The sequence below is a fragment of the Struthio camelus genome, chromosome W (genome assembly GCF_040807025.1).
Source record: "Struthio camelus isolate bStrCam1 chromosome W, bStrCam1.hap1, whole genome shotgun sequence".
Classification (NCBI taxonomy): domain Eukaryota; kingdom Metazoa; phylum Chordata; class Aves; order Struthioniformes; family Struthionidae; genus Struthio; species Struthio camelus.
Genome location: NC_090981.1, coordinates 15,098,514 through 15,221,405, shown reverse-complemented (window position 1 = coordinate 15,221,405; position 122,892 = coordinate 15,098,514). Strand labels below are relative to the sequence as shown.

The 122,892-nt window shown below is 44.2% G+C and overlaps 1 protein-coding gene across 1 annotated transcript; it reads left to right on the top strand.

Moving 5' to 3' along the window:
* Positions 1-5,198: 5,198 nt before the first annotated feature.
* Positions 5,199-109,965, top strand: LOC104151802 (pro-neuregulin-1, membrane-bound isoform). The gene is made up of 10 exons (XM_068924592.1): positions 5,199-5,326; positions 17,856-18,546; positions 75,504-75,633; positions 86,694-86,752; positions 93,094-93,117; positions 97,341-97,443; positions 102,390-102,516; positions 104,352-104,482; positions 105,074-105,277; positions 109,309-109,965. Exons 2-10 carry the CDS (start codon positions 17,919-17,921, stop codon positions 109,955-109,957), a joined length of 2,055 nt encoding a protein of 684 aa, XP_068780693.1. The 5' UTR covers positions 5,199-5,326; positions 17,856-17,918; the 3' UTR covers positions 109,958-109,965.
* The last annotated feature ends 12,927 nt before the right edge of the window (positions 109,966-122,892 follow it).

Genomic DNA, 122,892 nt, shown 5'->3' with positions numbered 1-122,892 from the left:
AGAGGGGGGAGAGAGAGGGGGGAGAGAGGGGGGGGAGAGAGAGGGGGGAGAGAGGGGGGGAGAGAGAGGGGGGGGGAGAGAGGGGGGCAGAGAGGGGAGAGAGGAGGGGGGGAGAGAGGGGGGAGAGAGAGAGGCGGGGAGGAGGGAGAGGGGAGAGAGGGGGGAGAGAGAGGGGAGAGGGGGGAGAGAGGGGGAGAGAGAGGGGGGGAGGGGGGGAGGGGGGAGAGGGCGGGGGGAGAGGGGGAGAGAGGGGAGAGAGGGGGAGAGAGAGGGGTAGAGAGGGGGAGAGAGGGGAGAGAGGGGGGAGAGAGGGCGGGGGGAGAGGGCGGGGGAGAGAGGGGGGAGGGGGGGGAGAGGGGAGGGGGGAGGGGGGAGGGGGGAGGGGGGGAGGGGGGGAGAGAGGCGGGGAGAGAGAGGGGGGAGAGAGAGGGGGGAGGGGGGGGAGAGATGGGGGAGAAGGTGGGGAGAGAGACAGAGAGACAGACAGTGTGATAGTGACAGGCAGAGATAGAGACAGACACAGACACAGACAGACAGACAGACAGAGGTAGACAGTGACAGAGACAGGCAGACAGAGAGAGAGAGAGGCAGAATGAGAGAAAGACAGAGAGAGACAGAGATAGAGAGAGACAGAGACAGAGAGACAGACAGCGACATAGGCAGAGACAGAGACAGAGTGACAGACAGAAGCAGGCAGAGACAGACACATGGAGAGACAGCAACAGGCTCAGAGACAAATAGAGAAAGAGATAGAGGCAGAGACAGACGTGCACAGACAGACATCTACAGAGACAGAAGGAAGAGAGAGAGACCGAAAGAGAGAGACAGAGAAAGAGAGAAAGACAGTGACAAACAGAGACAAAGAGAGAGAGACAGGAAAAGAGAGAGACAGAGACAGACACAGGGAGAGAGCGAGATGACAGAGAAAGAGACAGAGAGAGAGACAGACAGGGGGAGAGAGAGAGGCAGAGACAGAAAGTGACAAGGACAGACAGGCGGAGACAGACATAGGGAGAGAAAGAAACAGGCATACAAACAGAGAAAGAGAGAGACAAAGAAAGAGACAGAGACAGAGACACAGATACAGAGACAGACAGAGTCAGAGACGGACGGAGAGCCAGAGATAGACAGCAAAAGAGACAGAGCGAGAGAAAGAGATAGAGAAAGATAGAGACAGAGTAAGGGACAGATTGACAGAGACAGAAAGACAGACAGACAGAGACATAGACAGATAGACAGAAAGAGAAAGAGAATGACAGAGACCCACAGAGGCAGACACAGAGACAATGACCCTCTTTCTCCTTGCTTTGCTCATCTTTCGCCTTACTTTGCCCCTCTTTCTCTTTCCCCGCCCCTCTTTCTCTTTCACCTTATTTGGCCCTTCTTTCTCTTTCTCTGCCCGTTTCACCTTTTCTGACCCTCTTTCTCATTTTTCCGCACCTCTTTCTTTCTCTGCCACTCTTTGTCTTTCTCCTTACTTTGCCCCTGTTCCTCCTCCTCCTTTCTTTGCCCCTGTTCCTCCTCCTCCTTACTTTTGCCCTCTACCTCCTCCTCCTTACTTTGCCCAGCTTTCTTTCTCCTCACTTTGCCCCTCTTCCTCCTCCTCCTTACTTTGACCCTCTTTCTCCTCCTCCTTTCTCTGTCCCTTTCTCCTCACTTTACCCCCTTTCTTTCTTCTCCCCTCTTTCTCTTTCTCATTGCTTTGCCCCTCTTTCTCCTTACTTTGCCCCTTTCCCTTTCTCTGCTCCTTTCTATTTCTCCTTAGCCGCCCCTCTTTTCCTTCTCCTCCCTCTCTTTCTCCTTCTTTGCCCCTCCTTCTCTTTCTCTTTGCTTTGCCCGTCTTTCTTTCTGCGCCCCTTTCTCTTTCTCCATCCCTCTTTCTCTTTCTCTTTCTCTTGTTTGCCCCTCTTTCTCTTTCTCTTTCTCTGCCCCTTTCTCCTTACTTTGCCTTTCTTTCTCTGCCCCTTTTCTCTTTCTCCTCATGTTGCCTCTCTTTCTCCTTCTCGGCCCCTCTATCTTTCTCCTTCTCCAGTCCTCTTTCTCTTTCTCCTTGTCCAGCCCTCCTCCTCTTTCTCTTTCACCTCACTTTGCCCCTCTTTCTCTTTCACTTTCTCAGCCCCTCTTTCTCTTTCTCCTTACTTGGCCCCTCTTTCTCTTTCTCCTTACTTTGCCTCTCTTTCTCCTTACTTTGCTTCTCTTTCACCTTACTTTTTCCCTCTTTCTCTTTCTTCACCCTTCTTTATCATTCTTCTTACTTTCCTCTCTTTCTCCTTTCTTTACCCCTTTCTTTGCTCCCCTTTCTCCACCCCTCTTTCGTTTTCTCCTTATCTTGCCCCTCTTTCTCTTTCACTCTTTCTCTCTTTATTCCCTTTACCTTTCTTTCTTTCCCTTTCCCTTTCCCTTTCTCTTTCTTTCTTTCTCTTTCTCTTTCTCTTTCTTTCTCTTTCTCTTTCTTATTTCCTTTCCCTTTCTCTCTTTCTTTCCTTCCCTTTTCCCTTTCCCTTTCTCTTTCTCTCTTTCTTTCTTCACCCCTTTATCTTTCTCCTTACTTTTGCCCCCTTTCTTTCTCTGCCCCTCTTTCTCCCTCTCCGTATTTTCCCCCTTTCTCTTTCTCCACCCATATTTTTCTTTACTTTGCCCCTCTTTCTTTCTTCTTACTTGACCCCTCTTTCTCTTTCTCTCTCTTTCCCCTTACTTTGCCTCTCTTTCTCCTTACTTTCCCCTTTCTCTTTCTCTACCCTTCTTCCTTTCTCCTTCTTTTATGTTTCTCCTTACTTTGCCCCTCTTTCTCTTTCTCCGTCCCTCTTTCTTTCTCCTTACTTTGCCCCTTTCTTTCTCTGCCCCTCTTACTTTCTCCTTACTCTGCCCCCTTTCTTTCTCCTTCTTTTGACCCTCTTTCTCTTCCTCTGTCCTTCTTTCTCTTTCTCCTTACTTTGCCCCTCTTTCCCTTTCCCAGGCACGCTTTATCTTTCTTCTTACTTTGCCCCTCTTCCTCATTCTCCACCCGTCTTTCTCTTTCCCCTTACTCTTCCCCTCTTTCTCTTTCTCCTTCCTTTACACCTTTTTCTTTCTCTGCCCCTCTTTCTCTTTCTCCTTTCTTTGCCCATCTTTCTCTTTCTCTGCCCCTCCTTCTCTTTCTCCTTACTTTGCCCCTCTTTCTCCTTACTTTTCCTCTCTTTCTCTTTCTCTGTCCCTTTCTTTCTCCTTACTTTCCTCTCTTTCTCCTTTCTTTACCCCTCTTTCTCTTTCTCTTTCTCTTTCTTCACCCCTCTTTCTTTTTCCTTTGCCCCTCTTTCTCCTTTTTTGTCCCTCTTTCTTTCCTGACCCCTCTTCCTCTTTCTCCTTTCTTTTCTCCTTTCTTTCTCCTTCCTTTGCACCTTTCTTTCTCTGCCCCTAATTCACTTTCTAATTACTTTGCCTATCTTTATCCTTACTTTGCCTCTCATTCTCCTCACTTTGCTCCTTTCTCCTTTCTTTGCCCCTCTTTCTCTTTCTCTGTCCTTCCTTCTCTTTCTCCTCACTTTGCCCCTCTTTCTCTCTCTGCCCCTTTCTCCTTACTTTGCCCATCTTTCTCCTTTCTTTGCCCCTCTTTCTCTTTCTCTGCCACTCTTTTTTCCTTCTCAGCCCTTCTTTCTCCTTCCCTTCCACTCTTTCTCCTTCTCCACCCCTCCTTATCTTTCTTTCTCCTTACTTTACCCCTCTTTCCCTTTCTCTGCCACTCTTTCTCTTACTCCTTGCTTTGCCCCTTTCTCCTTTCTTTGCCCCTCTTTCTCTTTCTCAGCCCCTCTTTCTCTTCCTCCTTACTTTGCCCCTCTTTCTACTTCCTTTGCCCCTCTTACTCTTTCTCCTTTTTTACCCATCTTTCTTTCTTTCTCTTTCTCCTTACTTTGCCCGTCTTTGTCGTTCTCCGCCCCTTTCTTTCCCCTTTCTTGTCCCCTCTTCCTCTTTCTCTTTCCTTTGCCTCTTTCTCCTTCTCCTTATTTTGCCCCTTCTTCTCTTTCTTTCTTTCTCTTTCACTTTCACTTTCTTTCTCTTTCTCTTTCTCTCTCTTTCTCTTTCTCTTTTTCTTTCTCTTTCTTTCTCTTTCTCTCTCTTTCTCTTTCTCCTTCTCTCTTTCTCTCTCTTTCTCCTTACTTTGCCCTTCTTTCTCTTTACTTTACCTGTCCTTCTTTCTCCTTATTTTGCCTGTCCTCTTTCTCTTTCTCCGCCCCCTTTTCTCTTTCTCCTTCCTTTGCCCCTCTTTCTCTTGTGGACTCTGGTTGGACCATGCCTGAGCTCAGCGTTAGAATTAGGGCTACGGTTTGGAGGGAGGGAAAGGGTAGAGCACCACGTGGATTGGGACTGCAAAGGGCATGCCAAAGGCAAGGCGAGGCTGCCCCAAGACTCCTCCCAGGACAACTTTTTTGTTCAGAAGAGGAACAGGGCTTGTTGGCTGTGGTTCAGGCAAGCCTGAGCTCAGACTTAGGGTTAGTGTTAGGAGGGAGAGAAAGGGTAGAGCCCCATGTGGAGTGGGGCTGCAAAGGGCATGCCAAAGGAAATGTGGGATTGCCACAAGACTCCTCCCAGGACAACTTTTTGGTTCCAGAGTGGAACAGGGCTTGTGGGCTCTGGTTCGGGCCATGCCTGAGCTCAGCCTTAGGGTTAAGAGGGAGAGAAAAGGTAGAGCCTCACGTGGATTGTGGCTGCAAAGGGCATGCCAAAGGCAATGCGAGACTGCCCGAAGACTCCTCCCAGGACAACTTTTTTGCTCAGGAGAGGGACAGTATTTTAGAGAAGGAAATTGTAGCTGACTTTTAACTTCAGCTTAGCCTAAATCTGACTCTTGCTTAGCCTAAGTGCCTAAAGTAGGTGAAGCCTGCAGGCTGCAGGACTGAACTGTAACCCAAAGAACAGTGCTGATGATGCGACTGCAACATCAGCTAGAACCAGCCTTCAAGGATGCAGAACAGAGTGACCAGAATGAATAGAGATAAAAACTGACTTTCAGATAAGATAAGGTACTGTGGAGCAGTAACATAGCAACCGTCTAGCAACTGTCCCAGGATGCAGATATGAACCAATGAGAGGGAAACAGACCATTGACTCAGTAAAGAGGATTGGAAGACGCTTTCACTGGCAGACAGGGAAATAAATAAGACTGTAACAAGTCTTGAGCGGTTACTTTGTCGTACCATCATTTAATTAAATAATTAAATTAGCTGTTGCACGTTATGTGAAACTCAGCTCCTCGGAAACATAGGCTCGAACTGTTTCCATAACAGTCGGAGTGTTGGAGCAATGGAGCATCGGATCATCTGAGTGTTGGAGTGTCGGAGAGTCAGAGCATGTGAGTGTCGGAGCATCGGAGCACCTGAGTGTCAGAGCGTCGGAGTGTGGGAGTGTCTGATCGTCGGCACATAGGAGTGTCAGAGCATGAGCGTCGGAGTGTCTGAGTATCGGGGAGACGAAATGTTGGAGTGTTGGGATTTCAGAGTGTCGGAGGGTTGGAGTGCCTGAGTGTCTTGAGTGTCAGAGTGTCTGAGTTTCGGAGTGTTGGCAAGTCAGAGTGTCTTAGTGTCAGATTGTCAGAGAGTCGGAGCATCGGAGTGTTGGAGTGTCAAAGTGTGTGAGTGTCGGACTGTGTGGGTGTCAGAGTGCCTGAGTGGCTGAGTGTCGGAGTGTCAGAGCGTTGGATTGTCTGAGTGTCAGAGTCGAAGTGTCAGCATGTCAGAGTATCTGAATGTGGGAGTGAGGGACTGTGGGACTGTTTATGTGTCTGAGTGTCGGCGTGTCTGAGTGAATGTCGGAGTGTTGCAGTTTCGGAGCGTCAGTGTGTCTGAGTGTTGGAGCATCGGAGTACCTGAGCATCGGAGCATCAGAGTGTAAGAGCATCTGAGTGAGGGAGTGTCTGAGTGTTAGATTGAGTGCCGGAGCATCGGAGTGTCAGAGCATCAGAGCATCTGAGTGTCGGAGTGTCAAAGCGTATGACTTTTGGAGCGGAGTGTCAGAGTGTTCAAGTGTTGGAGCATCGGAGTGCGAGTGTCGGAGTGTCTGAGCATCAGAGCATCACAGCATCGGAGCGTCAGTGTTTGAATCTCTGAGTGTCTCAATGTCTGAGCGTCTGAGTGAGTGTCGGAGCGTCAAAGCATTGGAGTGTCAGAGTATCTGAGTGTTGGAGCGTCAGAGTATCTGAGTGTTGGAGCGTCAGAGTTTCAGAGTGTCTGAGTGTTCAAGTGTCTGAGTGTCACAGCGGGGAGCGGTGGAGCATCTGAGTCTCTGAGTGAGTGTCTGCGTGTCAGTGACGGAGTGTTGGAGTGTCAGAGCATATGAGTGTCGGAGGGTCGGAGTGTTTGTGTGTCAGAGCATCGGTGCGTCTGAGTGTCTGAGCATTGGGGGTGTCAGCATGTCAGAGCGTCTGAGGGTCTGAGTGCCTGAGTGTCAGCATGTCGGAGTGTTTGAGTGTCTGAATGTTGGCATGTCTGAGCTTCAGAGCGTCGGAGCGTCTGAGTGTGGGGGCGTCGGAGCGTCTGAGTGTCTGAGTCTCTGTGTGTCTGCATGTCAGTGTCGGAGGGTCGGCGCGTTTGTGTGTCTGTGTCTCTGAGCGTCGGAGCATCTGAGCGTCGGCGTGTCGGAGTGTCGGAATGTCAGAGCGTTGGAGTGTCTGAGTTTCTGCGTTGTCCGAGTGTCGGAGTGTCTGAGTGTCTTAGCATCGGAGTTTCAGAGTGTCGGAGTGCCAGAGTGTCAGAACATCTGAGTGTCTGAGGGACTGAGCATCAGAGTGTCCAAGTGTTGGAGCAACGGAGCATCTGAATGTCTGAGTGTTAGAGTGTCTGAGTGCCTGAGTGTCTGCATGTCGGAGCATTTGAGTGTCGAAGTGTCAGTGTTGAAGCGTCAGAATGTCGGAGTGTAGGAGCATCTGAATGTCTGAGTTTGGGAGCATCAGACCATCAGAATGTCTGAGTGTCGGAGCGTCGGACTGTTGAAGTGTCAAAATGTCGCAGTGTCAGAGTGTGAGAGTGTGTCTGAGTGTGGGAGCATGTGAGCGTCTCAGTGTGGGAGCGTTGGCGCATCGGAACATCTGAGTGTCGGAGTGTCAGTGTCTGAGTGTTGGAGGTTCGGAGGCTCAGAGCGGTGTCGGAGTGTATGAGTGTTGAAGTGTCTGTGTGTCAAAGTGTCAGAATGTCTGAGTGTCGGAGCGCCTGAATGTCCGAGTGTCTGAGTGTCGGAGCGCCTGAGTGTCGGAGCGTCTGAGTGTTGGAGTGTCAGAGTGTGACCACCGGTGCGTCAGAGTGTCTGAGTGTTGGAGCATCTGGGTGTCGGAGCATTGGAGCGTCTGAGTGTCTCAGTATCCAAGAGTCTGAGTGTCTGCATGTCAGCGTGTCTGAATGTCAAAGTGTCAGAGCATCTGAGTGTCGGAGGGTCGGAAAGTTGGAGTGTCTGAGCGTCGGAGGGTCGATGCGTCAGAGCATCTGAGTGTCGGAAAGCTGGAGTGTCTGAGCGTCGGAGGGTCGATGCATTGGAGCGTCGGAGCATCTGAGCATCGGAGTGTCGGAGCGTTGAAGCGTTGGAGGGTCGGAGTGTCAGAGTGTCCGAGTGTCGGAGGGTCGATGCATTGGAGCGTCGGAGCATCTGAGCATCGGAGTGTCGGAGCGTTGAAGCGTTGGAGGGTCGGAGTGTCTGAGTGTCTGAGTGTCAGAGTGTCCGAGTGTCGGAGGGTCGAAGCATTGGAGCGTTGGAAAGTCGGAGCATTGCAGCATCGCAGCGTCGGAGCATCGGAGGGTTGGAGTGGCAGAGTGTTGGAGTGTCAGAGCGTCTGAGTCTCTGAGTGACTGCATGTCAGTGATGGAGTGTTGGCGTGTCGGAGCATATGAGTGTCTGAGTGTCTGAGTATTGGAGTTTCGAGCGGTCTGAGTATCAGAGCAACGGAGCATCTGAATGTCTGAGTGTTAGAGTGTCTGAGTGCCTGAGTGTCTGCATGTCGGAGCATTTGAGTGTCGAAGTGTCAGTGTTGAAGCGTCAGAATGTCGGAGTGTAGGAGCATCTGAATGTCTGAGTTTGGGAGCATCAGACCATCAGAATGTCTGAGTGTCGGAGCGTCGGACTGTTGAAGTGTCAAAATGTCGCAGTGTCAGAGTGTGAGAGTGTGTCTGAGTGTGGGAGCATGTGAGCGTCTCAGTGTGGGAGCGTTGGCGCATCGGAACATCTGAGTGTCGGAGTGTCAGTGTCTGAGTGTTGGAGGTTCGGAGGCTCAGAGCGGTGTCGGAGTGTATGAGTGTTGAAGTGTCTGTGTGTCAAAGTGTCAGAATGTCTGAGTGTTGGAGCGCCTGAATGTCCGAGTGTCTGAGTGTCGGAGCGCCTGAGTGTCGGAGCGTCTGAGTGTTGGAGTGTCAGAGTGTGACCACCGGTGCGTCAGAGTGTCTGAGTGTTGGAGCATCTGGGTGTCGGAGCATTGGAGCGTCTGAGTGTCTCAGTATCCAAGAGTCTGAGTGTCTGCATGTCAGCGTGTCTGAATGTCAAAGTGTCAGAGCATCTGAGTGTCGGAGGGTCGGAAAGTTGGAGTGTCTGAGCGTCGGAGGGTCGATGCGTCAGAGCATCTGAGTGTCGGAAAGCTGGAGTGTCTGAGCGTCGGAGGGTCGATGCATTGGAGCGTCGGAGCATCTGAGCATCGGAGTGTCGGAGCGTTGAAGCGTTGGAGGGTCGGAGTGTCAGAGTGTCCGAGTGTCGGAGGGTCGATGCATTGGAGCGTCGGAGCATCTGAGCATCGGAGTGTCGGAGCGTTGAAGCGTTGGAGGGTCGGAGTGTCTGAGTGTCTGAGTGTCAGAGTGTCCGAGTGTCGGAGGGTCGAAGCATTGGAGCGTTGGAAAGTCGGAGCATTGCAGCATCGCAGCGTCGGAGCATCGGAGGGTTGGAGTGGCAGAGTGTTGGAGTGTCAGAGCGTCTGAGTCTCTGAGTGACTGCATGTCAGTGATGGAGTGTTGGCGTGTCGGAGCATATGAGTGTCTGAGTGTCTGAGTATTGGAGTTTCGAGCGGTCTGAGTATCAGAGCATCGGTGCGTCTGAGTGTCGGGGTGTCAGAGCGTCTGAGTGCCTGAGTGTCAGCATGTCGGAGTGTTTGAGTGTCTGAATGTCGGCGTGTCTGACCTTCAGAGCAGTGAAGCGTCTGAGTGTGGGGGGCGTCGGAGCGTCTGAGTGTCTGAGTTTCTGCGTGTCAGTGACAGAGTGTCGGAGTGTCGGAGCATATGAGTGTCAGAGGGTCGGAGTGTTTGTGTGTCTGTGTCTCTGAGTGTTGGAGCGTCGGAGTGTCTGAGTGTCGGAGCGTCGGGAGTGTATGAGTTTCTGAGTTGTCGGAGCGTCGGAGTGTCGGAGTGCCAGTGTCAGAGTGTCAGAGTGTCGGAGCATCTGAGGGACTGAGTGTCAGAGTGTCGAGTGTTGGAGCATCGGAGCGTCTGAGTGCCTGAGTGTCTGCATGTCGGAGCGTTTGAGTGTCGGAGCATCGAAGAGTCTGAGTGTCGGAGTGTATGAGCGTTGGAGCATCGGAGCATCTGAGTGTCTGTGTCAGAGTGTTGGAGTATCTGAGTGTCAGAGTGTCTGAGTGTCTGAGTGTCTCAGTGTCCAAGAGTATGAGTATCTGAGTGTCTGCATGTTGGAGTGTCTGAATGTTGAAGTGTCAGAGCGTCGGAGTGTTGGAAGGTCGGAGGGTCAGAGTGGCTGAGCGTCGGAGTGTCGGAGCATCTGAGTGTCGGAGCATCGGAGCGTCTGAGCATCGGAGGGTCCGAGCGTCGGAGGGTCCGAGCATCAGAGCGTTTGAGCATTGGAGCGTCGTAGAGTCGGAGTGTCGGAGGATCAGAGGTTCGGAGCGTCAGAGGGTTGGAGCGTTGGAGCATCTGAGCATTGGAAGGTCACAGTGTCGGAGCATCTGAGCATCGGAGGGTTGGAGTGTCGGGGTGTTGGAGTGTTTGTGTGTCTGCGTCTCTGAATGTATGAGTTTCTGAGTGTTGGAGTGCCTGAGCGTCAGAGTATCGGACTGTATGAGTGTCTGAGTGGCGGAGCGGCCGAGTATTGGAGTGTCTGAGGGACTGAGTGTCAGAGTGCCTGAGTGTCTGCGTGTTGAATTTTCGGAGCTTCGGCGTTTCGGAGCGTCTGAGTGTCTGAGTGTGGGAGCATCAGAGCATAGGAACGTCTGAATGTCGGACAGTCAGTGTCTGAGTGTCGGAGTGTCCGTTTGTCAGAGTGTCTGAGTTTCAGAGCATCGGAACAACTGAGTGTCGGAGTGTTGGAGTGTCGGAGTGGCTGAGTGTCTGAGTCTCTGTGTGTCTGCATGTCAGAGTGACGGAGTGTCAGAGCATGAGTGTCAGTGTGTTTGTGTGTCTGTGTCTGAGTGTCAGAGCGTCTGAGTGTCTGTGCATCGGAGTTTCAGTGTTGGAGTGTCAAGGTGTCTGAGTGTCTGAGCGCCTGAGTGTTGGAGTGTTGGGGTGTCTGAGTGTCGGAGTGTCTGAGGGGCTGAGTGTCAGTGTCAGAGTGTCCGAGCATCTGAGGGAGTGAGTGTCAGAGTGTCCGAGTGTCGGAGCATCGGAGCATCAGAGCATCTGAGTGTCTCAGTGTCTGAGAGTCTGAGTGCCTAAGTGTCCTGAGTGCCTGAGTGTCTGCATGTCGGAGTGCCTGAATGTTGAAGTGTCGGAGCATCTGAGTGTCAGAGGGTCGGAAGGTCAGAGGGTTGGAGTGTCTGAGCGTAGGAGCATCTGAGCATTGGAGGGTCGGAGTGTCTGAGTGTCGGAGGGTCTGTGTGTTGGAGCATCTGAGTTTTGGAGCATTGGAGTGACTGAGTGTCGGAGGGTCGGAGTGTCTGAGCGTCGGAGTGTCTGAGCGTCAGAGTGTTGAGGTGTCTTAGCATCGGAGTTTCAGAGTGTCAGAGTGTCAAGGTGTCTGAGTGTCGGAGTGTTGGAGTGTTGGGGTGTCTGAGTGATGGAGTATTGGAGTGTTTGAGTGTCTGAATGTCTGAGTGTCGGTGTTGAATTGTCAGAGCATGAGCGTTTGTGTCGGAGTGTCTGATTGTGGGAGCGCCGGAGCATTGGAACGAATGAGTGTCTGATTGCCTGAGTATCTGCATGTCGAAGTGTTTGAGTGTCAGTGTGTCGGAGTGTTTGAGTGTCTGAGTGTCAAGAGTGACAGAGTGTCGAAGCATATGAGTGTTGGAGTGTCTGAGCGTAGGAGTTTCCAAGTGTTGGAGTGTCAGAGTGTCGGAGCATCAGAGTGCCTGAGTGTCTGAGCGTCGGCACGTCTGAGTGTCAGAGTGTTGGAGTGTCTGAGTGTCGGAGTGTCCGAGCATCGGAGTGTCTGACTTGGAGTGTCAGAGTGTCTGAGTGTCATAGTGGCTGAGTTTCTGAGTGTTGGAGTGTCAGAATGTTAGAATGTCTGAGTGTCGGGGTGCCTGAGTGTCTGAGTGCGGGAGCGTCGGAGTGTTTGAGTCTCTGAGCGTCTCAGTGCCTGAGCGTCTGAGTGTCGGAGCGTCAGAGCGTCGGAGTGTCGGAGTATCTGAGTGTTGGAGCCGCAGCGTTTCAGAGCGTCTGAGTGTTGGAGCGTCTGAGTGTCGGAGCGTTGGAGCATCTGATGTCGGAGTGTCTGAGTGCCTGAGTGTCTGCATGCTGGAGCGTTCGAGTATCGAAGTGTTGGAGTGTCAGAGCATCAGAGTGTCGGAGTGTCTGAGTGTCGAAGTGTCAGAATGTCAGAGTGTTGGAGTGTGGGAGGGAGTGTTTGCGTGTCTGAATGTCAGAGCGTTGGAGTGTCTGAGTGTCAGAGTTTTGGAGTGTCTGAGTGTCAGAGCATCGGAGCGTCTGAGCGTCAGAGTTTATGAGCGTTGGAGCATTGGAGTGTCTGAGTGTCTGTGTGTCGGAGTGTCGGCGCGTTGGAGTGTCTCAGTTTCCGACTGTCTGATTGCCCGAGTGTCTGCATGTTGGAGTGTCTGAGTGTCGAGGTGTTGGAGCATCGCAGTGTCTGAGTGTCAGAGTGTCAGAGTTTCAGAGTGTCTGAGTGTGGGAGCATCGGAGCATGGGAGCATGGGAGCGTCTGAGCTTCAGAGCGTCTGAGTGTCTGAGTGTTGGAGTGTGTGAGTCTCTGAGGGACTGAGTGTCAGAGTGTCGGAGTGTCTGCGCATCTGAGGGACTGAGCGTCAGAGTGTCTGAGTGGGGGAGCGTCGGAGCGTCTGAGTGGGGGAGCGTCGGAGCATCAGAATGTCAGAGTGTCTGAGTGTCAGAGCATCGGAATGTCAGAGTGTCTGAGTGTCAGAGCATCATAGTGTGTGAGTTCTGAGTGTCAGTGTCGGAGCATCTGAGTGTCGGAGCGTCGGAGCATCTGAGGGACTGAGTGTCAGTGTCCGAGTGTCAAAGCATCGGACTGTCTGAGTGTTAGAATGTCTGAGTGTCAGAGCATCGGAGCATCTGAGTGTCAGAGTGTAAGAGTGTCTGCATGTCGGAGTGTTTGAGTGTCGAAGTGTCGGAGCATCAGAGTGTCAGAGCGTCAGAGTGGGGGAGCATCGGAATGTCTGAGCATCTGAGTGTCAGAGCATCTGAGTGTTGGAGTGACCAAGTGTCGGAGTGCCGGAGTGGCTGAGTGCCTGAGTGTCTGAGTGTCTGCATGTCGGAGTGTCGGAGCGACTGAGCGTCTGAGGGACTGAGTGTCTGAGTGCCTGCATGTCAGAGTGTCAGCATGTCTGAGTTTAGTTAAAGGGGTAGCAGCTGAATGTTTGAAATACAATGACTTCCTTGGGAAGGACTTATCAAGCCTAATTTCCAAAACCTTAAGCAGGTTGGGATCTAGTTAGGGCATGGCTGAGGGGTCAGGTGAGTGTAATGGCATTTGCTGCTCTAATTTACAGGATGTTCTTACCCATGACTGTATATCTATTTACGCTTCATTCAGAAATACTTCTGTATCTTTGTGGTTGGCCAGAGAGAATACTCCTCCACAGTATGGTAGTATGAAATCCACTTTTTAGATCCTGTGCACCTGAAGGAATGGATACAGACCTACTAGCTCTTCTTTTTAAAGTTCATCCTCATCATAAACTGGAGATTAATGCTGATTTTTGTTTTGCGTCTCTTCTTGAGGCATTTGGGAAGGGAACTTAGCAAAATAACCTGATTCTGTATATGTCCAAGTTGTTTGTTTACATAAAAACATTCAAAAAAATAAAAGTCCAGTTTTTGCAAGCCTCTGCATCGTAAGCTGCCATTTACTATATGGTAAGAGTCCAGATCCACATATTAGCTTCGTTAGCCTGGAATCGCACAACTTTTTTCTCTATGCCAAAGAGACCCAAACCATATTATGATGAGAAATAAGTCTTTGCATGGGGACCTAACCTACTCACAAACAGGCAAAGCATTTCTGGCCTTATATTGGCTGCCAATAGGTTAACTTAGCACATTTTTGTATCTGCAGGCTACATATCTCCTTTTTTTTTCTTCCAGAGTATCCCTTTCTATTAACTAATTGTTGACTCTTTTCCAAGGCACCCATCTCCTCCAGTCTGGGCCACAGAACCCATGTTTAAGCAATACATGTTAATGCTAATGTGTTACTATAGAAATGTCAAGGGCCCAACTCTGTAGGAAGGAATTTCCACATCACTTTTGTGAGCGGGGGGATAAAGGTCACTAAAATCAGCAAACTGTACCTTGGATTTACACTTGCATCTAAAGAGTCTAAATCAGAGATCAGTCTTTATTGTAGCCACAGGAATAGGCACAAATAGTGTATTCCCTACCAGCTGAGGCACAGTAAAGAACATAGGCTTGCCTCTTTGTCCAGAATTCTCAGTGGAGCCAGCTCAATTTGGTATCATGTTTCATCATCTCAGGCAGACTGTCCTGGCCCTGGCATTATCTGTGGAGTGAGGCCAGAGGAGGAGTTTGACAGATGATGCAGCATTTTCCTCTTGTGCTTCTTCTCTCCCTCTGCACAACCTCCTGTTGGCACAAGAATAACTGGAGCCTTGAAGCACCTCTGAAGGCAGGGCGTGGCCCTAGAAACACTAAAACTCCAGTGGGACTGGGATGGCAAAGCAGCTCTGCTCACTCAGTTGGCTGGGGAAGGGGGAGATGTGAGGAGGATGAGGCAGGCTAGTCTGAGCAGAGCTCGCTGTGAGATTCTGAAGCAGGCAGCCTGTGAGCCAGATCTGGAGATGCTGTGGGGGAAGGGACCTGCAGCAGAGTACGGTACTGCAGCCTGGAAGGGAGCCAGGCCTGAAAGAGATGCTGCAGATGTAGGCAGCTGGAGGGGTTAGAGATGGTGTGCGGGTAGGAAATAATACTGGGCTGGGCCCTGACAGGTGGAGGAAGAGCATGAAAAAACAAGGGCGGTACAAGAAGTTACTGTTTCCTGTTTTGCCAGGTAAGATCTACAGCTCTTGTTCATCTGACCCCACTCCAGGTGTCAGGCGAGAACCCCTTTGGCAGAGCCCTTTCTGTTCTCTCAGTCCAGAGGGCAGTGGGTGAGGAAGGGAGGGAATTCACCCACCAATACACACAGGTTAGCCCTTGGTATTGTCTCCACTGGGCTCATGAGATAGGAGGCTGTTGTGATTTCATGGGCTCTGTGCACACAGATAGCAACATGTGATCTGAACAGGTAATAATCCCTTTCTTTGTGTTATATAAGAGTTAGGTAGCATTGTTATGATTTCTTAACTCCATGATGACCCTTGTGCAAGGACAGTGCAAGATCACTGTTTTCATTTCTGTTCATCTCAGCACCAGAAAGATATCAGCAAAGCAGAAACACAATTTAAAGGAGAACAGCTAAAGATGAATAGGCTGGTGAGGAATTAAGATTACAGGAGAAGAGCAAAAGAATTAAACGTAGGTAGTAGTAGTAGTTTGCCTAAAAGTTCAGTGCAGAGAAGGTGGGGACATAATGGTGGGTTAAACATACTATAAAGAACTGTTCAGAGCAGCCTCAGTAGAGGAAAGGGTCTTACTGGAGGTAGGGAGGTTTAAAAATAAAATGTGAATAGAAGAAACTATTCTGAAGGGGAGATGCATTAGAAAACTTATGCTGAGCACTCAGACTCTGTAATCTCTCATCTGTACAATGAGAACCCAATGGTTCTTGACTTTTATTCAGCTTTGAAGCATGCTGCTAAGCATGTCTGCTTTTTCCTAGCTGTATCAGTTAACCTAAGATATGTCCTCTCCCTAGAAACTTTGCTTACTTCTGTCCACAGACCATCACAGCTGTCACGACAAGGCTGCTGTAGTATTACCCTTTTTACAGTGACTGTTATTGGTTTTTGAAATATGTTTTGAGATACTTGAAAGAGGCTGCACTGATGCAGAATATTTTCAGCAAAGCAGTGCATTTGCTTTGTAATAAGAGGAACCATATATGTAACTATGCAGTGCAAGCTGTTAGTTGTCTGAGGTTACTTATCACATCATTAACCTGAAAAACAGACACTTCAGTGGTAATGCAGAGTAGATTGTATGATAATTTATCTTTTTAACATTCTTAAAGAGAGTGTTATCACTGGCTGTGTTTTAAGGTAAATTCTCATGGCACTCAAATGTAGTTGCATTGTGATTATTTCAATTGGTTACTACAACCTTGCAGGAAGCTTTGTGTTTAGAAATCCATCAATTATTCCTTGACAGGAGAGACTATAAAAACTGTCTGTGGGAATTACTATGATGTTGCTAAATCTCTTTTATATAAATGTTTCTAACATTTCCATGGAGATCTTTGTGAATAGTGGTGAGGAGGGGGAGGTGACAGGTGTCTTTTTTTTTTAACTACCAGAAATATATACATAAAAAGGAAATTACTTTTTGGATGCATGAATGAGGTAACATTAGAAACAAATTCAGGGCAATTCAAAGGACTTGACTCTTTGTTTCCTTGTGCCTTGTGCAGACATTTACACCAAGGAGAAAAGGGACTCCATGCTACCAAATCTTTGGTGTAAATGTTTGCACAAGGAACTGGAACTTGTGCTACCTGTCCCTCTCCTTTATGCATGTACGTCTATATTGTTACACAGACATACTTGGGGCAGGAGGTACAAGGGCTCATTCTAATCTCACTTACACTATTTTAACTGGTCTCTGTCAATTTACTCCTGCTTTCACTCACTGCACTGGGTGAAATGAGAATCAGTCCCAGAGTATAGGAATAGTAATTACTCCTCCACATACCACGCCCCCTTTCAAACCACGCCCCCTCCCTAACCCCTCCCTCCCTCTTAGCCCTTCCCCTAACCCCTCCCCCTCTCACTCACTCCCCTCCTAATCCTAACCCCTCCCCTCCCTAACCCTCCCACTCCACCACACCCCTCCCTAGCCTCTCCAATCCAACCCCCTCCTCTCATGCCCCTCCCCTACACACCCCCTAACCACACAGACCCCCACAGCGCTGAAGAATGATGATCAAATTAAGAGCAAAGTGGAAGCTTTGTTAATTTTGAAATTCTTTGATTTTTGTCAAATGGGGGTGAGGACTTAAACACTGTATTCTTGTATGTTAAGGAACATGCCAGCTCTTGAAAAGTACTTTCAAGTGTTGGGTTTGATGTTAAGGTTTAGTTTTCTTTTTTAAAGGAATGTGGGGAGGGATTGGAAAACAGAATATAAAAGATGATACAAACTGCCTCTTTGTAATAATTTAAATGCAAATTTGTCAGAGGTTGGAATGATTTTTTCCCCCCCTGCCTGACCTAAGATGCATCCCAGCACTATTGTTAGTAAATCAAACTTACTACAGTGCTTGAAAAGAAATTGCTGTCTCTAGGTGTCAGGAAGGGAGAAGACAGTTGACTCCCCTTGGGAGAGATCAGATATCAGACTTAGTGAGCCCATGTCTAGCCCATACAGCTCCCACCTACACCCCCATCCTCATCCTGGCTTTGGTGAGGTTGTATAATCGATGGCGATCTCCTCTGATCAAGCACTGGATGGAAAGAGAGAGGGAGAGAATGAATGCACAACTCCTGCCTGCCTCCTTTTGATGGCCTTTATGGCTCCTAATTGGATAAAATAGGAAGTCACTGACAGTCCTGTGTTGCTGGGTGTACTGATTTCACTCAGATCAGCCCTGCAGAGGGGTGGGGAAGGGAAAGAATGAATGTGTCTGTATATCAGAGAAACAGATCGTGAAGGGGGCTGGGAAGGAGGAAAGTGAACAAGCACTCAATCGCTCAGGAAGGACAAAGAGGGAGGGGAGAGAAAGGGAGTTACCATCCTCTTGGCATTGCTCTTCCTTTCAAACCTCTGTGTAACATTGTTTGCAGTGATGCTCAGAGAGCAAGCACCTGCTGCTCTGTAATGATTCAGCCTCTTTCAGATGCCACTTTAACACAACAGGATGCTGCTGCTGCTACTGTCACTGCTGCTGTTGTTAGTGATTTTGCTTTTGCTTATTCTGCTGCATGACAGTTGTTTTCCTCCTCTAAGCAGATACCAGCCTCAGATGCTCAAGGTGAGAGTCTTGCCTTTTGCTCCAAGCTATTGGCTCACTTAATCTAGACAATTTGTTCCTTGTTTCTGGTTTCCTTTTTTTTTCTTCCCTGTTTTGTTTTGTTCTTTTTGCTTTTCTGGGAATGTTTTTTCCCTCCCTTGGAAGAGCTGGAGTTCCTTGAGAGGCATTTAAGGAATTCTAAAAGTGGCCAGGAAACAGGAGCTTAATAATTACGAAGTTACTCTTGCTTGAAAGGGGGATAGAGAGAGCTCTGGATGGAGGAGGGAGGCTGGTTGCCTATTTTTTTGTGTATGTTAACCCTCTTCCAATTTGGATGATGTTGCTCAACTCGGGCTCTTTGACTTCCACTCTGATTTTTTTGTAGAGCTGTGTGACTATTATTATCATATTTTTCTGTCTGTGTCTTATAGTAATGGACTGTGATAGAGTTAAAGCCTTTTGGAGGTGAGCTGTTTGAGAGCTGATGTTTAAACATGTCTGAAGTAGCTGCTGACATTTTCCCCAACTCCTCAGCTCAGCTGAGCCCTGATTCATCTCTTGATGGGCTCCCATCTGAGAAGAACATGCCAGGGACCCAAAGAGAGGACAGGAGGGTCCAGGGAATAGCAAGCCTTCCTGCTACCTTCTGTGTGTGCCTGGAGGCAGAGCAACTGAAGGGCTGCCTAAACTCTGAAAAGATCTGCATCGCCCCCATCCTGGCTTGCCTGCTCAGCCTTTGCCTCTGCATTGCTGGCCTCAAATGGGTGTTTGTGGACAAGATTTTTGAGTATGACTCTCCTACCTACCTTGACCCTGGGAGGATAGGACAAAATCCAAAGAGTGCTGTGGATCCTACAGCTCTGTCTGCTTGGGTACCTTCAGAGGTGTATGCCTCACCTTTCCCCGTAACTAGCCCTGAGAGCAAGGCTGAAGTGACAATGCAAACTGACAGCTTGCTTGTGCCCTCCAAACCATTCCTCCAGCCTTCTCTATATAACCGCATCTTAGATGTTGGGTTGTTGTCCTCTGCTGCACCTTCATTGTCACCACCTGCCCCGGAGCCTACCACAGTGTTCCAGGCACAAGCAACAGAAACCAGTCTCCAAACTGCTCCAAAACTTTGTAAGTAGAAGCTATGTTTCTTTGTTTTTCTTTCCACAAAAAGGTACTTATTTTTTCTGCAGCTGTCCTCAAGGATGGCACATGATTGGCATGCTAAAAAATGTGCTAAGGCAGGTGTGGCATGTGTTACATTCTGAGGACTGCATCAAAGGGCTCTTGAACTTACTGCTACTAGGTGTGCACGGCAATAAATAGGGCTTGGTTTGGGATCTTCTTAAAGAGTCAGTGCAAGCTACTTCTCTGCATCCAATTGTAGGGAAGCATGTGGTTAGGTTGATTGATATGCGTTTACTTAATAGCTGTTCCACATAGTCTAGCAGGCTATTTCTCTTATACTTTTACTGGATCTTCCATGCATGTTCATTTTCTTTGCCCTGCCTGCAGACGACATCTGCTGCCTTCTCCTTGAATTCTGTTGCTGGTAAACATCATCTTCCTGAAACAGTCAGGGAGAGCAGTGGGAAAGAGTGAAAGCATATTTGAAACAGCTAAAGACACTGAGAGTTGTTAATGTAGCAGTTATATTTATGATCTTTCCCTTTTCTTCAGAACAGAGGGCACATTTCTTTGCATTTCAGAATCACTGAAATTTCAGAATCACTGAATCAATTTCAGAATCGTCAGAACACTGCATGGCTGAAGTCTAATTTCTTTGATATTCATCATATTAACCCATCAGATCTAGAGCAGATCAAACCAGCAATTCCTGAGCTGTGTAAAATTGTGCATCTCTAGTAAGAGAGAAGGCAGCATGCTGTTCTGTGAGAGCACGGGGCTGCAGCTTTCAGCAGAAAGCTGCAGTGGTCAAAATGAGCAGCTTGGTTCCTTGTAAATTGCTTTGCAGGACCCCCATCTCATTTCTCTCCCTTGTTCCCTTCCTATATGGCAGGATATACACTTTGTGGTTAGTACGTACTGGACCTCATCCTGATGCCCTGACAGCTCTTGAAATTTGCCACTGAATTCAGCCCCAGCAGATTCAGTCTCAGTATAGATGTGTGACAATTAGATTAGATATGGTATATTGGGCCAACTGCTTTGCTGATGAGAATGGGCATAGCTCCAGTGTTTTCAGTGGAGGTTCACCCATTTCTACCAGCTGAGAATCAGTCCTGAACAGCTTACTGTTGGATGTAATTCCAGAATCACTGAAAGGCAATTTTAGAAGCTCCTGTAGAAATGTTGCTGCCTATTGCTTTGATAATGAGTCATGACCCATCTGTTGGATGAAAAGTAACTTTGCTGAAGGCAATGATGTTATAGGGAAATAGCTGAGAAATTAAATGAGAGCTTGTTTTGTCTGTGTTAAGCAAGCTATTATGAGAGTTATTGGGCCATTTAACCAGATTTGCAGTAATATCAAAATTATACTAAGGGATTTTTTTTTCCTGCAAATGCAGAAAATCATTTTTTGTAGTGGTTTCATCTGCATCTCATAAGTGGCACTAAAAATGTGGCAGATCTCTCTGTAGTCACCACCTCTTTTTACTTGATAGAGTGACCAGAGAACAACATTCCAGCTGAAGTGGCTTCTTGCTGAAAAGAGGGAAAAACAACCAAGAGCCAGTTATGCCAGAACCACCCTCCCCCTTTCAGATTTCCATGCGAGAGAAGAGCCTTTTTCTTCACCTGATAATTTGAGCTTTGAAGTAAATGAAGGGGAAAAATCTTTGGAGCAGTCACTGGCAAAAAAGCCATTATCTGCATTGTGATCTGCTTACATCTGGGAAAGAAATGAGTGTCCAGTAATTAAGTGATTGGGTTGGGGTTTTTACCATTTGCTTGTTTTTCTTAAGATAAACGTCTCCTAAGTGTTTTAAGGCATCTGACTTCCACATAGATACTGACTGAAAGGAGATGGGGGGGGAGATGGGGGGAGGGAAACGGTAGGTTTAGTTTGGTTTGCTCTGAGAAAGTCTTGTAGACAGTAGTCATTCTAACAGTAGCAAGGGGCTGTAGTTCCTTGCATCTGTATGAAAACATAGTGGGAAAGCATGTTGCCAAATATCTGCCTTCAAAGATGCACAAAAAAAAATCCTTTTTGGATAGTTCTAAAAATATTATCTTGGGGTTTTTGAAGCAGCTACATTTGTTTTTCCTTTTCAGGAAGAGAGATATAACTTGTTCCTGGAGAGCACATGAGCCTTCTCTTTTGTGCTAGTAATAATTTTTTAACCTAGAACTAAGAAAGAGCTGTCACATCTCATTCTGTGACTGACGTATTGTTTCTGAAACAGACCTTTCTATGAGTTTCAGAATCCTTTTCTCTGTTTTCTGTCTTACTCAACATATTCCCCTTAAAGTTGTATCCTTCAAAGTTATAGTCTGTTGAGAGCTAATTGATTCTTTCTCCTGGAGCTTGGGAAAGAAAGCAGGAGAAAGACAATCCTAGTAATTGTGTCTGGTGCATTAGACTCGACTGGTCTCCCATCTATTATTACACTTTGCCCTTTATCAGTATAGAACTAATCTCTTCCATTCTTTTGTGTATTCTGTTTTATATTGTAATGTTATGTTTCCTTTGCTGAAGCAGAAAGTAAAGATGAATGTTTTAAAGCATCCACATATGTAGGGAGCATGTTAGTCTTAGCTCAATTACACTGCAGAAGGTTTAATTACATGGGGGATATAATATTATATGCTAACCTGCAATCTCTGTGAGGATGCATACATCATAAGAATGCTAACACAGTTCAGGAGCTAAATTGTATTTTTCCCTCCACCATCACCTTTAAATACAGTTCCATGATTTAATATAGTTATAAACAAAACATTCCCCTTGTTATAGCTCTTTCAGCTCATGGCCTCAGAAGCACTTATGTCTAGTGGCAAAGTAATTTACAGCTTATTATGACAGTCAAAAGGCCCTGTTGGTCCCCATTATTACACCATAGTGCTGGATCAGTATGGTCTTGTGTTTCTGTGATTATGGCCCTGCAAAGGACATGCAAAGCTCCTGTGTTTTGGCTTTTCCCCAAAGCAGAAGGGTGCTGCTGGGGCCTGGCAACAGAGAACTGGGCCCAAGCCCTTGGCTTTGGGAGCATGTGTCATTGACCACTTAAGAGGCAAAACAGGAGATTAGATTCTACCTTTAACAGAGGCAGTAAATCTATTTTACTGGAGCAGTTCAGGTTTCTCTAGGGGCTGTTGAAGGTCTGGAAGAGTATGATGTCTAACTTGCTCCTCTTGAGCAGGCCCAACTGAGCTGCTCATGTGGCCTTTCCTCTTTTGGTTTCCTTCGTCTTCTTTAGATCCAGTGAGTTAATCAGGTCTGGCCTTTCTGCCAGATGAATGCCTCATGTCATTTGTGGCTGACTGGCAACCTGTCTGTGACTATCATCAACCGTGTCTCTGTCTTCCTATCTTAATGATCACTGAGTTGTGTTGGCTGGAGCGTGTGTGTGTGCAGAGCTGGACCTTGTGCATGCCAATCCTGGTGCAGGCAGTGGCTGTTACATAAGGTTTGCTACCCATCCTTGATTCAGTTTCTCAGTAAGAACAATTCCTTCCTATCTCGCAGGCACTGGCTATCACTTCGAAAATTTTTTCAGAAAGGCAAAGTGCTATATACACTGTTAGCCACCCCTAATAGGACCACTACCTTCTCATGTTTCTAATGTCTGCTGCATCTTCAGTTGGATCTGAAGAGCATTAGCAAAAAAATGCTGTTTTCTCATTTTCCATAGGAAGGGTGTTAAAAGAAGTGTTCAGAATTGATAATGGACATTTACAAAAGAAAAAATCTTAGCTTCCCTCAAAAGTAATCCAGGAAAAATGGCTGAATTTCTTGTATTGTTTTAGAGTTAGGGATGGAAAAAAATGGAAAGAAAACTTGCCTTTCACTTGGTTTTGTATTATACTGTAAACAGTCCTCACAATTTCTCTGTGCCTCTTTTACCTTCTTATTCTTTTCCAATTCTGCATTTGATGTCTGTCTTCCCTCCCTGCTCTCCCTCTCCTTTCCCCTATATACAGTAATTTGCAAGGGTTACATTTTCTCTCTGTGGCAAACTAGAGGAAGTCTTTCCCTTAAGTTCTAATTACTGTAGTCCAGCTAAGGAATCCCTTTTTGGAATGGTGAGGATTTGTTTGTAGCAAGTTCTAAGGTACTCATTGCATTTGTTCTCCTTTTTCAGTGCAGTCTGATTTTGACTCATGCTCTGTAGTTCAAAGCCCCAGAAAAATATTTTAGGATCAGATCCATGCCTGGCACTCCTCCACAGTATCAAGGTCAGGGATGTCTCCTCGGAAAGCTGCAGGGAGCTGTATTCACAGGAGGATACAGCATAGGCTATATAGCATATTGTTATATACTCTCTATTATTATGTAGGGCAGTGCCTGAAGAGATTGTGTATTTCTCAAAGCTTAAAGATGCATAAGAAGATCATGTTAAAGCAGTTGATACTCCATTTCAGATGCAGTATTAAGGTTGCTTAGCTTCTGACACCTAAGTGCCTGCATTAGGAATCTAGGTTCCCATCAGCTTCCTAGTCAGCAGAAAAAGAGACCCCCTCCTGGGAATGATGGCCAGCATGAGTCTAGCCTGGATTTTCTAAATTGCCCCCTGGAAGTGACTCTTTCTCCACTGAGCATATAAAGAGGACTAACTTCCTAAATTGGGGTTTTAAGCTATACTGTATGAAGACTCCCTTTAGAAGCCATACGTTTTATTTGACTAGTGTCCTGTGTATTAATAACTTCTGGTCAAAGAGAAGCTATAATTATAGTTGTACATATGTGTATGCAGTTAAAAAAAAGTGATAACATGGATAAAATGATGAAAAAAGATACCAAACAAGTTCTGTGTCAAACTCAGCAATAAAGTAAGTACCAATATATTAAGCCAGCCAGTCTGTATTTCCCTAAAACAATTTTTTTTGCTACAATATCCCAGTGCTCACGGGGGCTTGTAGTTGTGTGCAGTCATGGTAGTAATACTAAGAGTAAAGTAGAGTTAGGACTGATGGGAAGAGGTGTGTAAGATGCCACAAATTTAGGGAGTTCAGGTCCATTAAGCATACTAAAGCGGTGACTGAGGTATACAGACTTCCCCTCCCCACCCCAGTAAGTCAGTCTTTAAAATGCCCTAAATGAGCACACATTTCAGAAGAATTTCTTGTCATTCTGCATCTTTTTTTACTCTCTTATTTTTCTCTTTGTTAATGTTCATGCTTTGCATAGAAGTAGCTCTTCTCCTACTTAACATGCAGAAGGCTGAACTTATCTGTGTGCCCAGCCCTGTTTTCCCTTCCCTTGGAACAACACCCCCTAAAGTCGTGGCTTTCATAACTACTTCAGAGGTGCATTTTTGTTTCTAAATATTTTGTTTTATAAAGCTCAGAACATGATGGGAAAACAAATAGTAGTTTCTGAAGTAATTTCTCTTAATAGTCTGAAGTTCTCGGTGTGAAATAATGGATTGCACTTATGCATTTTTTAAAAAAGCTTGATTTTAATTTGTAAGCTTCACTGAGAATAAAAGTCATGTATTCATGCTACCTGGAACTTTTACAGTGCCTCCATCCTCATTTATATACATATGCATGTTCTTGCACATGCGTATATAAAAAATATATATATACATTTTATATGGAGTATATTGACATTGTTTCTTTATTAAAAATAACATCTGAGACTGCACTGTATCATAAATTTCTAAGCAAAGCTAATTAAATACTGATGTCATAATAAGGCTCAGGGTTTGGATTTTCACTGCAGTGGGCTAAAATTATCATCTTTTAGCATCTATTATACTTTTAAGTGAAATATTATATTTCCTATTTGTGCATTGCAAATCAATACACAAAGCAGCCCACCTCAGGTTTGTGGTGCAGACAGTAGTCTTTCTTTGGGTACAGACAAACCTTGGAGAACTTCGTTAGCATAAGATAAGAAGGCAGAATTTGGCTTGCAAGAGGCTAAGTAGCAGATTCATTGTGATGCAGAGCTGAAATGATATAAATGAGCATTTTCATCCTTTGCAGTCTTACTAATGGAAATGCAATAGATTTGCTGCAGAAATCTGACTCAGAATCAATAGCAATGCAATGAGGCAGCTGGTTCAGGGAGAGAACATGTGATTACCAATTTACTGCAGACAGTACCTGGGCAGAGACTGCTCTGACTCTGTGTCAGGAAAGAGTAGACAGCCCTAGAAGATACTGTGGCAGGTGATGAAGGGCTTCTTAAAGGACAAAGTGTATTTCACCTAGGATGGGGCACTGTTAATTGAAAAGGCTTTGTGGGACCGTGGACAAAGAACTGGTTCTTTGAGAAATTTCACAGAATCATAGAATGGTCAAGGTTGGAAGGGACCTCTGGAGATCATCTAGTCCAACCTCCCTGCTCAAGCAGGGTCCTCTAGAGCACATTGCCCAGGATTGTGTCCAGATGGCTTTTGAATCTCTCCAAGGATGGAGACTCCACAACCTCTCTGGGCAACCTGTTCCAGTGCTCAGTCACCCTCACAGGAAAGAAGTTTTTCCTCAGGTTCAGATGGAACTTCCTGTGTTTCAGTTTGTGCCCGTTGCCTCTTGTCCTGTCACTGGGCACCACAGAGAAGAGTCTGGCCCCATCCTCTTGACATCCTCCCTTCAGATACTTGCACACATTGATCAGATCGCCTCTCAGTCTTCTCCCTCGACCTGCTGGCAACACTCTGCCTAATGCAGCCCAGGATACCCTTGGCCTTCTTGGCCACAAGGGCACATTGCTGGCTCATGCTTAACTTGTTGTCCACCAGGACTCCCAGGTCCTTCTCTGCAGAGCTGCTTTCCAGCAGGTCAGCCCCCAGCCTGTACTGGTGCCTGGGGTTATTCCTCCCCAGGTGCAGGACCCTGCACTTGCCTTTGTTGAACTTCATGAGGTTCCTCTCCGCCCATCTCTCCAGCCTGTCCAGGTCCCTCTGAATGCCAGCACAGCCTTCTGGTGTGTCAGCCACTCCTCCCAGTTCAGTATCATCAGCAAACTTGCTGAGGGTGCACTCTGTCCCTTCCTCCAGGTCATCGATGAATATATTGAACAAGACTGGGCCCAGGACTGACCCCTGGGGGACACCACTAGCTACAGGCCTCCAACTAGACTCTGCACCACTGACCACAATTCTCTGAGCTCTGCCATCCAGCCAGTTCTCAATCCACCTCACCGTCCACTCATCCAGCCTGCACTTCCTGAGCTTGCCTATGAGGATATTATGGGAGACAGTGCCTTGCTGAAGTCCAGGTAGACAACATCTACTGCTCTCCCCTCAGCCAGTCATCCCATCATAGAAGGCTATCAGATTGATTAAGCATGATTTCCCTTTGGTGAATTCATGCTAAGCATGTAGACATCATTCACAAAATGAAATACGCATGTCCAGCCTTGACGTGTTTCGATCAGAGTGTAGAGAGCACGCTCTGGGGCTGCTGTCACATACTCTGGCAGTCCCCTGACTCCTCGCCAGATCTTTTGCAGGTGTTCTCGCTACAAGGCTTCTTCCAGATCAGCATCCAGTTGTGGTGTGAAAACTGGGAGGTAAACAATGTCTACCTTTTTTCTTTTCCTCGTTTGTCTTTTAAGCAGGAGTGCCTTTTTTTGACTTTGAATGTGGTTTTTCTTTCTAGCCGTTCATTCATTTATGCCTTTCTTTCCTAGATTAAAAAGGTCTTCTGTGCCTTATATTTCCCCCTGACAAAGGTACTTATACGCTGTAATCAACTCACCTTTGGATAAATCTTTTTTCACAAGGTAGGCAGATTGAGGTCCATAATTCTCTCCATGGAGGGAATTATTTTCAGCCCTGTAATTATTTTAGCAACCTTCATGTTTTCCTATTTTTCAGTTAAATAAATCTATAGTTTTGGCATGATGCTCACATGTGGGCTAGTCCAGAATCCCAACAAAGGTTGGTATTGTTTGGCTTCTCAGTCACTGCTCAGTACTCAAAAATGCAGGAATTAACACCAGTGTCCATTTCATATTTTAGTCAGTAAATCAGTAATTTTGTCGTCAGCGCATCACACACACTAAGACCCTCACAGTCATGCTCCTTATGCTGGCCCAAAGTTCACATGCTACTTCTTGCTGGGGTGGAAAAACAATCCTAAGGTGCAGTAAAGGAAAGGAAGGACCTGGTAGTACCCATCATTGACAATGCTGTGTGCATTTAAGGACCAAGTCCATCTTTCCCATTTCCCAGCCAATTCTGTGCAGCCAGACCCTGCTCTGAAGGACACCCTCAACAGAGTTTCTAAGATCAATGAAAAGTTGATTCAGTGGCTTTAAATGTGGGAACTCCTCTGTTCTTTTGACTCCTGTTCATGCTTCCAAGTAGTTCTTCCTCTGATGGCCCAAGGTTGTACTTCTCTTACATCAGTTTGTCTCAGCTCCACTGGGATCAGATTCTTCCTTCCAAAACCTCCACTGAAGTGACAGCAGCTCCAGAGTATGGATTCATTAGAAGGAGGAATTCTAGTGTCTGTGCATCACTCTTGTGTACCCAATTTAAAGACACTGATAATATGATGGATTTTCTTTTGTTTCTATCCCACAGTGGAACTACAGCACTAACTCAGCCTGATAGGGTTGCATGATGTCCAGGCATCTTATATCATCAAAGGGACATGGGAATTCAGGAGCCTGATGATATCAAGAAGAGTCACAACAGCTGATATGCTCAAGAGAGATGGGACTAGCAGGCAGGGACAGAATTCCTTGGCTTGTGAGAAATTGGCAAGCTGTTTCTAACGCAATGATTTATGATGGGTGAGAAGATCAGGATGCTTGGCAGGATGGTTTGCTGTATGGTGGGAGATGAAGAGCTGGGTATCAGGATGAGAGAGAGAACTATAAGGGAATGGAAGAATGAAAATTTCTGAGCAGGGAACAAACCAGTTTCCTGTTTGGATTATTTTATTATGGTGTTTTGGAATTGAAGAGCACAAGATAGGAAGGATGATAAACGGCTTCTTACAGCGGCCTGGAGAAGCTGTTGAACTCATACTAGCAATAGAGGAACATAGTGAGATGGCCAGAGAAAGCATCTGCTGGGAAATTGGGAAGGAATGGATATACTACAAAGAATGGGAGAGAATGGGAGGTCTGACCCTTCCTGAACTAGAAGAAAACAAGGAGGATCTGTTCCTCGATGCCATAGGTAGTTGCATTCTGCACAGGACTCATGGCTGACCTTCCAGAAGATCCTGCAGCATCTCTACCCCCTATTAAAGGGGCAGAGTACAAATGAAATCCATTATTTGGCCATATTGCACTTCTACAGGAAGCTCTGCAGGGTAGTTCCTCTCATCTTCAGGCCCTGCCCACTACTGTTTTTTCAGGGATTCTGAGGTTCAAGTGCCCTTTGTGCCTTGCTCCCCCCATCCTCTGTAAGGGCTGGAGCCACTTTCTTCCACCTGTAGAGATGGTAAAGTGGCTTTTTGTCATTGAATCCCTCCTGTCACTTTGATTGAAGTGCCTTCAATGCACTCCAGCTATAGCCTCATGCAGATTTATCAATCCACCCTTTTTTTTTTTGAGACTTTGATTCAGTGACAGCATTAATGGATTTTAAAGGTTATCAATAATAACATTTGCCATTTTTAGCTCCTTCAAATATGTAGTTTTCATGATGTACAGCTCTGTGTGTGTGTGTGTGTGTGTATTCTGTTTGTGTGCAAAGAAAGGCTATGTTTCAGGATAAAAGGGTAAATCAGTGTACTAGCACACCACATCTATTTTTCAAAGCCAATTAACTGAAAGATGCCCCCAAAAAATCACCTTTTACACTATCAAACAGTTTATGGATTATAAAGCCAACACACACATTGTCATTTGAACACATAAAGGTTCAAGAATATGGCTGGCAACCTCTGGCTGTACTTGTTTGCTAGCTCCAGATTTTTCAATTTGCTGTGATATAGAGATTAACGGAGATCTCTTGGATCAGTAGCTTTTCAAGCAATCCTCTAATTTTCCTAATGATGCTAATTGACTGTTTAGTGTTTGCAGCTTTTCTGCCTCCAAATTTGGAGGAGGGAATAGAAAAAAAGGATTTGCTGTAAATGTATACAGATAACTGGTAACAAACTCAGGAAGCAGAATTACTAGCTGTGAATCTGTGATGCACCACTAGAGGGGCATCCGGGATTCTTTTCGGATTCTGGGGTTAGTTGCACTGAACTCGAGAGATCATCATTTGTCAGATGTAAGAATTTATTAGATCTAAGCGGTTCTACACATATGACGGACACTGGACAACACTAAACAATTAACAGCAGACAATCTACAAGTATAACAAAGCTAAGAAGTATAGTAAAGAATTAAAAACAGAACAGACTACACATATTAGAGCTCTATGGTTAAGCCACAGAAGCACAGTACAATGACTGCTCTCGGATGCACGGTATAATGACCGCTCTCACCCTTTCCTTGTCCTTACGGGCCACCCCTCCGGTATAGTTTTCCCCAGATTATTCTCACCACGCTCGAGCTGTGCCAAGAGGATTCAGGTTCTCTGTGGCAGTTGGCATCAGGGGCGTCCCTGCTGATGGGTGGGTTGTCGGGTCCACAGGCCAGCTGACGGTGAGTCCGAGTCCACACAGAGGTATGTAGCTTACTTTCTTTTATCCTTCCTGGGCTTAGTTTATTATTCAGTCAATCAGTGCCAGACCATAGCTGGACAGTGGAACAGATGGCCTCAGGTGATAACACTATGGATGCCAACAGGATGGTCAACAGAATGCTTAGCAGTACATTCAGCAGCTATTAGTATGAAATTCCAAGGTACCTAGATGCTTACAGTGTGAGTCTGCGGTGTCACTTCTCCTTTGCTGACTCGGTTTGCTCTGCACTCGTGCTCTGCACTCATGAGGCTACGGCAACCCCACAGTGTGGTGGCTCTGGCCGTGGTGCACCCGGGGTTCCTAAACTCTTGGGGAGCACCCCAGAGCAAACCCCTCTTCTACGGGCTGCACCATCCTGAGTCCCACACTTGCCTGCGTGGAGCCTATCAGAATCAGAGGCAGTATCAATTCCATTATGCCACTTAGCTAGGCAAAGGCTAGGCAAAGGGAGGGGAACTTGGTGTGTGGGACAGAAGACAAAGAAAATATAAGAATATTCTGTTTGCCTTTTGAACAGGACTGAGATTTGATAAATATGGCATCTCAGTGCATCAGCATTCAAAAAAGAATGTGATATTGGAATTGAGTGGTTCTTAATAGAGAGCGAGCAGGTTCCCTAAGTTGCACAGTAATATCTGGTTATGCTCTTTCTGTAGACTGGAAAATAGCTGTGACGTGTCCCATTTCTCAGCACTGTTACTGACAATTTTAGAATCCTAATATGCATTGATTTTAACAAAGGTGTATACCTAGGCTATTATCTGCTGTACATTTACATTTCCTATGTAGTTAAATTTTACATGTGTTATTCTTTATTATAAATGGGTAGTGATAGCTGTTCTCCTAATCACTATCCCACTGTGACCGCAAGGTGGGCGAGAGAGGGTTGGATATCGGCAAAGAGAGACACTTGAGGTTTGTGAGGGGTTAAACAGGATAGATTTAATAAAGGACTTGACTTACACTCAAACTTCACGGGGAGCCCCGGGAACCGTGCAGAGGGGTTGCTGATGGGAGGCTGCTGGACGCACGAGTCAGAGGCATGGGACGAACGCCCAGGCGGGACTCCCCCTGCATATCCCAAGGGCCCCCTAAATCTACTGGAGCTATTTCCTTACCTCGGCTGTGCTAACCTTGAGTAGCTACTGTCCAGGAAACAGCTAGACATGGCTGACAGAATGGAATAGGCATGCCTGGCCCTGCCGGGAATTCGGTCAGCGTGCAGTTTCACACGCTGGGGTTGCTATTGCGTACTCGGCCAGTCACTGACTCCTCACCAGGTCTTCCGCAGGTATTCTCACTACACTCACCAAATTGGAGAATAGGACATTCTAATTAGATATAAGGATTTTTTTTTTTTTTTACCATGAGGGTGGTCAAATACTGGAACAGGTTGCCTGGAGAGGTTGTGGAATCTCCATCCTTGGAGGTGTTCAAGACTCAACTGGACAAGACTGTATGTAGTGCACCAGGGCTAGTGTTCATTATGATCCCAGTAAGAAAGGCACTCAGACTCCATAAGGTATTGCTTAAAATACCATTTATTGGAGCTAACACTAGAAGGATAAATAGGATAGTATAGATAATCTCATGTCCCTTCAGATTCTGGGAGCCCCCAAGTTGTCCAGCATTGGACGGACCTCCAATCAGGGCATGGCATGAAGTGCAGATCCTGTCCATGGAGAGGTTCACTGGCATTTTGATCTTTAGAGCTCTTATAGGATTTTCTTAGAACAATTCTATTCATCATTTCTACTTTCAAACAAAAGAATGTTCACATGGGAACTTGCTGCTTCACTTTTAGATAAAGACAAGGACACGCAGGTGGCATAATCGTCGGTGCCAAGTGGGAGCTGCCTACAGGCTCCTTTGTTACAATTAGCCAGCTAACTTTATCCTGTGGCCAAGGGATATGTGCAGCACAGCACAGACCTGAAGGCCAAGCTTTTCATGCAGCACAGCACAGCACAGGCCTGTGCCTTCTCAGGTTAACTGTTATGTGGATCACTAACTCCTTGATGTACAATGGTCTTCCGGTTAGGACCACTACAAAGATCCTGAGCAACCTGATCTAAATAGACCTGGTTTGAGCCAGGGCTTGGACTAGATGACCTTTGGAGATCCCTTCCAACCTAAATTATTTCATGATTCTAAGTCATCTCCTGCGCCACCTAATGAGTGCAACCTTTAATACCAATATTGGATTGCAGGTCCAGGGTATTGAACTCAGGTTCATTACGTAAGGGTACACAGAATCTTTGTTGAGTTCTTTTACAAACATCACATAACAACAGAATATTCCCAATAATTAGTCCAAAATGATAACCTATTAGAAATACTGATAATTTTTTTAAAATGGCACTTGTAAATGTCATTCAAGTCATGGAAATCCTGCTGCTGCAGGGAAAGACTTAAAAAGTTTAGTCCATTTAGCTTATCCAAGAGAAAGTTAACACAAGTGACTTGACCATGGGTACCTATGAGCAACTGCACAGAGAGATGCTTTTGGATATATAGATCTGTGAAGGGAAGACCTAGCAACATCATATGAGGGGGAGCTGAAATCAGATAATTCAAGCTAGACATTAACCACAGTTTTTTTGCTTCTTTGCTTGAGTTTTTTTTCTTTAAGAACAAGAGTAATTAACTGTTGGAAATTTTTCTTTGAGGGTTAAGTGACCTCTGTCAACCACAGCGTCTTTAAACAATTGTTGCCAGCAGTTGCAACATGGCAACTTGCTACCCCATCAATCCCATCAAGAGAGAAGCTTTAGCAAACTCAGATTCCACTCTCTTGTGATTGTGAATGAATGAAGATTTGTTTATGATGAATATTTGAAACAATTCTTTATGTTCTTGCTGACTCTAGTTTTCATTGAATAATAATGGGCAGTTCAGCTACACAGAGGTTTTTTTTCCATCTTGTGACTGTTCAGGATTAGAACTGTTCTTTTCCCTTCCAGTTATAGCTGGACCTCTGTATGTAAAACTAGAGAAACCAGTGCAATGACCATCTGAAATCTAATACTGCTTCTGTTAATTAAAAGAGCATTAAATTCCATTCTTGTAGATAACCAAGACAGTGAATGTTCATGAAGCATTAGAAGACTATGTAGCAAGAGAATATGTTTACGAATCCAGCAATATGGGAAGTTGCTAGGGATGTTACCTGCCCACTTGCAAGCAAAGCCTTATAGTTGGCAATTTGTGACTTTGTATATGTGATGAAACCTCAAAGTTGTTTGTGCTTCATTTTCTTGCACTGTTACTGATCTGCCCTTTTCTGTGCCTTCAAAAATGTGCTATTTGGCACTCTCAGCAGACTTGGACCCAATGACCTACTCCTAAATGCAACTGGCTTTTTGAATTATGCACAAGTCCATCACAGAAGGACAGCACTTCATGGCTTTTAAATAGGGGTGATGATGGAAGGAATATGGAAGCAAGATAATATAGTGACACTTTATTGTTTATGTCCTAGCTCAGTTAAGAACAACCCTTGAATTATGTCATTTTTTCCCCCCAATCTGACTGCTTAATCATCTGAGAGAATGCCAGCCAGAGTTCTGTGGTAAGATTGACTGTGCTTCGAACTCCCAGTAAAGTGCTTCCTTCAGCTGAGCATCAGGAAGTAGCCTAGTTTAGAAGTTAATGGGCTTCAGCCTGGGGGGAGGGGGGAATGGTGACTGATTGAAATGTCACTGTAGTGCAAGTCCTTTGGGCTGCTGTGCTAAACAGTATTGAGATACCAGAGAGATTGTTCTTGTTGGGGGGTGGGGGTGTTTTGAGCTGGACCATACAAATAGGTGATGTGATGAATTCTTTCTCTTCTCCTTTGAAAGCAGAGTGGGGGGGGGAGCACGGAATACTCAGACCAGTAAGTGTTTGCAATGCAGAAGAGAATGACGTTGCTGCAGACCTAAGGATGCTTTCTTTTGCACCATTAGCTTGGACTGTCTTAGCGCTGTGAGGTTTGCAACATTATTGTTGGTGTCACCAACTTACATTACAGGACCAACTAGGAACCCACTTTACATGACATCATATTAAACAGGAAAATAAAGCAGTATCCCCCTCCACAAACACACACCATTTCAGTGAGCAAATTAGTGCCAAATTATTTTCAAATTAAATTGGAAAGTAAAATGTTGTTCTTCAGCAGCACACTCTACTACAAGCAAATTGATCCATCTGAAAATGAGCCTTGTGTGTACGTGCACACACACTCACACATGCTCTCTTCAATTGGATTTAGATTATGGCTGCATAAAAGCTAGTGCAAGGCTGGGTAAGGAATGCAGAGCAGGGGAAAAGGGCTGAGATGTCAAGACCACCTCTTTTGACACCAGCCTGCACTCAAATCCATTACAAGCCTATGAGAGTTGTGAAGTATTCAGTTATCAGCCTCATTTTACAGGGAGTGAGTTAATAACAACATTGTGGGTGACAGTTTACAAATGTTTTGCCTTGTTCGGGTGAATTCAGAGTCTTTGAGCACCAACAGGTCTCCTTACTTAGAACCACATTTTGAAAAAAGTCATGACTAAATGATTTAACTGGTATCACAGAGGAAAGCTGTGGTAGAACTAGGAATGAAATCTAACAGTACTAGACCATAAGCAGATTTCATCTCTTTGAAAGATGGCATGTATTAATGAAAATCCCAGAATAAAAGGAAGAAAAATCACAACTAAACAATATTTGATATGGTTGTGAAAAGGTATAACAAGGAAATAATTTCAGAACCCTTGAATTCCAGATTTTTTTTTATGTTGCAAAAAAAAAATATTTAGAAATCATAGCTAGAAAATAGGTCTTCACAACAGTGTTAGAATATATTCATTTCTGGCATTTGGTATTACTAAAAAAGGATTAAATAAAAAAAATCAGATTCTGACATTTCAAGTTAAGCTCTTTTTCTCATTGGCTCATTGAATGTAATAGGTTGCTTTCTAACAGCTTCTTTTAGAGAGAAAAAACCAACACGTTAGTTCAATGACATTTTGTAAAAATACATTGTAAAAATACATTGTAAAAATACAATTTAGCCAAAGTTTTGGGATCACATTTCCCAAAGTTGAGAACTTTATTAAATAAATGATGCCCCCTTTGGCTGAACCTTGGCCAGCTACAGGATTTGGTTGGTTTTGTTTGTTTTTTGGTTTTGTTTTTCTAATATAAGTTGATTGTTTGTTTCTATTTAATCTTTGCACGTAAATATGCAAACTCAGCTGATTATTTTAAACATAATCTATTTCCAGGGCTGTTTTTTTACTGCCCCATGTATAGCATGGGTTCAGTTCTGAAGTCCTTAGGCATTCATGTAGCTCCATTAAATTTAATGGCTTTGATTTGCACAAAACAAGGTTGCAGGATTAACTCTTATATCAGCATCTTTTAAGTCTCTGCCTTCTGAGCAGTCAGAACTAGAAGACTTCTCACTTCTTGACTGCTCTAAGCATGCACCTCTCAAGAGCCAGAGGTTCCCTCTTGTTTGGGCCCAGAGAGGAAGGAGCCTGTATTGTGCCAGATGGAGGAGTGTTGGGGTGGAAGGAGCGAGCAGCACAGGGCCCGTGATCCTCTGTCACTGTGAAAATGACATGGTGCCAACAGAGTGCCTAGGAGAGAGGACAGTCCCTGCAGTGCTGCTCAGAGAGGGTGTTGGCATCAGGGAAGTATGCGGGTGGGAGGAAGGCTCTGGCTCAAGTGGTGAAAAGGCAGACTCTTGAAATAAGAGAGGAGGGGAGATAAACACTCTCCAGGCATTAATGGGTGCAGAGAGAGGACTGATAGGTCCAAGTGTAATCTCTTTTGCAGAAAACCCCCTTCTTGCTTGTCAGCCCTGACCAGAAAGATATTTTAGCTTTGTCCTTAACAATTGTTTTTACTTTAATAAATTGAGGATAATTGTTTGGTTTGAAACAACTCTGCCTTTTGCTGTGTAGGTGGGGAAATGAAGCCAGGAACAATCCTTTCTCCTCCTGCCAGTTTGCTTCTTTTTCTGAATAAAGGATACTGTACATACCCAGTTCAGTATAGCTGCTGCTGTTCGCAAAAAGCAACCCAAGCACTGCCTCAGCTAGAAATGCAGAATTGATTACATTAGTCTATACCTTGTTCCCAGTGTCCTGAACCAAATCAGCTCTTGGATAGATTAATGCCATTGTCTCAGAGTGGAAAATGCCAGTGTTAATATAGAGTTTGCCTTGGGTAGATGACTTTGTACAGAGCACAGGTGTATGGAATTGGGTCACAGCCAGACCTGTAGCTGAGGAAGGAGGTCAAATGAAGGCTTGCTTGAGATGAAATCTCCTATAACAAGCTGCATATGACCAATTGCTGAGACACCCTAGGGAGTTGTCCCCTCTTTAGATTTGAGTTCAGCTCTGATATGATGCAATTTATGGAGGCCTCAAACATGTTTTCAACCATGGCCCAAATTGCTCTGCTGGTTCAGGGTGAGGGCAGGACACCATAACACTACCAGCAACAATCCCACTTTTAAAATGGAACAAGCCTCCTGGTAAATTTCTAGTTTGAAGCTACAGGGAAAAGACTAGAAGCAGAGCATGTGATGTCTACTGAAGGGACACAGTGCCTTTGTGTGGTCCTTGTGCACTCTGAGAAGGAGGGACCTTTCTGCTTCTTTGGGATCACACACTTCTGCATGGCCTCCAAAAGACAGAAGCACTCAATGGGATATCCAGGCCCTCTGCTCAACTATCCCAGCATCAGTGATGGTGGGAAAGGTTAAAGTATTTTCCTGTGGCTCTAGAACTGAGAGTTCTAGCTCTGCTTTGCACTTGCATTGTGATGCTCATCACCAGCTGTCAATTGGGCAGGAGAATCAAAAGTGGTGGAAAAAATGCCAGTCTTAGCCATGTTGACCCAATGGACTGCCTAGATGTGATTGTGGCTCTCAGCTCCAGTGGGATGAATGAACAAGTGGCTTTCCCATGCTTCATATCTCCAAGAGTCCAGTCTCATAGTTGAACTTTTGAGTGAGATCATATGTTCAGTGTAGCCTCCCATTAATGAACTCTGTCATTGGCAAGTAGTTACTCGTACATGTGAAGCTAAAGGCTCTTTATCTATTGCCATGAGACAATGACTTAGACCTACTTTCACTTACAGTTTTAAAGTCTTTATGGGGGAAGGGGGAAAACTATCAATGTTTTTTACAAAGCTAAAATTACTGTGTCATTATGAAGATTAAATAGAATAATCTTGATTTCTCTTCATGTATTAGCCTTGCCTGATTCCAACTAAGAGCTGAGAGAACAATATTTCCAGGGGAACATCTATTATTCATCTGTTTCTTCTGCTAAATGAAAGACCATAGATACTGAGCATAACTAGTTTTACTTTTGCTTCAAAAGAAATGTCATGCTGCTTCATCTTTTGCAGTATAATTCAATCAAGTTCTTTGGAGAACTAGGCAACAATCTATTCTTACCATGTCAGGGGAGGTCATCATTTATTCTAACCAAAAATGTCTTTTCAAGAATATAAGACATTAGCAGAGAACAAGCCACAAGGTTTTCTAAATCTCCAGAGATAGAGAGCTCTTTAAGAAATGAGGATCCTCATACAGTCTCCCACTCTCCTTCCCAGTGCATTGCCAATCTTAGGGAAAATTAAACAATTTGGCAGAGACAGAAACCATACCATTTCTTTTAAAACTACAGTTTCAACAAGCCTTTCCTAGTAATGTTTTACTCAGATCCTCTCACATGGATCTGCTCAGCTTTATAATTGCTTCTCAAAATGTGTTTGTCTGCATAACTCCTGCTTTGTCATTCCTGCAGTATAAGGTCTCTCTAGTGCTAACAAACAGAGTTCTTGCAAGCTCAGGAGCATGGGGCTACAGGAAGTGGTGCTGAAAGTCAGGCCCTGAATTGTCACAAAAGAGTATCACATTGTGCAATAGAGCCTGGGGCTAAAATCTTCCAAGTCATGTGCTGAATGAGCTACTTATTTACAGGAAGTGATGTACTTGCTCCCATATGGGGCTGAACCTGACCTGGATGTGAAGCAGAACTAATTAGCCTACTTCACTAGCATGACTACACTGTTTTGAGGGACACATTTCATTGTGCATTGTAGACATCAGGGTTTTCTCAGAGCTGGTATGGCAGAATATCTTCACTTTTGCTTCTTTGTGGCATACTGGAAGTGTCCAACTAATTGCAACATGTTTCCCAGGCTTTCCCCATGTGTGCCAACTCATACTGCTCTGCCTGGCCCACTGGGAGAGAGAGAACGCTCAAATTCCATCACTGCCCATTGAACGAGCTAGAAAGCCTGTGCTGTACCTCATGATATAAAGGGATTGTCAGGGAACAAAGGGTTTAAATTCTACCTAAATCCTGGCATGTATGGGTAATCTCCTTCTCAATCTTGTGATTGGTGTTTGTAAGCACTCTCAAAATGCTGAAGGAGACTGCTGCAGATAAAATTCAGCCCTGAGTGACCAAGATCTCAGGCCTTGGACATCCCATCCTCAAGGCAATGCAGATCTTCCCATTTATCTGAAAAGGACTTTGGCCCTACTTCTAGTCTTATTTAAGTCTGTGGAAAGACCAACCTCAGCAGGATCAGAATGCAAAACAGTGCACATACGTGTAGTTGCTTTTGGCTTCTGTTGCAAGTCAGCTTAATATTTTCAGACCCTGTTAATAACTTGCTAGTGAGTGATTATTATAGCATTATGAGCCATGTCTTGAGGCTTCAACCTGCTGTGCAAGCAAATTGAGATAAGAGACAAAGCCCTCCCTTTAAGGATTTGCATTCTACAGAGTCAAGAAAGACAAAGGGTGGAAGGGGAAAGCAATGCAATTGAGTTCATGCTGTGGGTCAAAAGCAGAACTAGGGACTGAACGCAAGACTCCTGGACCAGGCCTTCTTTGCTGTTCTACACTCTTTTCCCAGTGACCAGTTTGAGCTGCAGTGATTTATCAAAGCTACCTCTTACACAGCCAAAGCTGACCACCTCTAACATACTTTTAGAGCACAGCCCCCTGTTTTGAAGGGGCCATTTGGAGTTTGTGGTTTGACAACAACCCAGCTTTGGGAGGACCTAGTACTAGGACAAAAATAATTCATTCAGATGGTACTCAGTACTATGATCTGAAATAAATTCACTCTGTTGGTTCAAATTTGTTCCAAATTTGATGATGGGGTATCTCAGAATCACAGAATCATTGAGGTTGGAAGGGACCTCTGGAGATCATCTAGTCCAACCCCCTCAGCTTTGTACTGACAGGCTTTGTGCCAGTTCAGGTATTATCTGCCCCTCTAAGGCTAGCAGAAGGACATAAAACAAAAAATGAGGATATTAGCATGTCTTGTTCTGGTGCTGGTAACTGAGAAATTCAGTACAAGGTCTTAGGAGAACACGTAAGGAAAGGTAGCTGTAAAGTAATAGCTCTCACAGGGCTCAGCTGCAATTTGGATGAGAGGCCCATATGGGGAGTAGAAGGTGCAGGGCAGAAAGCTCCAGGTTTGAGTGTCAGAAGCAGCAGCATGTGCAGATTCAGATACCTGTCCAGCATAGTACTATATTCCGAATGTTCTGGAAGTCACTTACCCTGGTAGCTAAGGGCTTAATTTGTGACTACCCCTTATGGGGTAGTCCTATGGCTGGAACAGCTCAGAACAATCTGCAGCACCTGCTGGATCAAGCTCTAATTGTATGCCATACTCCTATAAAAACAAAGGCACAGCTGCTAACCCTTTTTGTGTGGCAACTCTTAATTAACACTATATAACATGAGAACTGCTCCACACAAAGATCATGGTGTTCCCTCCTTCTTCCTGCCCCCTCCCAGGCACATATCCAAGCTCAAAACCTGCCCTTGCAGAATGAGGAACAACATTGGGGCAGATTTTTCATTATTAGAAAGGAGCAAAATCCCTTATAGTGCAGGCCCAGTTCTGCTCAGAGTTGCCCTCATAGAAATGGTCAGGATTACAGCTGTCTTTCTGTGGCTGAAGCAAGAGTATATATCACTCATATACCAGATCTTGAACAAGGCCTAAAGAGCAGCACAGCAAATGACCCCATGCTCAGGTATGAAATCTGCTATCCTAGGGGGAGTCCATCCTTCACAGGGATGTGATAAGGGCCATGGCATTTGCCACACTAGCACATCAGTCAGATTTTTTTTCCCAACAGCATCAGTTTAGTCACTGTGGCCCAGGTTCATGCAATGCCTCCTGCTTTTTGTGACTTCAGTGAGGGACGAAGTTGTGAGCCCTCAGTTGAATTGGGCTGATTTGGTCAGCTGTTGCCAAAATTGACTAATGACTTTTGATTAAAAGTCCCTGCAAATCTTAATTAAAATAGTTCTTCTTAGGAGATATCTGCTTTGTAATAAAAACTACCTTAAAAGATAGTTAGTCAGACCAACTGTTAGGAAGCATCAAGAGTTGCTGCTCCACAATGACAGGTGAGCCAGGAGCTGAGGGTGACAGCAAGGCAGGCAGGGCAGTGGCTTGACCAACAGGGCACAGTCCCACAGCACCTGAACAAGAAGAGCAGAGCAGGTCTGGTGACAGTAACCAGGGTCAGCCACAGTCCAGTGATGGCCAGGTAAGTCCATAGAGATGAGACAGGTCTGAGGTCAAACCAGGAAGTCAAATCCAGCAGGTCAGGATCTGGATCAACAGGGTATGTTAGAGAAGGGAATTGTAGTTGACTTAGCTTCAGCTTAGCATAAGTCTGACTCTTGCTCACCATAAGTGCCTAAAGTAGGTGAAGGCTGCAGGACTGAACTGTAACCCGAAGATCATCATTGATGATGCGACTGCAAAATCAGCTAGAACCAGCCCTCAAGGATACAGAACAGAGTGACCAGAATGAACAGAGGTAACGGCTGACCTTTGGATATGATGAAGTACTGTGGAACAGGAACATAGCAACTGTCTGGCAACTGTCCCAGGATGTAGATGTGAACCAATCAGAGGGAAACAGACCACCGACTCAGTAAAGAAGATTGGAAGAGACTTTCACTGGCAGGTGGGGAAATAAGACTGTAAAAAGTATAATTACTTAATTCTTTTGTTCTGGGTCCCTCTCTGGAGGCACCCAGCTCAAGCTGTTACTTTGTCATACCATCATTTAACTAAATAATTTAGCTGTTGTACATGCATGAGACCTGCTCCTTGGAAATTTAGGGTTGAACTGTTTCTACAACAGGGTACATGGCCAGACATGGGCATGGCTGCAACACAGCTCAGTCAAGGACTAAGGGCAAGTGACTTGGGTGAGTGCCTAGCTTAAATGCAGCTCCCAAGAGAAGGGGAGGGAGTCTCTGCTGGGAATTCTTTCAGCTTTTGCTCGGACATCTTTTTTGACCACAGTTTCAATGCCACACAGCTGCCTATCAAAGTTGACCCTGAGTCTAGGTAGCCAAACCCCAGGGAGCGAGGAGGGGGGGTGAATGCACTCAGGACTCTGATACTAATGATCTTAGAAGTCTTTTGTAGCCAAGTTTCTACCATTGCAGCACTTAAGACAGAAAGAATTAGTGAGTGCCTTGTGGGGAAAAAAAAAAAATCCAGATACAGCTGCAGACTGTTCTGTGTGGGCTAACTCTTATGCTGTTATCATGAGTGTCTCAGTACTTGGAGCTTCCTTCAGAAAGACTCAGGCCCTTGAGCCCTGATACTACATGAAAATCTGTACTTTTTTAAGTTAATTTCTAATCTTAGTGTCATGGGAGGCCCAGGAGGGGCAGCTGAGCTGATCACAGAGCATCCTCATGCTCTGGTCCCCACAGCACTCCACACTACAAGAAGGTTCAGGTGGCAGTATAGGTGTCCCTGTCACTTATGAATGGGGTCACAATTAACAGCCAGAAACAAACAACAAAGTTTAAGATGTATCACTGGTAGCAATAGCAATTAAAAACTAGCAACAACAACAACAATAGTAGCAATACACCATTAATCAGTCAGTAACCACACATTGAACTCCCCACACAACACAGGACAGGGGCAATTACAGTCATTACAAGCACAAACACGAGCTCAAACCGGTAAGGGTGAAGGTACCTGGCGGTTACGCCGGAAGGCGCGGGGGAGGGGGGAGGAGGAGGAAGGGACAAGCAGGCCACGCCCGGGGTGGGGGGTGCCGCTTCGAGCCCGAGGATTACTGAGCAGGCCACACCGGGCGCAGTGCGCCGCTGCCGCCATGTGCGCTCTGCAAGTAAGCAGGCCGCAGCCGAGCCGGTGTGCCGCTTCGGTTACCGCTCCCCGAGGGGAGGGGAGTACTCATGTGTCCGCTAGTGTTAGTAGCGGTGGGGGATCCCTAGCTGCCTGACCCAGCGTTCCAGGTCAGGGGGCATGGCAGCACTGGCTGTCCCGCAGCCTGTGGGGGTGGAGAGCTTCCCTCGGTGGGAGAGAGCCTTGGAAAAGGCTGCCTGGCATCTTAGAGCCTTGAAAAAGGCTGCCGAGGCTGCTTCTTCCCCAGCTGCTTCAGTGAATTCAGCTCTCTTCTCTCTGCCACAAAAGCCACTACTGGGCTTGCATGTGCCCCTCTTATCCCTATCCCACTTTGGGACCGCAGGCAAGCAATTGGTCGAATTTGTCTAGACCCCTGCTCTTAGTGGTCTGTTTTTGATCCCTATTTATAATGTGGACCTGTTTGCAGACAGCCGTGTAGACTCGTCTTCCTTCTGGAATCTTCTGCTTGACTGGGTACAGGCTTCTAGGTTACGTGTTAGCCCTCCGCTAATGATCTTAGATTGTGGCAGTGGGAGATTTTTCTGCAGACTAACTGGGGTCACAAAAAGGACAGGGTGATTGGCACCTTCTACCCATTGTTCAGTAAAACCCATTTTCCTAACCTTTCCCCTAAACCAAACCTCTCCATGACACTTAGTGGTTGCAAAGAGAAGATTGAAAATGTGGACCATTAAAGTTCAAAAATCCAGAGGCCCAAAACCTAATGTATCATTTTTAAAGAGATTTTCATTTTATGCCAGTTTCATGGGTTTTTTTTTATGCTTAGTCTGTCATACCAATCCTGTATGACCTTTTATTGAAAATGGAGACTTAAAATCTTGGCACTGTCAGGAATCTGGATTTTAATAGAACATGATTTTTTTTAGTTATGATAAAACATGTGTTCATTCTTTTCATTTTATGGCAAACTCCTCAGGCCAGGTTTCTGATTTTTTTTTTTAATTTAAAAATTTTTCCTTGTTCCATGAAGTCTTCAATTTGTCTGAATAAAAATATGAACAGGCTCATACATGTTAATGATGGAAGAGCTGAATGATCTTATAAAGGTCTAAAAATCTCTAGAATATTTCAAAAATTTTAAGGGTAATTTTTGAAACTTTCTGGAATTTCTCCACTAATAGTTTTTTCCTCTGGAAAATAACTATTCTACCCCTAGCAATAAACAACCTGCACCCTCCAACTGACAGAAAGTTGCTGAATTGTGATTTTTTTTTTTTCTCATCATACCCATTCAAAAATGTGTGCTGGTGTGCACATGGTGCATGCACACAAACACAATATGACCAAACAGTATATTTTGCCAGATGCAGCATAGGAATATTTTTGTCTCCTTAGTAACTCCTTTACCATTCAAGAGCTGGGTGTCCTAAGTTATGCAGAAAGTCATACTCGCTGAATATAACAACCCTCCCTCCTGTATACTATGTTTCTGTCTCCCTTCTATCTTCTCTTGTGTAGGCTAAACAACCCCAGCTTATTCACTCCTTTGTAGTAGCTCATGTTCAGGGTGCTTATTGCTGTCCGCTGGACTCTCTCCAGTTTATTCACATCTTTTTTGAAGGACAGTGTCAGTGTTTTGCAGGTGACACTTCTGTTGATGCAGTCCAGCATGGGATGTGCCATTGTGTGTCTTTATTGATTCACATTGTGGTCTATTACACCTCTGATGTCCTTTTCTAGAGTTGCTCCCCCTTCTGTGTATACATAGTTGACTCATCCTGCTTACATGACCCTGCTGAACAGCATCTTAGTTTTTTCCCAGTCCATTTCTCCAATTTATCAAAATTCTTCTTCATAAAGATAGTCTACCAGACATCCACACTCTCACAGACCATAACCAAATTTCTCAATCTTTACAGTTCTGCCAGTGTGTGACACGGGCCATAGCAATGTCTGACAAATGACAAATGTGGAACACTCATGCCCTGTTGCATATTATTCTGTAATTGACAGGTTATAATAATTTTTAAGCATTAAAATTGTTTAGAGGATGCTTTTTCATAGAGCATGAGTCACATAACCCAGTTTGTGCCACTTGCCTGTATTTGTGGGATTTGAAACTGGGTTCCTTGACTAAATTATTTGATGGCTGAGACCAGGGATCTCAGTTGGGCTTCTCAATATCTGGAAGAGTGGGATGTTGAGCCTGTAAGGATGAAAGAGTATCCACTATCCCATTGACTTAACTCTTAAGTGTGCTTTCTCATGTAGCTCTGGGAATGCTCTTTTCGTCTCCCTCTAGAAGGCTGGACCATACATAATCATTTGTAAATGTGTTACTATTTTCTCTGTAAGAGCTCCAGTCCTCTCTCTCTCACACACTTGGTGTCAAAGAGCAGCAAAAGTAGGCTGTTCACAAGGGAAGGTGAGCTAAGGGCAACCACAACACAGACATGGGCAGTACTCTCACCAACAGAGTGCAGTCCCACAGCACTTGATCTGGGTGAGCAGAGTAGGGATGGTGATGATAACAGGTTCCATCAACAGTCCAGCAATTATCAGACAAATGCAAGGTAACAAGTCAGGTCCAAGTTCACTCTGAGAAAATCAAACAAAAATTAGGAAACAAGACTGGGCACAGATACACCTATGACATAGCTCAAACAAGGAGTGAGGGCCCAGGCCTGAGCTTAAATGGACCTACTGGACAAAAGGGTGGAGGGTATGGGTGGAGGTCCCAGGTAAAGCTGGTCAGGGCAATTAAGGCCTTTTGGTGCACTCAGGGCCCTGATACTTGGGGCTCTAGCTTTTAGATTCCGTATTCAGTCCCTGAAGACAGCATATTAGAAGACACTGTGCTTTGGAAAAAACAATCCCACTTTTCAGAAAATGAGGGAAACGGGATTAGTGACTGTGTCTGAGAATACACCAGCTTGCTTGCATTGGAAGCATGTGGTAGAGCTGGGGATAAAACTCAAGTCCCCTTCAGGCATAACATAAAACCTTAATTGTACAATACACTTCCTCCATGCTTACAGCTTCTTTGGTGGTGGTTACAGGCTTGGTTAGTAGAGAGCAGAAGAATGCCAGAAAACAGTGTGCAGTCTCTGCTCCTGGCTCTGGGAGAAGAGTGCATCTATTGCTTGGAGCAGAAGCTGCAGTTGGGGCAACTAAACAGCCAGGGCTATGATATAAAAATAAAATAATAGAAAAGTATGTATTCTGAGCTGCCTTTTGATAAATTTTGTGGCAGAAAATGAGGAGAGGACCAGCATGCTGTCATGATGGGCATACAGTCAGCAAGGGGTCTTTGAACCACAGGGACCAGAAAGCACTTGCATTGTGGGCCAAGGAGCCGTGTAATTAGAAATATGGCAGTGGAGTTTAGGGGGTTTCCACCCTCCCCCTGCCACAGTGCCCTAATTTCCTAAATATATTGAATTTGGGAATAAACTAGTGGTGGAAACTTCCCCCAGTCACCCATAGGGGAAGCACAAAAAGCTTTTGAGAAGGCAAAGAACTGTCTACTTGGTTGCGTGGAAATCTGTTGTAGTGATTGCCCTCATAATTCTCACTCTCACCAAACTCAGAAATTGCACAAAATGACATGATCAAGCACTGTCCAGGAAATAAATAGATGGCTAAAACTGACTCAGCCAAAAAAAAAAAAAGATCTTTCCTCTCCTCTCAAGCTTTTTGTAGGAGTTGTTATTTATCATGATTAGATGTGCAGAAATTGTCTAGCAGATGTTCTGACCTAGACTTCATCAGGAGCAGATTGGACACAGAAACATATATCTGAAAAGCTAAAAAAAGGAAAAAAAGTAGAGGTAATTTACACACAACCATCTCAAGCATGCAAAGGTGCAGCTGTTCCTCTATAATATCTGCAACAAAAAGTTAAAAAAAACCCAAAATAATAAAGAATCTAGTTCTGAAAAACCTCTTGAAGTAAGCCAGCAACTGCTTCTTGTTCCAGTCATTACTAGATCTGTGCAGCATCAGCCACTAGAGTCCTTCGCATTCATTAGTTATTATAGTTATTATAATCACAGAATCACAGAAAGGTTGAGGTTGGAAGGGACCTCTGGAGATCATCTAGTCCAACCTCCCTGCTCAAGCAGGGTCATCTAGAGCACATTGCCCAGGAACGCGTCCAGGCGGGTTTTGAATCTCTCCAAGGATGGAGACTCTACAACCTCTCTGGGCAACCTGTTCCAGGGCTCAGGCACCCTCACAGGAAAGAAGTTTTTCCTCAGGTTCAGACGGACCTTCCTGTGTTTCACTTTGTGCCCGTTGCCTCTTGTCCTGTCACTGGGCACCACAGAGAAGAGTCTGGCCCCATCCTCTTGACACCCTCCCTTCAGATACTTGCACACATTGATCAGATCGCCTCTCAGTCTTCTCCCTCGACCTGCTGGCAACACTCTGCCTAATGCAGCCCAGGATACCCTTGGCCTTCTTGGCCACAAGGGCACACTGCTGGCTCATGCTTAACTTGTGGTCCACCAGGACTCCCAGGTCCTTCTCTGCAGAGCTGCTTTCCAGCAGGTCAACCCCCAGCCTGTACTGGTGCATGGGATTATTCCTCCTTAGGTGCAGGACCCTGCACTTGCCTTTGTTGAACTTCATGAGGTTCCTCTCCGCCCATCTCTCCAGCCTGTCCAGGTCCCTCTGAATGCCAGCACAGCCTTCTGGTGTGTCAGCCACTCCTCCCAGTTTAGTATCATCAGCAGACTTGCTGAGGAGGCACTCTGTCCCTTCATCCAGGTCATTGATGAATACATTGAACAAGACTGGACCCAGGACTGACCCCTGGGGGACACCACTAGCTACAGGCCTCCAACTAGACTCTGCACCACTGACCACAATTCTCTGAGCTCGGCCATCCAGCCAGTTCTCAATCCACCTCACTGTCCACTCATCCAGCCTGCACTTCCTGAGCTTGTCTATGAGGATGTGATGGGAGACAGTGTCAAAAGCCTTGCTGAAGTCCAGGAAGACAACATCCACTGCTCTGCCCTCATCCACCCAGCCAGTGATCCCATCATAGAAGGCTATCAGATTGATTAAGCATGATTTCCCTTTGGTGAATCCAGGCTGACTACTCCTGATCACCTTCTTGTCCTCCACATGCTTAGTGAGGACCTCCAGGAGGAGCTGTTCCATCACCTTTCCAGGGATGGAGGTGAGGCTGACAGGCCTGTAGTTCCCTGGCTCCTCCTTCTTGCCCTTTTTGAAGACTGGGGTGACACTGGCTTTCTTCCAGTCCTCAGGCACCTCTCCTGTTCTCCATGACCTATCAAAGATGATCGAGAATGGCCTAGCAATGATGTCCGCCAGCTCCCTCAGCACTCGTGGATGCATCCCATCAGGGCCCATGGATTTGTGGATGTCAACTTTTCCTAAATAATTTCTAACCCGATCCTCCTCGACCAAGGGAGAGTCTTTCTTTCTCCAGACCTTCTCTCTGTTGCTTTGACAGCCTAAAGAGGCTAAACAGATGAAGGTGGAAGTCAGGATTTTGTTTTTGTTGGAAAACAGCATGGAAAATATCTAACTTTGAGGGAGTTTAGGCCTTCCAAATAAAATATTGTACTCTCTCCAACACAAACCAAATACATTGGACCCTGCTGAGCACCTTTTGGTCCTTGAGGATTTCTCTGCCCACCTACCAGCAAAGTCTAGTTCAAGGCAAAACATGAGGCAGTTCCACTAACAACAGATAAATTTTCTAGTTACTTTGGAAACACTGTCTTCCTCCCCTCATCCCACTATGTTCCCTTCACCAGTACAGCATGCTACTGTGAGTCATCTGCCTGGAGCTTAATGAAGTCAGTTTGCAGTGTCAAAAACAAGTAAAGTGCTTTTTCAGGGCAGTTCCACATAGTTATCTTTAGCTCATCCTATGAGAAGGGAGTACCTGCTACATCCATAAAGACTCCCATGCAGTTTAGGTTGTCAGGGAACTGCCTTGCTGGTTTTACACATTAAAAAACAAACGAACACTGCTCTTCTCCATGCTATATCCTTCAGCAGGCTGGCCTGCTCTCAGTTCAGGAATATGCACTCATAGGGCCCTGCTTCAGGCCCCAGCTCCTAAAATCATGTGATGACACCACAGTTCCAGCTATGAAACTTGGAGAGGGAGTTGAGAGGAGGTTCTTAGTGCTTATGAGCGCAGAAAAAAAGCTTGAAAACATGAACCAAGCATAATGACTTCAGCAGTGTCTCACTGAGTATGCAATAACAGTTTTAAAAGGGCTATGTGGGCTCTCCATGGGGGAAACAAGCTGAAATACCTATTGCTTTATTCCAACCTAAGAAAGGACTCCATATAGGGCAGGAGGAGGAGAGTTCACAGGTTTGTGTTGAAATTCCCTGGGTCTGGGTTAAGCATCTGAGGAGATGGGTTTGCTATGTTCATGCAGATTGCATGGAGAGAGAAGCCCTCCTAGGAAGGCATGGTTTTCATACAACTACTCTCTGAGGGGACAGACAGTCCGTGTGGATATAAGGCATAAGAACATGACCATATGCTGTGGAGGTGTCTATAACTCTGTAGCATCATGGCCCAAATTATGTATTTCAGTTCTGCACCAGAAGGAAACTCAGACCTTTCCAGCTCCCTTTTCCCTGCAAATGAGCCCAGCAGTGAACATAATCCCTTGCAGTGCAAGAGATGCAGGTTCATTCCTGCTTCACGAGACAAGGAGCTTGAACTTGGATCTTTTACACCCTAGCTAAGCATGCTAACCCCCTTTATCCCAAAGGCTGCTATCCCAAACTGCCTTCCTGCTGAAAGCTTGGACAAAGGGAGACATTTCTGAAAAAAATGCTCTGGTTGCAACAAATCAGTGTTTCCTGATGGAAAGAGTTTTTGCTGAAAAGAATCCTCCACCTCAACTCTCACTTGCATTAATCCCACTCCCCCTCTATGATTTTCCAGCTGAGCAGATGATATTGGCAGCCAGCTGGATGCACACAGATGTGCCTCATCCTCCCTCTGTCCTGTCACCTGTTGATATTTTGCTCTTCCTGATGTTGAGGCTGATCCTCCCTCCCCAACATAGGGCCTGAAGCCAAAATCAAGGCTCAGGTGGAGCAAGCTCTGCATTGTGTCAGAGAAATGAGCACAGGATAGACAAATGCATGGGAAATGCCAGGACAGACTTCCCAAGCCAGGGTGTGAGGTATCAAGGGAGTAGTGCAAGGAAAAAAGGTGCTGCAGAGATTTATAGGGAAAAATGAGGGTAGCTGCAAATATAGGGAAAGTGATATGACCATGCAGTCAGCAAAACAGGGCTCAAGTGGGGATACCTCCAGCAAGCGCATACAGCCAAGGAAGTACCTACAAGACAAGACTATGGGGTATCCTCTTGCACCCCTCCTGGGAAACCTGCATGCTCGAATACCTCTCTGAAGTGCCTGTACACCAATGCACGCAGCATGGGGAATAGACAGGAGGAATTAGAGATCTGTGTGCAGTCCCGGGGCTGTGACCTCATTGTGACTATGGACTTATGGTGGGATAGCTTGCACGACTAGAAGGCTGTCATGGATGGCTACATACTCTTTAGGAAGGACAGGCCAGGAAGGTGAGGAGGGGGAGTTGCCCTTTATGTGAGAGAGCACCTGGAATGTATGGAGCTCTGCCTAGGGGTGGATGATGAGTGAGTAAGGATTAAAGGGCAGACTAACATGGGGTGACATGGCTGTGGGGGTTTACTACAGGCCACCTGATCAGGAAGAGGAAGTAGATGAGGCCTTCTACAGACAGCTGGAAGTAGCCTCACAATCACAGGCCTTGTTTCTCATGGGAGACTTGAACCACCCTGATATCTGCTGGAGGAACAACATAGCAAGGCACAAGCAATCCAGGAGGTTCCTGGAAAGCATTGATGTATAACTTTCTGACACAGGTGATGGAGGAGCCAATGAGGAGAGGTGCATACAGCCAGGGGAGACAGCATGGAACATGGCTATGGAGGATCCTCTTGCACCTCTCCTGGGAAGCTTGCATGCTTGACTGGCTCTCTGAAATGCCTGTATACCAATGCACGCAGCATGGGGAATAAACAGGAAGAGTTAGAGATCTGTGTGCAGTCGCAGGGCCGTGATCTCATTGCAGTTACAGAGACATGGTGGGATAGTTCACATGACTGGGATGCTGTCATGGATGGCTATGTGCTTTTTAGGAAAGAGAGGCCAGGAAGGCGAGGTGGTGGAGTTGCCCTTTATGTGAGGGAGCAACTAGAATGTGTGGAGCTCTGCCTAGGGGTGGATGAAGAGCAAGTTGAGAGCCTATGGGTAAGGATTAAAGGGCAGGCTAAAATAGGCGACACTGTTGTGGGGGTTTACTACAGGCCCCCTGATCAGGAGGAAGTTGTCGATGAGACCTTCTACAGACAGCTGGAAGTAGCCTCACGATCACAGGCCCTGGTTCTCATGGGAGACTTCAACCACCCTGACATCTGTTGGCAAGACAGCACAGCTAGGCACAAACAGTCAAAGAGGTTCCTGCAGAGGATTGATGATAATTTCTTGACTCAGGTGGTGGAGACGCCAACGAGGAGAGGTGCATTGCTAGACCTTGTACTAACGAACAAAGAAGGTCTAGTTGGAGATGTGAAGGTTGGGGGCAGCCTTGGCTGCAGTGACCATGAGATGGTGGAGTTGAGGATCCTGTGAGGAGGAAGCAGGGCAATAAGTAGGATCGCAACCCTGGACTTGAGGAGAGCTAACTTTGGCCTCTTCAGGGTCCTACTTGGAGGAATCTCATGGGATAGGGCCCTAGAAGGAAGAGGGGTCCAGGAGAGCTGGTTAATGTTCAGGGATCACTTCCTCCAGGCTCAAGAGCAGTGCATCCCTATGAGCAAGAAGCCGAGTAAAGGGGGCAGGAGACCTGCATGGATGAACAAGGAGCTTCTGGCAAAACTCAAACATAAGCAGAAAGGGTACAGGAGGTGGAAGGAGGGACAGGCCACTTGGGAGGAATATAGGGACATTGTCGTCCAAGTGTGTAGAAATGTGACGAGGAAGGCCAAGGACCATTTGGAGTTAAATCTGGCAAGGGATGTCAAGAACAACAAGAAGGGCTTCTTTAAATACATCAGTAACAAAAGGCTGGGGGCTGACCTGCTGGAAAGCAGCTCTGCAGAGAAGGACCTGGGAGTCCTGGTGGACAACAAGTTAAGCATGAGCCAGCAATGCGCCCTTAAGGCCAATGGTCTCCTGGGCTGCATTAGGCAGAGTGTTGCCAGCAGGTGGAGGGAGGTGATCCTGCCCCTCTACTCAGCCCTGGTGAGGCCTCACCTGGAGTCCTGTGTCCAATTCTGGGCTCCCCAGTACAAGAGAGACATGGCACTACTGGAGAGAGTCCAGCGGAGGGCTACAAAGATGATTAGGTAATACTCTAGGCTGGAGGGAAACAAAGCGCAGACTAGACAGGACAGTGATTCACAGGACAGTGATTCAGTGCACGTAACTTGTTGAGTGTTGGCAGCAGAATTTCTTGGCACATGAGCAAAGGTATAGGGGACACAACATTAAAGCCTTCAAAAATATTCTTGGTTCAGTTGCAGCACAAATAAAATAGGGCAGGTGGCAAATGATCTGGATTATGTTGGAGGATACTAGCAAAACCCAAGAACTGTCTAGCAAGCTCAGAGACTTACAAGATGCTGGGTTTAAGAATACCTGTAACTACCCAGCAATCATGCTGTTGGGGTTGGGAACCACAGCTTAGACAGCACTCTGTTAGTCAGATGGGCAGGTCTCAGTAAGAGGTTGTATTTGGGAGATATACATATCAAGCCAAATCCACCACTGATGTAGGGAGCTATATTGATCTCCATGAAGTTAAACCCCTACAATGCCAGCAGGAAGAATTGCTTCCAGAATATTAGATGAGTCTATTGAAACTGCAGATGCCTGCAGGGGGACTTGCGTGTTTGAAAGCTCTCCTGTCTTTTTCCAACTTGATCAGTTAGTCTACAAAAGATGCTGCATCTCACTACAAACCTTACCTCATTTGACAATAGAGTGTATGTGTCATGAGGAGGGTTCTGCTGCATGCTTACCTATGTTACTGCAAAACCTACAGTTAAGTCTTCAGTGGGCCGACATGAAAATCTGAGTAGGGCACACTTACAAGGGGTCAGTCAAAAAGGCTTCAAGTCCCTCAATATGTTAAAAAACGTTCTCCTTTGCCAAGGAAAGCATCAGAGCTTTCCTCTGAAGGGGAGATATTGCCACAAACAACTGAGTAATATTCCAGAGTTGTCCAAAGCACAGAACAATAAATAGCCCCAAAAGACAGCCATATATCATGAACCAAAATCAGAGCTGGAGGAGTTACTTTCCAGTGATGACTGTGTGTTTATAGGCAACCAAGGATGGAAAAGAAACCGAGATACCCCCAAAACTTAATGAAGCAGGGACCTTGTATAAACCTGGCCTGGGAGAATAAAGAGAATGGCAGTAACCCTTCCTTAGTCAGGATTGGGACTAGTGTAGACTTGTCAGATGTATGGATTTTTCTGTCAAGGAAGAGAGGCCAGCTGGGTGGTACAAACCCTTCCACAGGTGCAGGATAGTCATGAGGACCCATCCTAATTGAAGACAAAGAATTATCTCATCAGCTGTGTGTGAATCATGCAGAAGGAACTAACTCTTGGAGAAGGTGCAACACAGACAATTAAAAGCCTGGTTTGTCTTCCTCTTTGTTGTCACAAACACAGTGAGTGCTGCTGGCACTTATTTCCAGAGAGGCTTGTCAAGGCTATAGTCACAAGTTAGCTCTGCACTACTAGCAACTAGGGGAGACAAGGCTGAATATACCTGTGAAGCAGTGTCAGTTTCAGCTCCCAGTCAGGATGAGAAGATAGGACCAATTTGGAAGACACCAACGGTCTGATAAGATAAAAAAAGTCCTGAGACTGTGCCCATTGGAGGTGATAAGATGCTTGGTGGATCGTCCCTTAAGATAAGAAAGTTGACTGAAAGGGAAGGCATCAATAGAAGAGAGGAAAAGAGAATAAATGTAGGCTGGAAAGTAGATGATTACTAACCATTAGAGCAGTTGTGTTCTGGAGCAAGTCCCCAGGGAATGTGACTGGGAGAAGAAGGAATGCAAAAACAGTTTGGATATTGCAATATTTCAGACTGGAATTCCAAAACACAATGGGACTGAATTCACCATCCCAGGGAGGTCCCACCCCCGTTCTATTTTTCCCTCTCCATATTTAGAAATAAGGACCAGAGCATGATCTGGAGGCAGGCTAGAACAATAGCCTGGTCTGTCTATGGATGCTAATGGCCAGGATCCATCAGTGTGCTAGGCAACCTGTCACCAAGGAGTAGTCATCTTCTATCACCCCAAACAGTCATATCTCAATGTTTTAGAGAAACATTGGGAAGTGATAATAGGTCACAGAGCAAATTGTGAGGAGGGAAGAAATTGGCAGCGCTGATTTGAGCTATATGCAGCTGGGGCATTATTTTGGATATATTGTAACAGGATGCCGTACTGTTTAATTTTATATTTACTTGAATTTAGGTCCCCTAAAAGGGACAGTTATCCCAATGCTCCAAAGATTCTTTTCTTTATTGCAATCTAACATAAGATGCATATAATAATAAGAGGCTCTTTATCAGCTGAGCATCTCTGAAGGAAAACCCTATTACTTTTTATTTCAATCAAAATTTATTGCTTTTAAGTTGCAGTCAGCATCCCAGAGTTATAACACCCCAATCTGAAACACATGTGCCTTGTGTCCCTGATGTCTTCCAAAAAAGCATTCTGTACCCCCAAAAAAACAAGATACCATCTGGAATTCACTGAGGGACCTGATATTACTAGAAACATCTGTGCAGCCAGCCATAGAGCAGTCCAGCAAAATGTGAGCACAAGATTTGTAGTGTTGTGCTTTTTTATCAAACTATTGTGTTTTTAAAATATTTCTCTATGTGATAAGATCTTTTTACTTCCCAGAATTTTATAAAATGTCTCAATTTCTCATGCAAATATTGTATTTGTCATTTTTCGCAAATAAAACTTTTTATAGGGAGAGAAAAGGATGGGGATGGTTCAACAGTCTTTCTCTTTCATCAGTCACATCAGCACACAGAGATGTAAATTGCATTTACTTGTACCTAAAATGACAACCAAGCAGGAGTAGCTGTGATTCCTAGAACTGGTCTTAGGAGGGTGGAAGCAGTATTAATACTTTCTGTTGTATGTGATACGAATAAGAAAGGTCTTTGTAATTAGTTCTGTAATGCCTTATGCTGACTGTGTTTTATACTCCTGAAGTTAATATACTGTATTAGAACAAAAAAAAAAAAAATAGTGAAAGTAGAATCATGACCACAGTGAGACGTGCTTTTCTTTCAACTCTAGAATTGCCAAAATTTAATTACATTGTGGGACATGGTTAGTTATGCTGATTGCCCCCCAAAATCATAAACAAGAAATCAGCATTTACTGCTGTGTGTTATTTCCTTTTAACTGCACTAGAGGTACTGAAAATTACTTCTGCATGTTGTGGTTCCCTGATTGTCTCCAGGGTCATTTTGTTACATAAGATTGGTGCTTTCACTGGGGGCTTCTCAGGTGCAAAGTGACACATCCACATCCACATCCCCAGTGAGGACCGCATTTTAGTCTCAGAGGGTAGTGGTCAGTGGTGCAGAGTCTAGTTGGAGGCCTGTAGCTAGCGGTGTCCCCCAGGGGTCAGTCCTGGGTCCAGTCTTGTTCAACGTATTCATCGATGACCTGGAGGAAGGGACAGGGCGCACTCTCAGCAAGTTTGCTGAGGATACTAAACTGGGAGGAGTGGCTGACGCACCAGAAGGCTGTGCTGGCATTCAGAGGGACCTTGACAGGCTGGAGAGATGGGCGGAGAGGAACCTCATGAAGTTCAACAAAGGCAAGTGCAGGGTCCTGCACCTGGGGAGGAATAACCCCAGGCACCAGTACAGGCTGGGGGCTGACCTGCTGGAAAGCAGCTCTGCAGAGAAGGACCTGGGAGTCCTGGTGGACAACAAGTTAAGCATGAGCCAGCAGTGTGCCCTTGTGGCCAAGAAGGCCAATGGGATCCTGGGCTGCATTAGGCAGAGTGTTGCCAGCAGGTGGAGGGAGGTGATCCTGCCCCTCTACTCAGCCCTGGGGAGGCCTCACCTGGAGTCCTGTGTCCAGTTCTGGGATCCCCAGTACAGGAGAGACATGGCACTACTGGCGAGAGTCCAGCGGAGGGCTACAAAGATGATGAGGGGACTGGAGCATCTCTCCTCTGAAGAAAGGCTGAGAGAGCTGGGCCTGTTCAGCCTGGAGAAGAGAAGACTGAGAGGGGATCTCATCAACGTGTATAAGTATCTGAAGGGAGGGTGTCGAGAGGATGGGGCCAGTCTCTTCTCTGTGGTGCCCAGTGACAGGACAAGAGGCAACGGGCATAAACTGAAACACAGGCAGTCCCATCTGAGCATGAGGGAAAACTTCTTTCCTGTGAGGGTGAATGAGCCTTGGTACAGGTTGCCCAGAGAGGTAGTGGAGTCTCCTTCCCTGGAGATATTCAAAACCTGTCTGGATGTGATCCTGGGAAATATGCTCTAGAGGACCCTGCTTGAGCAGGGAGGTTGGACTAGATGATCTCCAGAGGTCCCTTCCAACCTCAACCATTCTGTGATTCTGTGATTCTTTGAGGCTATGCTGTGGCAACATCTGCTCTTGCCTCATAGGTGCTCTGGAGCAGGTGGGTCAGTCCCTCAAAAGGGCATTGTAATCAACAGGCGGTACGCTACACTAACCACAGAGTTAGACAACGCTTAATGCAATTAGTATAAACAACAGTACAATTGGCTGTGTTTTCACATGTAGCAGCCCTGTGGCCCTAAGAGAACTATTCCAAGGAGAACATTTTCATTTTATATGTTCAATAGGCTAATGATTGGATGGTATTTGATTGTTCATAACCTTGGTGATTAATAACCCTTCTATGATTGTTTAACCTATTTACTCATTTGTTGACTGTTTTACCAATCCCTTGCTAGTCTTACTGATGACATGGTGAAGACGGTAGCAGAGATACTGAAGGCCATGTAGTTAGGCCCAGATCTCATAGCAGGGTTTATGTGAGTTTGTCAGCAATTCATCTCTCTTAACATTGTGCAGCATCTTTTGTAAATACATAAAGCGATGCTCAAAAATGCACACACATAATGTACATAGGTCAGTATCTATAAAATTGGAATGGGATACTCACTTTTCTGTGTTACCTATCAAAGATAAGATTAAGACAAGATTGTTATTAATAGCTATCTTTGTTCCCCAAGCTGCAATATTTTCCTTCATAGGCACTTCCAATATAGTCAGTCACATTTTTTCTTCATTCCTCCATCTCCCCCTGTCTTCTCTATAATAAACAGACAAACTTTATGCTCTAGCTTAAATCAGCAGTTCTTATATTTATGCATAGATTTTATCATCTTCTCTTTCAAGGGAAAGTGTTAGCACCTTGTAGATCATACATTATATAGGGTTAACTTTTAGAAACACTAGAATACAGCTGTTATCACACAGGTATGAGTATCCTCTAATACTTATCTATGCCATCTTCCTTTAATGTTTCTTCTATTCTGGTTCCTAGATTCATTCTGTTACTTACACGCTTGTTTAAAAAAAACCTTAAAGAGACTGGCAATTCTATCGCTATTTCTGGCTGCTTCTTTTCAAGTCATTGTTCTTCAGAGGATCACCTTGTAAAAGGGAACAGAAAGCCCTACCTAGCCCATTAGGTTGTTATAGTTTGGCTTTAACTGTAACTGCTGAAACCATTTCTGTTAAGATTACTCAAGGTTACATCCATCTATTACTTAAGGTTGAGCTGTTTCTTTACATTGATTTTTCTTGATAATCAGAGTTTTTTACTACATCTTGGGGCATTTTCCAGCCCCTTCTGGTTTCTCATAACAGTGTTGGTAATTAAAGATGCTGGCTTTTCACATTATAGGCTTTTTCTTGTTTTGTAACTGTGCTTGTAGGGCTCTTACCTGTTTCTCCTATTCTTGTGATTAGCCTCTGCAGCAGCACAGCATGCATCAGCTATCACCTCTCCAGGAGCTTTGACTGCCACCCCTCAAACCTTTAATGCTTCTGCCTCTGTTCACCATTCCTGTAAGCAACTCTTTATCACTTCATTTTCTTTCTGCTTTTGCCCCATGAGTGAGGGATGTTATGTTCTTTCAAAGGGTAAGAGTTAAGATTTGTACCTTTTTCTTCCCAAAGGTACGGTCTTCAACACAACCTGGAGTTTTGATGTCTTGCCCCATATAGGTTCACTTTTCTTTTTAAGTGAGGAAATCCTTTGGCAATTGTTTATTTCTTATATAACTGTTTTTCCAACTTCCAGGGAGCAGAGTATAGAGGGTTTGGCCTTAGCCTATTTCCTTGGGCCTTTGCCTGCTCTATGACCAATACAGCTTGCTGGTTCAATAGTTGGGGTGTTTCTGAATATACTGCTTAAGTGAGTTATACAGTTTGATCATCAATTTTAACACTTTGGGTACATTTGCAAGAGGATGACCCCCCCCCCAGCCCCCCATACAGGGGCTCTGTCCCTGAGGATTTGGGATGCTCAGAGCTGAGCTGTCATGGAGCAGGTGAGCAGGGAGGCCTTCAGGCCCCAGGGAAATCCCTCCTTCTCTCGCAGCCTGCTGCTGCCTTTTCCTTTAAACACCTTGGTCAGGTTCAAGCCAGTTCCCAAGTTGACCAAGGGTTGAATCCTGCCTGTGGTGTGAGGTTTAAGCCTAACGGTTACATTTACATGCATGCTAGATCCCTGGGGAGGCCCCAGCAGCAGGAAAGACCTAAACCATCCAGCAGACCCATGCACTTGCTGCCCTGGAAGCGTATTGGTTACCAGCACACTAAAGCCCCGCCAGCATGGCAGACCCTGACCAGCCAGTAGACCTGTGTGCTTGCTGCCCGAAGGCATAAGGGTTACAGGTGCACTGGATCTCCAGGGAGGCCCCCACCAGCATGGGAAACCCCGATCAGCCAGTTGATCCATGATTCTGCTGCCCTGAAGCGTATTGGTTATATCAGCATTATAATGCAGCACACACTCACATGCTCCCCTGCTGGAGGGTCCCCCATAATAGGATTAGAGCTTTTATCCTGTTTGATTATCTCGCACAAACACAGAGTCACTCTCTCACATTAGCCATTGCCCTAGCTTCAGCAATGGTCTGCAATTCTCCCTGGGTGCAATCTCACATGGAGATCTTATGATGAGGCTGCCCATGGGCCCCTTTGCTTTGTTTGTAACTACTGACCCCACTCTCCAGGATCCCAACCTTTGCCCTGTACCTGCTGCTCACAAACCACATGCTGCCCATCCTGCCCTGGATGGCAAGGCAAGCAGTATGCTCCTTCACCAGCATCTCTCATTGCTGTGTTCTTCCCACATCTTCTTAGTCTTTTGTAGCTCTTCTACCTGTTCCTGCATTTTTTGACTTTGCTGCTTTTCTTTCTCCAAACCCTCCCACACTCACCACAAGGCATTTAACAAAAATGACAAGCTTTGCTTATCTGCCTGCGTGTTTCCTCATCCAGCTCCTTGTTTTTTCCAGTGCTGTTTCTATTTCGGCGGAGGTTGGTTCAGACAAAAGTTTGATATCCCAATTCACTGGGAGGGGTCACCCAGGTTATGCAGTGTGCCACTGCCCGCCCCCACCTGTGTGCAAGGCCCACCTGGCACCCACTCAATATCCTCTTTTTTTCCCACCTCCAGAACGGCATTGTCTCTCTCAAATCCTGACAACTACAGCAAATGTTCTGTCCAGCTATCAGACAGACAAGGAGAATTAGAGGAAACTACTTCCTCTGTAAGAGTGAATGACATCATTATTACTCTCTGACACTTGTTAAATAGTTAAATAAATTAAATAGTATAAGAGAAGCCATCTAGTGTTACAACAGAAACACAAAACAACTTCCAAAACAAACATTTCATTTTTAAATTGTATTACAGGGAAGCTGATAGCAAATGCAAGCTAAGGTTGTTTCACATTTTACATTATAAGCCCATGTTGTCAGTAGTTTATAGCTTTGACAGACTCTGACTATTCAAGCACAAATTTTCCCTGCCTCATGCTGTAAGTAGAACATTGTTTGGAAAGTTTCAGAAAAAAAAGATTCTTATATTTCTGAGAGTAAGATTAGGGAAGCTTTTGTGGAGCAGATTTGCCTGTGCTAAAGATTAGCCTATGTGCACATAATGAATGCACTCACACACTCATGCTCAGGTTAATCCTTAGACATAGAATCCTGTGGCTGCAGGGATATCACTAGAAATGATTCATCTTTGATATAATGTGATATTTACATTGTCAATTCATTTATCAGAATAATAACAGCCTTGCTGATGTCTGCGGGAGACAGTATTTTGGTGGCTAATAGTGCCAGCTTCCTAATGGCTCATGAGTGAGTCCGTTCTATTCAGCCTCTTAACCATTTTTTCCAGTGGCACCGTTTGCTTCTGTGTGGGATTCTAGACTGTTGCTGCTGTGACCAAGGTGTCCTAAATTCTTCTGCCTCTATGGTTTACAAGTGAGTTACATGCCATACAGGGGAGACAAGACAGTAGCTGGTGAATTAATGGGAGGACACGGATGACAGCAGCAGAATGACTAATTTAGTGAATTCCTGCTAGGAAATGATAGATATTGTGCTCACTGTGGTAACCCTGTTCTCCCAAGAAGAGGTAGGGGGAATGAGGAAAAGGGCACATTTCAAAGACAAACTACATGCCCAGTAGTTGCGCAATGTCTGAAAATATAGTGGAAACTTACTTCATTTTTGGCAAAGCTTTTTGATTCACCATTAAGGGAAAATAAAGGTGTTCCACCTCCTGGAATGAGTCAGCATTGTACAACAGGTTGAGAAGAGTGCACAGGGCTTTTTTTTTGGATGAATAATTATCTGGGATTATAACCGGACACCACGTTGCCCTGAAGCATTGCTTTTTAATTGTTGTTGGGTTTCTTTTTTTAATTAATGATCTTTTTTATGTTTAGATGAAAGATACAGGTTAGCTGATTCACTTCCTGTGGTTTTAAATTGCAAAAGGAGAGCCAATTAAAAATTAACTTTAGCACTGGAAAAAACAGCCAAGGATAAGTGGTGACATGATTAGTGATCCTTCTGATTGCATTGAGAGGATGTAACACAGACCACATTTCTATTTGCCCCTTTGATTTGCTATGAGAGGCTGTGTGTAATGTTAAATCATTTATGTTGCTCTACTTCTCCCATTCATTTCCCTAAATTTCTTGGACATCTAAGACAATGCTCCAGCAGACATAAAGAACCTTGGCTTTGAAAAAGTGGCCACTTGTCAAACTAATTCTGACTCCTCTAGGAGCACAGTCTCTTCTATACATCTAAATCTCTTTCCTTCCCTTCATCTCCACTTCCCTCCTCTTTCCTTATTCATTGGCAGTTTTTGTTCGAAAAGCTTCATCTCAAACAGTCATCTTTTAAAATCCTGGCATAATAATCATAAGGCAGTCCGACCAGTATTTTAATGAGCATACAATATTTTTGATGTTGGATGGGATTTTTTGCTTAGTCTTTGGAGTCCATGGGTGAGTGTGTGTGTGCATGTGTGTTTGGTCACTGGTTGGCTACTTTTGTTTGTTATTCTTTTTTACCTGCTGCACTACGATGAATCCTGTTGGGCTGTGAATAACAGCTTGAATTCACATTGGAGCTTAATTGGAGCATGTTTGATTCATTAATTGCATTGTGACTACTGGATAAGATTGCAGTCAAAATGACCAAAACAGTGTAGCACGTAAGACAAAAAAGTGTGCATAAAAAGGAGAAAATGCCATTTGCTAGTCTCTCACTACTCAAACTGAGCATCAAAGGCTTTGTTCAGGGCTTGACCACCTAATGGCTGCCTGGTGTTCATCACAGGCTGACTGTGTACCTTGTATCCCCATGCCATGTCCATCAATGGGAGTTTGGACCCTCAGCACAAGAATTGGGAGCTCCCTGTGGATCCAGCCTTCATCATCTTTCCATCAGTAGGAAAGGCCTTTTATCCTTTCTCCCAGCCTCTGTGGGGCTGTGAGACCATAAACCCTCTAATCCTATCCAGGGAAACTTAACTCTTGTGATCAAACAATGTCTCTAAAGAAAAAAAAAATGGAACTGAAACCATAATATCCACATTTGGGAGTCTGAACAGGTCTGGCTTGAGTCACATAGTTACCCAAGAACTCTGAGACCCCCATACTGGCCAAACAGCAGCACCACTAAGCCTGATAGCCCAAAGGCATGAATTAACTACAATGCTGTGGTATACACCATTAGTCTTATAATGGGAAGGTGGAGGGCACCTTACGTGTTTGGAAGTAACATGCTTCCTGAGCTGCTGACCTTGGGACACACAGAATCACAGAATCACAGAAGGGCCAAGGTTGGAAGGGACCTCTGGAGATCATCTAGTCCAACCCCCCTGCTCAAGCAGGGTCCTCTAGAGCACATTGGACAGGATCGCGTCCAGACGGGTTTTGGATATCTCCAGGGAAGGAGACTCCACAACCTCTCTGGGCAACCTGTTCCAGGGCTCAGTCACCCTCACAGCAAAGAAGTTTTTCCTCAGGTTCAGATGGGACTGCCTGTGGTTCAGTTTGTGCCCATTGCCTCTTGTCCTGTCACTGGGCACCACAGAGAAGAGTCTGGCCCCATCCTCTTGACACCCTCCCTTCAGATATTTGTATACATTGATTATATCCTCCCTCAGTCTTCTCTTCTCCAGGCTGAACAGGCCCAGCTCCCTCAGCCTTTCTTCAGAGGAGAGAGGCTCCAGTCCCCTCATCATCTTTGTAGCCCTCCGCTGGACTCTCTCCAGTAGTGCCATGTCTCTCCTGTACTGGGGAGCCCAGAACTGGACACAGGACTCCAGGTGAGGCCTCCCCAGGGCTGAGTAGAGGGGCAGGATCACCTCCCTCGACCTGCTGGCAACACTCTGCCTAATGCACCCCAGGATACCATTGGCCTTCTTGGCCACAAGGGCACATTGCTGGTTCATGCAACTGATCCTTTTTCCCACAAAGATGGTTTCAGAATCTCTGAGGTGCATACACTGCCAGTGTAAAAACCAGGCTTTGCTCTTTCAAGATAAAGAAGAGCTGGTGGTCTTTCCATAACTATGGCTGTGATTAGCTTTCCCTGTAAAGCCTGAAATTAGTCTCAAACTCGCCTGTTGGAGAGGAAGAGAAGGGTCACCATATTGTGGATGAACAGTGAGTTTGCAGTGAAAGGATGATGGGGAGATGGGGAAAGAAGAGTTAAGAGAAAAGATAAGTAGGGAGAAAGATAAGGAGCCTGGACCAAAGAAGACAGTAGATTTCCATCAATGACAGTAAAGAAACCTGGTGAGTACTTAAGGTTACTAAAAGGATGTCCTGAATGATGGTCAGGACCATCAGCTACATGGCCACTATTTAAAATGTACTTCTGTCTAATGAATAAACCTGTAAAATAAAGATATTTCCTTAGCAGAAAAGATGGAAAACACCTGAGAAAAGGATTCAATTTTTTTTCAGGAAGTGAAAACACAAATCCTAGGAAATCAGAAAAACTCTCTCTCTTCCTCCCTCTCTTTCTCTCCCTCTGTCTCTCTCTCTCTCTCTCTCCTTTTTTGCCTCTCCTTCTTTCCCTCTCTCTCCCTCTCTCCTTGTCTCTCTCTCTTCTGATCTCACTTGCTCTTCCCTTCCCTCTCTCTCCTTTCTCTCTTTCTCTCTCCCTCTATTTTTCTCTATCTCCCCTTTTTCTCTCACTCTCTCTATCCTTCTGCATATTTCTCTTTCTCTAGCCTCTCCCTCTCCCCTTCTCTCTTGCTCTCCACTTCTCTCTTTCTGTCTCACTCTGTCTCTCTCTCAGTCCCTTTTCTCTCTCTCTCACTCTCTTGCTCTTGATCACTCTCACACTTTCTTTTTGTCTTTCTTTCTCTCTTCTCCTTCTCTCCTCTCTTCTCTTTCCCTCTTTCTCTCTCCCCTCTCCTCCTCTCTTTTTCTCTCCCTCTTTCTTTCTCCCCCACTCACTCTCTCACTTTCAATCATTTTCTTTCTCTTCTCTTTTCCCTTTCTTTCCTTATTCTCTTTCTTTTTCCTCTCTCTTTCTCTCTTGCTCGCCTTCATTCACTCGCTTGCTTTCTCTTGCTCTGTCATGAGCTGTCATGCTTTCTCTTCCTCTCTTTCTTCCTCTTTCTCTTTCTTTCTCTCCTTTCTCTTGCACTTCCTCACTCGCTCTCTTGCTCCCATGTGCTCTCCTGCTTTTTTCCCTTTCTCTCTCTTCCTCTCTCTCTCCCCCCCTTCTAGTATCTATTTTTCTCTCTGCTCTCTTCTCTTTCTCCTTCTCTCCTCTTCTTTCCCTTTCTCTTTTTCTTTCTTTCTCTTTCACATCTCTCTTTTTCTCTCTCTCCATCTTGCTTTATTTCTCTCTCATTTTTTCTCTTGCTCTCTAGCCTTCTGTCTCTCTATATATATTCCTCTCTCTTTCTCTCTCCCTTTCTTTTTCTCTCCCTTCCTCTTTTTGTCACTCTCTCTCTTTCTCTCTTCCTCTCTTTCTCCCTCACTTTCTCTCTTTTTTTCTTTCTCTCTCTCTCTCTTCTTTCTCACTCTCTGTCCTTCTGTCTCTCTTTCTCTATTCCTCTCTCTCGATCTGCTCTTCCTCTCTCTCTATTCCTCTCTGTCTCTCTGTTTCCTCTCTCTTCTTCTCTTTCTCTCTCTCCATCTTTCTCTTGCTCTCCCTTGCTCAGTCGCTTGCTCTCCCTCACTCTCATGAGTTCTCATGCTCTCTCTTCCTCTTTCTTCCTCTCCTTCTTTCTCTCTCCTTCTCCTTCTCTCTCTCTTGCTCTTCCTTGCTCGCTTTCTTGCTCTCCCTCTCTTATGTGCTGTCATGTTCTTTTCTTCTCTACCTTTTTCTCTCTGTTTTTCTCTTCCTCTCTCCTCCCTTTATAATCTCTTCCTTTTTCTCTCTCCACTCTCCTCTTCCACTTTCTCTCTCCCCTTCTCACTTTCCCTCTTTTTCTTTCTCCCTCTTTCTCTCATCTCTCTCCCTTCCTCTCTCTCTCATTTTTCTCTCTCTATCCTTCTGTCTCTCTCTATTCCTCTTTCTCTTTCCTCTCCTTTTTTCTCCTTCTCTCGCTTTCTCTCTTTCTTTGACTCTCTCTCCTCTCCTCTTTTCTCTACCTTTCTCTTCTTTTTGTTGCTCTTTCTTTCTCTATCTTCCTTTCTCCCTCACACTTTCTCTCTTCCTTCTCCCTCTCCATCTCTTCTTTCTCTCTTTTTCTCTCTCACTATCTTACTTTCTCTCTATATATATTCCCCACTCTATAACTTTCCTTTCTTTCCCTCTCTCCTTTTTTCTCCTTCTCTCTCCCCATCTCTTTCCACTTTTCTCTCCCTCTCCTCTCTCTGTCAACTCTCTCTTTATCTCACTCTCGCATCCTTTTCTTTCTTTTTTCTCTCTCCTTCTCTCTTGCTCTTGATCACTCTCACACTTTTTCTCACTCTGTTTTTTCTGTCACTCTATCCTTCTTTTTCTTTCTCTCTATTCCTGTTTCCTCTCTCTTTCTCTCTTCCTCTCTCTCCTCTCTTGCTCTCCCTTGCTCACTTGCTTACTCTTCCTCGCTCTCATGAGCTGTCATGTTCTTTCTCTCTTCCTCTCTTTTCTCTTTCTTTCTCTCTTGCTCTCTCTAATGCACTCTCGCAATCTTTTCTCTTTTTCTCTCCATCTCCCTCTCCCACCCTTTCTAATCTTTCTCTCTTTTTCTCTTTCTCTCTTTTTCTCCACTCTTCTATTTTTCTTTCCCTCTCCCCTTCTCTCTCCCTTCCCCTTTCTTTTGTTCTCTTTCTTTCTTCCTTTTCTCTTTCTCCCTCTTTCTCTTTCTCTTTTTCTTTATTGTTGTCTTTATCTCTCTTTTTTCTTACTTTCTCTTTCATTCTTCTCTTTTACTTTCTCCTTCTTTCTCTCATTTTTTTCTTTCCCTCTCTCCTTCTTTCTCTCTCCCTCTCTATTCCACTCTGTTCTTTCTCCCTCTCTATTCCTCTCTTTCCTCTCTCTTTTTCTCTCTCTCCTTCTGTCTCTTGCTCCTCTCTCTCTTTCTCTCTCCTTCTCTCCCCTTCTCTCTCCCTCTCTCTTTCTTTTTCCTTCTCTCTCTCACTTTTCTCTTTCTCTCTTTCTCTTGCTCTCTCTCTTGCTCTCCTTCATTCGCTCATTGATCTCACTTTCTCTCTCCCTCTCACACTCTCTTTCTCCATCTCTTCCCCTGTTTTTTTCTTTGAAATGTTTGGATTAAAGGCATTTCTTCTTTCCTTGTTCAAAGTTAAACTTTGGCTAATAGAAAGTGAAAGTTTGGTTTCTTGGGTGAATGGATCTGTGGAGATCTTTAAGATCTCGTGGTATTGAATTATTTCTCATGCTTCAAATTAAACAAAACTTGCAAATAATACATGGTTCAGGAAAAAAACCCTTTAGGGGACAACTTGATAGGTAGGCCTCTTGATGCAGGAAAACAGACTTTAACTGACAGATCTGTTCCTGACAGTGCTTTGTTATGTTTTCCTTTTCATTTTATTGGATTATTTGAGTTAACACAGGACACAGGTCTAATTAAGTCAACCTTCTTTCTTCCTGAGGGAGAGACAGAATCAGGTTTCTCATGCACAATCTTGGCCTTTTTCAGAATACCTGAGCTTGCTCCTCACCTCTGCTACTTACGTTCTGTCTACCCTTAGGTAAGTCACTTGACTGCTTTTAATTCCTAGTTCCTGTCTTCCCTTTTATCTGTCCAATCTCTTTTGATTTTGAGCACCTTAGGGCTGGGGCTACATTTGTGTTCCAGTGAGCCTATTAATATTGCTGAAACATAAAAACCTATTTCACAGCAATCTCTAGGCAGTCAGAGTCCAATGATTATTTTTCTACTGCAAATGAAAAGCTCTGCTGAACGCAGAGCTGTGGTTAAAAAGAAACCTAGATGTTAGCATGTCTATGGATCAGACTGGGAAAACTGTAGGAAAAAAATACAGTAATGCCTTTGTATGAATTTCTGTTGTACTTTTTGTCTGGAATGCAGCATGCAGTGGTGGCTGCTCTGTTTCACAGATGGAGGAGTAACAGTAGAAGGGGGGGTCTACTGAAGAGTTCGAAGAATAGAGAAGAGCTTGAAAAAAACTCTTGGTGTTTTTCTCATATAAGATGATAGGGTCTGAATGATTTAGGAGATGAATCGGGGGGGGGGATTGGAAAAATGGCCTAGAGAAAGTATACTGGAGCTTCTGTTCTCCCTTGCTTGGTACAAGAGCAAGGATATGCTCAGTCACACTACACAGTGTAACTGAAAAGGTGATCAAAGGCAATCCTGTTATATACTATATATACTATATGTGGTTAAACTGTGGAGTTCATTGCCACAGGAAATCATTAGGCCAAAAAAAATGAAATGAGGCCAGACACTTCTGTGGATTAGATTTCTATGCAAAGGATTGTTACAAGGGCACTGGATTTGCACAGTGAAAACCTTCAGGAAACCTGAACTTTCTTATGGGAGCTACTTGTGTGGTAATGGTACAAGCAGTAGTATCTGGCCAACTTCAAATCATGCACCAAAACAGGAATATGGGCCAAAGGAAAGGATGGGAAAGGAGGGAGATTGTCCTGGCTCAGTCTAGGAGAAGATGCAGATGAGACTATTTGGCAGAAGGAAATGCTTTAGCTGAGTGCACCAATACAGGCTGGGGGTTGACCTGCTGGAAAGTAGCTCTGCAGAGAAGGACCTGGGAGTCCTGGTGGACAACAAGTTAAGCATGAGGCAGCAGTGTGCCCTTGTGGCCAAGAAGGCCAATGGGATCCTGGGCTGCATTAGGCAGAGTGTTGCCAGCAGGTGGAGGGAGGTGATCCTGCCCCTCTACTCAGCCCTGGTGAGGCCTCACCTGGAGTCCTGTGTCCAATTCTGGGCTCCCCAGTACAGGAGAGACATGGCACTACTGGCGAGAGTCCAGCGGAGGGCTACAAAGATGATTAGAGGGCTGGAGCACCTCTCCTATGAAGAAAGACTGCAAGAGCTGGGCCTGTTCAGCCTGGAGAAGAGAAGATTGAGAGGTGATCTCATCAACGTGTACAAGTATCTGAAGGGGGAGTGTCAAGAGGATGAGGCCAGCCTCTTCTCCGTGGTGCCCAGCAACAGGACAAGAGGCAATGGGCAGAAACTGAACCACAGGAAGTTCCATCTGAACCTGAGGAAAAACTTCTTCACTGTGAGGGTGACAGAGCACTGGAACAGGTTGCCCAGAGAGGTAGTGGAGTCTCCTTCCCTGGAGATATTCAAAACCCGTCTGGATGTGATCCTGGGAAATATGCTCTAGGTGACCCTGCTTGAGCAGGGAGATTGGACTAGATGATCTCCAGAGGTCCCTTCCAACCTAAACGATTCTGTGATTCTGTGTGATTCTGAGTATCAGATGAATCTCTGGCTAATCCATGTGGTTATCAAAAACAGCATGCTGGGGACCTTTAGGCCACTTGACAGCAGCAAGAGGCAGAAAAGGCAACTTTCCATTGGCAACCAGCCAGGTGTTTCCAGGCAGACAAGAATGCACCATAATAACGCAGACTTCTTTCACCTTCAGGCTTGTAACATGGCTAGAAGCATCTTCTAACGCCAGTTGGCACCAAGTTTGTCAGCCCTCTACAGAGCAGAGTAGGCCAAGAGGATCTTGTTAACCCATTGAACAAGAGATAGGAAAATTGTTGAGTTGAATAAAAAAGACAGTCATGGCACCAGTCTCTATTACAGGCCTTTCTTCAGAGTCAATCTTGGCTGTGAAATGATGCTAAAACCCCACAGGTATGTGTTCATGTGTTTTCAAATGTATTAGTTCCCTCCTCCCTGACACTGAGTAACCTTTGTTAACAGGACAGAAACAATGCAGCTATGGGAGAGCAACAGGGACTCTGGCTAACATTTGAACAGAGCTGTTAACTCACTCCAGATTGCAAGAGTTGTATCACTACCTATTAATTTCCCATTAATTCTAGATAGCAGACCTGAATTTCCAGGTCAAATTTGATTTTGGGATTAACTGAGAAACAATAAGTCTGGAACTCCATGATACCATTTTTACCATTTTTTTATTCCTATCAACAGATCCTGAGTGGATCCAAGCTAAAAACAGATGTGGTTAGATTTTCATTCTTAAAAAAAAGATAATGCAGGAAACACTTTAAAGCTTAAAACCTGACTCCTTGTAAGTGGATCTGAATATAAAATGATCTCTGTTTCTCTGGAAACTAATAAGTGTTGATGACTGAAAAATGAGGCATTCTTTGTGCAGGTGCTCCAGTCTGAACTTAGCTATCTGGGTTTGAAAATAATAGCCTTTGATTTTTACATTGTTTTTTTTTTTAACTCTGCTGGACTGAGACCTCCTATAGCCCATTTCAAACAGCCCATTTTGAATGTTATAACAAGAGATTTATTTTCCCTTAATATCTTTCTCTTCTTGCTTGTGTTTTTAATGGCTTAATTAATATCAGAGAGGGAGGACTTCTGATAAGTTTTATCCAAAGCTTTATTAACATAGAGAACATACGATCACAGAAAGTGAAGCAGAGAGACTATGAAGGAAAACTAAACATGACACAGAAAGCCTTCTAATGAATTGGGTCCAATTTTCTGCAAGCACTGTGTGATTTCAGAGCTCTGGGGATGGTGGTCAAGGGTCTGGGAGCCCAGGTCATTTTCTCCTCAGTCTTGCCTGTGAGGGGAAAGGATGGGAGGAAGAGCAGACAGATTTTCCAAGTTAACAACTGGCTGTGCTGCTGGTGTTGGCAGCAGGGCTTTGGTTTCTATGACCATGGGCCCCTGTTCAAAGACCGACAGCTGATGGGGAGAGATGGGCTCCACCTCACCAAGCGGGGCAGGCGTGTCTTTGTCAACAGGCTGGCCAGCCTGGTAAGGAGGGCTTTAAATTAGGAAAGATGGGGGAAGGGGAAAGTTATAGAGACAGGGTACTCAGTAAAACACTGCTCAAGTCAGGATGCCTCCATTAGGTGCATGCAGCCAGGGGAGTGCATCCAGGACATGGCTATGGAGGATCTTCTTGCACCTCTCCTGAGAAGTCTGCATGCTCGATTGGCTCTCTGAAATGCCTGTACACCAATGCACACAGCATGGGGAATAAGCAGGAAGAATGAGAGATCTGTGTATGGTCACAGGACCATGATCTCATTGCAGTTACAGAGACATGGTGGTTCACATGACTGGAATGCCATCATGGATGGCTATGTGCTTTTTCGGAAAGAGAGGCCAGGAAGGCAAGGTGGTGGAGTTGTTCTTTATGTGAGGGAGCAACTAGAATGTGTGGAGCTCTGCCTAGGGGTGGATGGAGAGCAAGTTGAGAGCCTATGGGTAAGGATTAAAGGGCAGGCTAACATGGGTGACACGGTGGTGGGGGTTTACTACAGGCCACCTGATCAGGAAGAGGAAGTAGATGAGGCCTTCTACAGACAGCTGGAAGTAGCCTCACAATCACAGGCCCTGGTTCTCATGGGAGACTTCAACCACCCTGACACCTGCTGGGAAGACAGCACAGCTAGGCACAAACAGTCCAGGAGGTTCCTGCAGAGCAGGATAACTTCTTGACACAGGTGGTGGAGATGCCAATGAGGAGAGGTGCATTGCTAGACCTTGTACTAACAAACAAAGAAGGTCTAGTTGGAGAGGTGAAGGTTGGGGGCAGCCTTGGCTGCAGTGACCATGAGATGGTGGAGTTGAGGATCCTGCGAGGAGGGAGCAGGACAATAAGTAGGATCGCAACCCTCGACTTCAGGAGAGCTAACTTTGGCCTCTTCAGGGACCTACTTAGGAGAATCTCATGGGATAGGGCCCTAGAAGGAAGAGGGGTCCAATAAAGCTGGTTAATATTCAAGCATCACCTCCTCCAGGCTCAAGAGCAGTGCATCCCTCTGAGTAAGAAATCCAGCAAAGCGGGCAGGAGACCTGCATGGATGAACAAGGAACTACTGGCAAACCTCCAACAGAAGAAGGAAGTCTACAGAATGTGGAAAAGGGGACAGGCCACTTGGGAGGAATATAGGGACGTTGTCAGAGCATGCAGGGATGTGATGAGGAAGGCCAAGGCCCATTTGGAATTAAATCTGGCAAGGGATGTCAAGGACAACAAGAAGGGCTTCTTCAAATACATCAACAGCAAAAGGAAGACTAGGGAAAATGTGGGCCTGCTGCTGAATGGGGTGGGTGCCCTGGTGACAAAGGATACAGAGAAGGCAGAGTTGTTGGATGCCTTCTTTGCTTCAGTCTTCACTGCTAAGGCCAGCCCTGGGGAATTCCAGACCCTGGGGACAAGAGAGGAAGGCTGGAGAAAGGAAGACTCTCTCTTGGTCAAGGAGGATCAGGTTAGAGATCATTTGTCCAAACTTGACATCCACAAATCCATGGGTCCTGATGGGATGCTGAGGGAGCTGGTGGATGTTATTGCTAGGCCACTCTCCATCATCTCTGAAAGGTCCTGGAGATCAGGAGAGGTGCCTGAGGACTGGAAGAAAGCCAGTGTCACTCCAGTCTTCAAAAAGGGCAAGAAGGAGGAGCCAGGGAACACTGTCTCCCATCACATCCTCATAGGTAAACTCAGGAAGTGCAGGCTGGATGAGTGGACAGTGAGGTGGATTGAGAACTGGCTGGATGGCCGAGCTCAGAGGGTTGTGGTGAATGGCACAGAGTCAAGATGGAGGCCTGTAGCTAGCGGTGCCCCCCAGGGGTCAGTCCTGGGTCCAGCCTTGTTCAATGTATTCATCGATGACCTGGATGAAGGGACAGAGTGCACCCTCAGCAAGTTTGCTGATGATACTAAACTGGGAGGAGTGGCTGACACACCAGAAGGCTGTGCTGCCATTGAGAGAGACCTGGACAGGCTGGAGAGCTGGGCGGAGAGGAACCTCATGAAGTTCAACAAAGGGAATTTTCAAGCCCTGAAGGATCCTGCAGCCCAGGATACCATTGTCCTTCTTGGCCACAAGGGCACACTGCTGGCTCATGGTCAACTTGGTGTCCACCAGGTCCTTCTCCGCAGAGCTGCTTTCCAGCAGGTCAACCCCCAGCCTGTACTGGTGCATGGGGTTAGTCCTCCCCAGGGGCAGGACTTGGCATTTCCCTTTGTTGAACTTCATGAGGTTCTTCTGTGCCCATCTCTCCAGCCTGTCAAAGTCCCTCTGAATGGCAGCACAGCCCTCTGGTGTCTCAGCCACTCCTCCTAGTTTTGTAGTATCAGCAAACTTGCTGAGGGTGCACTCTGTCCCTTCATCCAGGTTGTTAATGAAGATGTTGAACAGTATTGGACCCAGTATCCACCCCTGAGGGAAACCACTAGTGACTGGTCTCCAGCTGGACTTCATGCCACTGATCACAACCCTTTGAGCCTGCCATTCAGCCAGATTTCAGTCTACCTCACTGTCCACTTATCTAGCCTGTACTTCATCAGCTTGTCTATGAGGATGGTATGGGAGACAGTGTCAAAAGCCTTACTAAACTCAAGGTAGACAACATCCACTGCTCTTCCCTCATCTACCCAGCCAGTCATCCCATCATAGAAGGCTATCAGATTGGTTAAGCATGATTTCCCCTTTGTGAATCCATGCTGACTACTCCTGATAACCTTCCTGTCCTTCACATGTCTGGAAATAGTATCCAAGATTAGTTGCTCCATCACCTTCCCAGGGATCAAGGTGAGGCTAACTGGCCTGTAGTTTCTCAGATCCTCCTTCTTGCCCTTCTTGAAGATAGCGATGACATTTGCATTTTTCCAGTCCTCAGGAACCTCTCCTGATCACCATGACCTTTCAAAGATAGTAGAGAGTGGCTTCACAATGACATCATCCAGCTCCGTCAGCACTCATGGGTGCATCCCATCAGGGCCCATGGACTTGTGTACATCCAGTTTGTTTATGTCTTCCCTAACCTGAGCCTCTTCCACCAAGGGCAAGTCTTCCTTCATCCAGACTTCCCCTCTCATCTCAGGGGCTTGGAATTCCTGAGGGCCAGTCTTACCAGTAAAGACTGAGGTGAAGAAGGCATTTGGTACATCAGCTTATTGTCCTGCTCCCTCTTTGCAGGGTCCTGAACTCCACCATTTCATGGTCACTGCAGCCAAGGCTGCCCCCAGCTTTCACATCTCTGACCAGTCTTTCCTTGTTTGCAAGTATGAGGTCCAGCAGAGTGCCTCCCCTCATTGGCTCCTCAATCACCTGTGTCAGGAATTTGTCCTCAATGAACTCCAGAAACCTCCTGGATTGCTTGTGCCCTGCTGTGTTGTCCCTCCAGGAGATATCAGGGTGGTTCCAGTCCCTCATGAGGACCAGGGCTTGTGAATGTGAGGCTTCTTCCAATTGTCTGAAGAAGGCCTCATATACTTCTTCTAATCTCCCAAGTGCTTTGTGCTGAAAATGCAGTGTTATGCAGATGATGGGAAACACATGAAAATCAAATAGGAGAAGTGTGACCACAAGGCAGGAAAGAGAAGGTCGGATACCAGCGTAGAGATACACTCAAGGTTCATGAGGGGTTAAACAGAGTAAATTTAATAAAGGACTTACTTACACTCCAAACTGCATGGGGATCCCCGGGAAACATGTGGAGGGGTTACTGATGGGAGGCTGCTGGAGGCATGGGTCGGACACCCAGGCTGGACTCAACTTGTTGTACCCCAAGGGCCCCTTAAATCTACTAGAACTATTTCCTTACCTCAGCTGTGCTAACCGTGGGTAGCTACTGTCTGGGAAACAGCTAGACATTGTTGAAAAAAAACAGAATATGCATGTCCGGCCTTGATGAGTTTCGGTCAGTGTGTAGCGAGCACACTGTGGGGCTGCTATCATGTACTCTGCCAGTCACCTGGCTCCTCACCAGATCTTCCGCAGGTGTTCTCACTACAAGAAGGATTCCTTCATCCCTCTTCTCAGAAAGGAGAACTTGAAATGTATAGGTTGCTTTTGCTAATATCTGATCTGGAGAAAATTATGTTGTATTTTAATTTGATGTGTGCTGCAAATGGTAGAAAATCACACATTGCTAATTATAAATATGCCTTTAAATTCTTAAATTTCTCTTGTGCTAAAGGTAATATCTCTCATGTTGTGTGTTGCCATGTTATTGTGGTGCATAATCCAGCATTGTTCGAGTCTCCACTAATTATTAAAGCTTGGCTCACAAGAGTTAAACTAAGTGAAGACTTTTCTTCTTCCCCTTAAAGAAGATCTCCTTGGGCACCTTCATGTTAGAAAAGGCTTTTGATTATCAGAGAACTTCTGTGAAGATGCTTACAGCTGTCTGATCAGCTCCTGGGGAATCTGTCAGTAGCTAGATCAATTGTTCTACCTCAGGACAGAAGTTATTTTTGAAAAAAATCAAAATTATTAGTTTTGTTCAGCGCTGTTTGTAACAAAAATTCTTAGTTCTTCCCAAAGGCCATAATCCCCCCTTTTACAGATGAAGGGTAGTCATTTCACCTAGTTTTAGCAATTTAAAAATTAGGGGCATGTTCTTAACACCTGGAACTCCTTCTCCCTCTCAACAGTCAGTGTTGAGAGACAGACACCTTCAGAGGGCTATTTATCCTACCTATCTTGGGGATAAGGTGAGCTGCTTTCTATGGGCTGTAGAGAGAGCCTGACAACTAGACAATTCAGTTTTAGATGGGTAAAGTTCAGTGAAATGGATACAACCTGAATGATTTCCCAGGGGTCATCAGTGATATGGTCCTTGAATTGGGGACTGACTGGTCCCCAGACCTTGAGCATGTCTACCCTACTTTGACTGTATTTTGAGCAGAACTTATCCAAATTATGGGCTGTTACATCAGGATTTTAAAGTTTGGGTCTGTGACTGCAGTGTAGTGGAGACATAACTGGTTTTAGCCAGTTCACTGAGGTACTAGTGAGTTTGTGGCCATGGTATCACAGCGCAGGCTGAGCAGCTGAGAACTTAATCCAGCCTCTTCATTGTCCCTGTTGCTGTTAGCTAGTTTAAGGTGACCCCAGGTAGATTAACACTATGCCCATAGTTATCAGCAATGACTATGAGCTCACTCTCTCTCAGATAGTACTGCTCGCTTTGTCAGGGAACTGCAGTCTTCTTGACAGACAACACATGGACAAATCCTGAGGTTGGGATTTCTCATCTTACTCTGGAAGCCTTCTTAAAAGTAGCTAATTAAATCACTCCTGCAGTCCTTGTAGTATTCTTTAGGTATGCCCTAAAGAAACTGGGGAGAATGCTAAGAAACACTGCAGGCACAGACAAAATTCCATTTAAGAGCAAATTAGACACTTGCTTAGAGCAAGTACAATAGGCTTAAAAGAAAAGCTCAGGAAATAAAAGTGGCATTAAGTAGATCAGTCCAGCTGCAGGAGTTGCTAGGTTGGCCCCCAGTTCAAAGACTCCTCTGAATGCGATGGTGGCAGCCCTGCTCTAGGCTGTATATGCACAGGAAGAGGCAATGACTCCACCCCCACCTCCCATCCTCTCACTCCCTCATATAGAGAAGAACCAGAGTGGCAGCAACTCTGTACCAGACCATTTGTAAGCAAAGAAAGAAGCATTCATCTGTGAGACCTCAAATAGCCATTTCCCTCTTTCCTCTGAGGAAAAGGCAGTGGCATCCCAAGGGGTGGATTCAATACTGGGCCTACAGTTGAGTTTCACTGAAAAACACTTGCTTCAGGGTAATACCAGGAAGCCACCTTATCCAGGGCCTCATTTTATTAGGCGCTATACAGACAGTGCCCCAAAGAGTTGAGCAGTCTCTAATGAAACACACATACACAAAAAAAAACCCCATTGTTTGGTTAAAATCATAGAATCAAAGAATAACTTAGGTGGGAAGGGACCTCTGGAGGTCTCTGGTCCAACCCCCTGCTCAAAGCAGGGCCAACTAGAGCAGGTTGCCTTTTTCTAGTCATCAGGAACCTACCCTTATCACCATGACCTTTCAAAGATGATAGAGAGTGGCCTTGCAATGACATCAGCCAGCTCCTTCAGCACTTTCAGATACAGTCCATCTGGTCTGATGGACTTTTGTATATCCAATTTGCTGCAGGGATCCCTAACTTGATCCTCTTTAACTATAGGCAATGCATCACTCTCCCGGTCTCTGCCACTAGGCTCCGGGACCTGGGAGGCCTAAGGGCAAACCTTGCTAGTAAAAACTCAGGCAAAGACAGTTAATGCAATTAAATAACTACACATAAATGACACAGCCCCTTTTAGTGAAATAGGCCCGAGTTCTGCAGAAACTTATGAGCGCTTGATTCCCATTTACTTGGCACTCATTAGACCACATCTAGAATACTGCATCCAGTTTTGGTCCAGATCGTCAAGGAGCTGGAGCACATGCCCTATGAGGAGAGGCTGAGGGAACTGGGCTGTTCAGCCTGGAGAAGAGAAGGCTTAGGAAGGACCCAATAGCAGCCTTCCGATAATCTACAAGGAGGTCATCAAGGAGATGGAGCCAGCCTCTTCACAGCAGTGCATGGTGGGAGGATGAGAGACAATATGCAGAAGTTGAAGCAAGAGATGTTCAGACTGGACATAAGGAAAAACTTTTTTTACTATGAGGACAGTCAAGTAGTGGAACAGGTTGTCCAGAGAGGTTGTGCACTCTCCATCCTTGGAGGGTTTCAAGACCCAACTGGGTAAAACTCTGAGCAACCTGGTCTGATCTCATAGCTGACCCTACTTTGAACAGGAGGTTGGACTAGAGACCTCCTGAGGTACCTTCCAACCCAAATGATTCTATGATTCTATGCCTGGTGATGGTGAAATTTTTCCTTTCTCCTAGACTTGGTGTGGGGTAGCATATCTAAGATGTGTGCATCTCTATGCTCCCTGTATTGGTCAACAAAATACCATGTCATGCAATTAATGCCTGTGGTAGCAACTCACAGTTCACAAGAATTGCCAGTTCCTCCCTGTCCTGTACCTGTCCCCACACGTGTACACTTTGAAATCCAAAGACCATTTGAGGGGGGAAACCCAAGCGATTCTGAACTATATTCTCACTCTTGTCTTTTCCAGCCACTTCTACATCTACAACTGGGACAAGTCATCTCACAAAATGTGACATAAAACAGAAAGCCTTCTGTGTAAATGGGGGGGAGTGTTACATGGTTAAAGACCTTCCAAATCCCCCAAGATACCTGTGCAGGTAAGAAATCCTAGTTGCCTACTTTGGTGAAGCCACCATATTTCATAAGTACTTTTTTTTTTTTTTAAAGGAACACCTGAGCAATCATGTCTTGCATTCATAGCATTCGATGATTCTTCATCCTGAAGTGTGTGATATGAAAATAACCTACCAAGAATGATCTCTGTGTTATCTGTATCATGCACAACAGAAGTTGTGCATGATACAGATAATTAAATTAATTAATTAAGTTAATTACATATAATTAAAACAAGAAATATTTCCACAAGACAAGTGGTACAACAGTCCCTGCTTATATCTGCATAGCATGAAGTAACTCATATTAAGTCTTTTAGTTAGAAATAATAAAACAGGTATTATAAATTAAATATATAGCAAAAAGATGTATTGACAGCTGTGTTGGAGAAGTACACCCTGTGTAGAACATACTGTGGTTATTTTTATATATAAGCTATAATAACATAAATGCTTTATAATGAGGTCAGCTTCACAACTGGAGTTGTTACTATTGTGTTAGACACATAATAAGCAATTGTTGAATGCCACCATTTCATATAAAGGATCTTGATTCAGGAAGTCATATAAGCATGAGTTTAATTATAACCATGTGCTTATGCACCCTTCTTGGCCTACTCTGTAGCATTGTAATATGCTAGTATAGTAGTATATTATTTTGGAAAAGATCTATTAAGAACTGAGATGTTGGAACATGCCTCCTACATGTTAGCACATTATATACTTCTCCCAGACTTGAGAGGGAACTCAGGGTACTCGGCACCTTGGTAAATGCGCTTGGAACCTTGTAGGAATGAACTGTAAGGGGACACTTTTGTAAGAATATCGCTGTTTTCTAGACAGACAAGAGAGGATAGTTAATAACATATGTACTCTGGTGTAACTGCATGGATTTTTCAGTCTTCTGAGACTAAAAATCAACCCCCCAATAACTGCAAAGAAGGCTCTGATGTACCATAAAGGACAAGGGGGTAAGGAGAGGGCCTGTGGTGCTCTCATCAGGGAAAGAAGGTGTAGACTGGACTGTACTCTAGTTAAATACAGAAATGCAACATTATGTTTCACTTGTGAATTTTCCTTTTCATAGAAGGATCTTATCTACACTTCACAAGCTTTGTTTTGCTTTGTTTTTTTCCTCAGACAGCTCTGCTGCTTTAATTATGAATTCTAGAATCATTTTTAGCCAAATTGAAATATGGAAAAGTACTGGCTCTGGTGGGTTGTTTTTTTTTTTTTTTTGAGAGAGAGAGTTGTATTAAATTTACATGATCATTATAACACAACAGTACAAGATGAGCAGTTTGATATGACTCTTTAGGGCATGTATCAGAGTCTGCCTTCCTCTTTGCACTTCCTAGTCAAACACCACTTGGAACACTTCAGAGCAGCAGAGCTGAGCATCTAGCAGACTTGCTATTAATTAGCATTGCCTTTTCATTTTCAGAGCTACCCCTTTTTCACTGTGTTTCAGGACATTTTTTTAATTCAGGGACCTGACAGTATTTGCCCTTTGATGTTATAATTTGGATAATTCTTTTTAATGAAATGCCTCAGAACTTCTTAAATGTAGTGGGTTGGAGTTTTTTTCATGTAGACAAGAAATAGTCTTTAAATTTGGATCTGAATTTGAAAGAAAAGGCAATTCCCAAATTTGACAGATGTGCATCTTTCTGGGTGGCCCAAGACCTATCTGGAAAAAGCATCAGAGCTGTGAAGTTAGAGAGGATGGATCTCATTTACAGTAAGGCAGAGGAAAAGCATGCTTATCCTGAGGAGAGTCAGGGCCACAATTACTTTATAGGCCTTCTGCTATGCCTCCTGATACTTACTAGCACTGAAGCTGCGTGTGTGTGTGTGTGTGTGTGTGTGTGTACTGTAGCAAAACAAGACACAATATAGCAATTTAAGAAATTAAAGCATGAGTACTTAAAAGTATCTATACTGGGAAACTGAAGAGACAAAATAGGGTTCTTGCTGAGTTAAACATACAGATATCTACTTTTAATTTCAGTGTTAATTAAAATAAATATCTATCAAGTGCATATCACTTTCATTGTTCTGAAATAATAAATCTTTCACCAGAACATGCCTGTGGAAACAGAATTTTTGAAATATGGTACTTCCTCTTCATATTTCTGCCTTGGTAGCAAGTTCACATTTTTCCCATATGGTCCATCTGTTAAGAGCAAAACCAAAATTTCTGAAGCATGAGCCATATCATTCTAAATTGGTTTTATCCATAACCTAGAAGCATGACTTAGATTCACAACAAACATGGAATTTTCCAAATGATATTTCTGGTCTTGTAAACACTTCTCTTGTATTAAAAAACAAAAAAGTTCCCATAAGTCTATCTTGTTTTGTTAAAATTAGGAGCTATGTATTTAAAAGGCATTTTTATCTGACCCAGACTGGGTCAGATGTTGCTCTCATGGATACTGGTGTGAACTTTGAGAAAATTCACTGCTTTTAAGAGATAGCTACATGAAAAAGCTTATGGAACGTGTGAAAGCTCTGCAATGTGTTGTACAGCTACATCTGGGGTAGCATATATCTTATATGTTTCTTATATGTATTGCTAATTATGATCCCAGACTAAACAGAACAATCTCCAAATATAAAAGATGAAAAAGGAACTTTGAGAACTTTTAAATAAAATAATGTGTATTTTTTGGAAGTCCCATAGGAACATAAATCCAATTTTGAAAAGTGATATAGAAATCGAAAGCCTGGATTTCACTGACTTTCTCTAAGACTTAGGCTTCCAAGTCACTTTTGTCCTCATGGAAAAGTGTCTCAAAGTCCAGTGAAGACACAAGATCAGATGACATTTTAAATAAATACACTATAAAGACCAGAGTTCCTAGTGTTTGGTTCTTATTTGAAGAAGACTCTATATAATATTTGTCATGCTTTTAGAAATGCTCTTTGAAGAGTCCTACTGTCAAGTCCTTGCTGATTTGGCTAATTTGACTCTACTAGCAAACATAATCTTTTGCAGTGCTTTTGCCAATACTGCTGAAGTGAATTTACCTCCTAATTTCACTGGTTCAAAACAGTGTTTCTTTCTAACAGAAGAATGTTGTTTTCATTGCTCAACAGCAAAAGAATACATTGCATATTTTAAATGGTATAGTCAATTTCTATGTCCTTTTTTATGTAAAAACCTGGGTGGAGTAGGAGATGATGGGTGGTTCTTGAAAACAGTGAAAAGAGAAGTTTTTGCAATGATAACAAAAGTATTGAGGAAATTCATTCAAGGCAGAATAGAAATACTAGTTCTGACATAAGCTATGAAATACACTGTTCTTAATACAGTATTTCATGCAAAAAAACCCCAAACCTTTCCTACAATATATTTGTTTATAGGCAATGGATTAAATGGAAATTTGAAGTCCTGATTCACCCATTCCTCTTATGCTGAAAAACTGATGTTTGATGTTCTGAGACATGTGTGGCTTAAGATCATATACAAATACTGCTCATTTCAAATACTGTATGTAGAGGAAAAGAGTAATTAATTTAGCATATTTCAGGTTTCACCCTGTTAACAATGTAAATAAATAGTTTGGGTAGCCTCTTACTAGGAAGAAAAGAAACCATAAGGCTAGCTTTATTTCTCAGTTACACAAATATCTATTCAGAGCAACTCTATTGCCTTGAGTAACTTACTCCAACTTATGCTGGCATCACCAAGAGCAGATGTTGGCCCATACTTTGAAAAAAAAAAAAGTAATAATAGAAAAATGTATGTGGATAGTAAACTGAAAAAGACAGTAAGTATCAGCATTTAGAAAGTTTAAAGTTTGAGTGTGACATAGGAAAGTTTGAGTGTGACAAGGTGTTTTAAAAATGATACCACAACAAAATGCTCATAAAAGTAGTCTATAGTAAACAACCTGCCAAGCAGTACTGGAAAATGTGCTACATTTTATATCTCAGCAATAAAATGCCTTTAATGTGCACACACGCTCAGAAGTGGATATGAACATCTCAACTCTTGTCACTGCTGGCCCAGCCTGGACCTGTTTTCAGCAATAGTTCACATGCTGACAGTGCTTTCAGTGAGAGTATAAACACATCTGAACTGCTTTCAGCACCATTTCAAGAGGACTAACCCTGCTTGGTTTGGAAACTTTTTAAGTATTGTCTGCATCAGTGCTTGAGTTGTTTTTGTCACCTCATTGGCTACACCCACATCTGAAAAAAAGAACAGAATGAACGAGCAAATGCCATAGGCCAGTGACAGGAGCTAAGCCTAAGCTAAGCCTAATCAGCAACATTCTCATTGGCTTTGTGCAGCATTTGGCCTGAAGAACAACTTTGGCTTGTTCCCTATGAAATGAGAGCCAATGTAGGTATGAACATCCTGAAGTTTTTGCTAGTACAGGTATTTAATAAGATCATCATAGAGTACCATAGTGCAAAATCACAGAATCACAGACTGGTTTAGGTTGGAAGGGACCTCTGGAGATCATCTAGTCCAACCTCCCTGCTCAAGCAGGGTCCTCTAGAGCATATTGCCCAGGATCACATCCAGACGGGTTTTGAATATCTCCAGGGAAGGAGACTCCACTATCTCTCTGGGCAACCTGTTCCAGGGCTCAGTCACCCTCACAGGAAAGAAGTTTTCCCTCATGTTCAGATGGAACTTCCTGCGTTTCCGTTTATGCCCATTGCCTCTTGTCCTGTCGCTGGGCACCACTGAGAAGAGATTGGCCTCATCCTCTTGACACTCCCCCTTCAGATACTTGTACATGTTGATGAGATCCCCTCTCAGTCTTCTCTTCTCCAGGCTGAACAGGCCCAGCTCTCTCAGCCTTTCTTCATAGGAGAGATGCTCCAGTCCCCTCATCATCTTTGTAGCCCTCTGCTGGACTCTCTCCAGTAGTGCCATGTCTCTCTTGTACTGGGGAGCCCAGAATTGGACACAGGACTCCAGGTGAGGCCTCCCCAGGGCTGAGTAGAGGGGCAGGATCACCTCCCTCGACCTGCTGGCAACACTCTGCCCAGTGCACCCCAGGATACCCTTGGCCTTCTTGGCCACAAGGGCACACTGCTGCCTCATGCTTAACTTGTCCACCAGGACTCCCAGGTCCTTCTCTGCAGAGCTGCTTTCCAGCAGGTCAGCCCCCAGCCTGTCCTGGTGCATGGGATTATTTCTCCCTAGGTGCAGGACCCTGCACTTGCCTTTGTTGAACTTCATGAGGTTCCTCTCTGCCCATCTCTCCAGCCTGTCCAGGTCCCTCTGAATGGCAGCACAGCCTTCTGGTGTGTTAGCCTCTCCTCCCAGTTTAGTATCATCAGCAAACTTGCTGAGAGTGCGCCCTGTCCCTTCCTCCAGGTCATCGATGAATATATTGAACAAGACTGGACCCAGGACTGACCCCTGGGGGACACCACTAGCTACAGGCCTCCAACTAGACTCTGCGCCATTCACCACAACCCTCTGAGCTCTGCCATCCAGCCAGTTCTCAATCCACCTCACTGTCCACTCATCCAGCCCTCACTTCCTGAGTTTACCTAGGAGGATGTGATGGGAGACAGTGTCAAAAGCCTTGCTCAAGTCCAGGGAGACAACATCCACTGCTCTGCCCTCATCCACCCAGACAGTCATCCCATCATAGAAGGCTATCAGATTGGTCAAGCATGATTTCCCTTTGGTGAATCCAGGCTGACTACTCCTGATCACCTTCTTGTCCTCCACATGCTTAGTGAGGACCTCCAGGAGGAGCTGTTCCATCACCTTTCCAGGGATGGAGGTGAGGCTGACAGGCCTGTAGTTCCCTGGCTCCTCCTCCTTGCCCTTTTTGAAGGCTGGGGTGACATTGGCTTTCTTCCAGTCCTCAGGCACCTCTCCTGTTCTCCAGGACCTTTCAGAGATGATGGAGAGTGGCCTAGCAATAACATCCACCAGCTCCCTCAGCACTCGTGGGTGCATCCCATCGGGGTCCGTGGATTTACGGATGTCAAGTTTGGACAAATGATTTCTAACCCGATCCTCCTCGACCAAGGGAGAGTCTTCCTTTCTCCAGCCTTCCTCTCTTGTCCCCAGGATCTGGAATTCCCCAGGGCTGGCCTTAGCAGTGAAGACTGAAGCAAAGAAGGCATCCAACAACTCTGCCTTCTCTGCATCCTTTGTCACCAGGGCACCCGCCCCATTCAGCAGCGGGCCCACATTTTCCCTAGTCTTCCTTTTGCTGTTGATGTATTTGAAGAAGCCCTTCTTGTTGTCCTTGACATCCCTTGCCAGATTTAATTCCAAATGGGCCTTGGCCTTCCTCGTTGCCTCCCTGCATACTCTGACAACGTCCCTGTATTCCTCCCAAGTGGTCTGTCCCCTTTTCCACATTCTGTAGACTTCCTTCTTCTGCTGGAGTTTTGCCAGGAGTTCCTTGCTCATCCATGCAGGTCTCCTGCCCGCTTTGCTGGACTTCTTACTCAGAGGGATGCACTGCTCTTGAGCCTGGAGGAGGTGATGCTTGAATATTAACCAGCTTTCTTGGACCCCTCTTCCTTCTAGGGCCCTCCCTCCATGAGATTCCCCTAAGTAGGTCCCTGAAGAGGCCAAAGTTAGCTCTCCTGAAGTCCAGCGTTGCAATCCTACTTATTGCCCTGCTCCCTCCTCGCAGGATCCTCAACTCCACCATCTCATGGTCACTGCAGCCAAGGCTGCCCCCAACCTTCACCTCTCCAACCAGACCTTCTTTGTTTGTTAGTACAAGGTCTAGCATTGCACCTCTCCTCATTGGCGTCTCCACCACCTGGGTCATGAAATTATCATCAATGCTCTGCAGGAACCTCCTGGACTGTTTGTGCCTAGCTGTGCTCTCTTCCCAGCAGGTGTCAGGGTGGTTGAAGTCTCCCATGAGAACCAGGGCCTGTGATTGTGAGGCTACTTCCAGCTGTCTGTAGAAGGCCTCATCGACTTCCTCCTCCTGATCAGGTAGCCTGTAGTAAACCCCCACCACCGTGTCACCCATGTTAGCCCGCCCTTTAATCCTTACCCATAGGCTCTCAACTTGCTCTCCATCCTCCCCTAGGCAGAGCTCCACACATTCTAGTTGCTCCCTCACATAAAGGGCAACTCCACCACCTCGCCTTCCTGGCCTCTCTTTCCTAAAAAGCACATAGCCATCCATGACAGCATCCCCGTCATGTGAACTATCCCACCATGTCTCTGTAACTGCAATGAGATCATGGCCCTGCGACCGCACACAGATCTCTAACTCTTCCTGCTTATTCCCCATGCTGCGTGCATTGGTATACAGGCATTTCAGAGAGCCAGTCAAGCATGCAAGCTTCCCAGGAGAGGTGCAAGAGGATCCTCCATAGCCAAGTTCCATGCTGTCTCCCCTGGTTGTATGCACCCGCTGGAGGCATCCTGACTTGAGTGGTGTTTTACTGACTCTCCTGCCGCTATACCACTCCCCTTCCCCCATCTTGCCTAGTTTAAAGCCCTCCTTACCAGGCTGGCCAATCTGTTGGCAAAGACATGCGTGCCCCGCTTGGTAAGGTGGATCCCATCTCTCCCCATCAGCTGTTGATCTTCAAACAGGGGCCCATGGTCATAGAAACCAAAGCCCTGCTGCCAACACCAGCGGCGCAGCCAGTCGTTCACTTGGAAATCTTGTCTACTCCTCCTCCCGTCCTTTCCCCTCACAGGCAAGATTGAGGAGAAAACGACCTGGGCTCCCAGACCCTTGACCACCATTCCCAGAGCTCTGAAGTCCCCTTTGGTGGTTTCCAATTTGCCTTTCGTGTCATTAGTGCCCACATGGAAGAGCAGCAGAGGGTAGTAGTCTGATGCATGGACGAGCCTTGGCAGTCTTTCCATGACGTCTCTTATTCGAGCCCCTGGCAGGCAGCAAACCTCTCTGGAGAAGAGGTCAGGTCGGCAGATAGGTGCCTCTGTCCCCTGCAGCAGGGAGTCACCCACAACAATCCCTCGCCGCTTCTTCCGGGGGTTCCTGCACGGCACAGGGTCTGCCAGGCCTGTTGCCTCCCTTGGAGCCATGTCCAGCTCCTCCTCAGCTTGGAGGGCGCTAAACTTGTTCTTCAAGGGTAAGTCTTGAGGAGGAGCAAGAGCCTTTCTCCTTCTACGAGAGGTCACCAGCTTCCAGCCCTCTTCAACGGTGTTATGATGCACCTTTACACATGGTACAGAGCTCTCCGGCAACTCCACTGCAGTGCGGGGTGGGGACTCCCAGAGCTGCACAGTCTCCGAGAATACCCTGTCAATCTCCTGCTCATCCTCTCGGATGCTACGCAGCCTACTAACCTCCTCCCGTAACTCCTTTATCTGGTGAAGCAACTGGTCAACCACAGCACACCTTCTGCAGGAGAGCTGACTGTCAGCCCAGGCCTCACTGGAAGGCCCCAGGCACTCCTTGCAGCCTGACACCTGCAGAGCTGCATCTGCTGTCTGAGGGTCTGTCTGGGTTGAAGCCTCAGACACAGCTGATGCAGCACCTCCAGCAGCCACTGGGGAACGTGCTCTGCAGCGCGTCATGACCGTGCCTGGGGAAGGACACACCACTGTGCAAAATGGAGAGGTGCCTTCTTTGCCTTCTGGCGCCCTTCTGCGCGAACTGCTGCGCAAACTGCTGCATCTGTTCGCTGCCTCTGTTGGCTGCGCTCTGAATATAAAACTGAAATTAAGGGGATAAAACAAGTTTCCTCTCATTTGCTAATACAAATCAAAATGCAGTCTTTCCTGCCCAGTAGTATCACCTTTTTGTGATAGATTTGTCCTTGTAATTTCTTTTCTTTATTGAATGTATTTGTCGAGATTGGGATCTTGCTATACTAGATACTATACAAGCACATCATAAGATGCGATTTGGCTTTGAAGAGCATAAACTCCCTTTAATAAACAAATGTATCATTACAGCAAATCAGCTCCAAAGAAAGTTCTTCAGAACCCCAAAAAGGGACTTTTATATGAGAGTTACTCCTGTGTGGTGTATTTGAACAAGATAGCACTGTTTGTGTCTGACGCTGCTGCCCTGCTGTAGTTGTTTTCTAGAGGTTCCAGTTGTATAAGGGTAGTGTGTTACTATCCCTGTACCCTAGGACTAGAGACAATCATGGAAGAGGGAAATTTAAAAAAATCAAGCCAGATTTCAATGTACCTGAAACCCTAATGGATAGGAGAGGTGCGGGATTGTTCCAGACAACTTGCAGTTGCAAATAAGAAGGCTCTTCAACCCCTGATGATTAAATGATGAGACAATATAAACAAGAGACTAGCACCAAACAAGCAGCAGTAGCAGAACAGAGGAAGACTGCATCATGATGAAGCTAATGGAGAATATCAAAAAGAGAGGCAATACAAGTGAGATGCATTTAAATATGTAGATATAGGATGATTTAAGGTTACATGATGAAGTAGGAGTGGACAGAAGAAAGGAGGAGGGAAAGAAAGACGAGAATTCAAAGTTTTGGATTTTTAATGTGGTGGAGAGTCATGCAGAGTTATTTCTGAAAGGGGAAACCACAGAAGCTTGCGTTGCTATGGAGACATTTCAAGAGCGCACTGTCAAGCTCTGCCCAGAATTCAAGGAGAACAAAGATGAAGAATTGACAGCCAGCAGCAGAAAGGAGGTCAAGCACAGTTCCTTCACTGTGACCAAGGAGCAACCTGTACTGAAGCTTTTGACAAGAGCAGACATGAAGCAAAGGGGTAGACAGCTGGAGAACTTCAAATTTTGAAAGCACCTATGCCTAGACACCACCTTATCTGATTTGTTGATTGGACTGACTCTTTTTCCATCTGTCAGTCATGTCAAATATGATTGCTGCCTTTGGGTTTCAGATTGTTTTCTCACTTTTGGGGGGGATTTCTTTTGTGATTGTTGCTTTAACTATTGCCCGTTTAAAGAAAGTACTTGAAAACACAACATGCCATTACAGAAATATGGAGATCATGATATTTCCATAGGTCCTATATGATTGATGAAGACAGTGTAAATTACTGTCACACACTGCATTGCAAATTGAAATAATTCAATATGGTCCCTTAATGAGTAGGAATAAGCAATGAGCTGAAATGCATTTTTTCTAGGCCTGATTCTTCTTTCTTTTTTTAAAACAGACAAATAAAAAGGCTTCCTAGATTGTTCTCTGATACATTTTTGGTTGTAAATTTTGCAAAGTATTATCTTCCTCAAAGGTTACACTTTCTTTTGTCTTTTCTGATCATTTTTCACTAGCAGCTACTCAGGAGGTCATTTAAAGCACTCCCATCTCCCTAGGACAGCAGATGTCAGGCTGATAGAGCAGTGGTTTTGGTGTACTATTGCTTATCACATTTTTGCCCTTTAGGTGCCAACCTGGATTCACTGGAGCAAGATGTACTGAAACTCTGCCCATGAAAATCCAAAACCAAGAAAGTATGTTAAAATAATCTGAACTTTGCTTTCTCCCCCAACTACAGCAACAAAATCAATAGTACTTGATGTTTTCACAGATCAGTTGGAACTGGCCTCTTTAAACTATAATTTATGACTTGATTCTCTAAACTTGACGCTGTACACCATAGCATTATTGACCTCCAAAATGTTTCTCATTTAGTGTTTTCTCATTTTAATCTCTCCATCCATTCACATATCTATTTCTATTGCACACACTAGCAACTTTCTTGTTTGGAAGACTGCTGTAAAGTGCTACCCTAAAAGAACATACTGAAATGAGCAATTTACAGATTTTGTTTCCTAGCTGCCTTGTGAAAAGTAAATACTGAAAACAATTTGGGAATTTGGAATGGTGAATTTCTCTCTCATATCCTGAAACACACTGATCTGGATTTGTTTGGTTTTGATTTTTTTTTTGGGGGGGGGGCGCTTTTTTGCTTCCACAGAGCAAATGAGTTGCTCTCAACATCTTGAGCCATTTTGACATGCTAGACTGAGATTCAGTTTCTGAAAGTGAACTCACCAAGTCATATCAGTTCATACTGAAGGAGTTTCTTTCTTAGCATATATTCACCTATTCTCTTTTCTGTGCTTTTCTCTACAAAATTTTTTGTTTGTTTTTCCTCTCAGGTGCCCAAATGAATTTACTGGTGATCGCTGCCAAAACTACGTAATGGCCAGCTTCTACAGTACGTCCACTACCTTTCTGTCTGTGCCGCAGTAGAAGCATGCTCAGTCAGTGCTGCTTTCTTGTCACTGCATCTTTCCTCCATTGTTTATTTTTTTTAATCTGTAACTAGATGTATTGCCTTAGGCCTAATATTGATTATCTCTGCCTGTTGCATGAAAAGGGTAACAAAAGCAATTTCAATACTCTCTTGGATTGTTTGGCATTGGGGTTATGGGGAGACTTTTAGGAACACGGTGAAATTAACACTGAATGGTGTGATATGGACTCCCCACTGACATCAAGTAGTAAAAGTGCAAAAATTGCTTTTTGAAGGTCTCACGTTTTATTTTCCACAAAAAAACTTATGAATCTTTATAAAGGGTAGTACTCTCCCAAATGAAGGGATACATAACTAAATGTGCGTGTGTGTGTGTGTGTGTGTGTGTGTGTGTGTGTGTGTATGATTTGCATTTAGGTCTACAAGTTAAAGGTAATTTACATGCTTGCATTGTTTCAAATGAACACATTCAAAACAGGAACAAAGTATTCTTCCTTCTCATTGTCCATATCAAAAGAGAGTCAAAAGAGAGTGTAGAATTAAAGAAAGAAAAAAAAGGGAGAGGGAGAGCATAAGCAATGGGGACTGACATTTTTATTTGTGGGGAACAGGTGCAAGAGAGAAAGTATTTCAGAGTCAGATTAAATGATCAAATAAATGTACCATATAGGCCCCTTTGGAGCTCAACACTAACACACACACACACACACACACACACACACACACACACACACACAGTGCAATCATAATCTTGTAAGCTTTCACATGGAGGGGCTGGTTAATTATTATTAATTGTCAGTGAGAAACAGTGTGTACACTGAATATTTATTCTGTCTCTTTGAATATAACAAATTCAAAGGCAACATATCAGAAAATTGTTTAGATTTTAAATTTTTAATATATGTGTGTTATTCATAATTAATTGTTGCTGGCATTGGAATGCACTATGATCTAAAAGTGCTGGACATTTTGTAGCCTGAAGAGCTGTATAGATTTTGTCTTACACTGATGGATAAAAAAATGTCCATACATAATTCATATGGCTCATCATGGAAGTTAGTTACCCATGTAAATGCCAAGGGCACTGGCTGGAGATTAGACCTTTCTGCATTCAAGTGCTTCTTTTATTCTCTGTTTTAAAAGCTTTATTACTATGAGTTTTTTTTTAATACTCCTGATACCTATGGATCTGAAAATGTCTAGGCTATTACAATGCTTTAGTTTACCAAGGTTTAGATTTAAATGGCCTTTTGTCTTTATTGTGAAGAAAAGTAAAATAAAGATTTTGTGCTTTCTAACAGCTTAGAAAAACAATTTAAAAGGAGGTGATGTAAAAAGATAAGCTCGACTTTTTGCAACTGAATTTACATTGAAAACCATGGAAGAATTGTTGATCCTAAGTTCATTTTCTTGTACCCAGAAAAAACAGAGATTTATTTGCCCCCCCGCTATTGTTTTTTCAGTTTCCTAATTTTGATTGTGATTTTTAGATGACTCTCTGGGCAGTAGGTGCCAAACTGAGCTTTTCTGAAGTTGTCTCCCTGGAAAAGGCAGAGATGCCCTTGCTTTTCAGCAGGAGATATGCTCAGTTATACACTTAAGAGAATCCAGATCAAATCTCCTTGAAATGCACTGGCAGGAGAGCACACAATTATCTTAGGCTATTCTGAGAATCCCAGGAAATGGTTATTAGATTCTAGCACCTTATATAGCACATCATTTCTGAAATTGCTGCAAATCTTAAAATAACACTTTTGGAAAGGGTCCAGTAAGGGTATATTTATATTTAACCCCCAAAAAACACTTATATTACTTTTTATTACTATGCCCAATATAGATCAGGGCATACAATTAAAAAAGGAAACTCAGAATGAGAATTCTCTTCAGGAAACCATTTAATCTCGGGCTGAAAGGCAAGCTCATAATTCGCACCAAATATATTGGGCAATTAATTCAATTTAATTTAGCTCTATCAAAACAACTTTTGCACATTATAGAGCAAACCAGAATGTTAAACAAAACAAGTATAAGAAACACAATTGTACATGTGAACTATATAGTGCCATCTAATTTTAATCGATTTCAGAAGGGTCTTTTTTTCATTTGGTAAGGGTGTCTCAATAGGGCTCCATGCAAAGAGTGCCTAGAGATGAGCTGTTACTATCCTAAGGCTGTATTTTTGGCTGTTAAGACAAAGCTAGTTTCAGAAATGAACTCTAGGGAAGACTCAGAACTAGGCCAATGCTGAGCGTTTTGAAAATCCCACCAACAGGGTGAAAAGCTTACTTGTTTGTCTAGGGAACAATTTAGTTGGCCCTGAAATATGTAAACACCATTTGGTTATCATGGTGCACTGAAAACAGATTGAAAAGAGATACAATTAATTTAGAATAATGTCTTTGTTAAGGAAGTTTCCTCCATAGAAATAGCTTTCCCTTCCACCAGTGGAAATCTGAGGGTAGCTCGGAAAGAATGGGGGAAGAGACTACTGGAAGGCACATCTTTAGGCTGTACAGTCCCTTGGCTTCCAGCTTTGTGAACACACTAAACCATAGGGCATATCGTTAGAGCTGAGAGTTGTCAGCTGTTAGTTTCCCCACTGCCATAGTCACCTCTAGGATTGCAACTAAGCAATTTTTTTCCCCTTTAAGTAGTGCTTTCTGCCACTGCAGCCCGAGGGGCAATAAAGAACAAATGGTGTTAGTCTTGCTGGTCTCTGAGGTCCAGCTGGCAAAGCCTGTAAGATCCTTTCCTTGAGCATAGCAGCCACACCTGCCACTGGGTGTGTTCTCCCATCCCCTTGAACTACCCAGCCTTACCATATGAGGAAGGGAAGAGTTGAGACAGACACAGTAGAGAACATGTGCAAACCTTGTATATGGATGTTGGCCATGAGTTCATGCTGCATACATAGAATTCAGGCAGTATCAGTGTACCAGTTGGCTTTCTGCTACAGTGGTTTTGACCTTGGGACTTATGGTCCACAAGACATCAGAAAGTAGTCCACAAAGGAGTTACAAAAATGCATCTATTCCACATACATATTTTTCTGTATATTTATATTTAAACTTTTACACATTCCCATATTTGCAAGCAAGAGAGCAAAGCAAATTGAGGAAGATAAGAGTAATGAATTAACTTTAAAAGTTTAGTCTAATTTCTATGTAGTTGTCCATGAGAACTATTGCGGCAACACTGTTCAGGATAGTCCTTGGATTCAGAAAGCCTGGGGGAGCCTTCCATTTAAAAAAGGGTTGATGAAGACTTCTCTAGAGCATAATCACAGATAAACTCTGTCCTTTCAACCTGTCCCAAATGGGCCAAGGACCCCATTCCAGAGGGCTAGCTGACTTGTTCACTTCGCTAGTTAGTAGTTATAGCTGTACTGGGCATTTAAAACATTTTGTGGGTATACACATCTGCATGCAGTCTCATGCATGGATTGAATGTAGGAAAGGTCCCTGAATTCCTGAAGGCAAGTATTTCAGTATGGTACACCAGTTTAAATTGTGCTCCATTTCAGCTCTGCCATCCTTGATGAGCAATAATCTCAAATGGGGCAGAAGGAAAATTCTGTTAAAATTATGATAGCCTCTGCCCTGTGTTCTTGAGATGTGTTTGAGAAATTAAAGGGGAAAATAGAAAGATTTGAGTAAAGCTATGATATACTAGAGGGATGACCTCAACTCTAATGCTATAGATTGAAACTGCCTCATTTTTCAGTCTTTCTATAGATCTTGAAAAGTCCAGTTTTCAGCCATTCTACTATAATGCTGTTTCTCAAGTGGTCATGTTTCTACAAGGATACTAGATAATTTTACCTGAAATTTCCAGTTTCTAATGCCTTTCAGTACCCTAAATTATACTGTAACTGTTTTTTGCACTGGGATCAAAGCTCCTAAATGATATATACATATTTGGAAATGTTATTGTTCATCTTCTGCCCAAGATTAAAAAAGGAAAAGAGTTTTTTCAAAATAACCTATTCAGTTAATGCTCTTGAAACACTAAAACTGCTATGAAAAGACTATAATGGGGGAGTCTCATTAATAAGAGCGCATTTTCTGTCTTGTCAAACTTGAACTAGTTGTTGGGTAGCAACAAGAGCCATAGGACTCTACAGCCCATATTCAAAAGGGATTTGAGAGTCTGAGTGCCACCGAAATAAAATGGGACTTTGGATCCAAAGTGCCTAAATCCCCTTTGAGAAAGGGGGTCCTGGCCCCTCAAGTAGAACTGGCCAGCATGTAGGGTTTCTGTTTTGTGACAGTTCTGGTTTTTTTTAGTTTGTTTTCAATCCAAATCAGACTAAAGCTAAACTTTTAAAATTTCTCATGACCTAGAGAACAAATTTAGATAATAAAATTAAAACAAAAATTAAAAACAATTTAAGAAACACTACAACTTGATGCTTCTGAAATGAAATTTATCTCCCTGGAACACTCTGTTGCTGAGTGAAGATGATAAGAATGAATCATTCTCTATGTCAAGTGCTAGGTCTTCTACACAACCCCACTGTTCTACTTGTCTCCATCTGGGGAGCACGATGTTCCCAGATTACCTGGCCACCTAATGCTTCAGACTAGCCACCCAGAATTATTGGGTGTCTAAAAGCTCTGGGGCACAGTACATGAAGACTCTGCCCAGGAATCTTGGAGAGTCTGTTCCAGCATTCCCAGGCATCATATTCTTGCTCTAAGTAGGGAGTTCAGATTCCCTGCCAGGAAGCTTGATTTCCATAGACCCTAGACCCCAGTGTATCTGAAATGACATAGGAGCCTGTAGTAGGATTTCCAGGCTCAAAGTTCCAATTCCAGGTGTTAGACCCTAGATTCCTAGGACTTTCAAACATATAGGTTTGGGGTCACAAGCCTAGGACCCCTGGCATAAGCTGATTGCCTCAAGCCATGGACTGTAAATCCAACATGAAGCTGAGGCAAGGCATCTTACAGGGCTGTCCTGAAACCCAACTGTGTCCCAGTCTATTGTGCCTCCACCTAGGATACAATGTGAACATTTTTGATTCACCAAGGGGAGTCAGTGAACCCAAAACACTTCCTATAAAACAGCTTAATTTCAACAAATCTGGCACTTTTGGGTGAAATTGTTTTGCTTAACTATTTCTTATGAATTCTAGTCATACATCACTTTTTTAAACTGCACTCTGAGCAATTTTTCTTCCAATTCTGCCCAAAATGAAATTACATTTAGAATGAAACTGTTATTGAAAATAATTTATCATATTTCCTCTTAAAGAAAATGGACAAAAATTCAATAGAAACCACATTATATTTAATAAATATGCAACAGTATTGGATTAAATAAGAAAATATCAAAATACAGGACTAGGAAATGTAGCTATGGATAGCAAAAATAAGTTAATGTTATATGCAGTCTTCAATTCAGAATAAGTAATGGATGTTTCTTCAGTTTTCTTGTTAGGACTTTCAGCCAGAATATAGCCCCATTTTAAGTACAAATTTGTCATTGAATTATTTGAAATAGAAATTGCATGATATAAATGACTTCCCCTAAAGTGAAATTACATCCAGGCTATCAGTCTTACCTATAAGCAAGAATAAATACAGTAATATTTATGCATGGGCATGTCATTCATTTTACTGAAGACTTAGCCAAGCTTTCTATGCAACTATTGTATATCCTTAGCAGTGGTCATGTAGGCATGTAATACTGGCTCTTTAGGAAGAGATCTGGATGGATTCCAATTCATTTAACCCTTAAAGTGTTACTGATCAGTAGGAGAGAACTGACACTCCAAATGTATACAAACTAATAACAAGTCTACTTGCTTAGAAAATTAGGATTGGATTAAAAAAAAATCAGCAAACAAGGACAAAGAAAGTGAGAGCTACTGTGGTTATGGTGTTGGCCCTATGGGAGGAGAAATGGAATTTTGGCAGGACTTGGGCCCCATATGATTTTGTGGTGTAACCCTTTTAAGGGGTTTAAGGGTTAACCTCAAGCCATGGCCCCATTCATCTCAGTAAGATCTTTAAGGGTTAATGGTTCCTGCTATGTTCGTTGCACTGTGCCTGTCCTGTTACAATATACATATTTTGATGTGTAACTCTCTTAAAATTAAAGTTCTGGTCATATAGCTTACAGGGACATACTTGAGCACTGTCCATTTAACCACACACCCCTTTGTCCTGTTTCATGTGCAGACATAGACTAGCTGTAATATTTATGTATGATTTGTTTTTTTAAATAGTGTATTGCTTTTTTCTGAAACTTTTTCCTTTTTCTTTCTTTTTTTTTCCATCATATTTCTACATTGGCAGAGCATCTTGGGATTGAATTTATGGGTATGGACCAATCATTCCTTTTAGCCTGCAGATATTAGAGCCTGAGAGATTAAAAACTTTTTTCATCTCCTCCTTTCAATTTCTAACCAATTTCTTTATGTTTTAGAAGGGATCATACAGCTATAACAACAACCTTTTTCAAAAAGCTAGCAGAGATCAGCTCACGCACATTCATTTTTCTGTTGGGGAGTTTTGATGCTTTCTTTAGCTAAGTTTTTCTAGGGTTGCTGGATTTTGAAAACAATGAATGCTATAGGTATGTCAATTATATGCATATTAATATATGCAAATTACATACACATATACATGCATGTTTATGTATGTAAATTAGCACCGAATTGCAAGCTACTTAGGAACTTAAGTAGAGGTTTACAGCTAGACTCCAGATCATCAAGTTGGCAAATATGTTCAGTATTTCTAATAAAGAATCCAAACTGTATGCTGACAATAGGTATTGTTTTTTACTTTGGAGCTTAAATATAATAGAAATAGAGCTTATAAACCCTTTACATGAATAGACTGTACTTATATGGCTAACATTTTTGTTAGTTGTTGTTATCTTGACCTGGTTGAGTTGTTATAATGAAGTTCAATTTCATTTTAGTTTGGAAATTCTCAACAAATGAGAACAACAAACTAGCCACTGACACTTTACAAAGAGATTTAGTTTAGATTCTTATTAAAAATGCTTACATGAATTGGCATTACCCTAAGCTGTGAACTCTAGAAACGCCCATTACAAATTTGAATTAAAAAAATCTCTCATGACCCAGCTATTATTATTATAGGATAATATTAATCTTAAATCATAATTCCTGGACTGTAATAGAAGAAAATATATGGCTACATTAATATGTGAGGAATTAAATTAAAATCCCATGAAAATTGGCTTGCAAGTGTTGTTTTACAGATAAACCTCCATCAGCAAATGTGCAAGGAACTTTTTAAAGCATTCTCAACTCCTTCTTGAAATATAATTCTTCAAAAATTTTCTAAACACCTATGAGAAGAAAAGCTTTGAAATAGAGCAAATTAAAGTCCACATGCATTATCAATTATGTATAAATTAGGGCAATGTGAAATTAATTGCATAATGTGCATGTTTAAAAGACCCATAGAGAGATTTATTATTTTAAGACTCACACTGGTTTGCATTTTCCTAGCATTCTCTAAAAAAAACCAGTCAAAGTATTTTGTAATTTTAACAGGCAAAAATCATCTCTAAATTCTCACTGCACATATATTTCTCCAAGGGCTTTTTCCCAAGACTGTTGTTAATTTATTTCTTCCAAGTTAGTTTGATGAACACTTTAAACAGTGTGTGCATTATTTTGCTGGATGTTACTAACTGGTTCTGTAAATGTTATGCCAGTTAGAGAGAGAGAGAAATCTGACAGGCAATTCAGCGACTGACTACATGGTGTAGAGATGAACATTGAGTCAGATGTGGCCAGGGCAGTGCTTTGGATTTTTTGGTTTTTTGTTTTTTTTCAGAATTGCACTGTTCCCTGAAGCCACTTTGAAATTCCCCAGCAAGGAGATTTTGAGTTAGTCTCCTGGTGTAAATTGGGTAGCCCCACTGATGTTAGAAGAGTGATGCTAGTTTATCCCAGCTGAATATCAGTTCATCCTTTGTAAATCTTCTGGTGAACAGGATAAAGTTCTGCTCACCTGTGCCATCTCTGTGGGTCATGCTGTGATGTTCAGTGACCAAAGGAAGCCCAGAGGTGACTGTGGCCCAGAATGTGCCAGCCTGGCCAAGTTCAGAGGAATTTAAGGTGATTTTCCTGTAGACTTCCAGTAGTTATACAGGCCCATGCCTCAGCCCTTGTGATTCTGGAATTGCTCTTGTGGCTGCCACCCAGGCATGTGACAGAAGTTTTTGTGCCTTATGCAGACTGGAAAGACCAAGCATTGTATCCTCTGTTCTCCAGCACTGCTTTGCCTTTCATGTCATGCTCTGATTACCTTCTCCTGAAAAGAAGCACTTAGTTCCTGGAAAGCCAGCAAGAAAGAGCTGAACATTGGTTCAGGAAACAGAACCTGTGAGACTGCTCTACCAAATCTGGAGAACCCCTCCACCCCAGGCTATAGGAGCTGCAGACCACAGGGGTGGAAAGGGATAGTCAGAAGACATTTGCCCTATTACCTCTCCTTTACTTTTCATAGGCATAGGGCTCCTCAGTCCAAAATGTGGGCCAACTTGGTGAAACAGAAGCAACTGTGGCACTCTATGATCTTGGTTCCATTACCTTTAGCTCCTTCAGGACAGCTGCACATGGAGCGAAGCCAAAGAACAGTACGTTCATCCTGGTCTGACAGGCCAGAAAACTGCTCCCTTTTTCTCCCTTCCCCCTATAGCACCCTCCTTATGTGTAATATGAGAGGTACCACACAACAAACACAGGAGAATCCAACACATGTACAACAAGCCTAAATAACCCTAACAACATTACCAAGATGATCACCAGCTAGGAGCTGGGCTCATGTAAAATAGCCCAAGTCTGGAGTAACCCTGCTGGAGTCAATGCAATTTATGCTGAATATAACCACCAGGAGGAGTTTTCACTTTTATTTAATCCTCTTCCTCCTCCCCCCCTCCATCCAAAAAAAGAGGTTGATATTTATTTATTCATTTTGATTTATTGGTTTAACATCTGACAGCCTGACAAGAAAAACACTTTTGGAGCATTCCAAATTTACCTCTAAATTGCAAAGCACAATTTTCCTGTTTCCAGTGACATCCTTGTAATATACCTTTTCCATGACTAACTAATAAATGTTTTCAGACGAGGCAAACTGGGAAGAGGGTCAGGAGCTGCTAACTAGCCTAGGCAAGGAGTTATGCTGTATGAGAAACCCCTTCAGACTCTGCTTCAGTCTTTCTTTTTTCCTCAAACATTTGTTCACTGTTTTTTTTTCCCCCAGTATCAAGCATGCTGTGCCAGGCCTGCAGTCATCTTCTCAACCTTTTAACCTTTTCTTTCCATGTATTTAATTTACCTTTCTCTTTTTTCTCTCTGTCCTGGTTTGGTTTGGTTTAGAGTTTCCATCCCTTCTTCCCTCCCTTTTTTTTGACTTTCTGTTCTTGGAGTTTTGTTTAATACATTTTTGTAGCATCCTAGTTTTACCAAACTCACTTTTCTCCCCCTCTTGTTAATAATCAGTGCTATTAATTTTGTCTGACAGTGTTCATGACCTGTTCACTGGTGTTTTGTTTTACAGTGGGGTTGGCTTGTAGGAAGAATTCTTTCCATGATAAGGTGCACTGTATCAGAGAAATTAAGATTTCTTTTCATTTGTTTGTTTGCTTCATGGAAAACTTTCCATTTGCCCTGAATCTTGGGCACCAAGGCTACATATGCAAGTAGCTGCTTTGAGACTGAAGAATCTTGAAGAGTTGATAATATCCAACTGTCTTTTTTCACATCTAGTACCTGCACTGGCATATAGCCATGCTTGAACAGTTGGCCAAAGCATTTATTAAATTAAAGTGTTGGAGACATTTCCATTTCTAAGTGATAGCTTCAGCATTTCTCTGATACAAGGCATTGGTAATTGTTGCTACTGCTATGTTTTGTGAGGCACTGGAGAAACAGGATGAATGTTGTGAACAGATCTCAGAGCCTTTGGTTATATAATTACAAGCCAAGCTCACACCTCAAATGTAAAAGGATATTTTGAAATTTCTCCTGTAAAGACCATTGAGAATTTAATTGATATGGGGACAGAAAAGGCATTGGATATGAAAACAAACCAAATAAGAAAAGAAAGAAGATAGATAAATTGGTCTCAAGGGCTGCAAAACTGGCCTTCACTCTAGCTGTCTTTGCAAGAGTGAAACATCCAAAGAATTTGCAAACTCATTTTATTACCTTAGTGCATTGCAATTTTATTTCCAGCAAATGCTGTGTTTGTCAATTGTAAAGTTGTTTCTTAGATATGATGTTTGTTAACAATAGAAGTGTTTTTAAAAAGAGAAAATGATTACTTTTGACTTTATTTGTACAGATGACCACTACTCCCTAGTACTGTATTAAGAGCTTTTGGTGTAGACCTGCTCTCTTTGCAGTCAATGAGTTTGCTCAAAGTGTGTGGTGGCTGTATTTCCATGTGGCTATGTGATTCTATGTAGTGGCATGTTGCATGCCAGCTATTGACTGTCTACTGCTTGCCTAACCATTCTACATGTTGTGATTGCCTCTGTTTTTGTCCCTTTCTAGAAGCTGAGGAACTGTACCAGAAACGGATGCTGACCATAACTGGCATTTGCATTGCTCTTCTAGTAGTTGGCATCATGTGTGTGGTGGCCTACTGCAAAACCAAGTAAAATTTTCTCTTCCTTTGTATACCTATGATTGTTAGTCAGGGTCCTCACAAATGACTGTAGCTCTTACTTCTCTGAGCATAAAATTGTAATCTGAGGTTCTCCAGATTTGAACTGAAGAGACAAATCTTTGCCTACGGTAGTCTGGTGAAAGTCAGGCAGGTGCAGATCTCTCTATCAAATGGCAGTGCAAAACATAAGAAAGAGAGGTATCTGAAAGGCTCATTGCCATTGGAATTTGACTAAAGTAAATTTCACTGACATGAATTTCTTCATTTGTCATATGTTCATAATCTCCTCAGCTGAAAGGGAACAGACCCCCCCAACATTGGAATCATGTAGCTATCCAGCAGTAAAGTTAAAGGATCAGCAGTTTGTTTGTACTTGAGAACAAGATTAACAGTAGTAGGAATTTCACTGAAACCAGTGAAGGGTTCCCCATTAAGTGCAGCAAACATTCAATCAGGGCCCTGACATGCATTTTTATATATCATATGTCCCTAGAATTCATCAGGCATATGTATTTTTTTATCTTGATATGCCCAGGATATCAGAGATCATTGCCAACATGTGGTAAAATGTTTTCAAACATGGCTGATGAGTGTGAGACGGGAACTGCCAGTTTATGGCCCTCCAAATGCAGCAGTGATGCCAGGCTGCTATCTGTGGGATGTTCTCTGTATGTTCCTTCTTTCTATTGGGGGAAAAAAACAGAAACCCTGAGAAACCTTAGAATGGTTAGAAAAGAAGATCTTAAGGGAAAAGAAATGGCTCAGATCACATGGCTCTACCTGCAACATACACTGCTGATCAAATGCTAAGATGACATCTTCTAACACTGAACCTTAATTCAGAAGTGTCATATCTGCAAAGTAATTCCATTAATGAAGAGGTTCCCCAGAACAAGTGAAGCATGTATTGGGTTTCCCATTATTCTTTCCTCTCAGCTTCCTGGAGTAATTTCTTTTTTGTAGTTAATGATGTCCTTCAACTAGAGGAAAAATGGCATATATGGAAGCATGCAGAATGCATACAGCTTGATCACTAAAGGTGAGAAGTAGTGTGGATTCCTAGGGACAGATTCCCAGACAGCATATATTAGGATTTCTGGCCCACAGATGATGAATCTAAGCCCCTGTAGGAACCACTTCCTCTACCAAGTCAGAGGACTTGGTTATTCCTCAGCTCCCCACCAATACAGGTCCAAGCTTCTGTGAAGACATGCCATGAAATTATGTTAAATCCTTGTCTATGCTGCTTCTGAACTCAGCAGGTATCTCCCTGAACTGCGCTTTCCATCAGCCTTAACAACCTCATGTGCCATGATGATGCCTGGCTAGCTGTGTCCAAAGACAAAGTCAACATGGATCAGAGACTGTGTCTCTTCTGGGAATGGCAGAGGTACCAAGGCAGCCCTGGTATGCTAATACCATTTACATGGAGGCAGAGAAATTAAACATGTCTTCCACTATTCACACATGCATGCGCGTGTGCACACACACACACTGTCAGGGCCCTGAGTATACTAATAGGCCTTAATGGCCCTGACCAGCCTCATCTGGGGCCTCCACCCACAGTCTCTGCCCATGGGCCCCATTTAAGCTCAGGCTTGGGCCTTCAGTCCCTGCCTAAGCTATGTCATAGGAGTAGTGGTCTCCAGCTCTGTCACAGCCATGCCTGTGCCTAGCCATGGGCCATGTTCATCTGAACACTGACTCATGGACTGACTTACTGTTTTGACCTTGGACCTGTCTTGCCACTATGGACCTGCCTGGTGATAAATGGGTTGTGTCTGACCCTAGTTACACTCACCAGACATGACCCTGACCTGTAGATTGACTTCCCAGCTTGACCTTGGACCTGCCTTATCACCATGACCTTGCCTGATGATCTGGACTCTTGGTTGAACCTGACTAACGTCTCCAGGTCTGCCCTGCTCACCTTGCTTGGGTATTGTGGGGTTGGGCCCTGGTTGTCGAAGCCCCTGCCCTGCCAGTCATGTTATCACACTTGGCTCCCAGCTCCCTGTCCCTTAGGGAGCAACCAGTCCTCACTGCTCCTTAACACACACACAAATTTTTAAATGCAGTGTTGAGCATTGCATTCTTTGCGTTTAGGCTTCTCTGACTGTTGCAGCTTTTAAGGTTCATTTTTATTGTTCTCTCCTCCTCCTCCACTTTGGTAAGCCTGAAATATTCCCTTCTTCAGAATGGTTACATTCTATAGTGTCCTGTCCTGCCAACAATAGCTGCAATTAGGCATACAACTTAGGGAACTTTATGTTAGCTCCTACCACAGCCAAGGTTATGTGCACTCTGCAGTGTGTTGGAGCCTGCATCTTCCACTTCTTTCCCTGGATTCTGTGGCAGGATGGTGGAAGCTTTCCAGTAGCATCACACAAAACTGGGAAATTCTAATAAATTACACCTGAAATTGAATAGCAGTGAGTCACCCACAACAATCACTCGTCGCTTCTTCCAGGTGTTCTTGCATGGCACAGGGTCCATCGTCTCAGTTGCTTCACTTGAAGCCATGCCCAGCTCCTGCTCAGCTTGGAGGTCACTGAACCTGTTCATCAACTGCAAGTCTTCAGGAGGAGCAAGAGCCTTTCACCTCATATGAGAAGCGATCAATTTCCAGCCTTCATCTACAGAGTTATGACTCACTGTTTCCCATGGAACAGAGTCCGCCTGCATCTCCACTGCTGTGAATAGCACAACTCAAATACAGCACTTCTCTCAGTTATATATTCCAATGTTGCATTCTGCATGGCCTCCACAGTTTGTTTTTAGCATGCTACAGATTTTGTTAGGTGGCTCATAATGACCTAGATGAAGGGCCAGAGTGCACCCTCAGCAAGTCTGCTGATGATACTGAACTGGAAGGAGTGGCTGACGGACCAGAGGGCTGTGCTGCCATTCAGAGGGACCTGGACAGGCTGGAGAGGTGGGAAGAGGGGAACCTCATGAACTTCAACAAAGGGAAATGTCAAGCTCTGCATCTAGGGAGGAATAACCCCAGGCACGAGTACAGGCTGGGGGCTGACCTGCTGGAAAGCAGCTCTGCAGAGAAGGACCTGGGAGTCCTGGCAGACCACAAGTTAACCATGAGCCAGCAATGTGCCCAAGAAGGCCAATGGCATCCTGGGCTGCATTAGGCAGAGTGTTGCCAGCAGGTCGAGGGAGGTGATCCTGCCCCTCTACTCAGCCCTGGGGAGGCCTCACCTGGAGTCCTGTGCCCAGTGCTGGGCTCCCCAGTACAAGAGAGACATGGCACTACTGGAGAGAGTCCAGCGGAGGGCTACAAAGATGATGAGGGGACTGGAGCATCTCTCCTATGAAGAAAGGCTGAGGGATCTGGGCCTGTTTATCCTGGAGAAGAGAAGACTGAGAGGGGATCTCATCAACGTGTACAAGTATCTGAAGGGAGGGTGTCAAGAGGATGGGGCCAGACTCTTCTCCGTGGTGCCCAGTGACAGGATGAGAGGCAACAGGCACAAACTGAACCACAGGCAGTCCCATCTGAGCATGAGGGAAAACTTCTTTCCTGTGAGGGTGACTGAGCCTTGGAACAGGTTGCCCAGAGAGGTAGTGGAGTCTCCTTCCCTGGAGATATTCAAAACCCGCCTGGACGCGATCCTGGGCAATATGCTCTAGAGGACCCTGCTTGAGCAGGGGGGTTGGACTAGATGATCTCCAGAGGTCCCTTCCAACCTCAACCATTCTGTGATCCTGTGATTCTGTGATTCTGTGAAGTTCTCCTGAGGAGAGCCAGAAGGCTTAGTAACTGGGGAAGGAGCAGTTGAGCTTTGTGCACAAGAAGAAGCATGCAAATTGGTCAGATCATAACATTAGTACAAAAGCTGGATGTTTCTGTTGAATGCATTAACAGCCCTGACATCCACCTGGTAATCATTAGGTTCCAGGGTTAATCTGGTATTGCTGTAATGAGACAGTTTCCACCTCTCAGAGCTGCCAGACCTCACACACTCACTCACTCTAGATTTCCAGGGCTTCCTCTACAACCCTTAACATGTTTAACTTTTTGAAATGAAAGCTGAAGCTTTGGAGTGCCCTGATGGGGTAAGGGACAAATTCCACAACAAATCTGTTGCTGCAGTATTACAGAATACAAAGTACTCTGGCCCTAGTGTTGTTATTAAACACCTTGCCTTGACTGCAAAAAGAAAAATGGCATGAAAGTCCATTGCTAGCTGCACAGCTGAAACAAGATGCAGTCCATATGACTCAAGGAGGTACCACTGTAAGACACATGGCTGCTTCTCTGTATAGGGTTGCTACTTGTACCTGGATAAGATGATAGATGTCACGGTCCCTGCCTTGTGTACTAGTTCTGTAGGCCCACAAAGGAGTGGCTTCCAGAGCATCCTCTTGGACTGAGCAGAAAGCTGTCAAATATACACATGTATTTCACACCACTATTTTCCATGAATGTGTGCAAGCCCTAAGGAAGGTGAGGCTGCCATATTCTGTGTCATTGCCTGCTCAGCAGTAAGCAGTGGCAACGCCACATGGTAAATGGAAACCACAGCAGGTGTAATCCAGAGGTCAAAAACTCCTTTTGGCCTCAGTGAGGGTGGCAAGGTGATAGGGTAAAAATCCCTGCCTCTTTTCCTTTTGGAAACATAGAAGAGGTCCCCCTGAAATGGAATACATTCTGGAAATTACTCTCTCCCTCCTCATACTTTTTCCTGTCCCTCTGTGGCCCTGCTGACTCTCAGAAGGGTGTTCACATACCTTCCCCTGCTCTACAGGTCCCCACAGCTCCAGCTGCAATTAGATTCATTATGTTAGGAGTTGCTCTGAGATCTTGCAGCAATGGGGAATGTGTTGACAATAAAGTGATATTATTATTATTATTATTAGCATGCTAAAAGGTGTAGCTGCTTTTATCTATTAAAACTATTTCCATCTTTCATATACAGGAAGCAGAGGAAAAAGTTGCATGACCATTTTCAGCAGAGCCTCTACTCAGAAAGGAGCAACATGGTAAACATGGCCAATGGGCCATACCACCCCAACCCACCACCAGAGACCATCCAACTGGTGAATGTAGGTTTTACTGCCTGTATTTCACTCTAGACTGTCAGTGCCACAGCAGAACTCATCCTGCAGCTTTTAAACTTGTATCTGCCAAAGACTGATGACTGGATTCTCTTGGCTTTCTCCACCCAGAAACAGTTAGGAACTTAAGTTACAAATGTGCAGTCAAATGAGAACATTGTCAAGGATGGTCAGCTTATTAACACATGCAGCAGTACTATAGCAGAGCCTGTGGGCCTAGAACACCAATACCAACAAAAACACATCAGAAAGAATTTGTAACTGCAACAGGGCTGGGTGTGTGTATGGGGATCATTTTCTTCAAACACATTCATGTCTTAAATTTCTTACTGTTCCTGGCCTGATGGCTGGTAAGTAGAGCAGGCTATATTTGATCTGGAACATCACATTATGAACTCATGCTTCAGACCCCCGGACACTGTGCGCATGAGCATCAAAAGGGCAATGCTCACTGTAATCCCCATTCCAGTAGTCCTTAAAACCAAGGTTCCTATTGTTTCTGAAGCAGGAAGAACAAGATGAGGCCTTCTGTATAAAAAAGTTGTAGTCTACAGCAAACTTCAGGGGACAAGTCTCTGTCCCACTGTAGTAAATGGCAGGACTCCCACTGACTTCAGTAGGGCAGGATTTCACCACCACTCCCAGGAGCACACTAAACAGGAACATGCTAGTTTCTATGAAAAGCATTGAGCCCTATCAACCAAGGTGTCACTGCTGTGTATGAGAGGATAAGTAGTGAGGAGTTACAAAAATCAGCCTTAGAAATAAAAGACTAGATGAAAAACTCTTTTTGGATAATGGCACAGGATGTGTGTTTGGCTGGTGAAGTGGGGCTGGGGCAGACACTCCACCAGCATCCCACCAGCCATTTGTGAGAACAAAGCTCTACACACATGGCTATTCATAACTTACATTGGCTTCTGTGAAAGAGGCCACAGTTTATACTGTGTATAGCCATTCCTTCCTCTCTATCTTTTCCTGTAGAAGTCTATTGTCCAGAAAGAAAGTCTGCTTCCTGCAACCACAAGCCATTCTTGCTCTCCTGTTCCATCATCACTGTAAATAGTAGTGACAGTTCAGTGTAGGGGTGAGCCCTGGCTCCACTGAAGTCAATGGCGAAGCTCCCGGTGACTTTGATAAGGTCAAGATACATTTTCAAAAGAGCTCAACTTCCAGCACTTCCCCTTTAGAGACCTAAATCCATGACCATATTTTTAAGAGTGGAGAAACCAAGAGTTCCTGTTAGAAACAATGGAGAGTCCTATCAGCAACAGCATCTCTGTTGAGACCAGTGGAGATCCCAGACAAAAGAATGTGTGCAGAATACCAGGAACTGCACACCTCCAGCCCCATCTGCACAAGGCTTTTGGACCATTCTGCAGACTGTCCCTCTAAGAATTGAACAATAGGTTTACTCTGGTGCTGCAGCCATGTGACATGGTATCCTCTAGCACTGGAAATAGCCATTTCCTGCCCAGATTCTTTATAGCATAATGGACAAAAGAATTAATTAAGTACTGCTGTGTTGTCCATCAGAGAGCAGTATTTTTGATGCATCTGGTACCAATGGGTGTGTTACCTTTCTAAGTCTCTGTCCATGAGGACTTCTCATTTCCTTATACCATGCGCATGTTGTTTATAACCTGTTTGGGATGCAGCCCTTTGCAGATTAATTCACTTGTTTCCTCCTGTTCTGAGTTTAAAGGGGATGTGTACACAGAAGCGTACATGAATACACTAAAGTGTGTCAGTGCAATGTCTGTGTGCGTGGGTGACAAGGTCTGTGCTTTGGTGTGTGTAAAAAAGTTTTTGCTTTTTTTCAGCAGTACATTTCAAAAAATGTAATCTCCAGCGAGCACGCCACTGAACGAGAAATAGAGACTTTGTTTTCCACAAGCCATTACATGTCAACAACACATCACTCTACAACGGTCACCCCGACACCCAGACACAGGTACTGGAGCAAGAACACAAACAGCATTGCAGAAGGGGGGAAAAAAACCAAAAACAAAAACCTTGTATTGTCAGTGCTGTTGTTGCATGAACAGAAAAAAAAATAACAGAAAAAAAACAGAAAAAACAACCAAAAAACTGTATTCCCTTTGTAGATTTTTAATTTTAAGAATAATGGTATTTGATGTCATGTCATCAAATTAATTATCTTTCTAGGAATTTACAAAGAGCTTTCTTGATTGCATGGCATTCCATTACTGTGAATTTTAATATATGCAAACTACTAAATCATGACAGGTCTTTTGTTTTAAAGAGTGGTCTCCACTCCTAATGACTGAAAAGCCCTTTCCCTCCCTCCCTTCATCCACACACACAAAACCATCTTGATGTGTGTTTGATCATGCTATTCACAAAATTCTGCAGGCCCAGTTCTCAACCTTAAGCTTAAATTGCACATCCGGAGCTGCACAGAGTTCTGGCTCTTCCCTTATTAAACTTCTGTTAGTTTGCTTTCTCCTGTTTTGCATTTAAAATCATATTGCCCTCTTACCCTCTCCTCCCTCTTTCTCTTTTTCTGCCTGGTCTTCTCCAGTTGGAGTAATGGCCACCCTGAAAGCATTATCTCTGAAAGCCATTCTGTGCTTGTGAGCTCATCTGTGGAAAACAGCAGGCACATAAGCCCAACAGGACCCAGGGAACGCCTCAGTGGCCTTGGAGGTCCATGGGACTGCAACAGTTTCCTCAGGCATGCAAGAGAGACTCCCAACACCTACCGAGACTCCCCTCACAGTGAAAGGTATTACAACTCCATCTTATTCCCACTAGATGGCAGGGCCTGGTGGTCTGAAATAGATTCAAAGTGAATTCTAGTGGGTTGGGATCACAGAGGAAACCTAGCAAATCTATTCATGTAGGCATGTGAATGCCTGTCCTCATTCATAAAGGTATAGAGCTCTGTAGTTTAAAGGCTGCCAAATACATTTCTTCCCTTCCTGCCTCTTCTGGACTTATTACTAGCAGGCAGCAGTTAACATTTGGATAAACTCCACCAGGAATCATTTCCCAGAAATTTTCATTGTAAAATAAAGTAAAAGGGGACCTTTGCCTAACTCTGTCAGTTACTTGCAAAAAGCAAGTAAAGAAACTTATAGATTTTGTCAGAAACAAAAGATGAGGAGAAAGCAATATATTGTTCCATTGGTGGGAGGTTACCAAGGACTCCTAAGCAATATAGGAAGTCAACCACCACCTACTTTCTGTGGGATTACAGTTCCTAAATCCATTATGTCCTTTGAAAATTCTCCTTGGAATTTTAGTAAATAAAAGCAAAGAACACAAACTGAAAGCCAGAAGAGCCCATGCTCCTATTAAATCAACAGTAGTTACAAACAAAGCTAGCCAAGAATTTTCCAACAAAGTAATGTTTTCTCAGAAAAGACTGATTCATTGATACCTAAGGTGTGCCTTGAAATGTATCAGCTTCAAGAAAATTTTCATTGAAGAAGGCTTCTCAGCTATGGGCTGGTATTTTTAACTCAAGAGGATGGGATGGCCCCAGAATAACCAATGAAAAGACTGAGAAGCAAATGACATTTGAAAAGAGCTTTGCTCCAGACAGTCAGGAGCAGAACAGAAAGTAGTGTTACTGGATCAATTCTCTGAGCAGTGTGGAATCACAGTGTGTTTGAACTCCCTGGATGCCCATGATGTGAAAAATACAGCCAGACAAGCCTCATCAGAAAGGTGTTTGAATTGCATAGGAGACACATTGTTGGTTTCCAGAAAGATGAATATGCAGATGGAGCAGAAACCAACTGCTACACGAAGAAGAACTGGTTAAGAGCGTAATAATGAACCATGGCTATAATCTTTCTGAATGTGGCTTATAGGACTACTAAATATAGTGTAGCTATCTCTCTTCTTGCTTTAGGTTTCATGTGGAAAATAGCCTGTAGTTTACCCTGGAATTTAACTTTCAATAAATGTGGTATGTAGCATCTTTCATGACCCAAATCATATAAAAAGCTATGGCCCCAGTCCAGCAGAGCACTTAAACACATTCCTAGCTTTTAATCCTGTGAGTAGTCCAGTTGAAATCAATGGGATTGCTCATATGAGTAAAACTAAGCATGTGGTTAAGTGCTTTGCTGGATCAGGACCTATAGCAGTAAATATTGCATTGTCTCCTGTCTGGGGACCATATGGAATGCATTGCCAAGCTCATGCTGATAAACTGTGTTATAGTTTAGTATATTTGGGCCTCTGTGTGTGAGGAGCAAAGATTGTTTGTACAATCTTTCTGGAGTGCCTGGGATACCCTAGGCAATATTCTGATACAAACTAGGTATATTTAGGGGGAAGGAAAGAGAAGGAATATGCATTTTTCCATTCCAATAAGAAGAAAGAGGGCACTTCTCCAAATACAGCATCTTCTGAAGATAACGTTCCAGGAGAAAATATGACAACATTTCTGCACTGATGGCCTAGCCCTGTATCTGAAATGATCGTGAACTCTGAATACAAGAGAGAGGTCCCTGGGCATTAAATTAGGTCTCATCTATTTTTAGCATGCAAGAAATACATGGCAATTTTTTTCTGAGAGAAGGATTGAGTGTATATAAAGGAGAAAAGGAGAATTATTCACAATTAAAAGTGACTCAGAAACATAAAAGAATGTAGAAGCTAACAAATGAAGCTATATCAATAGCTATATAACTTGTATCAATGGGCCTGTGTGATACATGCAGCTTAGACAGATTTTGAATTTTGACACAGCTGAAATTCAGGCAGGTGAAGTTTGGGTAAGGAGGAAAACAAAGTCAAACAATTCAAAATGTCATGCTGGTCTCTGATCAAAAGGTTTCATGCAGATGCTCACCTGGTATGAGTCAGTACAACTTCATAGCATCCCATGGAGCTCTACTGATTCAAATCAGCTGAGAGTTTTGCATTTTTTGTCTTCTTCCTCTGAAAGTGAGAAGGGCTCTATAATGGCAGCTTAGCTCCACTTATAAAATCACTTTTGACCACTACTCTCCCTACAGAGAGCTATCAAAGGACTTGGAGCAAATTCTTCAGAGAGGCTATTGACACTGAGCCAAACTGTCCTCTATGTCAGTGATCATTTCCACATGAGGACAGAGAATTCTCCATGTTTAGATTTATGAAGCTATTACCAGAGCATTCTGTCTGGAGCTTGGGCCCTTGTCCCCAGCAGAAATGGCAAAGAAACACTTGTCAATACAGTAATAATAATAATTATAATAATATAATAATCTGAAGGAAAGCTCATAAGGATTGTATTGCACTGAAGGAAAAGCTGCCATTTCAAAAATATATATTTCATGTTGTTTAAAGCCAAGAACAGTGCTATAAGACAGTAATAGCAGTGTGGAAATGATTTAGCAAGTGCTCAAAAAAGTTACAGTGCTTATTGCAACTTATTGGGGAAGATCCCCATTTGCTTTTGAAAACTCAACCAGTTTTAATTTCAGGAATTCATCTATGTCATTAAGCTTCCTGGCTCACATTATTTGGTTGGTACCAACATTTGCATGTATCCCCACTGGGCAACCCCAGGAGGGACCTGCATCCCTGGGCATGCTTCAGACACAGCACTGAGCATTCTCATTTCCATGTAGATAGGTCAGTCTCAAACAGAGTTCAAGCTGCCTTTGTGAGAGGCAATGGGAGGAACCCTTCCAGGATGGAGCATCTGCCATTTTATCTTCTTGAGGTGTTGTTACAAGAGTGTGTGGGATACATGGAGCCTGTCAAGGGGCTATCAGCATGACAGGTAGATGGGCCCTTGTATATATTCTAAAATGTAGGGTGTTTCTGGAATTTTTCCTTTGAAACTGCTAGCTAGGTGGCCCAAGGGCACTCCAATAAACAAAGCTGCGTGGATTAGCTGTGAATTTGGCATCAAGCTATTCCTGCAGGCAAGCCCACATGATGCAGCATGAGCAGTTCAGGAAATGACTAACCTTCAGCAATTTGTTGTTGCTTCCTTAGCTGAGTCTGACCAAAGGAATACCCCCACTGAGGATGGTTCAAGCAGACTTGTCTTACCATGCTCCAAAGCCAACTGCTGCTGCAAAACTGAAGGGAAGTTACCAGCGGCTGAGGAGGTGGTATCCAAGATCATTACTAAAAGCTGAGGCAACTAGCAGCCAAGGTGTGAAACAGTACTAACCTGTTGGGATAGTATTGCAAATCCTTCTCTGGCTAGTCCATAGTAACTAAAGTTGGCAGAATCTGGCCTGAAGTTTTTGTCCAAGGTTTGATTTTCTCCCTAGTGTGACACAGCCTGGTTTGACAGAAATGGGTGAAGCCCTAGAAAATTGCCCCTCAGTTCCTTTTCATTTTTTCACCATCCTCATTTGCTTATGCCCCAGGTCCTGTGCAAACGCTGCCTGAAGTGCACCAGCCATTGTCCTTTTGAGAAAATAGTTGCAACTGCATTTTGCTTCTGTCTGTCCTCAGGTCTCTGAATCCCATTCCTAGAGTCAAGAAAGAATTTATGGTATCTCTCTGGTTCTCTCAATACAAACAGACCTTGTGGTTTTGCCGCGTTCCTCTTGTTCTCAGACATTTTCCCCCAGAGTCCCAAAAGTTAGTGGCTTTAGAGGCTCATATATTGTAGAACTAATAGCAGTAAGTATCTTTACCTGGTATTTACAGTCTAGTGTGCGGATACTGGGGATCTTAAGAGAGACTCATGCCTTTTTCCATCACCGCCCACAAGATCACCAGTGTTTAGGTGTCACTGCCTACATGCCTGCAATTTGTGTGTGTGTGTGTGTGTGTGTGTGTGTCCTTCTTCAGGTATGTCTCAGCTATGACCACACCAGATCGCATGTTACTTGTAGATTTTCACACTCCGACTTCTCCAAAGTCTTCCTCTTCCAAAACATGTACACCAGTTTCCAGCTTAACCATGTCTGTCCCTTCTGTGGCTGTGAGTCCCTTCATGGAACAGGAAAAACCACTGTTTCTGGTGCCCCCACTGCGACCACAGGAGAAGTATGAACACCCCCTTCAGCAACTCAGCTCCTTCCACCACAGTCCTGCCCATGAGAGCAACGTTCTGCCATCTAGTCCATTGAGGATAGTAGAGGATGAGGAATATGAGACAACACAAGAGTATGAGCCAGCACAGGAGCCTCCAAAGAAACTCACCAACAACTGGAGGGTAAAAAGAACAAAGCCCAATGGCCATATTTCCAGCAGAGTGGAAACGGACTCTGACACAAGCTCTGAGAGCAGTAGCTCTGAGGGTGAAATCAAAGATGAAAGAATAGGTGAAGATACACCTTTCATGAGTATACAGAACCCCATGGCAACCAATCTAGAGCCAGCCACTGCATACCAGCTGGCTGAGAGGACTAACCCAGCAAATCACTTCTCCACACAGGAAGAATTGCAAGCAAGGTTGTCCAGTGTAATAGCTAACCAAGACCCTATCACTGTATAAAACAGAGTCCATAGAGCTACATGTAAAATGTTATTTTATATAATGAAGTATTCCATCTTTAAATTAAATTATTTATTTTATTTTAGCAATTCTGCTAATAGAAAACAGGAGAGAAAAAAACTTTTATAAATTAAATATATGTATATGCAGTTGTGTTATGTGCCATATGTAGCAATTTTTTGCAATATTTCAAAATGGAGAAAGATATCAATGGTGCCTTTATGTTATGTTGAGAGCAAGTGTTGTACAGTTACAAAGATTTCTGTCCCATAGCATTTTGAAAAACCTTCTAATCTTCAATTGTCTTGGCTTTTTTTGTGCACTGCATTATGATGCCTTATTGTATAATTTGCAAGAATTGCAGAAGTCTCTCTGTTTGCTTGTAGTAAACTCTCCAAATCAAATAGCCCTGTAATGTCATTCCCACCCCACAAACCCCCCCTCACAAAAGCACATACCAAAAAAAAGCAATTTGAAAACAATAACAAAAAACTGTTTTCTTCTACAAGACGTTTTATTTGCTTTCCATATAGGAAATGAATTTTGTCTGCTCTCTGCCATCCAAAAGGTTTGCTTCATTGGGCACTGGTATAATAGTAGATCCAATAGCATGCTACTATTAATTACAGTAGAATAACAAAAAAACCTGTATTAAATAATGCTACTTATAGAAAGTAAGTAATACTGTGATTTTTAAATGAAATATTATTAATCTGAGGTCATCTTGTACTCACTAGGCACTGTCATTTCATTATTTTACAGATATTAATTGTTCTAATTATCCTTTAGAAAATGGGTTCAGGATAGCTGAGTCTTTGAACCCAGTACTCTACAAAGAAACAAGATTTCTATTAGTTTAAGTTAATTGGGAAAATATTATAGCAGATATCTGTAACCAAACAAGGAAGAGAACTAGCTGGAAAACAAATATCACTAATAAAAATGCAATCAGTTTTGACCTTGACTTACAGGGCAGAACTGATTTGCTGAATGGTTAAAAGGTATAGAGACAGTAGGAAGAACATAGAGGAGGAAGTCTGAAGTTCATATTTAGAGGCCTGTTTTGATGTAACTATTTGGGGTGGGGGAGGTAAGGCCCATGGAAAGACCATTTCTATAGGCAAGCACACTGTGTGGATTACCATTGTACTGTGTATTTGCTATGAACATTCATGTGACCAATGATGGTCTTAGAGCCTTTGACTGGCAATGGACAAGTGTGCTGTCAATGCTAGAACTGTTGCATCATTTCAGACAGAAGTAAATTGTCTCTTTTGCACTGAATTCCAATCAGTTTCGTCATGGTCACTCTGCCTCTTCTCTTCTTTTGATTTTGTTGTATGTTCAGTTGGCAAAACACAGACTCAGGACTGTGAAAAACAAAAGTTTCATCTGGATTCTGAGAGTGTGAAAATGAGAAAATATGTTCTATAGGTATTACTGGACTCTAAATAAGAGCCATGTCAAGAGAATGAACATTTCAGCCAAATGCCACTCGCCCTTTGTGCCACATTCTGGTCCCAGTTAGATGGAGAGAAATAAGTCAAAGGAAGTTATGTCAGACATACATAAACCAGGGGAACTAAGGTCTCAACTCAGTAAAGTATATGCTTATGTTCATCCCAGCAAATATTAATTTTAGCATATGCTAGACTCCCACTGACACATCCAGGGTATGTGTAAAGTTAAGCCTATGCTTAAGGGTTTTGCATACTGATTTGTGTATTTGAAAAGCCCATCGGAGACTATGGACTTTGTCATACATGAATTGTCAGGACTCAAGCCCTCCTTGCTGTTTTTCCCTTAGTTGACATGTACTTGAACAAACCATGTCTTTGCATTCCCTCTACAGAAAACAGAAGCTATGTAAAAATTCTAGATATCATGTGCTCAATTTCCTTCCTTTAGTCAGGTCTATTTATATGCAATCCTATACAGTAGTACAGCTAACCCCTGAGAAACTCTGCAAGCCCATAGTAAAGAAGGACAGGTGGGCTTTTCTGATGCCTAACAAATTGCAGACCACAAGATTCCAGTGGACTCGTGTGGCCGAGTTACCAGAGGCACTTGAAAATCCATCCCTTCAGTAAGGTTTTTGGTGTCCCAAATTGCTTATAGAAGAGACAAGACAAAAAAAGGATGGCAGTGGAAGAAAAAATTGCACATGATCACCCATCTTAGTGGCAGAACAGGCAATATAACCCAGGGCCTCTGGAATGTCCTCTAGTATAGATTACTCCCTGGGCCAGCTCACATTGAGATACTGAGGAGACAATGGCCTATGACAGATTAATCAGAGGGGAAGGGGAACTTGCATTGAAGTGGAATAAATTATTTGGCTATCTAAAGTGTTATTAAAGATTACAAAGGACCAATGCAGAAGGGAGGAGTAACTCTCTGTCTATGAGCTGTACGTGAGATGCATTTAATGTGGATCTGGTGAAAAAATGTCACAAAACTTTTGTTGCACTACTAGGCTCTCAACTCACCACCACCCCCCAATACACATTGGGTAATACAAGGCTGGAGTCTTCAAAGGGACCTAAGACTAAGGAAAGTCAATTGAAGATTTGGCTGCCTGAGCCCTTAGGTCTTCAGGGGAATCCCAAACTTACAGCACAAGATCAAGCAACAATCAGTTATGGGCGTTACCCTTGCTTGTTACTCACAGAACTTGATCCCCTCACCTCTGGACTTATTTTTAGCACATTGTGAGAATGATAGGCTTCTGTTTCAGTCAAGTCCACACTCCAAAGTTAGCAACTTTACTTGGACCCAGTTTCTGCTGCCAGGTTGTAGCCAGTCCTTACTTAGCTAGATGCTAGATCCTGCAGTAGTGGACCCAGTTTCTGCTGCCAGGTTGTAGCCAGTCCTTACTTAGCTAGATGCTAGATCCTGCAGTAGTATGCAGCAGAGTCAGCAAATGCATGAGGAAAAGGCCAACTCCTCTCTTGGGGCTGTTTGCTCCATTACCCAGACCACTGATCTAGGCAGTTCCATTACCCTTGGATCACAACTGTGTAATCCTTGCTAACTTTTGGCTGAAGCCTGGCAAGAAGACACATGCTTTGAAGAGGCGTAAAGTCCTGCAATGGCTGTGAAGTAGTTCCGATTCTCATAGTTTCCATGTTATTTAACTTAGGCTGTGGGTTTTGTGTTTGTACATGCATGTGTGTGTGCATATATATGTGGCCATTCTCCATAATAAAAGGCTCCCTTCAGGGACATACAGTTGAAAGATGATGTGCATAACCTGGTACAGCCTGCCTATTCAGCTGCTGCAAATCAGCACAGCTCTGCAGAAGCCCATTTACACCAAACAAAAACCTTGTCACTTCTCTTCATCCAGTTATTCCACTCCCCATTTGAGCCACCTTAACACTCCTAGGTTTGAGAGAATAATCACTGACATTACCAGGGAAACAGGAAAGCTCTTTCTCTTTCCAGTCCTTCAAAACAACAAAAGTGAATCTCTGCTTCTCTCCAGTTACTGTAGCTTCACACGCTTTACAAGCAGTTACTCGTACATCCAAGATAACAAACTTGTGCGTCCTCAATGAACACATCTCAACCTGGTGAACATAAGCCTCTTCTTGGACCTGCAGTGTGGCTACATTGCATCAGCTGGGACTTACTTCCAGTAAGAAAGAAAAAGCACCTATGAAATGCTGCAGGGAAAGGCAGCCAAATAAAATGGCCACACATCATCATTTAAAATTCTCTATTCTATTGTAAATGCATGTTATACATACTTGGATGTTTTCTGCATCATTCGCTGTCTTTATGAGTTATGTGTCAAATGAGCGTCTCAGTTTATTGTGCAACACTGTAAATAATATAATGTCCTCTATTTATTTATTTATTTGTAGGCATCTAACACACAGAGTTGTCCTTGTATTATTTTAAGATATATGTTAAAATATTTGTGCTTTTTTTATTTTGCTTTAAAACATTGTAATGTATCCTCATTTTTCCCTTTTTTCCTTTAAAAAAAAACCCACTAATTTATTGTTCAGGAGAGAGAGAATGCGTCCATAAGGAAAACTGTTCAAATAAAACACCATGGAAGCCAGAAGCTACTGATAAACTAAAGAATTTATTATCCCAAATACAGATAAATGAGTAATTGTTGATTTATGTAAGGTTTTGTTATTAATTTTCAGTAAAAGAGGTGCTGGAATAAATTGCTCCTGTGTTGTACTGGCCCAACTGCCCAGCAGACTGCGTCAGACCCTAGCCATCACATTTCTGGCTCCAAATGCTATTGTAAAGGCCTTGCTTAGTTTAGCTCCAAATTTGTTCTGAAGGTTACCTTCGTTGTGTGCCACTCTTCCCTGAGTTTTCTAACTTGCCGTAATGGAGGTCTCTGACTCTTGTTCCTAGACATTTCTAATTGCTTAAATTAGGATGATCAACTTTGCACTGAGCATTACTGCTCAGCAGTGAGGTGTTGGGGCTGTAAGAGGTCCATGAAAGAGGTCTATGAAAATATCATCCCAGTGCTAAGTAGGAGTCCAAAAAATGCAAATCAAATGTTAGGAATTTTTAGGAAAGAACAGAGACAAACCAGAGAACATCATCATGCCACTGAATAAATCTGTGGTTTATGCAGTTCTTATATACTGTGAGTAGTTCTGGTCCTCTCCTCTCAGAACGCATATAGTAGAACTGGAAAAGGTTCAGAGCTCAGCAAGGATGAACAAATATCTGGAACTGCTTCTGTATAGGAATAACTGAGTAAGCAGGGAAAGCCTGGAAAAAAAGACAATGGAAGGTAGATATGACAAAGGTCTATAAAATCTTGAGTGGCTTGTAGATAAGGTCTGACTGTTCACTATCTCTTCCAATACAAGAAATAGGGGCATCAAATGAAGCTAGTGGGAGCCATATTGAAAATAAACAAAAGGATGTGGTTCTGTATGCAATAAATAGTAGACTGGGGGAACTCTTTGCCACAGGAAGTTGTGGATTCTAAATGTTTTCATGGGTTCTAGGGGAGCCCAGCCAAATCCATGGAAAAGAAATCCACTGAGGATTACTAAATCCATAGAAATCACATGTGGTTCAGGAAATCTCTGAGCTAAAAATAGGTGGAGGTTGGGAGAATATTAGGGGAAGTATCATATATTCTTGCCTTGCTCTTACTTTTCTCCATCTATCTGTCATTGCTGGAGAGTGGGCAAGGTGTACAGCTGATCTGGCTGTCCTTACGTGATATTAATATTTAAAGTCACTTGCCATTGACAAGGATTCAGTAACAGAGGAAAAGGCAAGAGTGAGCAAGAGAGAGGGGAATGCACCAGAGACGTCTTGCATGTCCTTTATGGCTACCTGTTGCCAGGTCCAGTGGAAAAATGTGGGTCAAATTCCTTCCACCTACCGATAGCAAAGTAACCATGAGTAGTATAAGCACATGGTTTATCAAAGATAAGAAGCCAGAGGTGCCATGTCCCCACTTCCTGCAGATGCCTCATCCCTACTTAGTCATGTGTCCCACTTACCCCAGAAATCTCTCCTCTGTTCCAGTCATATGTTTTCTGACTCGTACAACTACTCTCCAAACAGTGCTCTCTTTCCTGAAAACATCATGTCCTTTTTAAAACGGAATGCTATGGACATTGCATTCCAGAGGAAGCAGCTACAACATCTGCTCTCTATGGCCTGTGGCTACCACCGTGTCTTTTTCCTATATCAGCATAACAAGGGGCTACTTTCTCAAAAGCTTTTAAAACTGTATTCTAACAATTTAGTACAGAATGACTGGATGGTTATGCAGTTTGTAAAAAAATGAATATAGAGCTTTCCCTGTGACCAGGACTATTCAAAATATATTTCAAAAGACGCAGACCTGTATTTCCTGTAATGATTTTCATAAATGCATTATGTAAATAAAAGTTACAACCCAGCTGAAGTGTTTAAAAAATTTCTGTGTGTGTGTGTGTTTTAGTGTGTTCTTTAACTGTTCTCCCCTCCATGTTCTTTTTTAAGTAGAAAACAAAGTTGAAGGGTTTTACAATTATTTATTTTCAGCAGTAATCTTTACAGGGTGAGCCACTGGGATTTAGATAGCTTTCTCTTCTTAGGTGGTGTGGATGTTGTTCCTTGGTCCTCTTCAGTCGCTGTCGGTTTTTCCAAGAGATCCCAGTTTGCCGTATTACCCATGACAGAAGATGGGACATTCACTGATGTCAGGGCCCTGAGTGCACTAATAAGAGCGCAGCTAACAGAGGCAGTGGACAGACACAACAGTTTGTGCAGCAGTGTCTGGGCTCTGCTTAGAACTTCTGAGAACCTTGTTGGAAGTTGTGGGGGCTTTCTGGGGACCCTCTGAAGAACCAGAGGGTGCTTGCTGCTGACAGGAAAGGAGAGCTAGGCAAGAACAGCTACAGAGGGCCTTAACTTCTCCTGGGAAGCTCTAGCTAGGTGTAGCTGCTGCTAACAAGCTCTGTTGGTTGCCCCTGATCAGAGGGAGGTGGAGCCTTTGTTCCAGCCAGCCCTTGATTAGGGTGGGTCAAGCACCCTGTGAGCCAGTGCTAGGCAGAGGCCTATACAAGAGCCAGGCCTTGAGCACAGCTAACAGAGGCAGTGAACAGATGCAGCAGTTTGCACAGAAGGGTGCAAGAAAGCCCCTTCATCTCCAGTCTTAGTAGTGCATGCTCCCTCAGGTATGGTTATGACATGCTGCAGAGCTCATTCCCTGGTAGCTGTTGAAGTTGCTGCATCAGCTGTGTCAGAGGCTTCCAGACAGACCTTCTGACAGTGGATGTAGCTCTACAGGTCTCAGGCTGCAGGGAGTGCCTGGGGCTGACAGTCATTTCTTCTGCAGAAGGCGTGCTGTTGTTGATGAGCTGTGTCATCAGGTCAAGGAGTTACAGGAAGAAGTAAGCAGGCTACATAGCATCTGAGAAGATGAGCAAGAGATAGACAGGGTATTCTCGGGGACCCTACAGCTTCAGGAGTCTCACTCCCCCCCCCACAGCAGTGGAGATGCAGGTGGGCTCTGTGCCATGTGGAACAGTAAGTCATAGGTCTGTAGAAGAGGAAGGCTGGAAACTGGTCACTCCTCGTATGAAGAGAAAGGCTCTTGCTCCTCCTGAAGACTTGCAGTGGACAAACAGGTTCCGAGCCCTCCAAGCTGAGGAAGAGCTGGGCATGGCTTCAAGTGAAGCAACCCAGCCAACGAACCCTGTGCCACACAGGATCACCCAGAAGAAGTGGCGAGTGATTGTTGTGGGTGACTCCCTGCTGCAGGGGACAGAGGCACCCATCTGCCAACCTGACCACTTGTCTAGAGAGGCTTGTTGCCTGCTGGGGGCTTGAATCAGAGATGTCATGGAAAGACTGCCAAGGCTTGTCCATGCGTCGGACTATTGTCCCCTGCTGTTCTTCCACATGGGTACCAATGATACCAAGGGCAAATTGGGAACTATCAAAGGGGATTTCAGAGCTCTGGGGATGGTGGTCAAGGGTCTGGGGGCCCAGGTTGTTTTCTCCTCAATCCTGCCAGTTAGGGTGAAGGATGAGAGGAGGAGTAGATGGATTCTCCAAGTAAACAACTGGCTGCGCTGCTGATGTTGGCAACAGGGTTTTGGTTTCTATAACCATGGGACCCTGTTTGAAGATCGACAGCTGATGAAGAGAGATGGGATCCACCTCACTAAGTGGGGCAGGCGTGTCTTTGCCAACAGGTTGGCCAGCCTGGTAAGGAAGGCTTTAAACTAAGAAAGATGGGGGAAGGGGAGAGTTATAGAGACCACCCAGACAGCAAAACGCAGCTCAAGTGGGGATACCTCCAGCAAGCGCATGCAGCCAAGGAAGTGCCTACAAGACAAGACTACAGGGTATCCTCTTGCACCCCGCCTGGGAAATCAGCATGCTCAAATACCTCTCTGAAGTGCCTGTACACCAATGCACACAGCATGGGGAATGAACAGGAAGAATTGGAGATCTGTGTGCAGTCGCAGGGCTTTGATCTCATTGCAATTACAGATCCCTGGTGGGATAGCTTGCATGACTGGAATGCTGTCATGAATGGCTACGTGCTTTTTAGGAAAGACAGGCCAGGAAGGCAAGCGAGGTGGTGGAGTTGCCCTTTATGTGGGGATCCTAGTGCACAACAAGTTGAACGAGCCAGCAAGGTGCTCTTGCAGCAAAAAAGAACAACATTTGAAGACAGCAGCGTTTGTACAATGTAGTAAAAGTCACAACAGGTGAAAGCATCTTTTGGTGTCTGTTGAGTTTCTACCAGCATGTTCAGTCTTCAGTTTGGAAGAGTCAATATGTTTTGCCAAAAACAGATTGCTATCACCTGCTTTAGAGGCGCATCAGACATCAGAGGCCATTATGACCAACAGGTTAGTAGACCTAAAGAGATTTGAAGTACAGGATAAGACTCATTGCCATTTTCCCATTTAGGATCAGGCCTATATTTCACTTTGCTGTCCAGAACACTCTTATCAAACATGAAACATGGCTTCTTCTGATAGCTTAAATGGTCACAAAAGTCCTCTGCAACTGTTAGGGCCCTGAGTGCACTAATAAACCCTAATGGCCCTGACCATCCTCATCTAGGGTCTCTACCCACACATCCTGCCCTTAGGCCCAGGGCTCCATTTCAGCTCAGGCCTGGGTGCTCACTCCCTGCCTGTTATGTTTTAGGAGTACTGGTATCTAGCTCAGCCACCACAGCCATGCTTGGGTCTAGTTATGGACCCCATTGATCTGGACTGTAACATGTGGACTGACTGGCTTGACCTCAGACCTGTCTTGTCACTATGGACCTGTCTGGTGATCACTGGGCTGTGTCAGACCCTGGTTACCATCACTGGACCTGATCCTGTTCTGCAGATTGACTTCCTAGCTTGGCCTTGGACCTGTGTTGTCACCATGAACTTGCCTGATGACATGGACTCCGGGCAGACCCTGGTTACCATCTCTAGGTTTGCCCTGCTCACCTCGTTTGGGTACTGCACCCTTCCTCCCCCAAGCCTGCCAGACCCCCTTATGGGAAGGCTGAATCCCCTTACCCAGCCCCAAGTTTCTCATGCCATGTTCTTTTCCCAGTTCCTTAGCCAGGCTCTGCATCTCCTGACATAGCCCACTAACAGCAATTAAGCCACTCTACAGAAAGTCCCATCTGAACCCAGATCTCTGTAAGGTGTGAGGACATACCTTGTTGGGAGAGGAGGCTGCTATCAGGTCCCTGAGTACACTAATAGGCCCTAATGGCCCTGGCCAGCCTCACCTGGGACCTCCACCCACACACCCTGCCCATGGGCCCAGGGGCTCTATTGAAACTCAGGCCTGGGCATTCAGTCCCTGCCTGAGCTATGTTGTAGGAGTAGTGGTTTCTAGCTCATAGCCATGCCTGTGTCTGGCTGTGGATCACGTTGATTTGGATCCTCACCTGCAGACTGATTTCCTGGCTTGACCTCAGACCTGCTTTGTTACTGTGGACCTACCTGGAAATCACTGGGCTGTGTCTGACTCTGATTACTGTCACTAGACCTGATCCTGACCCTGTTCTATGGATTGACTTCCCAGTTAGACTTCTGATCTGTGTTGTCACCATAAACTTGCCTGATGATCTAGACTCTTGGCTGAACCTGACTACCATCCCTGGGCCTGCCTGCTCACCTCACTTAGGTACTGTAGGGCTAGGTCCTGGTTGGCAAGGCTCCTGCACTTCTGGTCTCATTATCATGCTCTGTTTCCCATTCCTTAGGGAGAAGGTGGTCTTCCCTGCTCCGACAGCAGCTTCTGGTGCCAGTCCTCTAAAGCATGTTTGGCAACATGTGAGCTCTCATGATTTAGGAAAAACAGGATAGAATATCTCATCAGTTTGAAATCCTTTCTTCTTGGGTGCTTGTCTTTTTTTTTTTAACTTTTTTTTAAAACATTGACCTCAGACAAACCAGTGGATAACTTTTTCCTTTTTTCCCCCTCTATATTGACTGTTTGTTATCAGAAGAAATGTCCTCGGAGTCAGGACTTGCTGTTCTTCGTGTTTTATCTGTGCAGTAAGTTCCATTAAGCAAAACGTAATTACAAAGCTATAAGATCTGCCTTCTTGGGGAATGACTGTTTGGGGCATTGTCTTTGAACTGGGAACAAACACAAGCTGATAAAACACTCAGTTTATTTAGCCATTCAGTTGTTTACTGTATAGCTTATCATACACATACAAATTGCTAGAGGAAAAAAATATTTCCTAAGTGGAATGCTGATCATTGCTGTATCCTTCAGGAATCATCTTATGCAGGTAAACAACTGTACTGGTGATTAAGTTGTTCCTTATGTACAAGCCTGAGCAAGATCTCACTCTACCTCTTCAGACTGACAAATCTTGACAAATCTTTTTTTTTTTGTGGTGATGTGCATCAAAGCACATGTAGAAGGGAAACATCACCTTATTTCATCTACTGCCTGTCAGTCTAGAAGTGCTTGCTTTTCCTCCTGCAGACTGTAGAGAAGCAAAACACCATATATTGGCAGGCTCTCAAGGATTTCCATACCATCAAGTAGCATTTCTTTAATTATGTGCTGAAACACATTTGAATTCAGGGCCTCACATCTTTTTGAAAGATGATCAAGAAAGATCCAGAGCACTGCAAATCTAGTTTCTGAGGTTCCAGCAAGACAGGGAAGGAAGACTGAAAGAAGCCATCAGGCTAGGTGTGGTCAGCACTTGTTGTGCTATGTCTGTGCTAATTTAAAGTTCTAGGCTGTCCTCTCAGCTCCAGTGAAATGGCAATAAGTGTAATCCAGCACAAGGTTTACTCAGCTGTTTCCCATGTCCCATCTCTCTAATTTGAACTGCCTGGTCAGGCTTTTGCAGGCTCTTTACTTTAGAATATAGGATGCCTATGCAACCATTAGGGACTAGTCTTTCTGTATGTATAAGTGAAATTCCAGTTCCAGCCTCTGTGCCCCCAAGAGGGGAACATCGTTTACCTCTCTAAAGACAAATCACAGCACAGTCATACTCATGTTGTTTGAGTTTTATCACCTTAACAGCTTCCTCAATTCCTTTTACAGATGCTGCAACTTTTTCAAACAGGAGTTCTCTTGTTCCATAATACCGGGTGTGCTGTGTGCAGCAAGCTTTCAGTCATTGACTTGAACTCCAAGCAGGAGGAATTATGAACAAGACTGGCTTAGCAACAGTAGTATAAAGACAACTTTTATCCAAGATAAGAAGTGACAGGTGTCACACCCCCTACTTCCAGCAGAAGCCCTGCCCTTACTGGCAGTCACATATTCTATTTGTCCTCTTCTGGTCACATGGTGTGTGTATGCCACATCTTTTTGCCCTGGGGGGTCACCATTTTGTAAAACATCATACCCAACACGTTCGCACACTGCTCTCTGATTCCGCTCCTTCTGATTTACGCAGAAGTCTGTCAGAACAGGCAGTCCTTTCCTCCTACATACACGGGGCCACCATTTTGTTTCAGCTGCTATTTTATGGTAGGGAGCCACCAATTTGTAAAATGTCATAATCCACATGTTTTTACACTGTTCTGTGATTGGCTGATGGCTGTTTCTTGACACCATCATACCCCACAGGTTCTCAGACAGCCCTGTGATTGGTTGGCAGGACCAGCCACCCCTCCCTGTCTACCTCAGAAAGACATCAGAGTAGGAAGTCCTCTCCCACTAAATACACAGGTGCTACCATTTTGTAAAATGTCATTACCCAGGAAGGGAGGAAGCCCCTGCCTACTACATGCATGGAGGCTGCCATTTCTGACAATGTCTTACCCCATGTGCTTTCATACTGCTCTGTGATTGGCTGGTTGCCATTTTTACAGAATCACAGAATCACAGAATTGTTTAGGTTGGAAGGGACCTCTGGAGATCATCTAGTCCAACCTCCCTGCTCAAGCAGGGTCACCTAGAGCATATTTCCCAGGATCACATCCAGACGGGTTTTGAATATCTCCAGGGAAGGAGACTCCACTACCTCTCTGGGCAACCTGTTCCAATGCTCTGTCACCCTCACAGTGAAGAAGTTTTTTCTCAGGTTCAGATGGAACTTCCTGTGGTTAAGTTTCTGCCCATTGCCTCTTGTCCTGTTGCTGGGCACCACGGAGAAGAGGCTGGCCTCATCCTCTTGACACCCTCCCTTCAGATACTTGTACACATTGATGAGATCGCCTCTCAATCTTCTCTTCTCCAGGCTGAACAGGCCCAGCTCTCTCAGCCTTTCTTCATAGGAGAGGTGCTCAGCAGCACCCTGTCTAGCTAGAAGCCAGTCACTAGTGGTGTTCCCCAGGGGGTCAATACTGGGTCCAGTACTGTTTAACATCTTCATCAGCAGAGGTGCTGCTGATGGTTTTAGAAACCATCATACCCATGTGGTCTCAGAGATCCTCTGATTGGCTGCCCATTTCCTTTGGATGAGGAAGGGCTCAGATATAAAAATATATACATTTATACCCAATATATACAACGTATATATCACAGGATCCCAGAATAGTTGGGATTGGAAGGCACCTCTGGAGATCATCTGGTCCAACCTCCCTGCTCAAGCAGGTTGTCCAGGACTGTGCCTAGTTGGGTTTTGAATATCTCCAAGGATGGAGACTCCACAACCTCTCTGGGCAAACTGTTCCAATGCTCAGGTGTAATTTCCTCTGTTTCAATTTGTGCCCCTTGCCTCTCATCCTGTCATTGGGAACCACTGAGAAGAGTCTGGCCCTGTCCTCTTGACACCCTCCCATCAGATATTTATAACCATTGATAAGATCCCCCCGAGTCTTCTCTTCTCCAGGCTAAACAATCCCAACTCTCAGCTTCTCTTCACATGAGAGATGCTCCAGTCCCTTAATCATTGTGGCCGTTTGCTGGACTCACTCCAGTAGGTCCATGTCTTTTTTGTACTGAGGATCCCAGAACTGGACACAGTACTCCAGATGTAACCTGAAAGAGGG

Bases quoted from the DNA above. Each gene is read 5' to 3' on its own strand.
- LOC104151802 (XM_068924592.1), top strand. From the start codon at position 17,919: ATGTCTGAAGTAGCTGCTGACATTTTCCCCAACTCCTCAGCTCAGCTG. The intron at 104,483-105,073 runs GTACTGGAGCAA...GGTCTTCTCCAG, and splicing joins ACCCCGACACCCAGACACAG to TTGGAGTAATGGCCACCCTG. The intron at 105,278-109,308 runs GTATTACAACTC...GTCCTTCTTCAG, and splicing joins GACTCCCCTCACAGTGAAAG to GTATGTCTCAGCTATGACCA.